Source organism: Adiantum capillus-veneris, chromosome 4 (assembly GCF_014529385.1).
Source record: "Adiantum capillus-veneris isolate H3 chromosome 4, ASM1452938v2, whole genome shotgun sequence".
Lineage (NCBI taxonomy): Eukaryota > Viridiplantae > Streptophyta > Polypodiopsida > Polypodiales > Pteridaceae > Adiantum > Adiantum capillus-veneris.
In genome coordinates, this window is record NC_140934.1 from 167,870,072 (window position 1) to 168,014,250 (window position 144,179).

Consider the following 144,179-nt stretch of genomic DNA (forward strand, 5'->3'; position numbering starts at 1 on the left):
GCTAGCTTCCAAAGACTCCCATTTTGCAATGGTTGACAAGAAGATGTCTGCATCTCAAGAATGAAAACCTCGACATAAATTCCAACATAGACTTAGACAAGAGTTGTTGATGAAAAAGGAAACAACCAAATCGATGCAAGGAGGAGGTGGAAGTGTTAGTTTTCATCCTCAGCAAGCTACCTTTCCACGGCCTTGTAAACATGTTGGAACCCATTTTGCTTCTGCCATTAGATTACTTGAAGTCCATGATATGTCCCTTCCAATGATGGCTTCGAAAATCAATGTGCCGACAAGAGACCTTGTGGGCTACGCTTGTGATCAATCGCATCACCACCCACATCCACCTTGCAAACATTGTAGTGTTGTCTTAGTCTTGGCCATTGCTAATAGCACAATCCTTGACAAAGGTCTACTGTTTCTTGGACAACAATGAAGCAGCAGAGAATCCATAGGCGCTTGGTTGATGTTTCCCTAGACCACATTTGCTCATGTATAGGTTGCACAACAAAGCATCTATGGACCTTGAGCAACATTGCAAGCAAGGAGAATCTTCTATGAGGAAAGAAAAGAAGTTGGGAGAAGATGTTAAGAGGAACGGAAGCTATGCAAAGAGAATGTGGGGTGTAGGTGAAGCATCTCCACAACTCAATTTTGGTGCAACATCTGAGATCTGATCTTGGGAGTGGAGGGAGAAGGAGTTGAGACTATGATAGGCAAAAAAGGTGCTCTTCCATCTAGAACAACGAGTGAAACATGAGTTTGGTGCATGTAGAGAGAAAGGTCCAGATCTACAAGAGAGAAAGTGGTAGGAGAGAAGGAAAATTGGCCTTCAACGAGGAGTAATGATGATAGGGCGTTTTTTAGCTTAGCGCACTTTTTGAAGGTGGCCCATTGATAGCCTCAACAGGAGTACGCTATTAAAGAAAAAAAAGGAGGAAAGATCTATAATATTATAGATTTTTATATTTTTCGTCCATTTGAAAAAATAAACAATGCATATTCATTCTGAACTTGTAAGTTTGACCACGGTTATTTAAGCTCTTAAAACTGAATATTTTTGTCCACATGGACACTCCCTCGTTTGGCTACTTTTTAATCACCCTAATGAGGCCCTAATGATTAGAACCTTGCAAATCGTTTCACAAATGGTATACCCTTCCAAAAGTTTGCACGTTGTCGAGTGCTTATAGATATTGGAGAAAGATAGAGACTACACACATCTTGTATGTATACCCATAGCTTGCTTAAAAGCACATCGACATGTAAGTGGGGTTGTGGGATAACCGGTCACTATATCCCAACCACTCACACTAACCATTATCATTCACTCTTTAATACACAGCAACACATTGCAAATATAATCTCCCTTTTGAAAATGTCATTTTGTATTAGATTGTACAAAAATCCCAAGAAACACGGTGTACTCAGCTGTATACATGGCCATAGAAAAACAGAAGAGCTATGCCACAATCAAGCTATATGACAATATGCCTCATGTGAAGAAAAAAGTAGAAACCACCTAGGTGGAGAGAATTGCCACTGCATCTGCCCTCTAAAAGTAAAAAATACACGTCAAAAGAAAAGCATGCCGACGTTCTCCTACAGGAACCAACTGATGTATTCCACCAACTCCGAAGAGAGTGGTTTATGTCAAGCCAAATGTTGGTGGGCACCTTCTCAACGCCAAGTGAAGTCGCAACGTAGAGGCAACAAGTCTTCCAAACATTCCACAAAGTGGGGTTGACTATCATGCAAAATATCTAATCTTGAACTAGCACCAGATTATTGTGGGAACCCTCATAAAACAAATGCTCTCCAAGGAGGTACATGAGTCAACGTACTACACCCCAAGTCACGCTCTCCAAATGGCGTAGAGGCCTGGGCAGATCCATAAGCAATGCCTAGGGTCTCTCTCTCTCTCTCTCTCTCTCTCTCTCTCTCTCTCTCTCTGGTGCTCCCGCGGCATCAGCGAGTGTAGCATGTGGTTTACATTTGTCTCGAGATGGAGAAATTTACCAAATCTAGACATACAGAAGATTGACAAATTGAGATGTCAATCTATCTCAAAAAGAAAAGACAATTGTGCATTTTCACACACACGAGGGAGAGTGAAAGCATGAATTTGTCTTTTTCCAAACCCCCTGTACGTGTGTGTGTGTGTGTGAACACACACAAAAAGTTTGTTAAATCGACGCAGTGCTGGACCAAAGTGAACCTAAAATCAACCCACAATAGAAAAATCAATAATTCGATGAGCCAAACCTTGCCCCAAAAGGTATCTATTTTAGATTTCAAAAATTTCTCCAACAGACCATACTTGGTAAAAATCTGTAGAACCAATGCAAACACACAGCTAAACCAATGCACAGACGCTAACACATCAAAACCAATACATAGACATTTACTAGTAAAACCATAACAGCACGATTCAACCTCAAAAAGAGAGCATAAACACTCCACATTGTGATAACATACTCCAAAATGCCAATTAGGCACTGATTAGGCTCCATACACATAAGAATCAAATATTGGTATGTCTTTTTTACTACATAAGAGCAAAGATTCAAAAACTCAAGCAGCTCCGATAGACAGCGAGACTAGTGAGTGATTAGCACCGAAATTAGCCAAGTGTTTGGATGAATCAGCAAAAGCACGCAATTACAAAACAACACAACAGGTTGTTTCATGTCAAAACGTATTGAGATTTTTGCCCATATTTGCTGATGTAACGTCCATGTCTTAACAAAAGGAATATAATGGTATTGATGGAAAAAGGGAGGGCCAGGCAATACGTAATCAACCTCTGCGTCCTAATAACCTCAGCAACAAAATCTTAAGCATAGGATGCTCAGGAACATCACTCTTCTACACTCTCCAACAGAAAATCAAAGAAACATTGTGTCAAAATTGCCTTGTTCTTATTATTGTGCTGCTGGCCTTTGACAGGCATTGAAACATTGCCAAGTAAGTAGGGCCAGACATACTGAAGCAAGAAGCTCAAATGCCACAACTTTCGAAAAATCCCAGCCTAGACCTTGGCGAAGGTAGCTGCAAAATAAGAAGAAATGAAATCTCTCTCCCTCTCTTTTGTGAATATTTAATTGAAGTGCCTCATTTATTGGAGTGTCAGCTCTCTCTCTCTCTCTCTCTCTCTCTCTCTCTCTCTCTCTCTCTCTCTCTCTCTCTAGCTTACGAAGGATGGTTTACGGATAGGCCCAGATACATGGACACTCACCTGTCTCATGTGGTGCGATGTGCTATTGGCCAGATACGCACATCTTCACACCAGCTGCGGATCGAGACTGGGAGATACAGCGGAGTACCAGCAGAGGCCAGGACATGCCCCCTGTGTGACATCGAGCCTGAGACAGAGTTGCACTACACATGCCACTGCCCCGTCTACTACGAAATACGAGGCCGCTTCCATTGCTTGTTCAGAGAGGGCTTTGGACCATTCTCTAGAGTCATGCGGTACGAGGATCAGAGATGCCTGGGTTTGTTTTTGCTTGAGCTACGTAGACACAGAGAGAGCCTGATGAGAGGAAATATTAGCCAGTCTCAGAGACAGATCACAGACTTCTTTAGAGCTGCCCGGAGGAGTCACTACCACAGCAGAGCTCGTCACTTTACACCAGAGGCATACTGATCGAACGAGCGACTGAGCTGGGGAGATCCAGACGCCCATGACTGCAGAGGACTACACAACATCGACAGAGGCTGCATCAGAGGATCCAGGTCATGCCTGGTCAGACTACGGACCATGGAGGAGATTGATGAGATCCTCCAGCGACCGATGCTGGATCTCCTATGATCTACCTATCCCAGCTAGCAGTTTTAGCTGCTTAGTCCACACCCAGCAGTCTAGGATTCCATAATATTTTATTTTGTCATTTTGTCATTTTGTCATCTTGTTACTCTGACTTTGTATCAGATCCACCACATTGTAACTTTCTGGTCTCATAGGTCACTTTGGCCTTTTGAAGACGTTAATATAACATTTCATTTCATTTCATTTCTCTGTCAAAGCTCTCTCCCCCCAGCGCGCTGCCCTGCTGCACCTGTTGTGGCTACCTGCTGGTCGTAACCTGCAGCAGTGCACACATCTTTACATAGATACTCTTCATCACCAGCAGCAGTCTGTGCAAAATAGCACAGATTGCCTTGGGGCAGGAGCAATGCAGAGGCGTAAGCTATGCAAGGCAGCTGGTGTAGTTACAGGCAGCACACAAGGTAAGTAGCAGCGTCAACTGGAAGAATACAGCGGCAATGCAACGCGCTGATAGGCAGGGCAACAGGCGGCCAGTTTCGCAGGTGCTACTGTTAGCTTATCCAAATACACAGCCCGAGCAGAGACGCCGTTCAGGGTATATGCCCCAGAACAGTTGGTATGATGAGGAGTGCAGAGATTTGAGAGCCCAACTACAAAGAGAGGTTTCTCTAGGAGTCATCACTCATAGACAGTCGTGTATTGCCTTCCGGCGTTTAGTACGCCAGAAGAAGAGGGCCTTTCTATGGCTAGCCTTGACCAGGAGTTATGCCAGCTATTTTTGAGTCAGGATTCGACTGAGGCTTGGCAGCTTTTTCATGAATCCTCTCCCGCTCTAGCTATTACTTCTTCGGAGAGGGGTGGGCCCGATATGCAGCATCCCGAAATACAATGTCGGGGCAGCCACCTCTACCGGATCCACCAGAGCCATGCCCAGATGCATATGTCTTCTTTACAGCGGATATGGTAAGGAAAGTCATTGACAGGATAAAGCACGGGAAAGCTTATCATCATGAGGGATTAGTGGCCCAGCATTTTATTTATGCCAGAGATATGCTTGCAGAGCTTCTAGCTATGATGTTCAACCGTGTTAGGTGTGAGGGCCTGCCTGAGACGAAGTTTGTCTACTATCGTGCCTATCCTAAAGGCAAGAGACCCTATGGAACCTGAGAACTGGCATACTATTATGATCGGTCACACATTGGTGAGCATGGTTATACGCATCCATTCTCGAGTAGCAGTTGAGCAGATGGGCAGAGAGACATAGTATACGAGCACCAAGACAGGCAGGTTTCAGGAGGGGTTTCTGTACTCTTGATCACATCCTGACTCTACGAGCCATTATTGACGAGAGCAGGTCACATGGGAAACGGATATATTGTAGCTTTGTGGACTTCCGCAAAGCTTTTGATATGGTACTCGGAGCTAGACTGATGCGGCGACTGCAGGTCATGGGGGTACCCACCGAGCTCATTTGGGGGATTACGGCTTTATACAGATCAGTTGTGGGGCACGTACGCACTCCTGAGGGGATTTCTACCCTGGTTCACTCCACTATTGGAGCGAAGCAGAGATGCCTGTTATCTCCTACTTCGTTTGGTATGTATGTAGATGAGGCCTCTGATTACATTACGAGACTAGGGGACAAAGGAGCACAGCTAGCAGGGACATGCATCCTACTTTTGTTATATGCTGATGATATTGTGCTGATTTCTGACTCCCCAAAGGGAATGCAGTGCCACTTGGATGCCTTACATGTGTTTGTGGAGGATAGTGGATTGTCTGTCAACCTTGGTAAAACCAAGGTTATGGTGTTTAACACCACACTGCAGTGGGTCAAGAGGTCAGCTCCCACATTTACCTATGGGCAAGAGGTTGTGGTGTATACAGATGCATATACTTATCCGGGGGTAGTTTTTAGTGGGCCGGTTTTTCCGCTGAGAAGAGCAGCAGAGGCTAGATTGACCAGAGCCTATGCAGCCTTTGGCAGACTTGAGAGGATGTGTTAGCAGGTTCAGTTTTAGGAACCTCAAACCAAACTTTAGCTTTTTGATACTTTGGTGACCTAAGCTATGATGTACGGGGTGTAGATTTGGGGGCCCTCACTGGTTGTCACGACAGAGCTAGCAGCACTAATGGATGGAAAGGGATGGAGAGGCACTTAGTATCTATGATTTCTAGGATGATTAGAGCCAAGGCCTCAGTACCTCATGAGATTATCAAAGTAGAACTACTTGCCGCTCCGGTGGTGATTGAGGCACTTACTAGATCAGTCTCTTTCATACATAGCTCGTGGGACCTTCCCAGAAACAGATATGCCCGGCTTGCTCTTGAGTCTTCCTAGTAGTTGGCATTAAAGGGCCACACAACTTATTGGCATAGACAGATGACTTCTTGGTTCCAAATGCATGGTTTTAGCATGGACAGACTGCCTCTCTTCAAGTACTCTTTGGTGGCCCCCTCTCTCACTGTGACACGGACAAAGATTACTAAACTTATCCTCTAGGACTTGATTCGGATGGACACCATGACTTAAATAGAGCCTACGCATGAGTTGGGCACGAAGATGGCTTTTTACAGAGATCATTTTCTCCATCTCACTGCAGATGGCTGAAGTGCGCGAGCGAGAGCATGTGTGAGTGTGTGCAGCAATGGAGAAGAGAGGAGAAGAGGAGACCTTGTGTTTGCAGGGGCTAAAACTCACTCTCTACAATTGAGTCCCCTTATTCTATTATGTACATAATGAATAAGTATAGTGGGCGGGCACCTGGCCTAACCGGCCACATGGAGCTTTACCCCAACAACCTCCCACGTAAAGGCCAATGTGGCCGTGAGAGAGAAAAGAAAACCGTACAAAACCTATACAAGGCCGTCACAAGTATGACCTCACCCAACGCCCACTGGCTCACTAAATCTGTGTGCATCCAGCTCTAATCGTAGAGAAAGTATAGAGCGATCGACACCATACTCCTCACTAAAGCCGCACACATCCTACAAGTATCTCACCATACACTGTAAAGGTTTTGTACGGTTTTCTTTTCTCTCTCACGGCCGTCACAAGTATGACCTCACCCAACGCCCACTGGCTCACTAAATCTGTGTGCATCCAGCTCTAATCGTAGAGAAAGTATAGAGCGATCGACACCATACTCCTCACTAAAACCGCACACATCCTACAAGTATCTCACCATACACTGCAAAGTACCCCCATGCTCAAGGCCAACGTCAGTCCCTGCACGACTAACTGCACCTACTGCAAATGCAATCTCAGGTCTCGAGATCAATATCACGTACATGAGACTCCCAAATGCTGATGCAATCCTAGCAATATCTGCCAATTTGACCATCTCAATCAAATCTGGCTCAGAACTCCACTCATGAAAATCCCCCTGACACCCGAACTCCGATCCCTGGAATCCATCCTCCTGTCCATCGCATGTCACATGTGCACCAAGAGCATCTGTCTGCCCTGAACCCTGTGTGGTAAGAGTAATGCCTAGCTCTAGCTCACACACATCAGCCTCTGGCCTAAGCATCCATGAATGATTGAATCATGGCTAAATCCTCAGCACTCAAGCCATCCATATGCGTCATCGTATCCACGAATGACATGTCCTGCTGGAAACTGTCTGCACAACTGGCTCAACATGCTCACAAGCTGGAGCATCATGCAATCTATCTGCAAAGGAGACATGCCTCGTCTCTCTGCATGGCAGCGTACTCACAACGCCTGTGCCGTCTCGCACATGACGTACTCGCATCGCATGAATCGTGTCAACACTAGCACCTCTCGCTATGACTAGCTGTCCACAATGCAATCTGAAACTGTTCTCGTCCACCACTACCTGGCATCCGTTGTCTCGTAACTGACTCACAGAGATCAAGCTACGTGTCAAACCTGGCACATGGCGTACATCTTGCAACACTTATGATGCACCACTCGGCAACAATAGTCTGACATCTCCTGCACCAACTATGTCATGCACTGAACCATCAGCTAGACACACACGTCCAAGCATACCACTAGCATATGTGCTAAACCACTCACAACTCGGCATGACATGAAATCTAGCATTCACATCTAGTATCCAATGGTAATGTGTCGTCAAAAATCTACATAAGAAAGTCAAGAGTAAACATGAAAGCAAAGGCGACATCTACGTCATGCATAGCCACATACGCTACATCTGCTCCCACATCATCCAAAGTGATAGCATCCCTCTTGTGCTATCTCTTGCGTTGTCTCATCCGTCGAAAACAACGCCTACGTACATGCCCTATATGACCACAATGCCAACACACAACATCTCTATGTCTGCAAGATCGTCCTTTGACTGTAGGCATCTCCCTAGACTCATTTGTACCAAAAGCATTGCACAATCTTTGCCATAACTCTTTAGCTATACATGCATCCAAACCAATGCGATAGACAGACTCAGCAAGGTGTAACATGATCGTCGAACGTGCAAGCTTATCCAAGTCCTCCCACTCATCGCCAGTCATAGACTCTGACCTAGCATCCATGCCCTGTAGTGGCAACACTTGGCCCAACTGAGTCAATGCATCATGCATACCTGCTTTCCAATGCTCAAAGTTTGAACCATCAAACTTTGTATGGAAAAGCACAAACCCTGACAATGATGTACATGCCAAATCCATGGTGATAACCTGTAAGAAGACCAAGCACAAGTCGATTAACTGACAATAGCCAAAGCCTGGCTAACTCGTACACCAAGTACTGTCAAAATAAAACATAAGCTGTCTAAGTGAAGTACCAGCAAATATGGCGATCAATGTAACGAAACAAGTGAGAAAACCGCTGAAATGATGCCAAAACACCCGGTCTAATCCAAGAGCACTATGTGGTAATAATCGATGAAACTATTATCAACAATCTCCCTTCAAAGGACATAATGCGGTGAGCAAACACTCTCACAATGCGATGCCAAAACACTATGGCAAAGCAACCACTGAGTGCCAAATGCAATCAAAACACGATTGCAACCCATGCTCATAAACAAAAAAACTCCTAAGAAAAATCGGGCAAAGTTTCAACAGCATTTGGCTATCTAACCATGAAAACCATACATGCCATAAACATGCTCAAAACCATGAGCAAATCATACATAAAATCCGCACTCAAGCATACATGAGCTGCCCCAAAGTCTCAACTCTCTAAACTTAAAAAACGATCATGTAATCCGAAAGACGAAGTGCATCAACCGCACTCTACAAGCGAGGCATATACTAGCATAAACTTGGATGCAAACCAACCAAAATATGACACAAATGATGCCAAAACACCCGCTCTAATCCAAGAGCACTATGTGATAATCCGAAACACAAGTGCATCAACCGCACTCTACAAGCGAGGCATATACTAGCATAAACTTGGATGCAAACCAACCAAAATATGACACAAATGATGTCAAAACACCCGCTCTGATCCAAGAGCACTATGTGGTAATCGATGAAACTATCATCAACAATCTCCCTCCTAAAGAGATTACCATATGTATGTAAAGCGCACATCATGTGCATCTACATAGCAATATAAACGAGCATCAAGCATGTAACAAATGTGTATCAAAGAGCATCCAAATTGGCTGAAAATTCAGCTCACAATCATGCTGAATATGATTGCAAAACTCTCTGCAAATTTGTGCACCACACTTTCTGAAATCTGCTCAATCGCATAAGTCAATGCACATAACCTGTGATGAAGCCACTCTCAAGTCCTGAAAGTTCACAAGAATGCATACATCCACAAAGTGTTCTCAAGGTATGCACATAAATGTATTGAAAATATCAACCCACTCTCTCTTCACTAAGAAAAAAACATCAATGCACAAAACAAGAGAATGACAAAAGCTCAATTCGAGCTCTCCGAATGTAGCAAAACCACGATAGGCATACATAATCTTCAACTTTCCAAATACCCTGCAGCCGGTCAGCCATATCTTCCAAACCGCTCAGAATTTGCAAAAACTTCCTTCTGCAAAGTTGTAGACTGCGCAAAAACGATTGAGAATCGCAGGAATGGACCTGAAATGTGTTGTTTTTACAAGTCGAAACAGATCTGTAAAAATCTGCACTTGTGTACCATAGACGTGCAGACAGTCTGAGTGACGTATCTTAAAATTGGTGAAGATTTTGAGAAGACTTTCTTCTGCAAAGTTGAAGAGGACAAAAAACAGGTCAGGAATTGCGGGAATCGGCTTGAATGAAGACGTCAAAACAAATCTGCAAAAACGTGCTACAGTTTTTGTTGCTTCTCTGCTTGCTTCCCCGTTGAGCTCCAATGGTGCTCCCAATCCCTGGGCTCTGATACCAGTTGAAGTGCGCGAGCGAGAGCATGTGTGAGTGTGTACAGCAATAGAGAAGAGAGGAGAAGAGGAGACCTTGCGTTTGTAGGGGCCAAAACTCACTCTCTACATGTGAGCCCCCTTATTCTATTATGTACATAATGAATAAGTATAGTGGGCGGGCACTTGGCCTAACTGGCCACATGGGGCTTTACCCCAACGATGGCTTTGTAGTCAAGCCCAGCTAGATCAACACACATTTATCATATGGACACATCTCTCTCTCTCTCTCTCTCTCTCTCTCTCTCTCTCTCTCTCTCTCTCTCTCTCTCTCTCTCTCTCTCTCTGTGTGAATAGATGGAGATACAGATATGATAGCATTTCCATGCTTGTATTTACCCCAGCATATAGGACTGCATCTTTCCCCTAGATTTAGAGCTTTACCCTTGTATCACTCCTCTCCTCCCCCAGCCATTACACAGGACACTACATTTTACTTTTATGTGTTTTATGATTTATCCTTTACGGATACACAAAGAACCCCCACTTCATGTACTTTGATTTATTCTGCCTCTAATAGACGTTAAAAATCTCTCTCTCTCTCTCTCTCTCTCTCTCTCTCTCTCTCTCTCTCTCTCTCTCTCTCTCTCTCTCTCTCTCTCTCTCTCTCTCCATTGTTTTTTTATGCTTTTTGGGGTTTAGAAATTGTTTTTTGCAGGTTTTGCCAATGTTTTTTGGTGTTTTATAGGGTTTCAAAATTATTTTTTAGGGTTTTGCCATTGTTTTTTCTTGAAAGGTTTTAAAATTGTTTCTTGCTGTTTTTTAGGATTCGCTTGTGCTTTCTTTTGTTCTCTCTCTCTCTCTCTCTCTCTCTCTCTCTCTCTCTCTCTCTCTCTCTCTCTCTCTCTCTCTCTCTCTCTCTCTCTCTCTCTCTCTCTCTCTCTCTCTCTCTCTCTCTCTCTCTCTCTCTCTCTCTCTCTCTCTCTCAACCGGGAAAGGAAAATGTCTTCCCCACTCACACCAGTGGAAAGCAAGGCAAAATTCGCGCTCACGAACAAGCGCATTTCGGTATTGGAGATAGAAATGAAAGCTTGGAGGAAAGAAATGGAAGAAGAATGGAGAGAAGCAAAAATAGTTTTTCTCCGCAAAAAAAGTCTCCAAGAGAGAATCTCTCTTTTGAAAGGCACTATTGCTACCCTTATGACAAGAAGCGAGGCATATACTCACCCACAAGAAAGCCATCAAAGAAGAGATCACCAAGGAGATCGCAGGAGCAATTGAGAAACGACTCGATGCGCAAAACAACGGATGGATCGCACCTGTCAAGAAGAATCTCAAGCAAGAGGCAAGAGAGAAGGCCGAGAAGTGGATTGAAGTGGCCAAGAAAGAGGAGCATACACCCACCCAACTATCATTAACATGACATTAGAAGAAGAACAAAGGAGGAGGACACGATCCATGCATGTACGCATCCAACATTAAAGACCATGATAATGTGGATGAGGAGCTTATGACAACGATGGATATGATAGCATCCACACATACCAAAGCATGGAGAGAGGGGAAAAAGAAGGCAGACATAGGCACATCCTCAGTCAAAGAAAGGGAACTAATTTTGCGCTTCCCCTCGATGGAAACAAAGGAGTGACTTTTTAGGAGATGATCTTACCCTGGCACAGCTAGCACACATGATGGAGGTCATGCCAAAGATCAAGGCGGCAAAGGAGAAGGGGAAGGTGGCTTTAAACAAACACGGCCACGTTGTGATTGTGGAGAGGCGTACCACATGACGGTGCAAGGTCTATGGGACCAAACTCAACATTGCTGCTTGGAATCGTAATGGGTCTCTGAAACTCCATGTAGGAGCCTTTTAGGACAGCTTCACTAGGAGGGACATTGCATTTTACTCGGAGACACATCAGGCGCCTGGGTAGAGTTTACTAAATGTTGGTGGATATAGATGGGAGTCGGCCAGTAGACAGAAAACAAGATCAGAGCTCGAAGTGGCTATACTTTATAGGAAGGAGTTACAACCGATGATACACATTGCTCGCAGAGATGATCATGCCAGGTATATGTGGGTGAGACTAAGGCCAGAGACTGGCAGATACCTACATATTGCTATATGCTATTTTGCACCTAGTACGTCAGCTTATGCGGCACCTAGAGGGCAATCACGGCTTACTATTTTGGATGAGAATATATGGGAATTTTCTAGACATGATGTTATCATGGCTTTGGGAGATTTCAATGCAGTCACAAAGTGATGACGTGGCATGACCAACTGGCAGAGAAATGGCCGAGTGGACAAGAGAAGGGCAGCATCGTTTTTAAAGGGAAATGTACGAACATGGTGGTCCACTCTTCTTTTGAGGAAAGAAGCTCTGACCAACTGGCTAAAGTTCAAATAGCTCTTTATTTCTGCTTGGCTCCCCTGAGAACCGCTTGAAACCATCTTCGGATGACCAAGGGTGACACTTTGTGTAGCAAGCTACAGTGTCACTTTCACAGGACAGTTAGTTTACAGTTGATCTTTGGTCAGTTGGTCTTTGGTCGGGTCGGTTCACACTAGACAGACTCGCTGGGCAGACACACATTGCAGGGATACGGTGGTTTAGTGGACATCGTGGCCAGGTCACCACCGCCACCCAGTGGGGATAGACTTAGGTGATGTTATTTATGAGCCGTTGGTGGCTCTTTATGATTGTATATATGAGTAGTAGCGTTTGGCCAGAGAGCTTGTACGTAGTCGTCTAGAGTGAGTCTATACACAGAGCACGTCTTCACCATCCCGGCACATCTGAGCCTCGACACCCCCATTGTACCTGTGAGTCCTGGGCTGGAGCTGAGTGTGCTGCCACTCCAGAGTCTGTATCAGTCTTTGAGATAGTCGAGTCATATGTTCTGGTCTGCTGTTGTCTTTGTGAGCTCTGTTGATGTCTATTGTTTCCTTTCTGTTCAGTCTGTTTGAGTGAGATTGTCACGCACATTGCACTGAGGACCACCCACTGTAGAGAGCACAACACATTCGCGCTACACTTTGGACACATATTGTGAAAAGTTCCTATTACCCTAGAGCAAACGGGCAAGCAGAGAGCACTAATAAGGTTCTGATAGCACTCCTGCGGAAAGCATGTCATCTTCATCCCTCGACTTGGGCTCAAGCTATCCATGGTACCCTTTGGGCATATCGAACTTCTCTCAAAGCCACAACCAATCACACCCCATTTCAATTAGCTTTCGGTTTGGAAGCGATAGCACCTTTTGAATTCAACTCAGGATCTCCGCGAGTGGGCAGTCTGCGTGCCAATGGAGATTTGGGGTCGGCATCTGTCTCTCGTCTTCTTTTTTTGGATGAAAGCCGAAGTTTGGCTTCACTGGCTCTGGAAGCAGAGCAGCTTCGTCGTAAAGCCTGGCATGATCGCCATCTCAGAAAGCCGCAAATAACGCAAGGAGCACTGGTGCTACTTTATCAAGCCAAGTTTCTGAAAAAAGCAAAGAAGTTGGTCCTTGCCATGAGGTGATGGAGATTCTACCCCAAGGAGCTGTACAATTAGCCACCCTAGAAGGAGCTCCGCTGCCTTTAGTCAATGGATCTAGGATCAAATGCTATCATGCTTAAGCTGTCGATCAAGGGTCTAACCGGTCTACAATCAAGTGTTGAGCTTCGCCGACTCCTGAACCTTTAAATAACTTCGGGATCACTATCTTCAGCATCCTTGCTGTTCCTTTTCATCCTATCTCATACACCCTCTCCTTAGACAACTCTCCTTCTGCAGACTCTGTTGAGTTCAATGGGTTTGATTCTGGAATTGGATAAACTCTACCCTGCACTATCTATCTTCAATCTCTGTCTGTATCCTATGTAAACCCCTTCTGTGTTGTGTGTGTAGGAATGATTCTAGTCTTGGGCATAACCTATTCTCCTCAACCCCGACTCGAGCCTTTTTCAAAGCACAAAATTCTTTGATCTATAACATCTCAAGTGAAATTCAGTTCTTTTGCTATGCATAAATGCCTTAGTATTCCTGAGTGGGATAATTACGAAGGTAATTTTTTTCCTAGCAATTTTACGTCGCGTTTTATCGGATACCAGATTCCGGGAATCTTTCTTGCTCGTGCCGTGCCTTTCTATTCCCTTTGCCTGTTTGCTTCTGATGTCCTTTCCCTCCTTCTCTTTGCTTGTGAATGCCTCGCAAATATCAATATCACCTCACCTCATCCTGAAGCCTTGTTGCCCTGACGCCCTTTCTATCAACCAAGTGTGGTAGATTGGCTATGCCATTTCATTTTCCTCTTCAATACCCCTCTTCAATAGCAGGTCTTGAGTTCAACTCCTCCGCTAGATCTTTAAGGTCTCTGGGATAGTTCCTACACGTTAAAACTCTCTTCTTCTTCTTTTTCAACCCTCTGCTCTCACCCCCTAGCCCTTGCCTCTCATCTCAAACTCCCTCGCCTCTAGCCCTCCCCCTATCTAATCGCCTCTCGCCCCCTCCCCTCGCCCTCCACCTCCCCCACCCCTATTCCCTCGCCCTCACCCCTAGCCCTAGCCCTAGCCCTAGCCCCTCGCCCTAACCCTATCTCATCGCCCTCGCCCTTGTCACTCCTGTCACCAGCGTGTGACTACTATCTATCCTTTTTGTTGATTTCTTTCTTATTATTTATTTACTTTCACTTTTTGGAAACACCCCTCGGGAAATCTAACTGCCCTGCATTGCATAGCTAGTGTGGAACTATTTAGAGGAGTCCAGGCCTGAGGGCAAGTGACCACTAAGGTTGGACAAGGACTATGGTTAGCCAAAGTGGGGTTATTGACTAGCCTCCAATGCTACAGGAGCTACATTTCAGTTTTTGATGTGGCTGCAGTGTACAAAGAGGGTCGGATGACCTAGAAAGATACAATGGCAGCATCTCCTAAAATTTAGGGAACTGCTATTTTGGGACCTGAAAATGTATTTGCGTCGTTACCTCCGGAATGACAAGGGGAACATTTTATTACTCTACAGTGAAGTCAACTGGGCAACCGGTTGGGAGATTTTTAGAAGGCAACCCCAAAACGGGAAATAGACTGTAAATGTGCCAAGTGGCACATTTCTGTGCACTTTCCTCATGCATGAAGAAGTGGCGCTGAATTTGAAGGAGGGAGGGGCTCATTTGCAGTTTTTGTCACAGCTTAAGAGCTATGGAGTGCTTCCTTTCCCTCTTATGTACAGTGCGGTGCCAGGAGTGATGCCCTGCACGCTACGCACTGCCCTCTCTCTCCCCTATGGCAGTATGTTATGCCCCTCTAGTGGGCTTTTCAATTGACCAATGTACAGTTGTGTGGGTTCATGCGCGATTGTCGAGGCAAGAGCCTCTTGCACAGATACTGGATTAGCTAGCGGCTAATCCCCCGCAGGTACAAGTAAATTCGGAGAGGTTTCACGCCAAAAATCTCGTCCGATTCAAAGGGCAAGTAGCCCTACAGGTGCGGGAGCTCGAGGACTTGCTACGGATGCGACCGGCACGCGAAACGGAGCCCGAAACAGTAAATTACAGCCTGCTGTGTATTTTTGCAGTTTTAGGGTTTTGGCCCTAAACGGACCCTAATACCCCCAGCAAGTTCAGGGACGCGAGGGGACCGTTGTACACGTGATCTGGTGCCCTTTTGGGGCTGAAAACAGAGAATTCAGCGTCCTGCAGATTCTTGCCAGGTTTTGCAAAGTGCCCGTATGCGTCGGGAAAGTCATTCAATGCGTGGGAATACTGACTGTGAAGGGTCCTGGTACAGTTATGCTACCGAAATCGGGCCGGAACAGTTCAAATTCAGCCAAGCTTGTGCGGGGCAGCTTGTAGGAAACCACAGCGTTTATTCCCTCTTTTAAACAATAAAGAAATACCGAAAGGAGCGCCTAAGTTAGGGGCCAATTTGGTGTCGGTCTTCTCATACAGGTGCATTCTAGCAGCCTGTATCCCTTTCCCCTTTGTTGTGTCTTGAAAGTACAGGTAAAGTGGGCGACAAATTAATTGGGTGAAAGCAAATAAGGTTTAAGTCTAAGGTCTACCGCCCTTTTTGAAAGTACAGGCCGGTTTCATGGTTCCATTGTCGGGATTAAATCACTTTTTCCCATAGAAGTGAGCCTTGGTCAGTTTGGGCTTGAAGACACAGGGGATAATAGACCAGACACAGGGAATTGCAATTATGGCTGACAGACCTGATGATGTGACTGAAGAGGTTTCCTCTTCACAGGGTCAACAGACACATGAAGTGGGTGAGTCTTCAAGATCACCACAGGCGGATGATGATATATTCAAGACCCGGTTGGCTACTGCTGTGGCTATCTTCACACAAGTAATGCAGAACCCGAGGTTTTTAGCCTTTCTGCAACCTTCTCTTCCGTCTCAGCAAGTTGGGTCACTGGATCATATTCAAAAGCCTGTTAAGCCTCGTGCACAGGTGATTCATACTGCAGAGTCAATGGAAACACCTGTACACTTGACGAAGAACATGCAGTTTCCACAACCTGTGCCTAAGGTGCAAGAACAAGTGGCTGAAATGCCAGTCTTTCAAGCTGTACCAGTTCAGCCAGCCACTTTTCAGCATCCTATAGCTGGTTCTAATGGGCAGGGAAGGAACCTACAGGCTATGCAACAGGTCTTCCCACCACCTTCAGTACACCCTAGGTGGATCGGTATTCCAGAGCATGGCTGGTCATGCACCTGGAAATCAGTTTTACACGCCAGGAACAGTATTCGGGGGTGCTCAAACGATGATGCCTAACCCCATGTATGGTGTCACGAGCATGCTACCAGGGTTTCAAAGCACTCATGGCCAATTTGGGATGCCACAGGCAAATTTTGGTATGGCTGGAATTACAAATCAACAGCCAAATATGGCATTTCCAGGTCAACTTAATTGCGGTCACGGAACACAAATGAACCCTAACAGTGTTCCCATGTTTCAGTCACTTCCATATGACAACTTAACGCCGCTGGAGAGGCCAACTCCGTACAAAAAGGGTGGCAAAGGTGTGACATTCACGACCTTTACACGGTTTGATGACAGGAAGAAGACTCTCTCATTCCTCTAGCAATTTGACAAGGCCTATGCCGGGGGAAACTTTACAGAGGCTTCAAAGGTCCGCAAGGCAGCCACTTTCTTGACAGGGAATGCGGGACAATGGTGGACAACTTTATTGCTGCAAGGGCAAGCTCCGTCCACATGGATTTACTTCAAGCAGATTTTTGCAGCAGCATGGTTATCTGATGACTTTGAAGCAGATGTCATGACAGAATGGCACCAGCTTAATGCTGCCACTTGCAAGAATCTCGATGACTACAATCGGAAGTTTTGGAAAGCTCTACTTCCAGTAACTTCCTATAGGTTTGTGCCATTGACAGAACAGATTGAAAAATACTGTTGTGGCCTACCCAAAGGATTGAGAAAGTCCGTCAACACTTCTACAGCTTCCCTGGATTCCAACAACCTGTTCCACCCTCTCAGCCTACCCAGTCTTTTCCTGGGTTTCCACCCGCTCCACCTACTCACCCTACCCTGTCTGCTGCTCATGGCGTGGCTACTCCATATCCGATGTACCCTCCCTCATGGCCACTACCCCCCACCATACACATGGCCTCCATCTCCTTACCCACCTTTCTATCAACCTCCTCCTGCTCCTCCATCATCCGACCACCAACAATAGATCACCGATATTTAAGTTCTTCAGTTCCGCTCTCTGGAACGGGCCGCGGTCTTGTGGCGGGCAACCTATAGTAGCAGGCTACAGTGTCACTTTCACAGGACAGTTAGTTTACAGTTGGTCTTTGGCCAGTTGGTCTTTGGCCGGGTCGGTTCACACTAGACGGACTCGCTGGGCAGAGACACGTGGCAAGGATACGGTGGTTTAGTGGACATCGTGGCCAGGTCACCACCGCCTCCCAGTGGGGATAGACTTAGGTGATGTTATTTATGAGCCGTTGGTGGCTCTTTATGATTGTATATATGAGTAGTAGCGTTTGGTCAGAGCTTGTACGTAGTCGTCTAGAGTGAGTCTATACACAGAGCACGTCTTCACCATCCCGGCGCATCTGAGCCTCGACACCCCCATTGTACCTGTGAGTCCTAGGCTGAAGCTGAGTGTACTGCCACGCCAGAGTCTGTATCAGTCTTTGAGATAGTCGAGTCATATGTTCTGGTCTCCTGTTGTGTCTTTGTGAGCTTTGTTGGTGTCTATTGTTTCCTTTCTGTTCAGTCTGTTTTAGTGAGATTGTCACGCACATTGCACTGAGGACCACCCACTGTAGAGAGCACGACACCTTATCCGCGCTACACTTTGGACGCATATTGTGAAAGGTTTTGGGATTCTTTTCTACCTACCTCTTCGTTTAAGAAGATCACTTTTAATTTTTAAAGAACACATTGAGCGGTTTTGCTACGGACTCCTTACAGAGATCCGAGATTACTGCCTTGAACAAAATTCTATGTCTATACAACAACTAATGGGACATGCTAAACGGAGATTCTCGATACATTCCGAAAATTTGACCTTCCCCACTAATCAAGTTTTAACTCAAAAGACCAGACAGACCTCGACCAAGGATAATAGAAAGAAGAAGAACTCCCAGAAAAAGAAAGATGCACGACCCCGTTTGACTGCGGAAGAGAGAGCCCAACTATCTCAAAGAGGGGAAGTGTTTTGGTTGCAGGGAACAAGGGCACATCTCCACAAAGTGCCCCAAAAAGGCACAACAAGGACAGACTGAAGACAGGCCTGAGAGTTCTCGAGCAACGGAAGAACGTGGCAGAAAAGGCCAAATGAAAGCAGGACTGGTACCGGAGTGCATGGGAATCGACCCAACCCAGATGGATGAAAGTACATAACTTTTTAGCGCATAAGGCAAGGTAAAAGATCAGGAAGCCCTCATCTTCTTTGATGGAGGAGCCAAGGCCAACTTCATTTCACCTGAATTGGCGGCTCGAGTTGAGATTACGTCCGACAAGATGGGGCCACCGATAGAGGCAGTTCTAGTGGCGCCGGGATGGGATGTAGCCATTACACCTGTCATTGGCAAACTTCGTTTGCATTGTCAGGGGTATTTAGGGCAGGAGGACTTTTAATCATGCCTTTCGAAGGGTGTGACATCCTCCTAGGAATCCCTTGGTACCATAAGAACAATGCCGTGGTCGACTATCGGGCCAAGCAAGCGACCTTGACCATTGAGAAGGGCAGAAAAATCGTACTTGATGTAAAATTGAAGGGCGAGTCCGTCCCTAATGTATCGGCTTCGGCCATTTCAAAATTAATGAAATCTAGTCTCTTTGTTAACTCGATCTATTTGAAAGAATTGAATGATGAACAACGAACGAACATGTCTGAATTGGACAAAGAATGACATGAATTTCTGCACACATGCTGAGTGTTTCTCAGAAGGCCTGCCCATCTCGTCATGAGGACCACACTATTGATCTTATTCCTGGAACCACACAACCGAACCAGGCACGTTACCGTGTTAGCCGAGCCCAGAATGCAAAAATCATAAACCAAGTGAAAGACCTTGAAAAGGGTCTCATCTAGCCTAGTACTTCATCTTATTGTTCTCCGCTATTATTGGTACTAAAGAAAGGTGGATCTTGGAGAATGTCCATTGACTGTAGAGCTCTCAATAAAATCACCAGGGAGATATCTACAAGACACCCTTTCGGACAAGCTTTGGTTTATACGAATTTTTGGTGATGCCTTTTGGACTTACCAAGGCTCCAACAACTTTCAATCAAATGATGGATAGGATTTTCCGAGAGCATCGATCTTATGTGGGTACTTTCTTTGAAAATTTTATAGTTTTCTCCAAGCATAAAGCAGAACATCAACACCATCTGCTACATGTCTTTCAAGCATTGCGTGCTCACAGGTTGGTTACTAATGCCAAAAAGAGCGAGTTTTTTTTAACGGAGATACATTTCTTGGGACACATCGTCTCTACAGTAGGAGTATAGCTGGACCCGGCCAAAATTGAAACTATCTGCAATTGGCCTGACTTGAAGAATGCTCATGAAGTTAGATGTCACGAGGACGTGGAAACTGCTAACCTTAGTTGTTGTTTTCTTTCCGATGATCCCTCTTTTTGAAGTCACAAATGGTCAGACATATGAGTGGCCAGTGTGAAATGGCCAACGGCCAAGAGTTTCACCCGCAGTCGGGAAGGGCAGGTTGCCACGAGATGCTTGGGCCAGTCGGCACTAGAATCCGAGCAATAAAAGGGTGTCTAGGCTCAGTTCAAAGTCATTTAGGCCCCTCGCGACACTTGTAAGTTGGTGGGTACTAGGAAATTAACTCAAAAGAGGCATAAGGGACACATGGCAGCTCCAGGCAGAATTGCCAGACTCATCAGCTGGAGGGGGACGCCCATTTTTGAGAGGGGCTGATTTTGCACTTCAAGGTGACTACAGTGTATGTGTGTGTGTGTGTGTGTGTGTGTGTGTGTGTGTGTGTGTGTGTGTGTGTGTGTGTGTGTGTGTGTGTGTGTGTGTGTGTGTGTGTGTGTGTGTGTGAGTGGTCGGTGCAATTGATGACAACTTTAATGGAAAGCTTGCCTTCTCCCTTGCTCTATGTAGTGCGATGATTTGCTCTCGCGCATCTCTGTCCCCCCTTTCCACATATGGTAATGCCCCTCTAGTTGGGCTTCTTAGATGACCATATGCAATTCTTGGGGTTTTATGCGCGTTTGCCAAGGCAAGAGCCTTCTGTACAGGAACCGGATTAGCTAATTGCTAATCCCCTTCAGGTACGCACAATTCCATTGCAAGAAATGCGAAAACAGAGAGTTTTCTCGTGTGAAAACTCGTCCGATTTACAGGGGAATTGTCCCATTGCGAGCTCGGGCGTCTGACACACACGTAGACGTATTCGCTCCGCCCAAAACAATCCAAAACAGAAAATTACAGCCTGCTGTGTTTTTCTGCAGGTTTAGGATTTTGCACCTAAACTGCAGGGCATCATCAAGGGAGCCTCGAGAAAGCCGTGCGATGCTTACACAAGGCTTTGGGCACCTGACATTGTTAAAACAGGGAATTACAGCATGCTGATATTGACCCGCAGCTCACTGGAAAGCTTCCTAACCACAAAGGAGAGTGTCCTTGATGTGTACTTTTGACCTATAGAGGATTTGCGTCGTTATGCTGGCGAAATTGGGTCAAAAACTTGCAATTACAGCCATGGACAGGTTTGGACAGCTTGGTGAGAGATAGGTGGAAGTGTTCAAGTCGTCTATTTGCAATAACAATAAAGAAATACCGAAAGGTGCGCCAATCTTTGGGGCCACGGCATCTGCTTGGTAGTGCTCTAGGTTCCAGGCCGTGTGTGTTTGAAGTGTCAATTCCCGTTACAGGTTTTTAGTTGCAAAGTTTCTCTGTGTCCTAAAGTCTAAAGTAAAGCTTCGGGCGAAAGCCATCTACCGCCCTACAGGCCGGTTTCATGGTTCTGCCGCTGGGACAGAATCACTTTTCCTCAAGAAGCTCGGTTGGTTTGCGGCGAAGACACAGAGTACAAGAACGCGGGATTACACTATGGCGACAAAGGGAAAGGCATCATGGAAGAGGGTTCTTCTTCAGGACAGGCAAGCAATTCTTACAGTGTTTGTGGTTGGCGAGAGTTCACGGCCACATTTGTCTGTACCTCTTGTTGATGTGAATGCTCCACCAGTGCAGGGCTTTATGACTGGGCAACTTGAAGATGATGCGTTCAGGACTGAGTTGGTTGCCGCTGTGAATGTGTTTTCTCGACCGGTGCATAACCCAAGGTTTATGGAGTTTTTGCAAGCGCCACCAATGCCACAGTAGACAAAGCAACTCACACAGCGCAGTAGAGCCTGATGAGGTGTCACAAATTGGTGACATGTCATGCTTGGGCAGCAGAGGACACATCCACACACACACCCCGATGGGAAATGCTGACGTGACTGCAGATTTCTGGCGGGACTGACATGTGGCACTGCCGTACGGAATCCTGTGATTTCCGGCGCTGATTGTGGCAGCATGGAAAAAGCAGGCAGCAGCTTTTGGGCATAGCTTTATTCCACGCAAATGAGAGAGCTCAACTTTTGGGCAATACTTTTTCTACGCAAGTGCTGAGAGAGAGAGAGAGAGAGAGAGAGAGAGAGAGAGAGAGAGAGAACCCTTTTTGCTTTATTTTAGGCAAGGGTTTAGAGAGAGAGAGGAAAAGCCTCTTTTGCTTTATTTTCAAAGCATTTAATTTTCAGCTTTTGGGGGCTCTACTTTTAGCATCTCTTTGTAACTTCTAAATATGTGGGTTGGCCTCTCATAACTCAGAGCATCTGGACATAGAGTCTGAGTGTGAGCACCTGCCCGCACTCTTGTACTTTGAACATAGATTAATTCAAAAAGAAATACCAAAAGGGGCGCCAGTCTTTGGGGCCAATACCTCTAAGCACGGAACTCCACCGGGCCAGTGTCGAATCAATTGTGAACTGTGAACTGTTTGAAGTGATTATTTGTGGTGTCGTGGTAGATTCTCGACTTGGAGTGTTCAAGTCTGTTACAGTGGTATCAAGAAATCCGATCCCTTTTTTTTCCGTGGCACTTATGGCTTCACGCAAAGATCAATCGACTCCCTCTGCATCCGGAGATGCGGAAAGGAATCACAACAAAGATTCATGCAAGGAGTACGGCCCGCCTCGGCCTACTCAGGCGGAGCGTCAAGAGATGGAGCGTCGACAATTGATCGGCGATGCAACAAAGATGATGCTTAATTTTGCCAAGGACCCAAAATTGGCAAAATATATGAGCCAGACTTCTTTTGATGAGGTGCACACGCAGTGGCAGAAGACCACAAAACCACCCCGAAAACTCGCTCTCAAGAAACCTCCTACTCCCAAGAAGTATACATACAAACAATTAGAAGAGGTGGTTGATGCACAAATTGCTCATCTTTTTAACGCGCAGAACAAAGTTAAAAAGCACGACAAAAAGCAGAAGAAAGGCACTGACTTCCCGGGTTATTTGGGTCGTCGGTCTACTTTTGAAAAGGCAAAGAAACAGAAGAAGCGTGTTCGATTTGAAGGAGTACCCAGTTCTTCTTCTTTTTCTTCTTCTAACAGTTCTTCTAGCTCATCTAACTCGAGCGAGGAAGACAGAAAAGGCAAAAAGCGAAGCAAAAAGCAACGCTTCGGAAAGGGCAAGAAAAAGGCAAAGAAGTCTAAATCTCGCCCCGTGGTTGACAGTTCTACTGAGGACTCGTCTACAGATAGTTCGGACTCTGATGACAGCAGCTTTTATGCAAAGAAGAAGATTTTTTACAAAGCCAATCAGTATGACTTTCTGGAAGACAAAAGCAAGAAAGTCCGAGAGTTTAAGGAAGGTGGACAGTCAATTAAATTTGACACGTTTTCTGGTTCTAGAGATGCTTCGAAGGCTTTGTCTTTTGTACAGCAGTTTGACATCGCTTTCGCAGGAGGGCGTTACTCAGAGCACTCTTAGATTCGGAGAGCTGCCTCTTACTTTAAGGGGAATGCTCGAACTTGGTGCTCCACGCTTCTATTAAACAAGACAGCGCTAGTTAAATGGTTGAAACTCAAGAGGCTTTTTATTTCTTCTTGGCTGACTCGAGAGTATGAACGCAACATACGAACTACTTGGAACCATCTTCAGATGACCAAGAAGGATACAATGGACGCTTATTGCAAGAGATTCTGGAGATCTTTTCTAGCCGCCTCTTCATTTTAAGAAGATATCGTTCAAGGAACATATTGAGCGGTTTACCTTGAGTCTTCCTACAAAGATCCGAGATCACTGCTTGGAACAAAAGTCAGCTTCCATTCAAGAGTTGATGAGTCGTGCGAAACGGGACTTTGCCATTCTCTCAGGCAGTCTGACCTACCCCACCGATGAGATCATGACACAAAGAGCCAAATAGACTTCGATAAATGAAAGTAGAAAGAGGAAGAGCAACCCAGAAAAGAAAAATGCACGACCCAAACTCACTCCTCAGGAGAGAGCTCACTTCATCAAGGAGGGGAAGTGCTTTGGATGCGGGGAAACTGGACATATCTCCGCGAAGTGCTCTAAAAGGGCACAAAAAGAACAAAACGACAAGGACGACGAAAGGCTTGAGAGATCGAAAGCAGCTGAGAAACGTGAAGGAAAAGGCAAGATAAAAACAGAACTGGTTCCAGATCCGTGGGTACCGATCCCAGCATGTTGGACGAGAGTATAAAACTTTGCCGAGCTTGGGGCAAAGTGAAAGACGAAGAAGCCCTGATCTTCTTTGACGGAGAGGCCAAGGCCAACTTCATTTCACCGGAATTGGCGGCGCGGCTCGAGATCATTCCCGATCGGATGGGACCACTTGCGGAGGCAATTCTAGCGGCACCCGACACGGACGTAGCCATTACACCTGTCATCGGCAAACTTCGGTTGCATTGTCAGGGGTATTTGGGGCATGAGGACTTTTACATAATGCCTTTGGAAGGTTGTGATGTTCTCTTGGGAATTCCCTGGTACAACAAGAACAAGGCCGTGGTCGACTATCCGGCGAGGAAAGCGACATTGACCACAGAGAAGGGCAGAACCATTGTACTTGATATTAAACTTAAGGGTGAGTCTATCCCTATTGTATTGGCTTCGGCCATTTCAAAGTTAATGAAATCCAGTCTATTTGTTTACTCGATCTTTATGAAAGAGTTGAGTCATGAGGATAGGACAATTATGTCTGAACCTGATAAAGAACGCCATGATTTTCTCCACTCTCATGCCGATTGCTTCTCAGAGGCGACCTTACTGTGTGAGCATACTATTGATCTGATACCTGGAAGCACACCACCGAACGGGCCACCTTACAGTGTGAGCCGAGCCCAAAACGAAGAGATTATGAACCAAGTGAAAGACCTCTTGGAAAAGGGTCTTGTCCAGCCTAATACTTCACCGTATTACCCTCCAGTGTTGTTGGTTTTGCAGAAAGACAGATCTTGGGGAATGTGCATTGATTATAGAGCTCTCAACAAAATCACCATCAAGGACAGATTTCCGATTCCTAGGATCGATGATATACTCGACAGATAACAGGGATCCTAGTGTTTTAGCAGGATTGATTTGAAGAGTGAATATCATCAGATCCGAATCACGCCGGGAGACGTCTACAAGACAACCTTTCAGACGACTTTTGGGTTCTTCGAGTTTTTGGTGATGCCTTTTGGCTTAACCAATGCTCTTGCGACATTTAACCGGATGATGGACAGAATTTTTGGAGAGTACAGGCAATGTTGGCACTTTCTTTGACGATATCATTGTTTTCGCCAAGGATGAGGCAGAACATAGAGACCATCTACTTCAAGTCTTTCAGGCATTACGAGATCACAAGTTAGTGATTAATGCGAAGAAAAGTGAATTTTTCCTACCAGAGACACATTGTGTCAACAGCAGGAGTGCATATGGATCCGGCCAAGATAAAGACTATTCGTGATTGGCCCGATTTGAAGAATGTCCATGAAGTTAGAAGCTTCTTGGGATTGTGTTCGTACTACAGGCGGTTCATTTAAAAGTTTGCAGAGATTGCTTCCCCTTTGCATCTCTTCACACAGAAAGGAGTCCCTTTGTCATGGGGACCCACAGAGGTAACTGCCTTTCAGACATTGAAACAGAAATTGACTACGGGACCAGTTTTGACTTTGCCGGACTTGCAGAAGTTATTTGAAGTATATTGTGATGCTTGTGGTCGTAGTCTGGGTGAGGTCTTAATGCAATAAGGCCATGTCATTGCTTACGAGAGCCGCTTGTTCTCAAGGCCGGAATTGACAGCACAGATTTATGAGAAAGAGCTTTTGGCGGTTATCCATGCTCTTACTCAGTGGCGGCACTACCTACTCGGAGCGGATTTTACAGACCATCAGAGTTTACGCTACTTCTTGTCACAGAAGCAGCTATCCGAAAAGCAGATGCGGTGAGCTCTTGTCACAGTTTCAGTTCCAGATTGTCCATGTGCAAGGACAGAAGAATTTGGTGGCAGATGCTTTGTCTCAGAAGCTGTTGGTTCTGGCTACTTCCGTGATATATCATAGGAGCTTCGAGGATATGGTCGACCAGTATGCCACAGATACGCATTTTGCAAACATTTCCACACAGATACAGGATGGGAAGACAGTAGCGGGATATTCCATTCGGGATGGCTACTTGATGAGGAAAACCATGTTGTGCGTTACACAACCATTGAGGGAATAGGTTTGACAGAATGCCACTGTCCGCCTTTTACGGGTCACCGCGGCATTGCTACCACCATGAAAGGGGTAGAGAGATACTTCTTTTGGCCAAGACTCAAGAAGGATGTGGACGAGTTTGTGCGCAATTGCTTGGAATGCCAGAAGGTCATGTTTGACAGGCATAAAGCACAGGGATTGTTACAACCTTTGCCCATACCCCCCGCCCCTGGGAAAGTATTGCAATGGATTACATTTTTTATCTTCCGAGAACACAGAGTGGTCACAATGGTATCTGGATTGTTATTGACAGATTTAGCAAGCAGGCTCATTTCATTCCAGTGAAGAAAACAGTCAAGCCGGATCACTTAGCAAGACTGTTTGTGGCCCAGATTTTCAAATTACATGGCATGCCTGAGAGGATTCTCTCCGACAGGAACCCCAGATTTACGAGTTTGTTTTGGAAGGCAATTTGGGAGAACATTGGCACGCGGTTGCAATTCTCCTCATCTTTCCACCCGCAGACTAACAGGCAATCTGAGATTGCAAATTCAGTGGTTTTAGATTTATTGAAGTCTTATATCTCAGATCAGAAGACTCAATAGAAAAAGTATCTACCTTTGGTGGAATTTGCCTCGAACAACACGATACACCCTTTGACGGGGAAGGCCATTTGAGATTATTGAAGGTGCTGCGAAGGTTCCAACCTTCCTAAGCACGAAAGATAAGATTTTTGAAGCCGATGAGTATACGCGTGACTTGGACACAGCTTTTGCCAAGGTCCGCGGGGCTTTACAAAAATCTCAAGAAAGACAGAAAAAGGCAGCATATCGCCATCGTCGCGATTTGAAATTGAAGGAAGATAATTGGGTGCTCTTACATTTTGAGAAGGCACGCCTGAGAAAGAAGAAGGGAAAGGAGAGGCTTTTTCCAAAGCTTAGTATTCGATACTATGGACCTTTCCAGATCTCTGAAAAGATCAATGATGTCTCCTTCCGACTGAAACTGCCTGACACTTGGAGGATTCATAATGCATTTCATGTGAGTCCCTGGAAACCTTTTAAAGGAGATGTGCCTGAAGATGGGGAGCATGATGAGCAACCCCAAGTGGAAGAAAACGTGGAGATCCTTGTTCCTAAACAAATTTTGGCACATTAGGACACAAAAGATTAAGGGTAAAGTACGAAGGCGGTTCTTGGTTAGATTCAAGAACTATCTTGCATTGGATACGAAGTGGATGGAGGAACACTCCTCAGATTGTGAACCTTTACCTTGAAGCTTTTGGTTTAGCATAGTCTACTCCAAATGGAACCCCGGATTCAGCTTGGACGGAGATCTGGTGCAGTGGGTTGTGCACAAGAGGGGAGTTACTCCGCTCCTTTGTCAACAGATGCCTTGATTTTAGAATACTAGAGTCACTGATGTCTGTTTGAGCTTCAGAGATACTGAGAGCTGACAGTATTCTGTTGTATGACTTTATGAAATGGAACTCCTGAATATGAAACTGATTTGTTCTTGACTTGTTTTTAAGTGCAGGACCTAATAGACGAAATGACTGCAGCACTTTGGTCTAAATGATCTCGAATAGACATGGTTGCAATAGGGGTTAGTCAATCGGGAATCTATGAGGTCCTGAGTGCATCTAGATGCGATTGCTAACTGCATTGCCGATAAATCATGGTCTAAGATCCGAATGAATGTTGAATGTGATTTGTCGTGTGATGTCATGTGATGTCAAGTAATGTCCTGTGATGTCAAGTGATATGACTGTCAATTGGTACATGTGCTAGATGTGTGTTCCTAGTGCGTAGGTACTAACAGTAGTGTCTGCTAAGGCAGCTTATGGCTTCTGTCTGTTTTGCAATTGTAATCGAGGGCGATTACAATGCTTTCAAGAGGGGGGTATGTCACAAATTGGTGACGTGTCATGCTTGGGCAGCAGAGGACACATCCACACACACTCCCCGATGGGAAATGCAGACGTGGCTGCGGATTTCTGGCGGGACTGACACGTGGCACTGCCGTACAGAATCAGTGATTTTGGGCTTTGATTGCCGGAGCAAGGAAAAAGCAGGCGGCAGCTTTTGGGCATTGCTTTATTCCACGCAAATGAGAGAGCTCAGCTTTTGGGCGTTGCTTTGCTGAGAGAGAGAGAGAGAGAGAGAGAGAGAGAGAGAGAGCCCTTTTGCTTTACTTTAGGCAAGGGTTAAGAGACAGAGGAAAAGCCTCTTTTGCTAGCTTTTAATTTTCAGCTTTTGGGACAGCTTTTGAAGCTTTTGGGGGCTCTGCTTTTAGCATCCCTTGTAACCTTTAAATACGCGGGTTGGCCTCTCATAACTCAAAGCATCTGGACGCAGAGTCTGAGTGTGAGCGCTTACCCACACTCTTGTACTTTGAACACAGATTAATACAAAAAGAAATACCAAAAGAGGCGCCAGTCTTTGGGGCCAATATCTCTAGGCACGGAACTCCATCGGGCCAGTGTCGAAACAATTGTGAACTGTGAACTGTTTGAAGTGATTATTTGTAGTGTCGTGGTAGATTCTCGACTTGGAGTGTCCAAGTCTGTTACATGAGGCTCAAGCCCAGGTCCTTTGTGCGTCTCAGCAGGGCAGGGAGCACTCACATGTTGCGGAGTAACATGGGCTCCAAAACAGGTTCTTTTTGTCCATGAACAGGTGGTAAGGACGCCAATTCCACAAGTTTTGCCAGTTCAGCCCGCCACCTCTCAGAGTCCACATGTTGCATTAAATGAACACAGAACTAGTTTCCACGCAATGCACCCACGGTACATCCTAGGTATTTTGAGGGTGGATCTACGTTCCAAAGTAAGGCTAGTTATGCGCCTGGAAACCAGCAATATATGCCAAGAACAGTGTTTGGGGCTATGCAAGCCATGATGCCAAACCCCATGTACGGTAGTATCGGCATACAGCAAAGCTTTCAGAGCAATCAAGGCCAGTTTGGGGTGCCACAAGGCAATTTTGACATGGCTGGTTTTTCTGGACAACAGTCAAATATGGCACTTACGACGCAAAATGTCAATGACCAAGGGGCGCCGATGATCCCTATACAGTGCCCATGTTGCAGACAATTCCCTATGACAATTTGGGAGTATTGGAAAAGCCAAAGCCATACAAAGAAGGTGGTGCAGTGGTTAAGTTTGATACCTTCAGTGGTGTCGAGGACAAGACGAAGGCTCTTACTTACCTCCAGCAGTTTGATACAACTTATGCAGGAGGAATTTTACCGAGGCCTCCAAGGTCAGGAAAGCTGCCACTTTCTTGAAAGGCAATACGCTCACATGGTGGACGACATTGTTGATGCAAGGACAGGCATCCGCCACCACAGTAACAGGGAACGGGCGGAACGGGGGGTCAACGTACCGAAACGGCCTCCCAGCCAACCAAACCTGCCAAAACGGTGACGAGAACGCCGGAACGTTCCGGATACAGAACGTTCCAGGGGAACGACACGGACACTTTGAAATTTGAAAAACCAAAAAAAAAAAAAAAAACGGCTGGCTGTTGAAGCCGTTTCGCCAGGCCGATTGGGTGAGTTTAAAAGTTCAAACTTGAACTTCAAGTTTAGGGTTGCAAGACTCACAAAGCACTGTGAAGAAAAGAGAACACAACTGCGTCCAGCGACTAGAATGTCACTGCGCACACGAGACCGACACCCTGTAGGCCCCAAAAGTTGGCGCCCCTTTCGGTCTTTCTTTATTCAATTAACAGTTGACGATCTGTACACTTAGACCAAACTCTCACAAAGCTGTCCAAACCTCGCGAGTATGAAAACGCAGGTTTCTGACCTGATTTCGAGAGCAAAAACCCCTGTAGGTCAAAAACACCTGTCTAGGATGGATTCCCTTGCAATTTGGGAGCTATCTAGTGAGCTGTAACAGTATTTCAGCGTGCTGTAATTTTCTGTTTTTCTGTTGTCGGGTGCCGAAAACCTTCTACACGCATCCCAAGGCTCTCACGGAGCTCCCTTGGTGTTCCCTTGCAGTTTAGGTGCGAAACCCTAAACCTGCAGAAAAACACAGCAGGCTGTAATTCTGTGTTTCGGATCGTTTTTAGCGGAGCGAACACGCATACGCGTGTCGCAAGGGCTCCCGCACGCAATGGGACAGTTCCCCTGTAAATTGGACGAGTTTTCACGCGAGAAAACTCTCCAAACTCGTAATATTCTGCGATGGAACTGTCCATACATGTGGGGGATTAGCGGTTAGGTAATCCGGTTCCTGTTTAGAAGGCTCTTGCCTTGGCAAACGCGCATAAACCCCTAGAACTGTACATATTCATCTGAGTGGCCCAACTAGTGGGGCATTACCATATGTGCCAAATGGGAGAGAGAGAGATGCATGAGAGCAAATCATCGCGCTACATGAGACAAACGAGAAGGCAAGCTTTCCATTAAAGTTGTCAACCTGCACCCACTACTCACACACACACTGTAGGTCACTCAATGAAAAATCAGCCCCAGCCTCAAAATGGACGTCCCCTCTAGCTGAGGTGTGCTGCAGATGGCTCTCCTTCTGCCAAGTGTCGAGTTTGCCCCTTTGAGTTAATTCCCTAGTTCCCACTCACTTATAAAGTTGTGTAAGCGACTTTCCGAGTGGCCCAGACTACATTTGGCACGAACAGGCTTCCATACTCATCAGAATCCAGTGCTAACTCGCTCGACCAGTTCCAAACTGACCGACCTAGACTCCCAATGTGAGAAACTTGTTCAACCACAGCCGTTTCACACTGGCCACGCAATGTCCACTTGCACCTTTTCAAGGGTTCTACGGAATTGACACTGCTGAAATTTGGGGCTTTCGTGACAACGCATCAGCCACCACGTTCTTTTTTCCTTGCACATGCACAATCTGAAAATGGAACATTGACAAGATGTTTGCCCATCGCATGTGCTTCTCAAACAACTTCGTTTGTGTGAGAAAATATCGCAAGGTTTGATGATATGTTTGGACAACAAAATCAGCCCCTAGCAGATAGTGTTTCCAACTAGTGAGAGCATGAATTACTGCCAGCAGTTCTTTCTCATAGCAATTCTTTCTCATAGTGTTTCCAACTAGTGAGAGCATGAATTACTGCCAGCAATTCTGATTTGTTCGGATAACAAAATCAGCCCCTAGCAGATAGTGTTTCCAACTAGTGAGAGCATGAATTACTACCAGCAGATCGTTTCGGTCTTCAAAAGAATTCTGCTCTCACATGCAACTACTCGGCCATTCTGCATTAGAACTCCACCAAGACTATGGCCACACGCATCACACTGAACTACAAAAGGTTTCGAAAGATCTAGCAAAATGACTACCGGATCTGAAGTCAACTTCTCTTTCAAGTGTTTGAAGGCTAAAATTTCCTTGGCTGTCCACTTGAAAGTAACTCCTTTTCCTTGCAATGGAGTGGAGAAGCAATGTCAGCAAAATTTCAGATGAACCTCCTAAAGTAGGAACATAAGCCTAGAAAGCTTCGAATGTCATGTACGCACTTCAAGTCTGGCCATGACCTGATTGCTTCCACTTTGGCGGGATCCATGCGTACCCCATCCTTTGAAACAATGTGCCCAACGAAGTGAATCTCTTCCAAAAAGAATTCACTCCCTCTTCGCATTAATGAGTAGCCTGTTCTTACGTACCTCATTGAAAACTGTGGTCAAGTGATCCCTATGCTCCTCTTCGGACTTTGAGTAGACAATCATGTCATCAAAGAAGGTACCCACAAAGTTTCTATGTGGTCTAAAAATTATGTCCATCATTCTATTAAACGTGGCAAGAGCATTTTGAGACCAAATGGCATGACAAGAAACTCATAGAGACCAAATGTTGTCCTGAACGCAGTCTTATGTACATCTTCTAGCCTAATGCGCATCTTATGGTACCCACTCTTTAGGTCTATCCTTGTAAACAATGACGCTCCCTCAAGCCGATCAAGAATGTCATCTATCCTCGATATGGGGAACCTGTTCTTGATGGTATTCTTATTCAAGGCATGATAGTCGATGCACATGCGCCATGAACCATTCTTCTTCTGCACTAGGAGTACAAGCGAACAAAAAGGGGATGAATTGGGCTGAATCAGCCCCTTCCCTAAAAGCTCGTTGAACTGACTCATAATCTCTTTCTACTGGGCTGCACTAACCTTGTATGGTGGTCTATTCAGTGGACTAGAACCTGGCACAAGATCTATGGTATGATCCTCAGGTCTCTCAGAAGGTAACTCCCCTGGCAAAGAGTCCGGAAAACAATCACTGAAAAAGTTGACCTACCTTTATCTAAGGTAGACAAATTAGATACAACTTCAAGTACTTCCTTTGCAAAGATCAAGTATGCAATATACAGATGAAATAGATCAGACGCAAGTCTAGTGGGGAAGGTGGCAGTTCTGCCTACAATACAAGAGGTAGAAATCAAAAGCGTGATGCGGACAACAGGACTCAAAATAGAAGTAAGAGCAAGACAAAAGATAAGGATGTCACTTGTTATCAATGTGGCACAAAGGGTCACAAGAAACCCGATTGCAGGTATTTCAAGAAAGAGCAGGAAAGGAAGAAGGAAACGCCAGAAAAGAAGAAGAAAGATGAGAAGAAAGGGAAATAATCAGCAGGTGATTCCTCCAGGGATGCTGAGAATGCAAATGTATCCTCTAGTGTGGTCATTGAGGAGTTGTCAGACGCTGAGGAAATCTTGGTTGCGGCTCCATGCCCCTCAAATTTGGTGATAGCTAATGCAGAAGACGTGCTTATCTCGAAGAAAGATGTCATTGATGAATTGCTCAGTGTCAACAATGGCCTATCCCAGTCATGGATAGTGGATTTTGGTACTTCATTCTATGTGACTCCATCTTTGGAGTGTTTTCCTACATATATGCTGCAGGCAATTATGGCAAGGTGTACCTTGATGATAATTTTTCTTGCAATATTGAGGGAATGGTAACTATACGTTTGGCTCTTAACAATGGTCAAGATCTTGTGTTGAATGATGTCAGGTTTGTACCAAACATTAAGAAAAGTTTGCTATCTGTTGGCCAGTTAGATGCACATGGTTATACTACCATCTTTGCTGGGGGTTCATGGAAGTTGCTTAAGGGCTCTATGCTTGTTGCAAAAGGGTTTAAAAGAGGTACTTTGTACTATCTTTGATGCAAAGCTTTGCCTGGCAAGTTTCTCGTTGTTGCTGCAGTTGCTTCACACACGGAATTGTGGCATAAGAGACTTGGCCATATGAGCCAAAAGGGTATTGATGTGCTTTTCTCTCTGAAGAGGGTTGATGTAAAAGGCAAAAACTTGGATTTTTGTAACGATTTGTCTTTATGGAAACCAAAAGAAATCTTCTTATTACTCTGGTGTCTCTCGCAAAGCTAATCCTCTTGATCTGATTCACTCCAATGTATGCACCATGCCTGTTAAGTCTTTTGGTGGAGCATTGTATTTTGTTACATTCATTGATGCCTGTACTAGGAAAGGATGGGTGCATTTGTTGAAAAGTAAGAGCAAGACTTTTAATGCTTTTAAGAAGTTTCATGCTTTTGTCACTACGCAAAAGAGTACTAAGCTTAAATGTCTCACATCTGATAATGGAGGAGAGTATGTATCTGCTGAATTTCAGTGTTTTTGTGATGAAAATGGGATTAAAAGGGAGTTGACAGCCCCTTATAATCCGTCTTCTAATGGTGTGGCTAAGAGGTATAATCGTACTTTATGCGAGAGAGTGCGTTGCATGTTGTCCATCGCTAATTTTTCCCAAGAGTTTTGGGGGGAGGCATTGAAAATTGCAGTTCATATTTGAATTGCTCTCCTAATAGTACAGTGAAAAATGACATTCCAAAAGAGGTTTGGTCTGGCAAACCTACCTCTTATGATCATTTGAGAGTATTTGGCTGCGAAGCTTTTGTTCATGTACGCAATGACTTCAGAACAAAGCTTGATATGAAGTCCATTGAAGGAGTCTTCTTAAGTTATTGGGAAGGTAAAATGGGCTATAGGGTGTGGTTACCACAGTTTAGAAAGGTAATACGCAGCCGAAATGTAGTGTTTAATGAGGCAAAATTGCTTCAGAATGCTACAAAATCTGATGTTGACAAGAAAATAGTCAGATTTCAGCCTTCCGTGCCCACCATTGATGTTAAAAAAGAGCCTCATGATGCATTACCGCAAGTTGAAATTGATAACCAGCCTGTTAACCTTGAGCCAAAAGAAGTAGGACATGATTTTGATGCTCCTAATGAGGATCAACAGCCACCTGAATTGGCTGAAAATGATTTTCAGCAACATGATAGAGTTGAAAATGAGTTACCTTATGATGTAGAACTGTTGCTTGAAAATGTAGATCATTGGGTACGCAAGTCAACTCCTTTGAGAAGGCAACCGCAAAGATTTAATCCCTCTTTGCATCATGTAATGTTGACAGATGAGGGTGAACCTCTTACTTATAAAGAGGCTAAGTCATGTGAGTCAAGCAGTAAGTGGGAGCTTACAATGCAAGAGGAAATGAAATCCTTGTATGCAAATGATACTTGGGATCTTGTGCCATTGCCTAAAGGGAGAAAGGCTCTTCCTAACAAATGGGTATACAAGATTAAGATTGTGGATGAAAAACCAAAGTACAAGGCAAGATTGGTTGCAAAAGGATATGCACAAAAAGAAAAAATTGATTTTCAAGAAATCTTTTCTCTTGTTGTAAAGCTTACAACTTTACGTGTCCTTTTTGCTCTCGTTGCGATGCTTGATTTGGAATTGAATCAAATGGATGTAAAGACAGTGTTTTTGCATGGTGACATTGAAAAGGACATATACATGAAACAACTTGAAGGTTTTGTAGTTCCTACACGCGAGGAACTTGTATGCAAACTGAAAAGGGCTCTATATGGTTTGAGACAATCATCACGGCAGTGGTATAAGAAGTTTGACACTTTTATGCTGTCTCAAGGCTTTAAACGTAGCCATGCAAATCATTGTTTGTATACGAAAAGGGATGAAGATGGTAGTTCCATCATTCTTGTTCTCTATGTTGATGACATGCTGCTTGCCGGGAAACATAAGACTAGTCTTGATGCTTTGAAACGTAAGCTAAATTCAGCATTTTCTATGAAGGATTTGGGTGATGCAGAGCATATTTTGGGCATGCGTATTAAAAGACATAGAAAGCTGAAATTGTTGTTTTTATCTCAAGAAAGGTACATTGCAAAAGTACTTGACAGGTTTAATATGGCTGATGCTAAGCCTCTTGGAGTACCTTTACCTCCATACACTAAGCTTAGCAAAGCAGATTGCCCAAAGAATGAGGTAGCATTGAAAGCAATGAAGGGAATCCCACATACATCAGCTTGTGGTTCTCTTCTGTCTGTATGGTTGCCACTCGTCCCGACATTGCTTGTGCAGTGGGAGTTGTTAGTCGATACATGTCGAATCCTGGCAAAGCGCATTGGGAAGCTGTCAAATGCATTCTGAGATATTTGAAAGGTACACAATCAAAGTGTATTTATTATGGAAAAGGTGACTTAAAGTTGCAGGGATATTGTGATGCAGACATGGCAGATGACACGGATACCAAGAAATCTACCAGTGGATATGTATTTGCCATTGCTGGTGGTGCAGTCTCTTGGTGTTCCAGGTTGCAAAAAATTGTGGCATTGAGTACTACTGAGGCTGAATATATTTCAGTCACAGAGGCTTCAAAGGAGGCCATTTGGTTGGGCAGACTTGCAAAAGAACTTAGCATGCCTGCTCATACACCCGTGTTGGGTTGTGATAGCCAGAAAGCTGTCTATTTAGCAAAAAATGTAATGTTTCATGCGCGTACCAAACACATAGATGTGCGGTACCACTGCATACGTCAGGTATTGGAGGATGGTCTAGTCACCTTGACTAAGATCCATACACAAAATAACCCTGCTAATCTTCTCACCAAGAGTCTTGCTAAGGCTCAACATGAGCATTGCATACAGGTGGTGGGAGTTGGTTAACTTAAAGGCGTCATTTATGCCTTTAAGTGGGAGGTTGTTGGGTCAAAGGCCTAAATAACCCCTTTTTATACATTTTTATACTTTGTTCAGGTTCAATTTGAGCCTGGAGACATTTTTTTGAAGCCGCTTATAATAAAAGTGGGAAAACCCAAAACTCACTTATTGAGTTTTCCCTAAAAACGTAAGCTCTCTTTCTCTCTCCCCGCTTTGATCCCTAGCGCTAGCTCTCTTCTTCTCTGTGCCTCCTGCTTTTTTCCCCAATCCTGCACTACATCGCGACGTGCACCTATCGATACCTTCTGCTTCGCGCTTTCATGGATCGCATGGTGTAGGCCCTGAGCCAGATGCAGACAGGTTTGAGGAGATTAGCCAACTTTGTCAAAGCAGATGAGACTCCTATGCTTCCCCTTTCCATGGTGCGGCTTTTGTGTTGGATCCAGAGTTTCAAAGTGCAGGACAGGAGCATGATGGGGAGGTGACCAAGCAATGGAACGAGATCTTGGGCATGTTTCACCCTGATCGAGAAGGACGCCGCAAAATCAAGGATCAACTTGCTATGTACAGGGATATGCGAGGATCATTTGGGCTTACTGGTGCCCAAGTTGATCGCACCAAGATCTCCTCAGTTTTGTGGTGGCAGGACTATGGCTCGGATGGCCCAGAGCTTCAGCGACTCGCTATCTGCATCCTCAACCAAGCGATCAGCTCCTCTTGCTTGGAGCAACTATGGAGTGTTTACAGCCACGTTGCATCCAAGAAGTTGCTTGGAGCAACTATGGAGTGTTTACAGCCACGTTGCATCCAAGAAGTTGCTTGGAGCAACCATGGAGTGTTTAAAGCCACGTTCCATCCAAGAAGGGAAACTCACTTGCCGTGGAGAAAGCAAATGATCTTGTATTTGTGAGTGCAAACTTATGTATGCTTTGCAAGTCGGCATCCAAAGTATCAAATCCCTTTCTACAGTCGAAGATGGAGGCAGAGGCTGAGGTACTTGGAGAGGCAAATAGATCTACAAAAGTTTTGCATGAGCTGGATGATGCGGACGAGCTTGTTGGGGATGAGGATTTGGGATGACATCCATGATCTCCACGCCACCACTACAAACAGGCAAGCTAGTGGCTCTTCTGGTCCTTGAGCCTTGACCCCTGACATGTTTCCATTTTGGCATTTTGGTATCTATGTATTGAGATCTTGTGTCCCTAGTGGCTAGTCTTGACTCTTGACCCTGGACTCTTATCTTTTCTTTGAGTTCTCAGTGCTCACCTTTTTGTAGCGCCTTGGCTGGCCGTATAAACCACGCTTGAACGTATAGTCATGGTTTTTTTACTCCATCTTTCTGTCTATTCAGCTCTTCGATCTTTGCACTTCCTAGATAATGTTATTTGTGATGCGCTTAGTATGTTATGAGGTGTCTCATTACAATTTACATCCGCAACCACTAATGCGCACAAGCGACATGTTGAAACATGCATGAACATGATTCTAATTGTGCAACTAGACGTTAGAAGCTATATATATATATATATATATATATATATATATATATATATATATATATATATATATATACACCTAGATGAATCCAGGATAAACCCAGATTCACCCTTAAAGGAAAGTGCAAGGTATAGACCCATGGTAGTCACCCACAAGACAATATAACCATCAGCTCCATCATGCATAGTATTGACTAAATACCACGACATCACCACTAACGTCATCAGTGCCCAATGTGGGTGTAGAACTAGGTACTAGTGTCACCAGCGTGTGACTACTATCTATCCTTTTTGTTGATTTCTTTCTTATTATCTATTTACTTTCACTTTTTGGAAACACCCCTCGGGAAATCTAACTGCCCTGCATTGCATAGCTAGTGTGGAACTGTCCAGAGGGAGTCCAGGCCTGAGGGCAAGAGAGCACTAAGGTTGGACAAGGACTATGGTTAGCCAAGTGGGGTCATTGACTAGCCAAAGTGGAATCCTTTGCTACAGAGGCTACATTTCAGTTTTGGATGTGGCCACAGTGTACAAAGAGGGTCGGATGACCTAGAAAGATATAATGGCAGCATCTCCTAAAATTTAGGGAACTGCTATTTTGGGACCTGAAAATGTCTTCGCGTCATTACGTGCAGTTTGACATGGGGATCATTTTGTTACTCTGTGGCCAAGTCAACAGAGGCTGCAGGTGAGATATTTTTAGACCCGAGGGTCTAAAGCGGGAAAATGCACAAATGAGTGACACTTGGCACTTTGAGGCCAGTTTACTACTTATAGAGAAGGCAAAAACGTGATTTATAGCTGGGAGGCTCATTTTGCAAGTCTCTGTCACAGGTTAAGAGCTATGGAGTGCTTGCTTTCCCTCTTATGCACAGTGCGGTGCCAGGAGTGATGCCCTGCACGCTACGCACTGCCCTCTCTCTCCCCTTTGGCAGTATGTTATGCCCCTCTAGTGGGCTCTTCATTTGACCAATGTACAGTTGTGTGGGTTCATGCGCGATTGCCGAGGCAAGAGCCTCTTGCACAGGTACTGGATTAGCTAGCGGCTAATCCCCCCGCAGGTACAGGTGAATTCGGAGAGGTTTCACGCCAGAAATCTCGTCCGATTCAAAGGGCAAGTAGCCCTACAGGTGCGGGAGCTCGAGGACTTGCTAGGGATGCGACCGGCACGCGAAACGGAGCCCGAAACAGTGAATTACAGCCTGCTGTGTATTTTTGCAGGTTTAGGGTTTTGGCCCTAAACGGACCCTAATACCCCCAGGAGGTTCGGGGACGCAAGGGGACCGCTGTATAGGCGATCTGGAGCATTTTCAGGGCTGAAAACAGAGAATTCAGCGTGCTGCAGATTCTCGCCAGGTTGTGCAAAGTGCCCGTATGCGTCGGGAAAGTCGGTCAATGCGTGGGAATACTGACCGTGAAGGGTTCTAGTACAGTTATGCTGCCGAAATCGGGCTGGAACAGTGGAAATTCAGCCGAGTTTGTGCGGGGCAGCTTGTAGGAACCACAGCGTTTATTCCCTCTTTTGAACAATAAAGAAATACCGAAAGGGGCGCCTAAGTTAGGGGCCAATATGGTGTCTGTCTACTCATACAGGTGCAATCTAGCAGCCTGTATCCCTCTCCCCTTTGTTGTGTCTTGAAAGTACAGGTAAAATAGACGACTAATAATGGGTGAAAGCTAAATCAAGGTTTAAAGTAAAGTCTACCGCCCTTTTTGGATTGAACAGGCCGGTTTCAACTAGCATATGCTCCCAAACACAACACACACCACACGCACACACCCATGAGCATACATCAACACAAAGTTCAGTGTACTGAGTTTCTGTCATGACTCCAGAGATCAAGGGCAGACTCAACCATAATGAAGCCTAGCACTAAAAGAAGCATTAAATCGAAAAAATTAGCACAAAAATGAGGTAGTTGATAGGGCATACGCACCACAAAAGATAAAAAGAATTAGCGCAATATCAATTGGTCGTAACTCAAACAAAAACTTCACAATGAGAAGTCTGCATATCCGCTATACGACTAAAAAATATACCTACATGAATCCAGGATAAGCCCAGATTCACACTTAAAGGAAAGTGCAAGGTATAGACCCATGGTAGTCACCCACAAGACAATATAACCATCAGCTCCATCATGCATAGTATTGACCAAATACCACGACATCACCACTAACGTCATCAATGCCCAATAGTGGGTGTAGAACTAGGTACTAACATATGCTCCCAAACACAACACACACCACACGCTTATAGTTGTTTACTAACATATAGGCTGTTTTGAGGCTAATTTCAATGTTTTTTTGTGGACCGTTCCGACGTTCCTGTTCCGGTCCCTGCCTCCACGTTCCCATTCCAAGTAACTTTGTCCGCCACATGGGTATACTTCAAGCAAATGTTTGCATCTGCATGGCTGTCAAATGAATTTGAAGGCGATGTCATGACGGATTGGCACCAACTCACTGCGGCTACTTGCAAGAGCCTACAGAAGTACAATCGGAGGTTTTGTGGAGCGTTTCTCTCAGTAACCTCCTGCAGGTTTGTGCCACTAACAGAGCAGATTGAGAAGTATTGTTGTGGGCTGCCTAAAGGGCTTCGAGATTATTGTACAAAGAACAAAGTGGCTACCCTTACTCAGCTTATAGAAGTTGCCAACACTAGTCATACCTTGTTGAAGGGAGAAGGCAATGGGTTTCAGGGTAACGCGAAAGGGGGTACGTCAAAGAAAAGACCAACAAAGAGGCCCTTTGCGAAAGCGGCTCCTGAAGCTTCCCACGAATCTGAAAGAGAAGAGAAAGCTGAAGATTCATTCGAGTCTTCTCGAGCACATGCCAAAAGAAAGAAAAATTAAGAACAAGTTGCAAGAAGGTATTTGGTGAAGGTTCAAGAACTATCCACCTATGGATGTAAAGTGCATAGAAGAGTCTGAACTGTCAGAGTCACCAAATGTATTGCAGCTTTACCTTGAGGCCTTTGAGTAGCCTACGTATGTCCCAACCCAACGTGTGCAAAGGAGGGGTAATGATGGAGCTAGCACATCAAATGTACATATGGATTCAGTGCAATAGAAGTGTGCATCGCTCTTCAAGTGTTAAGGTATTATGCTCACCTCTATCATAGATGGAAATGACAAGTATGAAGGTCTCATTAAGTCATTTGTATCTATGTGTTATGACCTTTCTTGCGGGTACATGCGATGATAAAAGCATGCTAACAACACAAGATCATCAACCGCATGTATATATGGCATGCAATCCAGGATGTTTGCGAATTTCAAGAGGGGGGATGCCACGCGGACGTTGCAATTGATAACCTTAGTTGTTGGTTTCTTTCCGATGATTTTTATTTAATTTTTGGGACCCTCTTTTTGAACTCACAAATGGCCGGACATTGTGTGGCCACTGTGAAACGGCCAACAACCAAGAGTTTCATCCGCACTCGGGCAGGGCAGGTCGCCACGAGATGGTTGGGGCAATCGGCACTGGAATCCGAGCAGTAAAAGTGTGTCTAGGATCAATTCAAAGTCATTTAGGCCCCTCAACACTTATAACTTAGTGGGTACTAGGAAATTAACTCAAGAGAGGCATAAGGGACACATGGTAGCTCCAGGCAGAATTGCCAGACTCACCAGTTGGAGGGGGGCGCCTATTTTTGAGAGAGGGGCTGATTTTGCACTTCAGTGTGACTACAGTGTGTGTGTGTGTGTGTGTGTGTGTGTGTGTGTGTGTGTGTGTGAGAGTAGTGGGTGCAGTTGATCACATCTTTAATGGAAAGCTTGCCTTCTCCCTTGCTCTATGTAGCGCAATGATTTGCTCTCACGCATCTCTCTCCCCTTTGCACATATGGTAATGCCCCTCTAGTTGGGCTTCTTAGATGACCATGTACAGTTCTGGCGGTTTTATGCACATTTGCCAAGGCAAGAGCCTTCTGTACAGGAACCGGATTAGCTAATTGCTAATCCCCTTCAAGTACACACAGTTCCATTACAAGAAATGCGAACACGGAGAGTTTTCTCACACTCATCTGATTTACAGGGGAACTGTCCCATTGCGAGCGGGGCGTCTGACACACGCGTAGACGTGTTCGCTCCGCCCAAAACAATCCAAAACAGAAAATTACAACCTGCTGTGACTGTGATTTTCTGCAGGTTTAGGCTTTCGCACTTAAACTGCAGGGCATCGTTAGGGGAGCCTCGGGAAAGCCGTGCAATGCTTAAACAAGGCTTTGGGCACCTGACATTTTTAAAACAGGGAACTACAGCATGCTGAAATTGACCTGCAGCTCACTAGAAAGCTTCCTAGCCGCAAGGGAAAGTGTCCTTGACGTGTACTTTTGACCTGCACAGGGTTTTGCGCCGTTATGCTGGAGAAATTGGGTCAAAAACCTGCAATTACAGCCATGGACAGGTTTGGACAGCTTTGTGACAGATGGGTGAAAGTATTCCGGTCGCCTATCTGCAATAAAAATAAAGAAATACCAAAAGAAGCGCCAATCTTTGGGGCCAACAGGTGTCCTAAAGTTTTTGTATGTCTTAAAGTTTCTCTGTTACAGGTTTTTAGCTGCAAAGTTTCTATGTGTCCTAAAGTCTAAAGTTTTGGGTGAAAGCCAAAGTCTACCGCCCTACAGGCCCGTTTCATTAGAAGCTTTTTGGGCTTGTGTTCTTACCACCGACGTGTCATTCGGAACTTTGCAGAGATAGCTTCGCCTTTGCACTTATCTACTCAGAAAGGAGTCCCTTTCTCGTGGGGTCCAACAGAGGTGACTTCTTTTCAGACACTTAAGGAAAAATTGACTACTAGCCCAGTGTTGGCTTTGCTAGACTTGCAAAAGCCATTCAAGATTTATTGTGATGCTTGTGGTCGTAGTCTATAGCGATCTTGATGCAAGAAGGCCATGTGATTGCTTATGAAAGCCGAATGTTTTCAAGGCCAGAATTGGTAGCTCAGATTGATGAGAAAGAGCTATTGGCAGTGATCCATGCTCTTACACAGTGGCGACATTATCTACTCGGAGCCAATTTCACGGTCTTTACTGATCATCAGAGTCTACGCTATTTCTTGTCACAAAAGCAGCTTTCGGAAAAGCACATACGGTGGGCTAACATCTTGTCACAGTTTCACTCCCAGATTGTTCATGTTCAGGGACAGAAAAACTTAGTGGCACGTGCATTGTCTCGGAAGCCCCTCGTTTTGGCTATTTCCGCGATACATCACAGAAGCTTGGAGGATATGGTTGATCAGTACGCCATCAACCCGAACTTTACCATTGTTTTTATTTGGATACACAAAGGGAAGATAGTGCCACGATGTTCCATACGGGATGGCTATTTGATGAAGAAAACAATGTTGTCTGTTACACAGCCTTTGAGGGAAAAGGTTTTGACAGAGTGCCACTGTCCACCATTTCAGGTTACCGCGGCATCGACACCATCTTGAAGGGTGTGGAGCGTTATTTCTTTTGACCGAGACTCAAGAAAGATATGGACGACTTTGTTAGCAGTTGTTTAGTATGCCAGGAGGTCAAGTTTGACAGGCATAAGGCACAAGCATTACTACAGCCTTTACTCATTCTCTCACAAGGACGTGGCAATTGCTAACTTGAGTCATTGGTTTCTTTCCGATGATTTTTGTTTAGTTTTTGAGACCCTCTTTTTTAAGTTGCAAATGGTCGGACATTGTATGACCATTGTGAAACAGTAGTTTCACCCGTAGATGGGAAGTTGGTCGGCACTGGAGTTCGAGTAGTAAAAGGGTGTCTAGGCTCAGTTCAAAGTCATCTAGGTCCCCTTGCCGCACTTAATAAGTTGGTGGATACTAGGAAATTAACTCCATAGAGGCACAGTGACAAGGTGGGGTCACCCAGAGAAAATCACCCGAGAACTGGGCTACATTGCCTTTTTGGACGTGGTCCAAATGGTGAAAGATGGTCAGATAACCAGTGAGAGTCCAATGGAAGTATTTCCTAAAATCTAGAAAACTGCTATTTTGGGCCACGAAATCTATTCGCATCATTAGCTTCAGAATGACAAGGGGAACATTTTATTACTCTGCTGCAAAGTCAGTTAATGCACCAGTTGAGAGATTTTTAAGCGGGAAACCTAATGCCGGGAAATTGCATGATGAGTGCCAAGTGGCACTTTTTGGCCACTTTACCAAGTATGGGAAAACAGAACTCGTAACTGACTTCCCATGACTTTACCCAGGACCAAGGAGCTCATTTTTAGCATTGGAAGGCATCGGATGCATGTTTGCAAGGCTGTTTTGCTGCGTTTTCAGCGATACGCAAGTTTTGGCAGCCATAGAACTCTTCCCATTTTGCATCTATTTGTTCACAGTGAAACCGGCCCGTGGGGCGGTAGACTTTGGCTTTCACCCGAAATTCTTTATTTTACTTTAGACACACACAAAGAGAGAAAGTACTTTGTAAAAGGAACCTGCGACGGAAATTATCACTAAAGTACACACACGGCTCGGAAGCTAGAATGCTCCGGGCAGACACCGACAACCTTTAGGCCCCAAAATTGGCACCTCTTTCGGTATTTCTTTATTCTTTAACAGAGGGAATAAAACCTGTGATCTCCTACGAGCTGCCTCGCATAATCCAGGCTGAGAAACACCTGTTCTGGCCCGATTTTGGCAACATAACTGTACCAGGACGCTTCACAATCAGTATCCCCACGCAATAGATGACTTTCCCGACGCATACGGACACTTTGCAAAACCTGGCGAGAATCTGCAGCACGCGGAATTCTCTATTTTCTGCCCCGAAAATGCGCCAGATCACCTCTACAGCGGTCCCTTGGCGTCCCCGAACCTCATGGGGGTATTAGGGATCGTTTAGGGCCGAAACCCTAAACCTGCAAAAATACACAGCAGGCTGTAATTCCCTGTTTTGGGCTCCGTTTTGCGTGCCGGTCGCATCTGTAGCAAGACCTCAAGCTCCCGCACCTGTAGGGCTACTTGCCGTTTCAATCGGACGAGATTTCTCACGTGAAACCTCTCCGAATTCACCTATACCTGCGGGGGATTAGCCATTAGCTAACCCGGCTCTTGCCGCGGCAATCGAGCATGAACCCACACAACTGTACATCAGTCAAATGAAAAGCCCTCTTGTGGGGCATCATGTAACGGCACGTAAGGGGGGGAGAGAGAGAGAGAGAGAGAGAGAGAGCAGTGTGTAGCGTGCAGGGCATCACTCCTAGCACCACACTGTACATAGAGGGAAAGGAAGCACTCCATAGCTCTTAACCTATGACAAAAACCAAAATAAGGCCTCTCCCAGCATAAAATTCAGCGCCCATTTTTCTGTAGGAGGCAAGTCCATGAAAATCTGCCACTTGGCGTATTTACAAGCATTTTCCCGATTCGGGTTTGCCGCCTAAAAATCTCCCGACTGGTTGCTAAGTTGACTTCGCGGCATAGTTGTAAAATGTCCCCCTAGTCATACCGGAGGTAATGACGCGAACACATTTCACGGCCCAAAATAGTAGTTCCCTAAACTTTAGGAAACGATTCCGTTGGGCTCCCATTGGTCATCTGGCCATTGATCCTCATTGGGACTGCATTCAAAAGTGCAATGTGGCCCAACTGTCGGATACTTTCTGTTGGTAGGCCCACCTTGACTTTATGCCTTTATTGAGTTCACTTCCTAATATCCACCAACTTGCTAAGTGCGAGGGGGGACCTACATGATCTTGCTCTGAGCCTAGACATCCTCTTACTATACGAATTCCAGTGCCGACCACTTCCCGTCTGCGGGCGAAACTACCGTTCACATTGGCCATACAATGTTTGACCGTTTGCTACTTCATAAAGAGGGTCTCAAAAATAAAATAAAAATCATTGGAAAGAAACCAACAACTAAGGTTAGCACTTGCCAGGTCCTCGTGACACAATTAACAACTGCCACGTCCCCGTGACATACCCCCCTCTTGAAATCGCAAATGTCCTCGACTGCATACCATAAATACACGCCACTGATGATCTTGTGCTATTAACACTCTTTTATCATCGCATGTATCCGCAAGAAAGGTCGTAACACATAGATACAAATGATTTAATGAGACCTTCATACTTTTGTCATTTCCATCTATTACACTGAATTCATAGGTACATTTGGTGTACTAGCTCTATCATTACCTCTCCTTTGCACACATTGGGTTGGGGCATAAGTAGGCTGTAACCCAGAGGCTTCAAGGTAAAGCTGCAATACATTTGGTGACTCTTGACAGTTCATGCTCTTCCATCCATTTTGCATCCATAGGCGGATAGTTCTTGAACTTCAACGTCTTGCAACCTGTCCTTTAACTTTTCTGTCCTTATGTGCCAAAACTTGCTCAGGTACTAGGATCTCATCAAGTTCCTCAACTTCTGGCTAATCCTCATCTGGCATCTCTTCTGGCACATCACCCACGAAGGGTCTTAGAAGACTCACGTGAAACGCATTATGAATCTTCCACACATCAGGCAATTTCAGCCTGTACGCCACATCGTTGATCTTGTCAAGCACTTGAAAAGGCCCATAGTAACGCATACTGAGCTTAGGAAACAGCCGTTCCTTGCCCTTGATTTTCTTTAACCTTGCCTTTTTGTACCTTAACAAAACCCAATCACCAAGTGAGAACAGCAATTCACGACGATGACGATCCGCAACCTTTTTCTGTTTTGCCGGAGTCTTCCCTAACGCAACTTTAATTTTCTTATACATTTCATCCATGTTCTCAACATATCGATCTGCCTCAAAGATCTTGTCCTTTGTATGCAAAATGGGAGGAACCTTTTTGCCGCCTTCAACATTCTCGAAAGGTGCTTTGCCAGTTGACGAATGCACCATATTATTGTACGCATACTCAAGAATAGGCAAATATTGTTCCCACTTGCCCTTATTATCTGACACATAACATTTCAGCAAATCTAAGACAATAGAATTAGCCTCTTCTGACTGTCCATCAGTTTGTGGATGAAACGAAGACGAGAACTTGAGCGTAGTGCCCATGTTCTCAAACAATCCTCTCCAAAACAAACTGGTCATGCGAGGATCACGATCACTGCTAATCGATTGTGGCATACCATGGTACTTAAACACATTGTACATGAACAAGCATGCCATTTGATCAGATTTTATCTTCTTTCTGACAGGGATAAAATGGGCCTGCTTGCTGAACCTACAAATAATAAGGTCCATATAACATCATTCCTTGTTGGCGTTCTTGGAAGATCAAAGATAAAGTCCATAGCAATGCTTTCCCATGGCTTATCCGGAATCGGCAATGGTTGTAACAACCCTGGTGCCTTTTGCTTGTCAAACTTGACCTTTTGGCAAATTGTGCATGCTCGTACAAAGGCATCCACATCTCTCCTCAAGGTAGGCCAATAGAAGAATGTCTACCGCTTTAACTGTCGCATCAATATCACGATACCCTGCATACGGTGGGACGTGACTCTCTTCCATGACCTTATGTCGCAATGGCCTAGTGACACAAAGTCTGTCATGCATCATCATAAAACCATCTCTGAGGAGGTAGTGCTCATGATGTTGCCCCTCTTGCAACTGTTCAAAGATCCTTGCAAAATCTTCATCAGTAGGATATTGTTCCTTCATGTCATCTAGCTCATGATGATAAGGAATTGACACAGCTGAAATTTGTGGCTTTCTTGATGACGCATCAGCTTCTTGCCTTCCATATGCATAATCTGAAAGTGGAACATGGAAAGAATGTTTGCCCATCGCATATGCTTTTCGGATAACTTTGACTGTGTCAAGAAGTATCGCAAGGTCTGATGGTCTGTTTGGACAACAAAATCAACACCTAAGAGGTAGTGCTTCCAGCTAGAAAGCGCATGAATCACGGCCAAGAGCTCTTTCTCATAAACTTGCATAGTCCTCTCTAGCCCTTGCAAAATTTTGCTTTCATAAGCTACTACTGGTCCATCTTGCATTAGCACTGCTCCGATACTACTGCCACACACGTCACACTGGACCACAAATGACTTCCTGAGATGTGGCAAAACAATTACTAGATCTGAAGTCAACTTTTCCTTTAAGAGACTAAAAGCTAAAATCTCTTTTTGGGTCCATCAGAAAGTGACCTCTTTCTTTTGCAAAGCGTGAAGAGGCGATGCTATCTCTGCAAAATTTCTGATAAACCTTCTATACTAGGAACACAATTCCAAGAAGCTTCTGACATCGTGCACAGTCCTCAAGTCTGGCCATGTCTTAATAGCTTCGACCTTTGCGGGATCCATTATGACACCATCCTTTGAGACTATGTGGCCAAGAAAGTGGATCTCTTCCAAGAAGAATTCACTTTTCTTAAGATTGACAAGTAACCTGTGACTGCGCAATTCTTCGAAAACAATGGTCAAGTAACGTCTATGCCCCTCTCATTCTTCGAATACACTATCATGTCATAGCAGAATGTCCCAACAAACTGTTGATGCGAGCGGAAAATCCGGTCCATCATTCTATTGAACATGGCAAGAGCATTCGTTAGCCCAAACGGCATCACTAGAAACTCATAAAGACCAAATGTCGTGCTAAACGCGGTCTTGTGCACATCCTCTGGCCTTATACGAATCTGATGGTACCCACTATTAAGGTCTACCCTACTGAAAATTGCAGCACCCTCTAAACGATCAAGAATATCATCAATTCTAGGAATAGGAAACCTATTCTTGATGGTATTCTTAATCAATCCACGGTAATCGATACACATGCGCCATGAGCCATCCTTCTGCACTAGGAGCACTGGGGAGCAAAAGGGTGAAGAACTAGGTTGAGTCAGCCCCTTCTCTAATAACTCCTCAACTTGGCCCATAATCTCTTTCTGTTGCGCCGCACTAACCCTGTAGGGAGGTCTATTTGGTGGGCTACACCCTAGCACCAAATCTATCCGATGGTCCTCAAGTCTCTCTGGTGGCAATTGCGACGGTAATGAATCAAAAAAACAGTCACTAAACTTTTGCAAAAATGCTGACCTTTCTTTATCTAACATAGATAAATTTGACTGATCACTATCTGAGACATCACGTGCAAAAATCAAGTATACAGAAAGATGATTCTTTATTACAGAAGTGATAGCAGAAGTAGATACAATAGGGACTCACTCTCCTTTTAGCTTTACATCCAAGATGTGAGTTTTGCCCCTATGTTGTACAGAGATCTTTTTGTTGTAGGCATCCAAGACTCCATGCACTCAGAACATCCACGGGATCCCCAACAAGGCATCACATCCTTCCAACGGCATGATGTAGAACTCTTCTGTGTCCACATACGACTGAATATGCAGACGCAGTGTCCTTTAAGAAAGTGGCAACTTTCCTCACTTTCGAGCCCTCTGTAAAATTCCCTCCTGCTTTAGCTGTATCAAACTGTTGCAGGAAAGTGAGAGCCTTTGTTTTATCCTCAAAGCCACTGAAAGTACTGAACTTTACAGCTGCACCACCTTCTTTGTAAGCTTTCGGCTTCTCCAGTGCCCCCAAGTTGTCATAAGGAATGGTCTGCAAATGGGCACTGTAGTAGGCATGATCGGCACATCTTGGCCACTCACATTTTGCGTCAGCGGTGCGATATTTGGCTGCTGTCCAGAAAAACCAGCCATGCCAAAACGACCCTGCGGCACCCCAAACTGGCCCCGGTTGCACTGAAAACCCTGTTGCATGCCGATACTACCATACATGGGGTTTTGCATCATGCCTTGCATACCCCCAAACACTGTTCCCGGCATGTACGATTGACTTCCAAGCGTATAACCAACCATACTTTGGAACACTGTTCCACCCCCGAAATACCCACGATGTACCATGGGTGGTGGAAAAACTGGGTGCATTGCTTGGTATCCAATTCCCTTTCCATTCAAGACAGCATGCGCGCTCTGAAAGGTGGCAGACTGAACTCGCATAACGTATGGAACAGCCACCTATTCAAGCACGGGAGGAACCTGTTTTGGAGCCCCTGACTCCACAACATGCGAGTGTTCCCTATCCTGCTGATTCGCATTAAGTACTTGGGCTTGAGCTTCAACAAGCTCCGTACGCGGTGTAGGTTGCCTATTTTGCTGTTGCACTGGTGGGCTTGCAAGAACTCCATAAACCTTGGATTCTACACTAGTTGCGAAAAGACATCCACCGCGGTAACTAACAGAGCCCTGAACGCATTATCCTCAAGTTGCCCGGTCATAAAGCCCTGTACTACTGGAGGGACATTCACATTAACAGGAGGTACAGTTTGACATGGCCGTGAGCTCTTGCCAATCTCGAAAACCATAGGAATTTCCTGTCTGTCCTTTGAAGAGGAACCCTCTTCCATAATGCCCTTCCCTTTGTCGGCCATAGTGTAATCCCGCGTTCCTGCACTGTGTCTTTACCCAAAACAACCGAGGCTCACTTCTTAAGGAAAAAGTGATTGAGGTCCCGGCAACGGAACCTTGAAACGGGCCCGTGGGACGGTAGGCTTTGGCTTTCACCCGAAATTCTTTACTTTACTTTAGACACACACAGAGAGAAAGTACTTTGCAAAAGGAACCTACGACGGAAATTATCACTATAGTACACACACGGCTCGGAAGCTAGAATGCTCCGGGCAGACAACGACAACCTGTAGGCCCCAAAATTGGCACCCCTTTCGGTATTTATTTATTCTTTAACAGAGAGAATAAAACATGTGATCTCCTACGAGCTGTCCCGCATAATCCAAGTTGACAAACACCTGTTGTGGCCCGATTTCGGCAGCATAACTATACTAGGACGCTTCACAGTCAGTATCCCCACGCATTAGATGACTTTCCCGACGCATACGGACACTTTGCAAAACCTGGCGAGAATCTGTAGCACGCTGAATTCTCTGTTTTTTGCACCGAAAATGCACCAGATCACCTCTACAGCGGTCCCCTCGCGTCCGCGAACCTCTTGGGGGTATTAGGGACCGTTTAGGGCCGAAACCCTAAACCTGCAAAAATACACAGCAGGCTGTAATTCCCTGTTTTGGGCTCCGTTTCATGTGCCGGTCACATTTGTAGCAACACCTCAAGTTCCCGCACCTGTAGGGCTACTTGCCCTTTGAATCGAACGAGATTTCTCACGTGAAACCTCTCCGAATTCACTTGTACCTGCAAGGGACTAGCCACTAGCTAACCCAATACCTGTGCAAGAGGCTCTTGCCTCGGCAATCGCGCATGAACCCACACAACTGTACATCAGTCAAATGAAAAGCCCTCTTGTGGGGCATCACATAACTGCACATAAGGGAGAGAGAGAGAGAGAGAGAGAGAGAGAGAGAGAGAGAGAGAGAGAGAGAGCAATGTGTAGCATGCAGGGCATCACTCCTAGCACCACACTGTACATAGAGGGAAAGGAAGCACTCCATAGCACTTAACCTGTGACAAAAACCAAAATGAGGCCTCTCCGAGCATAAAATTCAGCGCCCACTTTTCTGTAGGAGGAAAGTCCATGAAAATCTGCCACTTGGCGCATTTACAAGCATTTTCCCATTTCGGGTTTGCCACCTAAAAATCTCCCGACTGGTTGCTCAGTTGACTTCGCGGCAGAGTTGTAAAATGTTGCCCTAGTCATACCGGAGGTAATCGCGCGAACACATTTCACGGCCCAAAATAGCAGTCCCCTAAAGTTTAGGAAATGATTCCGTTGGGCTCCCATTGGTCATCTGACCATCTATCCTAATTGGGACCGCATCCAAAAGTGCAATGTGGCCCAACTGTCGGATACTTTCTGTTGGTAGCCCCACCTTGACTTTATGCCTTTATTGAATTCACTTCCTAGTATCTACCAACTTGCTAAGTGCGACGGGGGGACCTACATGATCTTGCTCTGAGCCTGGACATCCTCTTACTATACGAATTCGATTGCCGCCGTCTGCGGGTGAAACTACCGTTCACATTGGCCATACAATGTCCCACCGTTTGCTACTTCGAAAAGAGGGTCTCAAAAATAAAACAAAAATCATTGGAAAGAAACCAAACTAAGGTTAGCAGTTGCCACGTCCTCGTGACATAGTTAACAGCTGCCACGTCCCCGTGATACACAGATGCATTACAAGTCAAGCGCAGCAGAGGGGGCGCTCGATTTATGCTAAAGGAATGCTTCATTGAGAACCTGTCACAGGTTAACAGCTATTGTGTGCAAGCTTTCCCTCTCATGTACAGTGTAGTGCAAGAAATGATGTCCTGCACACTCTACACTGCTCTCTTTCTCCCCTACGTGCAGTAACGTGATGCCCCACAAGAGGGCTCTTCAATTGACCTATGTACAGTTGTGTGGTCTTATGCTTCTGTGCCGAGGCAAGAGCCTCTTTGAACAGATCAGGAGTAGCTAATTGATACTCCAAAAGCAGGCACTGAAGAGGGTGATAACCTTACCTTCCAGGTGCATTTTCAGATTGTTATGCGCTGTTTTTGAACGGTTTTGCAGCCGTATGTATGCCAAAAGCATTGGGAACAGTGCCCCATTGTTAGAGGACAGTTTCGAGACTGTTTAGGGCTGAAAACGTAGGGTTTAAGTCCTTGGCAATGAGTTCCAGCGAGGGGATTTTTTCAGGGCGATTTTTGGGGCCGTTATGCTGTTGAAATTTTGCCACAACATGTGTAATCTAGTTGGATACACGTGAAGATCCCTAGGACTCTAGTTTTGTAACTTTGCCCTCTAAAGGAATAAAGAAATAACGAAAGGGACGCCAGTTTTTGGAGCCTACAGGTTGTCGGTGTCTGCTCGGAGCATTCTCGCTTCCGAGCTTTGTGTGCTTTGAAGTGTTAATTCCCGTTACAGGTTCCTCCTACAAGGTTTCTCTGTGTCCTAAAGCTTAAAGTAAAGTTTCGGTTGAAAGCCAAAGTCCACCGCCCTACGAGGGTTTCACATTCACACCCGCCCCTGGGAAAGTACTGCAATGGATTCATCTTTGATCTTCCGAAGGCACTGAGTGGGCACGATGACATTCAACTGTCATTGTCAGATTTAGCAAGCAAGCTCACTTTATTCCAGCGAAGAAAACAGTCAAGCCGGACCATTTAGCGAGAGTGTTCATTGCAAAGATATTTCGATTACATGGCATGCCTAAGACAATAGTCTCTGACAGAGATCCCCAATTCACGAGTTTGTTTTGAAGGGCTATTTGGGAGAACATCGGTACGAGATTGCAGTTCTCGTCATCATTCCACCCGCAGACAGATGGGCAATCTGAGATCGTCATCATTCCACCCGCAGACACATGGGCAATCTGAGGTGGCAAATTCAATTGTTCTAGATATATTGAAGTGTAACATCTCTCATCAGACGACTCAATGGGAAGAAAAATTGCCTTTGGTGGAATTCGCCTACAATAACACAGTTTACTCTTCGACAGGGAAGGCGGCATTTGAGATAATTGAATGTGCTCAAAAGGTTCCACCCTTTCTTAGCACTAACGACAAGATTTTTGGAGCCGACCAGTACACAAGGGACTTGGACATTGCTTTTGCCAAGGTCCGCGAGGCTTTAGAGAAGTCTCAAGTACGACATAAGAAGGCAGCGGATCGACATCGACGAGATTTGAAACTAAAGGAAGACGATTGGGTGCTCTTACGTTTTGAAAAGGCACGCCTAAGGAAACGAAAGGGAAAGGAGCGGCTTTTTCTAAAGCTAAGCATGAGATATTATGGGCCTTTCCAAATTACAAAAAGGATAAATGATGTCTACTTTCAAGTCAAGCTGCCAGATTCTTGGAAGATTCACAATGCATTCCATGTGAGTCTCTTGAAACCTTTTAAAGATGAGGTGTCAATTGATGGGGAGCTAGATGAGCAACCCGAAGTGAAAGAGAGCAAGGAGATACTCGTTCGTTAACAGATTTTCGCACACAAGGAAAAAAAAGTGAAAGGTAAAGCAATTCAGCGATTCTTAGTTAAATTCAAGAACTATCCGGCATTAGATGCAAAGTGGATGGAGGAGGACCTAGCAGATACTCCTTAGATTTTGGAACTTTACCTTGAAGCATTTAGTTTAGTTACGTCTACTTCGAGAGATCCCGCAAATCAATAGGGTTGAATCTGGTGCAGAGGATTGCACAAGAAAGGAGTCACTCCGCTCCTTTGTCATAGATTACCTGGATTGAATAGGGTCACTGATATCCCTTTGGGTTTCACCGATATTGTAACAGACTTGGACGCTCCAAGTCAAGAATCAATCGCGACAGCAACAAATAACCACTTCAAAACAGTTCACTGTTCACAATAGATTTGCACTGGCCTGGCTGAGTTCTATGCCTAGAGACACTCGCCCCAAAGACTAGCATCCCTTTCCGTATTTCTTTTTGTATTAATCAGTGTTCAAAGTACAAGAGTGGTTGGGTCTCACTCTCAGACTCTGCGTCCAAATGCTCTGCAGAGCGGGAGCCGAATCCACTTATTTATTTGTTTACAAGGGATACCAAAAGCAGAGCCCCAAAAGCTTAAAATAAAGCAAAGGTTCTTTTCTCTCACAAGCTCTCTTCAGCTTTTAAAATTAAAGCAAAGGAATTCTCTCTCTCTCTCTCTCTCTCTCTCTCTCTCTCTCTCTCTCTCTCTCTCTCTCTCTCTCTCTCTCTCTCTCTCTCTCTCTCTCTCTCTCTCTCTCTTTGCGTAGAAAAAGCATCAACGTAAATCACGCTGTAAATCACGGAATTCTGCCGTATGGTGCCACATCATCATGTCTCGCAAATTCCGAGTTAGGGTTTCTGCTATTTTAGGGTTTCTGGCAGATTTTAGGGTTTTAGGGTTAGGGTTTCCAAAATTAGGGTTTCAACAGCAATTAGGTTTTCTGCTCTCGGGAAGTCACGTCATCGCTTTGTGACATACCCCCCTCTTAAAAGCATTGCAATCGCCCTCGATTACACCTGCAAAACAGACAAAGGCTATAAACCGTCTTAGCAGACACTGACTGTTAGTACCTACGCACTAGGAACACACATCTAGTACATGTACCAATCAACAGTCACATCACACGACATCACATGACATTCAACATGCACTCGGATCTTAGACCATGATTTATCGGCAATGTAGCTAGTAATCGCATCTAGATCCAGTCGGAACCTCATCGATGTCCGATTGACTAACCCCTATTGCAACCATGTCCATTCGAGATCAATTAGACCAAAATCTTGCAGTCATTTTGTATATCAATTCCTGCACTTAAAAAGAAGTCAAGAACAAATCAGTATCATATTCAAGAATTCCATTTCATAAAGTCATACAACAGAATACTGTCAGCTCTCAGTATCCCTCAAGCTCAAAGAGCCATCAGTGACTCTAGTATCAATTCCTGCACTTAAAAAGAAGTCAAGAACAAATCAGTATCATATTCAAGAATTCCATTTCATAAAGTCATACAACAGAATACTGTCAGCTCTCAGTATCCCTCAAGCTCAAAGAGCCATCAGTGACTCTAGTATCAAAATCGAGGCATCTGTTGACAAAGGAGCAGAGTGACTCCCCTCTTGTGCATCCCACTGCACCAGATCTCCGGCCAAGCTGAATTATGGGTTCCATTTGGAGTAGACTATGCTAAACCAAAACACTCGAGGTAAAGTTTCACAATCTGAGGAGTATCTGCTAGGTCCTCCTCCTCTATCCACTTCGCATCCAATGCAAGATAGCTCTTGAACTTAACCAAGAACCGCCTTCGGACTTTACCTTTATTCTTCGTATCCTTATGTGCCAAAATCTGTTCACGAACAAGAATCTCCTCGTTTTCTTCCACTTCGGGTTGCTCATCAGGCTCCCCATCATCAGGCACATCACCTTTAAAAGGTTTCAAGAGACTCACATGAAATGCATTGTGAATCCTCCAAGTGTCAGGCAGTTTCAGTCGGAAGGAGACATCATTTATCTTTTCAAAGATCTGGAAAGGTCCGTAGTATCGCATACTAAGCATTGGAAAAAGCCTCTCCTTTCCCTTTTTCTTTCTGAGGCGTGCCTTCTCAAAACGTAAGAGCACCCAATCATCCTCCTTCAATTTCAAGCGCGCCGATCGCGATCCGCTGCCTTATTCTGTAGTTCTTGAGATTTCTGCAAAGTCTCGCGAACCTTGGCAAAAGCCGTATCTAAGTCTCGCGTATACTCATCCGCTTCAAAAATTTTATCTTACATCACAATATACTTCATATGACTTCTGCAAGTCTGGCAAAGTCAAAACTGGTCCCGTAGTCAATTTCTCTTTCAATGTCCGAAAGGCAATCACCTCTGTGGGTCCCCACGAGAAAGGGACTCCTTTCTGTGTCAAGATATGCAAAGGGGAAGCAACCTCTGCAAACTTTCAAATGAGCCCCCTGTAGTACGAACACAGTCCCAAGAAGCTTCTAACTTCATGGACATTCTTCAAATCGGGCCAATCGCGGATAGTCTCTATCTTGGCCAGATCCATATGCACTCCTGCTGCTGAGATAATGTGTCCCAAAAAGTGTATCTCTGGTAGGAAAAATTCACTTTTCTTTGCATTAATCACTAACTTGTGATCTCGTAATGCCTGAAAGACCTGAAGAAAATGATCTCTGTGTTCTGCCTCATTCTTGGAGAAAACAATGATATCGTCAAAGAAAGTGCCACAAAATAGCTTGTACTCTCGAAAAATCATGTCCATCATCCCGTTAAATGTCGCAAGAGCATTGGTTAAGCCAAAAGGCATCACCAAAAACTCAAATAACCAAAAGGCGTCCGAAAAGCTGTCTTGTAGACGTCTCCGGACGCAATTCTGATCTGATGATATCCACTCTTCAAATTAATTCTGTTAAAGCACGAGGATCCCTGTAATCTGTCGAGTATATCATCGATCCTAGGAATTGAAAATCTGTTCTTGACGGTGATTTTCTTGAGAGCTCTATAATCGATGCACATTCTCCAAGATCCGTCTTTCTTCAAAACCAACAACACTGGAGAGCAATACGGTGAAGGACAAGACCCTTTTCCAAGAGGTCTTTCACTTGGTTCATAATCTCTTCGTTCTGGGCTCGGCTCACACGGTAAGGTGGCCAGTTTGGTGGTGTGCTTCCAGGTATCAGATCAATGGTATGATCTTCAGGACGAGCACGTGGTAAATCGCCTGGTAGGCCCTCTGCGAAGCAATCGGCGTGAGAATGGAGAAAATCTTAGCGTTCTTTATCAAGTTTAGACATATTTGTCCTATCCTTATCACTCAATTCCTTCATAAAGATCGAGTAAACAAACAGACTAGATTTCATTAATTTAGAAATGGCCGAAGCCGATACAATAGGGACAGACTTGCCCTTCAATTTAATGTCAAGTACAATGGTTCTGCCCTTATCTGTAGTCAATGTCGCTTTCCTCGCCCGATAATCGACCACGGCGTTGTTCTTGTGGTGCTAGGGAATCCGTAAGAGAACACCACAACCTTCCAAAGGCATTATGAAAAAGTCCTCATGCCCTAAATACCCCTGACAATGCAACCGAAGTTTGCCAGTAACAGGTGTAATGGCTACGTCCCTGCCAGGTGCCGCTAGAACAACCTCCGCAAGTGGTCCCATCCGATCGGGGTGATCTCGAGCCGTGCCGCCAATTCTGGTCAAATGAAGTTGGCCTTGGCTCTTCCATCAAAGAAGATCACGGCCTCTTGGTCTTTCACTTTGCCCAAAGCTCGGCAAAGTTCTGTACTCTCGTCCATGGTGTTGGGATCGGTACCCACACAATCTGGAACCAGTCATGTTTTCATCTTGCCTTTTCTTCCACGTTCCTCAGCTGCTCTCGAACTCTCAGACCTTTCGTCGTCCTTGTCATTGTGTTCTTTCTATGTCTTTTTAGGGCACTTCGCGGAGATATGTCCATATTCCCCGTATCCAAAGCACTTCCCCTCCTTGATGAAGCGAGCTCTCTCCTGAGAAGTAAGCTTGGGTCATGCATCCTTCTTTTTTGGGTTGCTCTTTCTCTTTCTACTTTCATTCGCTGAAGTCTGTTCGGCTCATTGTGTCATGACCTCATCGGTGGGGTAGGTCAAACTGCCTGAGTGAATGGCAAAGCCCCGTTTCGCACGACTCATCAACTCCTGAATTGAAGCTGACTTCTGTTCCAAGCAGTGATCTCGGATCTCTGTAGGTAGACCCAAGGTCAACCGCTCAATATGTTCTCTGAAGGAGATCTTCTTCAATGAAGAGGTGGGTAGAAAAGAGCTCCAGAATCTCTCGCAATAAGCGTCCACTGTATCTCTCTTGGTCATCCGAAGATGGTTCCAAGCAAATCATATATAGTGTTCATACTCTTGAGTCAGCCAAGAAGAAATAGAGATTAGTTGTGGACAGCATACATCTCACCCTCTCACAAAGTGTCCTATTGAATCTTTCAGCCACACCATTAGAAGAGGGGCTGTATGGCACAGTAAGCTCCCTCTTAATGCCCAAATTTTCAGAAAATTTGTTAAATTCAGCACTTGTGCACTCCCCCCCATTGTCCGTACGCAAGCATTTTAGCTTTCTACCTGTTTTGGTGGTCACAAATGTATGAAATCTCTTAAACGCAACAAAGCCTTCATCCTTAGATTTAAGCAAATAAACCCAAATTTTTCTAGAATGATCATCAACAAAGGAGACAAAATAGCACGCACCTCCCATAGACTTAGTAGGCATGCTACATACATCAAAATGTACAAGATCAAGCACACAAGATTTACGAGAGACACCAGAGTAATAAGAATGCTTTACTTGCTTGCCATATTGACATTCATTACAAAAGTCAAGCTTTGTGCCTTTAGCATCAAGCTTGTTCAGAGTACAAAGTTTAGAAAGGCCCTTTTGGATCATATGGCCAAGCCTCTTGTGCCACAACTCCATGTGAGAGTTAATTTCAGCCAATGCAATAAACTTGCCCAACACGGCCTTTCCATGCATTCAGTAACGTGTCCCTTTCTTTGTGCCCTTTACAATCAGCCTTAAGCTTTTAGTCATTTTCCATGATCCTCTCTCAAACAAGATGCTGTAACCATGCATATCCGTCTGACCAACAGAAAGCAGACCCTTCTTGATTCCCGGCACATATCTAACATCATGCAAGACAAGCTCATTTGTGCCATCTATGGAGAGATGCACAGTGCCAATACCCTCAATGGAACATGCATGATTGTTTCCAAGGTATACATAGCCACGCTTGCCTGCATCAAAAGTAGAGAAACACTCCTTGATAGGAGTCACATGAAATGAAGCACCGGAATCAACAATCCAAGTCTGGGATAATGCATCATTGACAGTCAACAAAGCATCAATAAGATCACTCTTGGCGATCTGCATGTCCTGTGAATGAACATTAAGAGAGGCATCAATGTCATAAGCATCATCATCTGACAAAGTGGCACACAAGATGTCCTCTACATCTGACAGCTCCTCAATCACAACACTAGAAGCCACATTGGCCTTCTCTTTGTCCTTTGAGCTATCCTGTGCATCTGTCTTGACTTCCTTCTTCTCTTTCTTTTTGTCTCCGCCGTTCTTTTTCCGTTCTAACTCGGCTTTGTAGTACCTGCAATCGGGTTTCTTGTGACCTTTCCTGCCACACTGATAGCAAGTCACATCACCCTTGCCTTTGCTGCCATTTCCCCTTTCCTTACTCTTACTCTTACTCCTTTGTGCATAGGCATTATTCTTTTCTGCCCTGCCTCTAACCATGTTGGCAGAGCTGCCTCCCTCTCCACTTGCTTTCCTCTTGATTTCCTCACTCAAGATAGAACCCCTAACACCATCAAAGGTTAAATTGGGGTTATTGGACAATGAAACCACCAATGTTTCCCATGACTCGGGTAAGGTCATAAGCAAGAAGATAGCTTTCAGCTTATCATCAAGAGGTGGTAAGCTTGAATCCTGTAACTGCGACAAAGTACCTGCGAACAACGACAAGTGCTCTGCAGCGCTCTTAGACTCGTCTAGTTGCATGCCAACAAGTTTTCACATCAAATACACTTAGTTTACACGCGTTGTATTCTCATACATTCCCTTTAACTTCTCCCACACATCAAAAGCACTTGTGAGACCTTTCACATCAATGACTGTCTCATCGGTCATGGCCATTTTAATGTATGTAACAGCCTTCCTGTTCAGGCTAACCCCTGCTTCATTCGTCATATTCTGAGGCTTTACCTGTTCAAGTGCCCCTTCACAATCCTTAAGAAATAGGATTCCATGGATCCTGTCTTTCCAAAGATCGAAACCCGTTCCATCAAACCTCCTAATCTCGAAGAGATTCTTCACATCCGAAGAAGATGAGGCCATAGTTGAACGAATAAGAGGGCTAATACGCTGAATTTTTGGGCAATATGCACAAAAACCAGAGTATAGCCTCACTGAGGTGTGCACTACAACTCCAAATGGTCACAGGAGCAATTTGGGGCAAAATAGGTCGATTTAGACACAAAAAACAATTTCTGAAAGTTATACGCAGGAAATTTCAACGAGCGAATTTGTTCTCAAAAACAACAATTTTAGTTGTTTTTAACCTCACAGAACATACGTAAGGCTAATGCACAGCCTTTAGAAACATGTAGGAGCAAAAGCCCCAATTTGTAGCATCAAATTGTATGAAATTGAGCCACAAATAGTCATACATACCCAATTTTGTCAAATGTGCATAGATTGCTTCAATTTGCACTTCCCCCAATGTAGTCGCATCATAAAAACACTTGCAAAAACCTACGTAAATCTGAAATTTGCTAAAAACACCTGTTTTAGGACCTGTTTTTCGGCAATTACAGTGTTTTCGGGTAGCGGGGACTTAGCAAAAGTGTTCCCACACCTTAATACATCATTTCCAAAACCTGTATTTTACTGTCATAACCTGTAATTTGCTGGTTTTGACTTAATTTCAGCCTGTTTTAGGTCAATTTGACTTGTCGGGCGGTCTCTAGTGTCCGGGGACGAGTCTTTTGGCGATGAAATTGCAAAATCTCGCGTGAAAGTTGACCTCCTTGGCTGAAGGTGTGTGCAAGTGATAAGAGCATGCGAAGATGTGCAGTCCTTGAGGCTTGAAGCGGAGGCACTGTGTTGCAGAAGGAAAGACCTAGCAAAACAAACACACACACACACACACACACACACATACACACACACACAGAGAGAGAGAGAGAGAGAGAGAGAGAGCTCACGTTTTTCGAGAAAACTCAATAATTGAGTTTTGGGTTTTTCCACTTTTATTATAAGTGACCTTTAAAAAATGTGTCCAGCTTCAATATGAAGCTAGACAAAGTATAAAAATGTACAAAAAGGGGTTATTTACGCCTTTAACCCAACATTGAGGTGACTGTCGTCTTTGTACAAGTGCTAGATGTGTCGTGTCTATTGCATCGGTACTTAGAGTCAGTGTCTGTTGAAATGGTTTATGCCTTTGTCTGTTTTGCAGACGTTATCGAGGGCGATTACAATTCTTTCAAGAGGAGGGTATGTCACAAACTGATGACGCGGCATAACCAACTAATAAGTTGTTCCAACTTATGGACTACTGTCGAGGGGCCAAAGGGACACCTAGGCATTGCAATAATGCGTAAAGAACTTATAAGGTGCAGCAGAAGTGAATGTTGAACTTTGCTCAAGATGAGTGTTAACTGTGCTCAAGGTTCCTTTTGCTTATGGAAGGGAGAGCCTTCCATTCCTTGAGTGAGATAGTGCAATGGTGTTAGGTGCAGCGAAATGAATGTTTGCGCTTTGCTCAAGATGAGTGCTCCGAATTGTGCTCAAGGTTCCTTTTGTTTTTATGGAAGGTAGAGCCTTCCGTTCTTAATGAGAGAATGCTATGACCACAAACAAAGTGAATGGACATTGTGCGTGCAAGTGTATGAGACTGAGAGATAGAGGGAGAAGAGAGATACGACACCAAAGACGTTGTAAAACCCTCCTCCGAAGGCCCCAATCTCGTCGGCGAGAGTGGTCTACTTATAATTGCACAAACTGGTACAAACGGTATGCATGAGACTGATGCAAGTCTAGGCTATGTTGACGATGACGACGGTGATGACGAAGTCGACCTAAGGGCTGAAATCTACAATCTTTCTACTGCTGTCCAAAAACGCTATGGGCTAAAATCTGCGACTAGTCCAAAAACGCTGATCCGGGGACTGTTTCTGTGGGTCTTTGACGCTGAAAATCTACAGGTTTAGGGCTGAAAACTGAGGTTTCTTTAGGCTGAAAACTGATGGTCTTTCCGGGCTGAATCTGCTACTCTTTTAGGGGCTGAACTTGCAGGTACTTCATGGCTGAAAAACGATGCAGGCTGAGGTCATAAAGGCTGAAAACGCTAGGCCAAAACTGATGTCGATGATGGCTTTTACTAACGCTAAGGCTGAGATATTCCGACGGTGAAGATCTGATGCAAAAACGCCATGCTAGGACTTGCTTCGCAATGGTTACTAATGCAAACGCTAGGGCAAGGTTCTGATGAAGAAAACGCTAGGATGGGGGAAGGTTCTTCTTACTTGGAGGGAGAAATCGCCAAGGGGTCTTGTTGAGAAGTTGCTTGATGAGCTTGGCTCATGTTGCCTCTTCAGCCATTCGGTGCTAACTTAGGTTTGCTTATATATTTTCTTAGCAAAATTGCCCTACCTACTATTGATGGAAAGTCACTTAAATTAATAATTGAAAAATGTCAAAAATAGAAAAAATAGGCTAAATGCACTGGAAAATTCCCTTGATGGAACTGATGGATTCTGATGGGAATACTGATGATCATGCTGTGTGCAACCAGAGGATATGCGTCTACACTAAGTGACTGGGGATGCACGATCTTCGAATAGACTCACAAAAAGTGTCAGATCACTTCTAATCTAGACTGACTCAACCCTGATCATGATGTAGCTTGTCCACGGACACATAGGGCTGGATGTGTCATGTGACATCCCCTCCTTTTCAAAATGAGGTACTGGTACCCAATTGTATGGCGTCGAGGGAGATCGCCAATACCATCCGGAATCCTGGAAGGGACTCTTCGCCGGCCGACTCTAATGTGTGGGTCGTGTGGGGGAGCAGGAGAGAGAGCCCACTTGCTGTCCTATGCAATGAGAGTGAAGGAGAAGAGGAGAGAGGCGTTGTAGAAGCACACGCAGAGAAGAACGTGAGAGAGAGAGAGAGAGCTCGTCAAAAAAAAATTGGGAGAAGTCACGCTATTTTCTTTTGGGCTTCACATTTGAGTATATGAGTAAGTGACTAGGGGGCCATTCACACTTGGGCCCCCTCACTTATAAGTCTTTTTAACTTATAAGTTAATAAGTACAAGGCACTTAGGCCTTTATTCCCTAACAACCTCCCACCTAAAGGCAATGTACCTTGGGAGATCAAAGAATCAACTAACTATGATACATCAGCTGATCATGCACTTACTCATCCAACACCCATCATCTGTCGGCAATATGCAAACCGCTCCGCTGGAAGACTCTTGGTCAAAAGATCTGCAGGATTGTCATCTGTGTGCACCTTGACAAGTGTAATGCACTTGTCATCAAGCACACTCCTGATAAAATGATACTTCACCTCTATGTGCTTTGTCTTGGCATGAAAAACAGGATTCCTTGCAAGCATAATAGCACTCTGACTATCACAGTGTAGCAGAGGAACCGGTGACTTAATGCCAAGTTCTTCTACCAAACGCATGAGCCACAAAGCTTCTTTGCATGCCTCAGTGGCAGCCACATACTCAGCCTCAGTGGTAGACAAAGCAACACATTTTTGCAGTCTAGAAATCCAAGAAACTGCACCTCCTGTGAATGTAAACACATATCCAGAGGTAGACTTCCTGCAATCTGGATGTCCAGCAAAATCTGCACCTGTAAAGCCATGCACAGATGTCTCACTCTTCCCAAAACAAATGCACAAGTCTTTAGTGCCTTTCAAGTATCTCAAGATACACTTCACTGCTTCCCAATGCTTTTTGCCAGGATTGCTTATGTACCTGCTTACCACTCCCACCGCAAATGCAATGTCCGGACGTGTAGCAACCATAGCATACATCAAACTGCCAACGGCTGATGCATAAGGAATCTTGGCCATTTCAGCCCGCATATCATCTGTGTTTGGGCAGTCATGTGCAGTCAGTTTTACATATGGAGGCAGCGGAGTACCAAGTGCCTTTCCCCCATCCATATGAAAACGATGTAGCACCTTATTAACATAATCTCGTTGAGATAGATACAGACGCCTGTTGGGTCTATCTCGAGAGATACGCATGCCCAAAATATGATTAGCATCACCAAGATCCTTCATGTCAAAGCGATTCTTTAAGCTTTGCTGTAATGCATCCAACTCCGTGACATTTTTCCCGCAATAAGCATGTCATCAACATACAAAATCAGCAATAGAAGAGATCCATCACTTGCCGTTTTGATATACAAACAGTGATCAGAATTACTTCTTTTGTATCCTTGAGACCTCATGCATGTATCAAACTTGTGATACCATGCACGGGGAGACTGTTTCAAACCATACAAGCTCTTCAAGAGTCTACATACTTTCTTCTCTTGCCCCTTTGACACAAAACCTTCTGGCTGCATCATATAGAGCATCTCAAGCAAATCGCCATGCAAAAACGCTGTTTTGACATCCATTTGCTTTAACTCCATATCTTCAGAAGCAACCAGGCCTAAAACAAGACGTAATGTGGCAAGCTTTACAACAGGAGAAAAAATCTCATCAAAATCCACACCATGCTTTTGCTTGTACCCTTTAGCAACCAAACGTGCCTTGTACTTAGAAGAAGCATCAGATGTGACCTTGGTCTTGTAAACCCATTTACATGGCAGAGCCTTATGCCCTTTAGGCAAATCAACCAAGTCCCATGTATGGTTTTTCTCCAAAGACTGCATTTCCGAAACCATTGCTTTGAACCATTTCTTACTGTCTTCCCGTTGCATAGCCTCTTTATAGCAAGACGGCTCACCACAATCAGTAAGCATGACATAGTCCAAAGACGGTTCATATCTATCGGGGGGCCTTGTCACCCGAGTAGATCTACGCACCCAATGATCCATAACAGGTGGATTTTCAGCCTGTAAACCATCAAAAACAGCAGGCTGTTCAGCCGGTTGCATCGCAGCAACGGGCGGTCTAGGAGCATCAACCTGTTCCCCTACCTGTGGTGCATCAATGGCAACTTGTTGGGGCTGATTTTCAGCAGCTAATGGCTGATTTTCAGCACCATTTTCAGCATGTAAAGGCTGCTGAACATTGGGCCTTCTTGGCTGTCCATATGTAACATCTTCACGAAAAACAACCCGGCGCACTTCCTCGACCTTTGTGGGCTGTTTGTGCATGCAATTCTCATTGAAGATGACATCATTGCTGCGTATGATTTTCCGTAATGCGGGATCCCATAATCTATATCCCATTTCACCATCCTCACCATATCCTAGGAAAATGCATTTATGAGACTTTGGTTCTAGTTTGGTGCGCAGTTCACTCCGGATGTGAATATAAGCCTCACAACCAAACACTCTTAAATGTGCATATGAGGGTGGCTTGCCAGACCACACCTGCTCAGGCACCTTTCCACCCAAAGCCTTGCTAGGTGAGCGATTAATCAAGTGAATAGCTGTTTGCACAGCTTCTGCCCAAAAACCATAAGGTAATGCAACATGTGACAGCATACTCCGAACTTTCTCTTGGATAGTCCGGTTCAATCTCTCTGCAACTCCATTCTGAGAGGGATTAAAAGGAGCCGTGAGCTCTCTTTTAATACCTTTAGTAGCACAAAAGTCAATAAATGCTTTTGATACATACTCCCCCCCATTGTCTGAGCGCAAAGACCTAAGCTTCTTGTCAGTTTGATTCTCAACAAACGCAAGAAACTTCTTGAAAGTATCCAAAACATCGCTTTTAGCACGTATTGGACACACCCACACCTTACGTGTAGCATCATCGATAAACGAGACAAAATATTTCTTTCCCCCTAAGGACAACTGTGGCATTTCACATACATCGGAATGCACTAAGTCTAACCTGTCAGACTTCAAAGAAAGAGACCTTTTGTGCGGTGTTTGACTGTGCTTACCATAAATACAGTGCTCACAGTGAGAAAAATCAGCATACCTCAAACACGGCAAATAACCACAACGAGACAGAGTTTCCATTCCTCTTTTACTCATGTGTCCCAACCGGCCATGCCACAAAGAAACACTTGGCTGCTCGGTTACGGCGACAACATGGTCACGCACACTAGATACATGCAAAGGATACAAAGTGTCCGATTTACAACCCTTGGCTACAATCCGGGCTCCTTTACAAATTTTCCACTTGCTATCACCAAAAGTGGTGTGATAGCCTGCATCATCTAGCTGCCCTGTACTAATCAAACTCTTCTTGAGTTGTGGCACATGGCGCACTTTGTGCAAAACAAAAGTCATACCATCAGCAAAAGAAAACTGGACACTGCCAATACCTGCAATGTCACATGCATAGTTATCTCCCAAATAAACAGTGCCCTGCACCTCACCTGAGTACTGTGTAAACCAATCCCTATGAGGTGTTACATGAAAGGAGGCACCTGAATCAAGAATCCAAGTATGCATGTCCACATCAGAACCCATAGCAAGGGTATGTGCATCCACAGAAGAGGCATTGAGTACATCAGTGCTGCTGTCACTGTCACAACTACTAGCAACATTGATTTCCTCAATCAACACAGTGCTCTTCTTGGCATTTCCCTTGTCCTTTGCATCAGTTTCAGCACCCTTGTTCTTCTCTTTCTTCCACTCATAGCATTCCCGTTTATAATGCCCTTTCTTTCCACAATGATGACACACAACATCTTTCCTACGAGATTTGCTGCGTGCCCTGTCCTTACTGTCAGATTTCTCCCTCTGTTGAGACCTGCCTCTCAAGTGCAATGCATTAGAAGACCCACCTGTGGTGTTCTTCCTGTTCATCTCTTCCATCAAGAGAGAACTCTCTACATCTGCATACTCAAGTGACGCACTTGAGTTACTAAGAGCTGTCCGGAATACATCCCAACTCTCGGGCAATGTGAATAGCAGAAAAGTAGCTTTGAACTCCTCATCAATCGTGAATTTCAGCTCTGTCAGTTGGCTGAAAATAGAATTGAATTCATTGAGGTGCACTGACATGTGCGTGCCCTCCTTCATGCGGAGATCCATAAGCTTCTTAAGCCAATACACTTTACTGGCAGCACTCTGCTGTGCATACAACTCGTCTAAACGCTTCCACATGCCCCATGCTGTCTGCTCATTCTCTACATTGAAGAGTAAATTGTCAGACACCGAAAGCATGATCGTGGAGCGAGCCAACTCGTCCACTTCTTCCCATTCTTCAACCTCCATATCAACCGGTTTCACACCCTGTAACTTAATAGGTTTCGCCTGTTTCTTCTGCAACATCACATTATAACATTGCTTCTTCCATATAGCAAAGTTATGGGCACCTTCAAGCTTGCGAATGTGCAACAAATTGCCACTTTCACTGCTAGAAGCCATTCTGAGTGATTGCAAACACTGAAACCCTGTTTTGCCGACCTAAACACGCCCAAATGTGCGCAATCGGGCAAAAAACAACTTGCTGTTACAAAAAAACAGCGAGCAAATTTCACGCGAAATCACCCCAAAACGGCGTACATTCACTGCCAAACCTTTACCAAAGGTTTCCACAAGGTGTATACATCATTTGCTTGCTGAAATTCCCTATTTTGGGGCAAAAATCAGACCTGTAAACACCTGTTTTGCTGAATTTTCAGAACCTCGTTGGTGGAAACACCTGTAAGATTAACCTGTGAGACTTGCCCTAATGAAATTGCATCAAATTGACCCCGAAATTGGTCAATTTCAGCAGAAATAGGCTGTTGTTCGCCAGTTTTTGAAACCCTAATTTTGGGGAAACTGTCACCGGAGGTCGATTCTACACGGTGAGAGGATCCCTTCGCGACAGAGTTGATCGAAAACGGTTGAATATCCTTCCCGCAGCGAGCAAGAACAGAATTCTGATCTGTGTTGCGAAGATGGCTCTCTTGGAAACCCTAAAGCTCTGATACCATGTGTGGGGGAGCAAGAGAGAGACCCCACTTGCTGTCCTATGCAATGAGAGTGAAGGAGAAGAGGAGAGAGGCGCTGTAGAAGCACACGCAGAGAAGAACGTGAGAGAGAGAGAGAGAGTTCGTCAAAAAAAAATTGGGAGAAGTCACGCTATTTTCTTTTGGGCTTCACATTTGAGTATATGAGTAAGTGACTAGGGGGCCATTCACACTTGGGCCCCCTCACTTATAAGTCTTTTTAACTTATAAGTTAATAAGTACAAGGCACTTAGGCCTTTATTCCCTAACAGGTCGTGAGGTACTTGAACTTTATAAAGGTCTGCAACGCTTGCTTCTTTGGGCCGCCCCGAAAGAGACGCAAAGTCTTCTGTGGCTCCTTTGATGCTGCAACTTCGTCTAGAGACTTGCTTCTTTCTTCTTCAAGAATCTCCATGGCTGAAAATTCCTGAAACCATTTCCAACACAAAACCATGAACATACCCATTCCATGTAAAGTGAGTGGAAAAAATCTTGTCTTTGCTAAAGACTGTGTATGCAATGTAGATGAACATAGAGACAGAGTGACAACCCCTTCATCAAACACATGCAAACAATGAGATCGAATCTTTCTCTTATGATCTAGAGCAATCAATTGTGGCAAAACACAATGGAAATGCCCACACTTGGGGCTCATACTTTCATGTGCTCTGTCGGAAACTGTGTCATGACAAGGAAGAGACATGGACTGTGACTTCCTTACATACGTACTTTTCAGCTTTTCAAGAACAATCCGCATACATTCGAACTCATTCATGAGTGCAACGTGCTCAACGTACAATATGTCATGCCTAGGAAAAGGGATCACATAAAGACGTTAACTAAAATACAGGAAACGATCACGAATGAAACACTCGAACAATGTGTGCGTATCAATCATGCGAACACATAATACTTTCTGTGAGGGTTCTTTGGACCTAGGCTCGAGAGCCAAGATCGCTTCTTCGTGAATGATCGAATCGTCTTGTGGGGGTTCTTTGGACCTCGACTCGAAAGCCAAGATCGGTTCTTCGTGATTGATCGAATCTACAACAAGGTTAGCTTCGCTAGAAAAAGCATCCACTAACACATCATTCTTGTGAACAATCACATCATCTTCATCCAACTCATCATGCTTGTGAGAAATCACATCTTGATCATGCAAATCATAGAGAGAAGAGAGATACGACACTAGAGACATTGTAAAACCCTCCTCCGAAGGCCCGAATCTCGTCAGCGAGAGTGGTCTACTTATGATTGCACAAACTAGTACAAATGGTATGCATGAGACTGATGCAAGTCTAGGCTATGTTGACGATGACGACGGTGATGACGAAGTCGACCTAAGGGCTGAAATCTACAATCTTTCTACTGCTGTCCAAAAACGCTATGGGCTAAAATCTGCGACTAGTCCAAAAACGCTGATTCGGGAAATGTTTCTGTGGGTCTTTGACGCTGAAAATCTGCAGGTTTAGGGCTGAAAACTGAGGTTTCTTTAGGCTGAAAACTGATGGTCTTTCCGGGCTGAATCTGCTACTCTTTTAGAGGTTGAACTTGCAGGTACTTCATGGCTGAAAAACGCTGCAGGCTGAGGTCATAAAGGCTGAAAAAGCTAGGCCAAAACTGATGTCGATGATGGCTTTTACTAACGCTAGGGCTGAGATATTCCGGTGGTGAAGATCTGATGCAAAAACGCCACGCTAAGACTTGCTTGGCGATGGTTGCTGATGCAAACGCTAGGGCAAGGTTCTGATGAAGAAAACGCTAGCATGGGGGAAGGTTCTTCTTGCTTGGAGGGAGAAACCACCAAGGGGTTTTGTTGAGAAGTTGCCTGCTGAGCTTGGCTCCTGTTGCCTCTTCAGCCATTGAGTGCTAACTTGGGTTTGCTTATATATTTTCTTAGCAAAATTGCCCTACCTACTTTTGTTGGAAAGTCACTTAAATTAATAAGTGAAAAATGTCAAAAATAGGGAAAATAGGCTAAATGCACTGAAAATTTCCCTTGATGGAAACTGATGGATTCTGATGGGAATACTCATGATCATGCTGTGTGCAACCAGAGGATATGCATCTACACTAAGTGACTGGGCATGCACGGTCTACGAATAGACTCACAAAAAGTGCCAGATCACTTCTAATCTAGACTGACTGGACTGACTCAACCCTGATCATGTTGTAGCTTGTCCACGGACACATAGGGCTGGATGTGTCACGTGACAAATGGACACAAACAAAGTGGATGAACACTGTGAATGAAGGTGTTGAGACTGAGAGATAGAGAGAGAAGAGAATACGACACCAGAATGTTGTCAAACCCTCCTCCGAAGGCCCCACTCTCTATGGCGAGAGCGGTCTACTTATGATTGCACAAATCTCTACAATGCTTGGCCTTGCCGACGATGTCGACGACGATGAGGACGACGACGAGGCGGATTGAAATCTGAGAATGCTAAGGGCTGAAATCTGCAAATCTTTATTTGTTGAATTCTGACTCTATGTCGGTGACGACGGCGATGACGACAATGCAACGACGACGCGCTGAAAACGCAGATGCTGAAATCTGTATTTTCCGAGCTGAATCTGTAAACCTTGCGAAATCTGACCGTGCGGCGAGGAACTGCTGCGGGAAGGTGAGATCTGCGAGGTTCGGGGGTTCTGCTGTGGAGTTTGATTGCTGAAAACTGAAAACACTGATGCTTGTGGGGATTCCGTCTCGAAGATCTGCAAAAACGTTGAAGTGCCTTGCAGATGCAAAAACGCTAGGGCTGATCTTTTTCCTTGCGGTGAAAATCTGCTAACGCTGGAGAGTTTGCTGCTTCTTGCTGTGGCCAGGCTGTTGCCAATGAAAAAACGTTGGCTGATCTGGTCCAAAAACGCTAGCTTTCTGCTGTGATGCAAAAACGCTAGGCCTCTTGGGGGTTCTGCTGAGAAGTTGCCTGTTGAGCGAGTGCTCCAGCTGCCTCTACTGCCAGGAAGTGCTAGCGCTAGGTTTCTACTTATACAAACTTAGTACCTACTTGCCAACAAAAGTCAATTAAAAATAATAAGTGAAAGATGTCAAAAATAGGAAAAATAGGTCTATGCACTGTAAAAATGCTCCTGATGGAATCTGATGGGTTCTGATGTTCATGTTGTGTGCAACCAGAGGATATGCATCTAATCTAAGTGTCTGGACATGCACGATCTGCGAACAGACTCACAAAAGTGCCAGATCACTTCTTATTCTAGACTAGACTTAACTGAACCCTGGTCATGCTGTAGCTTGTCCACAGACACATAGGGTTGGATGTGTCACGTGACAGAACTGCTGACGTGGCTGCTGTAGGGACGGCCACGATTTTTGCTAACTGCTTTACAGACGGTCGCGATTTGCGTTCACTGCAGTACGGACTACCGCAAAACGCGCTGATTGCTGACGTGGCAGAACTGTACGGAATTCCATCAATTGCGTTGACTGCTTTTTGCTGGCAGCTTTTGGATCAAGTTGCTTTTGAGTTTACCTGCTTTTGGGGCTCTGCTTTTGGCATGCCTTATATCAATAAATAAGCCCAAGGGATTCTCGCTTCTCAGAGCATCTGGACACAGAGTTTGAGAGGGAGCACCCACGGGAGTTGTACTTTGCTCAAAGATTAATATAGAAAGAAATACCAAAAGGGGCGCCAGTCTTTGGGGCCAATCTCTCTTGGCACGGAACTACGCCAGGCCGTGTCGACTCAGTAACTCTAAAGTATTCTAAGTGAATCTCTATTGTGTCACGACAAGAGTCTAGACTTGAAGTGTCCAAGTTTGTTACAATGGCATTCTAGACTTTTTCAAAAGAAAATCTCCTTCAAACATTTCTTGTCTTTGGTGCTTAGAAATTTAGGAACTTCTTAGCCCCGTCGAATACTTCAAACGGCGCGTTCCCCGTGTGTTGTTGTAGGCAAACTCCATCAAGGGCAAATACATTTCCCATTAAGACTTCAACAAATCCAAAACCATTGAATTGGCTGTCTCAGATTGGCCATCTATCTGCAGGTGGAATGATGATGAGAACTGCAACCGCGTACCAATGTTCTCCCAGATTGCCCTCCAAAAGAACTAGTAGACCAGGGATCTTGTCTTCGTTACCGTAGAGCAATGAGCCTGCTTACTGAATCTATTGATGACTGTCCAAATGCCATCATGCCCACTTTGAGTCTTGGGGAGATCAAAGATAAATCCATAGCAATGCTTTCCCAAGGGCGGGTGGGAATGGGTAAAAGGCTGTAAAAGTCCGTATGTCTTATTCCTGACCTTTTGGCATATTAAACAACTGCAAACAAAGTCATCCACATCCTTTTTAAGCCTCGACTAATAGAAGTAACACTCCACACCCTTCAAGGTGATATCTATGCGGCGGTGGCCTGTAAAAGGTGGACAATGGCACTCTGTCAAGACCTTTTCCCTCAAAGGCTATGTAACGCACAACATCATTTTCCGCATCAAATAGCCATCTCGTATGGAATAGCCTCCCCCCATTCTGTATGCTGATAAAATGTTAGCAAAGTCAGGATCGATGGCGTACAGATCAACCATATCCTAGAAGCTTTTGTGATGAATCGAGGAAATAGCTAGAACCAAGGGCTTCCGAGACAATGCGTCTGCCACTAAATTTTTTTGTCCCTGAACATGGACTATCTCGAAGTGAAACTGTGAGAGGATGTTAGCCCATCACATCTGCTTTTCCGAAAGCTACTTCTGAAAGAAGTAGCGTAAACTCTGATGATCCGTAAAAACTGTAAAGTCAGCTCCGAGTAAATAGTGTCGCTACTGTGTAAGTGCATGGATCATTGCCAATAGCTCTTTTTCATATATTTGTGCTGCCAATTTTGGCCGTGAAAACATTCTGCTTTCATAAGCAATGACATGCCCTTCTTGCATCAAAACTGCTCCAAGACTACGACCACAAGCATCACGGTAGACTTCGAATGGTTTTTGCAAGTCTGGCAAAGCCAACATTGGTCGGCTAGTCAATTTTTCTTTCAAAGTATGAAAAGCATTCACCTCTGTCGGTCCCCACATAAAAGGGACTCCTTTTTGGGTCAGTAAATGCAAAGGAGAAACTATCTCTGCAAATTTCCAAATGAACCACCGATAATATGAGCACAAGCCAAGATAAACTTCGAACCTCATGAACATTCATCAAATCAGGCCAATAGTCTCAATTTTGGCCGGGTCCATCTTTACCCCTTCTGCTAAGACGGTGTGTCCCAAGAAATGTATCTCAAGCAAGAAAAAAAACTCGCTCTTTTTTGCTTTCATAACCAACTTATGGTTCCACAGTGCCTGGAAAAACTTGCAAAAGGTGGTGTCTATGTTCAATTTCATTCTTGAAGAAGAAATAATGTTGAAAGTGCCCACAATTGATCGGTACTCTCCGAAAATCCTATCCATCATGCGGTTGAATATAGTCGGAGCATTCGTAAGGCCACAGGGCACCATCAAAATATTCATGTAAACCAAAAGTCAGCCTGAAAACTGTCTTGTAGACGTCTCCAAAAGTAATTTGGAACTGATGATAACCACTCTTCAGATTGATTCTACTAAAGCAGGTAGACCCCTGAAGTCTGTCGAGTATATCATCGATCCTTGGGATAGGAAATCTGTTCTAGATGGTGATTTTATTGAGAACTCTATAATCAATGCACATTCTCCAAGATCCATCTTTCTTTAGTACTAGCAACACCGGTAAACAGAACGGTGAAGTGCTAGGTTGGATGAGACTCTTTTCGAAAAGTTCTTTCCCCTGGTTCATTATTTCTTCATTTTGGGCTTGGCTAACTCGGTAAGGTGGCCGGTTCGGTGGTGTACTACCGCGAATCAAATTAACCGTGTGATCTTTAGGATGTGAAGAAGGCAACTCGCCTGGTAAGCCCTCAAAGAAACAGCCAGCCTAAGCTTGCAGAAAATCTTGTCGTTCCTTTTCGAGGCCAAACATATTCGACCTTCAATCGTCATTCAATTCTTTCAAGAAAATCGAGTTTAAAAAAAACTAGATTTCATCAAGTGAGACGGACTCGCCTTTCAGCTTTTTTTTTCCACCAAATACAATCTCTTTGCCCTTCTCATTCGTCAAAGTCACTTTCTTAGCCCGATAGTCAACCACGGCGTTGTTCTTGTGGTACCAAGGGATTCCTAGGAGGACATCACACCCATCCACAGGCATGATATAAAAGTCCTCGTGCCCTAATTACCCGTGACAATGCGAACGAAGTTTGCCAATGACCGATGTAATGGCAACATCCCATTTTGGTGCCGCTAGAACTACCTCCGTCCATGGCCTCAGCAGCCTGTCGGGCGTAATTCCACGTCGAGCCGCCAATTCAAGAGAAAGGAAGTTCGCCTTCGCTCCTCCATCAAAAAAGATGAGGGCTTCTTGGTCTCGCACTTTGCCCCATGCTGTGCAAAGCTCGGTATTTTTGTTCATCTGATCAAAGTCGGCGGTCCCCACAAAAATCTAGTACAAGTCTTGCTTTCGTCTTTCCTTTTCTTCCACACTTGGTTGCTGCTCTGTAACTCTCTGGCTTATCTTCTGGTGGTCCTCTGCTTCATCTTCTTTTCAAGAGTTCTTATCTATCTCTTTCTACAAGTACAAGTTCCCCTTATCGGTTCCCCTTATCTGCACTCGTTTGTCCTTCCAGCTTTCCTCTTGACCTGAGAGGAGAATCAATGGCCTCACACCATCTTGAGTAAACCTCACCAACCGGGTAATTCTTCAGGTGTTTCGCAAATCTCCGGTCTCTGGAGTACTTAGTCAATCTGTTCATACATATGTCAACCTGCAGTTCACTTTTGTACTCCGTTCTTGTAAAATTTTCTACTAAAAATTTGTCCAAATCTTCATTCAATTCCCACATCGAATTTAAACTTTCCTTTGCCTTCTAGCTGAGAGGTGTTATCTCTATCAAATTCTCCACGGCAACTCATGTATAATCTGGCATTCCTTAGGGCTTATGCCCTATAAGACAAAGCGATGAAGACGAGGCTAATAAGTCCGAGGTCGGGACACGAAGATTCTTTTACAAAAAATTGTGTGCACAGCAAAAAGAATCGGACCCTCAGTAGAAGAAGAATCTTTATGTACTCTGATACCACTGTAACAGGCTTGGACACTCCAAGCGAGAAAATCAATTGCAACACACGAACAAAAACTTCAAAATCACTGAGCTTTAATAGAGAGAGAGAGAGAGAGAGAGAGAGAGAGAGAGAGAGAGAGAGAGAGAGAGTCCACACAGCCCGGCGTAGTTCCGTGCCCATAGGTATTGGCCCCAAAGACTGGTGCCCCTTCCAGTATTTCTTTTTATATTAATCATTGCCAAGTACAACTCCCGAGGGACCTCTGCTCTCACACTCTACGTCCAAATTCTCTGTTTCCAATGAGAAAAAAAACACATAATGAAGTATGAGGATTCCACCTCCCCCTTGAGGTCAATTTTCTATATTCATGTATACGCACCTAGTCACACATACATGTGTGTATCATACCAAAGGGGAAGAAACCTACAAGCGTTGTTAGTCAAGAAGTATACGCTTCAACTTCCTTTTACGCCATGCTTGTCGAGAAGACATTTTAAAGGATGAAGTCAAAGACTAGTAATATTGTATCACGGTTTACAGTGATTCCTTATTGGAAATATGCTTTGATCTTCATAACAAAGACATTGAGCATCGATACTAACCTGACAATCGAAGGCATAATGGCAAGGACCCCAGCAGCCACATAAATGAGAGGCACAATAAATTTGGGCTTGTTTTTGCGCAGCCACATTAATGAGCCAAGAGCAGCAAATGAGATTGTAAATACCTGCATGGTACAGATATAACAAGCAATGAGTATGCAATTAAGAGTCTCATACTCTTTCAATTGCTCAAGAGATTCCAAGTCAGTTTGCAAATACCAAGCTGGCGTTAGACTCAAGCCCTTGCAAAAGGTAATCCCATGTAAACTCTAAACCTCTAGCTCCTAACCAAAGTGGAGCCAGTCTATGAAGAAGCGAATCCGCAAATGCCCAACCTGAAAAGGGTAAAACTCCTTTGATTAGTGATGCATAATGCAAACTAAAAATTTCATTGCTATGCCACAAATTCTCTTTGTGCTCACACAATCCAACAGCCTGGAATTTGTGGTTCTGAGAGATGTTTCGATATGTAAGTTGTGTGAGTGCAATATACAATCCAAGGACGTCTAAAAAGCCAATGAGTGCTTTTAGTGATTCCTGCAACATGAGCAATACAAATATTTATTAAACAATTTAACAGAAACATGTACTTACTACAAGGGGCATACAATTATCCATACCTGAGAAAGCTCAAAAGTGTCATTTTCTGAAACCTGCAGAAACGTAGCTAAACATACAAGCTGCAAAGAGAAAATTTTCATTAATCAGAAGCGGCTCAAACTTCACACTACTGATGCACTTATTGCCAGCCTGAGGTTATAGAAAAGTAAGAAAACCTTCACAAGAGTAGTTCCTAGGTACACAAGGGCTGCCTTCCAGCACGTTCGTAATGTGTCATACTCAGATCTGCAAAACAGTTTCTTTGAAGGATGAAAAATAGTGTAAATAGTAGAAACTATCAACATAAACCAGACCTCTCAAGGACATAATTCTGGCATGAGGCAAGAAAAATACAGCAGCAGTGATTGACAAATTGTGCATGTGCTGAAGCCAAGGTGGTTAGGTGCGCATACAACATGCCCAATGCCGCCCTCAGATACGGTATGTAGAGTACACAATGTATTTAAAAAAGAAATACAAGAGCTTATTTTCACTTCTACCATTACAGTTCATATAAATTACATATGTAAGGGAGATCTTTCAAGTAAGGCTAACAATGAAAATCAATCAAAGTAAGCTATGCCATACAATTGACAGAGCTAGTCTAAACTCTTTTTAAGAACTTGAAAACATTGGACCTAGTATTCATCGTTTGTGAACAATCTTCTGCTCATTGTTTAGTCAATGATCACTAAGGATCTCGATCATGCTATTAATCTAGAAGTAAAGAATTCGAGAGCTGAAAGTATGGCTCAACCACACCTCTTTAATAAAAAAAAGCGCCATGTGTTAGGTGAACCGATCCATACAAACGTACGATGCCTACAGTGCATATTGTACGGAAACATAGGGTTAGGTGCGCAAATGGATGCAACAATGGTTGAAGCCTGAAAATGTAATAGGACAAAGAAGAAAGAAGGCACATCTTTGCTTGCCTATTTCGTAGGCTTCTCGCCCTTGAAATAGACAAGGGCGAGAAGCCTACAAAAAGGCTCTAAAAGTTGTTTGCTATCTGGACATCAAAACTACCTACTCAACATGTAGCCAGATAGAATTAGATAAACAACAAATGACAAGCCTAAAGGCAAAAACCAGAAGAAACATAAAATTCTCTTGGGTCATTTTCTAGAACAAACCCACAGTATGTTACAGGAAAAGATACATTAAGGGGGACCTGCATGGAAAGTTTTATGTGGTCCCAAAAGATAGTGTAATTTGGGGTTTTAACAGCAAAAATGTCAAACATGAAAAAATTACCGACTCACGCGAAATGCATAAGCTTATCACTACTTTTCATCCATGTCAGGACAATTGACACCCCTTTGCATTAAAAACGCTAACAAAGCGAAAGCAGCCCATTATCTTGGACTCTAGAGGACTCTAAGTTGCATTAAGGTCACGAATTAGGCGACAGAAACGTGTGTATTATTCATACTACAAGTTCTAGAGGCTTTGTATTTTCTAGCTTTATATTGTGTCTTTGTAACTCTTCTCACCTCCACCAAGAAATGAGAATTTCGGTTGCCGCAATATCTACAAAGAACGATGTTGCTTTCTTTGAAATTAATCCCAAGACTTTAGTATCAATCGTACTTTACACCACATCATGTATGTCAAGAACTGTAACAGGGATGTGTTCAATTTCTTATCAATGTCTCTAGTTTGCCCTTACAAACCAGTAAGTTACCTGATAAGGTGGTGCAAATAGTGCAACAATTCCAAAACTGACAGAAAACAGCAAAACTGATGTCACAACTTGCTTAAGTTGTGTAGCTAAAGGACATACAGGCACGTGAGTCGGAAGCGGAGAAGCTGGAAACTACCGAGGTGATGGGTTTTAGGGTTAGGGTTTTCACGTCAAGGTCATAGACGCAACTGATTATTGTGTCCGTCTAGCCGGTCACAGACTCTCTCCCCCAAGAAGGTGATCTATGCCAATTTCTTTCTCAAAGTCATAATTCTTGTATGCCACACACTGACTTTAACTCTCTAGATTCATTCTCCTCTTTCTAGAGAGTGCTGATTTTCTCTTTCTAAAACTGAATTTCAGATTCTCTCTCCTGCCAAATTCTCTCTAGAATCTGCTCTCAAATCCACATTCAATCACTTTCAAAAAAAAAGCTTATTATCTAGAGGGCTGTTTTGACATAGTCCCTTTCAAGTCGGAATGCACCCAATAGTTAAGGAATGCTGCCCTAAAACCTGAGTTATGATCACATTAAGAAGAGGATTCATCGCGAGATACTTACAATTTTGCCTAGAGCTTTCACCTACGAACACAATGGAGCAAACGGCACTCAAAATAGACTATCTGCGAGGGAGCTACGAACAAGAGAAGATTGCAAGAGAGTACATAGAACTCAGAAATTGTACGTGAGCTTCAGAAGGGTTTTTTTACAAAAGTTTGCTTTTATACCTCGGCCAAGGTTCTAAAATGTCAAATAGACTCAAATCTAGGTAGGAAGGGACTAGAAATAACATAATATTCTCTCTCTAAAAACAGAGATACTCTACTGTATTTTGTGTGTGTGCAGGTGCGGGGAAGAGAGAGAGAGAGAGAGAGAGAGAGAGAGAGAGAGAGAGAGAGAGAGCATTGTAGATAGAGAATTAACAAACTCTGCAACTCAAAACCACAAGTGATGGGTGATGATGTGGCAATATCCGATGACTGGATGGAGGAGACTCTGAAAGAGAGAAAGAGATAGAGAGAGAGAGTGTGTGTGTCTCATGACGGTGCAAATCCGTATGGCCCAAATTTCGCACTGCCAATCACGGCAGACTCCAGAGACCACGGTGGCTGCTAATGTGGCAGATTTGGGCTGCCGGCTGCTTTTTGAATCCCAATTCTTGAAAGCATTGACTTGCAAATCTTTTTAGGCGCCTTGTTTTTAGCAAAAGAGCTTTAGGGCACTCTCACAAAATTGTCAAAACCACTATATATATTTGTTGGTTTCTTTCCCTTGATTTCTATTTAATTTTTGGGACCCTCTTGTTACAATCACAAATGCCCGGACATTGCATGGCCAGTGTGAAACGGCCGTTGGCCAAGAGTTTCATCCACAAGAGTCAAGGCCAGGTAGCCACGAGATGGTTGGGCCAATCGCCACTGTAATCTGACTAGTAAAGAAGTAGCTAGGCTCAATTAAAGTCATTTAGGCCCCTCCGCAGGACTTTATAAGTTGGTGGGTACTAGGAATTAAAACCAAAAGGAGCAAACTTGACACATGGCAGTAGGAGAGCAACATGCAGGTTAACTCTCAAGTTCCAAAAGTCCCTGCCTAGAAGGGATGCCCATTTTTGAGGCTGGAGGCTGATTTTGAGTTATTGTGCCCCACAGCGTGTGTGAGTAGTGGGTGCAGGTGATCACAGTTTTAATGGACAGCTTGCCTTCTCCCTTGACTTTATAAGTTGGTGGGTACTAGGAATTAAAACCAAAAGGAGCAAACTTGACACATGGCAGTAGGAGAGCAACATGCAGGTTAACTCTCAAGTTCCAAAAGTCCCTGCCTAGAAGGGATGCCCATTTTTGAGGCTGGAGGCTGATTTTGAGTTATTGTGCCCCACAGCGTGTGTGAGTAGTGGGTGCAGGTGATCACAGTTTTAATGGATAGCTTGCCTTCTCCCTTGTCTCATGCAATGCGATGATTTTCTCTCACGCATCTCTCTCTCCCCTTCGCACATATGGTAATGCCCCACTAGTAGGGCTTCTCAAATGACCATGTACAATTCTGACGGTTTTTTGTGCATTTGCCATGAAAACTCGTCTGATTTACAAGATAACTGTCCCATGCGTGCGGGAGCTTCTGAGACACGTGTACACGTGTTTGCTCCGCTCAAAACGATGCGAAACAGAAAATTACAACCTACCGTGTTTTTCTGCAGGTTTGGGGTTTCACACCTAAACTATAAGGTAATGCCAGGGGAGCCTCGAGAAAACAAATCACATCACATTGAATCTACAATCGTGATTCCTCGCGACATATTTAGCAATCGCATCTAGATCCGCACCGAACCTCACTGATGTCGATTCAACTAATCCCATATCGCGATCACATCCAAGGATTCGGTTTTGATCTAGGACCATGATTCCTGGCAACGTATTTAGTAACCGGATCTAGATCTATCCCAGATCTCACTAATGTCGGATTAACTAATCCCATATTGCGATCATGTCCATAGATTTCTGCACTCCAGCATTGTCGTGTGCGAATGATCATTCCATCTGTACTCCAACACTGTCGTGTGTGAGTAATTATTTCCAGGGATCCCAATCCATCACTAGTTCATACTGAACAGAGTGATCCAATCATTCAGTTCCAGTTGTGTGGCCATCTCATCCCGCAGGAACTCTTTATGCGCGCACGACAGTTCCATTGAATCATTCGTGATTCAAAATTCATAATTCGATATCAGGTTCATTCAGGAGCTATCACTGCTCCAAAACCATCATCATCTAATTCTTAATCCTGTTATTGTTCACAAATAGCAGGTTCTTCCATAAAACAATAGTTTCATACTTAAATCAAAATCATTTTAGAAAAGTCCTATTTCATTCATAAAGCAAAATAATGCTAGTTCATCCATAATTTTCAATCTAATATCTGTTCTAGAACGAGTATCTCCTCCCCCCGTTCTATTTCCAATCTGTCAACCAATTTCATTCTTGTGCCTTCTTGGGGCATCATGCAACAATGTGTCCTTGTTCTCCACATTCAAAACATTTTCCAACTTTGAAATATTATTCTCTCTGTTCTTCTATCTATCCCTAATCTTTTGTCAATCGAGATCGTGTATCTCTTTGTCGTCTGTTTTTGTTCTGACTTGTCGACTGGTGGGTAAGTCAAGTTACCCGAATGTATAGCAAATCCCCGCTTCGCATGTCCCATCAATTGTTGTATGGACTCAGACTTCTTTTCAAGACAGCAATCTTGGATCTCTTTAGGAAGTCCACAACAGAACCGTTCAATCTGCTCCTTAAAACTGATCTTCTTAAAGGATGAAGCAAGTAAGAAGACATCCCAAAATCTCTCACAGTAAGAATCCAAAGATTTTGTCTTGACCATCCGAATATGTGTCACGTGTACATCTAACCCTATGGTACGTGGACAAGCTACTTCATGACTAGGGTTCAGTTCAGTTCAAGGTAGTTAGGTATGTAGTGTTCGGTACATATTCGGTACGTAAGGTACGTAGTACAGAATGGATTGAGTTTTAGGTACGTAAAAATTCGTCATTTTTTTACAAAGCCTAAAACAGGGGGAACTTCATACATTTACTTATGCATTTACCAAGACTTCAAATAAAGACTAGCAAATCAACAGTACACCGTTACAAATGCCAAAAACTGGAGTCCACGACTCTAACCGAACAATGAAAACGCAAAGCTGAGATTAGCTAACCATTGATCAATGTCTAAAAACAAATAGTATCAAATGTTTGCTGCCATGGTCACAAAACTAAGAGCATCAATAGTGAATCACGAAAATGATAAATCCAAGTCTGAAGTCTGAAGTCCTAACTCCAATAACTAGTAAGCACTAAAAACCGCACACTCAAAAGCCATCATCATCATCAAAGGACGATGAAGATGACATCTCTGCTTCTGTGAGGACATTGCCCTCATCATCATACTCTGGCCCTGTAAATCCTGGGTCCCCTGGTGTGTCTGCATCATCCTCATGTGGATCACCCTGCTCTGAAGTCTGGAGGAGACGAACAGCCGAGTTCGCTCGAACCCGAGGTCTGCGTACTGGAAGCTTCCCAATCCGAATGCTCTCTCGCCGTAGGATGTCAGGATCCGTAGCCTTCTGCTGTGGAGAGGGATGCTCAAGGCCCGAGGGCGTGACCTGGTGACTCGCCTATCCACACTCTCCAACTCTCTATGAAGCTCTCGTAGTATCTCCTCCTGCTCGTCTCTAATACGAGTATCTATCTCCTCTCGTGTAGGGTCTGGAACCATCTTCACCTCCGTAGGATCCACCTGCACCAACATTGATAAAAATCCATATAGATTAAAGATACTTCAAGTAATTCAACCTAGTCTATATACGAGCCTTTAGCGGACTGAAGCATGGAACAAAGTTCAAACCTGCTTGGGATTTCCCAAAGCATGGAAAGAGTGCACTAGCCTCATGTTCACTTGACAGTACACCACCTTCTCTAGCTGGGTCGTGCTCAATTTGTTCATGATCTTCGTGTGCACCAAGGAATATGCACTCCAATTGCGCTCAAAAGTGCCAGCTGAACAATCCTGATGGCAATGTAGTAATGTACACGAGGTGCAAATCTTTAGAGGACAAAAGTGCACAAGGTCAACATTTTAGGCACAACTCACAAACGTGTTACAACTTGAGTACCTGAGAGAGAATACGTAGAGCTAGCTTGCAAATTTGTAAGAGACCTGAACTTCCATAGTTCTGCCACCAACTTAGGGGAAGCTTGGTAGCCTCGGGTCTCACTGCAACACTCCTCATGAAAGTAGGACCCAAGTTGTTCATGAAGCTTGACATCTCACCATCTATGATCAACTGCTCATCCTCGCTAAACATGAGATTGAGGTACTCCGAACGAAGGGTCAGCAAGGCCATGTTTCCAAAAAGCTCGGGCTTCTTGTAGAAGGGATGGAGTATAGCTGCCATCCCATGAATGGGACGACGCATATACTGCCATCGACTATCTACAATAGCCAGAATGTCGTTCCGTCTGCAAGTTCAAAAAGAACAATCATTGAATCTGAGATTGGCAGATTGCCTAACATTCTATTTCAGAAAAAGCAAGGTAAGAAACCTAATGAATCAATGATTCTTAATACTTACCGCTCTAGAGGTAGTGTCCTGCATGTCTCAACGTGTCCTCTCATTTGCATGAAAAGGTGAAATACTAGACCAAGGATAGATCCCTCCATATCTGTCACGCGCAAGAGAACAAAGAGTGGCTGAAGAGCCACGGCAAAGCTATGCACCTCTGTCCAGAAGGCTTCATCTAGAACCTTCCTCTGAATGGCCTTGGTAGGCTCCTGTTCTGCATGGCGCATTAGGCGCCACTTTGGATCCACAACAGACTACAAAAGTGGGTCCCTCAGCCTGTACAATCTCTGAAGAACAAGGTACATGTATGCAAACCTGGTCTTCAAGGGCCGCACCATATCCAATGTGCTGTGGCTCCTGAAAATCGCTAGAGCTTGGTGCTGCTTGCGGGAAAAAGTGGTAATCCTCGTTGCCTCGGACACAATAGGCTGAACCCATGGCAATTTTCCTATGTCCTCCATGAGTAAGTCTAAGCAATGGGCGGCACATGGAGTCCACACAATGCGAGGGAAATCCCTCTCTACCATATCACCCATGGCCTTGCAATTGCTAGCTGTTACCATATACATATGGTAGTGATGTGTGTGAACACACTAGGACCGCCGGGGCATTTTTTCCCTCTCTAGGAGGTTTTTTCCCCTGTGCATTGTATATACGCCCATCACTCTAGGGCTATCTATCTTTCCATTGCACACTAAGTAACACACTCTCTATTGTGTACCTTGAGCTTCCTTCGTCTTCTCCAAGCTGTGTGTTTCTCTGCAACCCTAATTCCAACAATTGGTATCAGAGCAGGTCACGTCCTCCCGGGCTTTGATTTGGGCTCATTTCGGCCTCCGTTTCCACTACAAGCAGAACTGCACAGGCTATTTCGTCATTTTGTGCAGAATTTCTGTCAGTGCCGTTTTCTGCATAACATGTGCCTAATAGTCTTCTACGGTTTGTGCTATATAGCAAAGGTTGTTCCCGCTCCGTTTCTCCTATTTTCGGGCAGTTTTCACATCAGGTGCAGCATTTACCATGGCTGACAACAACAACACAGATGTGTTCAAGATGTTTGCTGCTGAGGACAGGTTGGATGGGGACAACTAACCTATGTGGGCTTATATGATGCAACATGTTCTTGTGTCAAAGGGTGTCTGGAACATTGTGCAGGGCATTGATGTACGTCCTGGTTCTGAGGATGTACGCGATGTTGAGGATGTTGCAGGTCTTGCTGCAAGGATTGCAACTGTTAGAGTTGTTTTGCCTACGGCAGAACAAGCTCGTTGGGATGTTAAGGATGCGCAGGCTCATGCATTGATTGCGTTGTCTGTGAAGCGCACCATTGTTCCTCACATCCGTTCAGCAAAATCTGCAAAACAGGCTTGGGATATTTTAGCAAGTCTTTATGCAAGCCGCAATGAGGCTAAAATTGCTTTCCTGCGTAAAGAGCTGGAGTCGAAGATTATGCATGAGGAAGATGATATGGACACTTTTCTTGCTAGTGTCAAGGATATCAATGAGCAGCTTATTTCTGCAGGTGAAGTCATTTCAGATAGTTCCCTTGTGCAGACTGTTCTTGATGCCTTACCAAATTCCTACCAGACTTTTGCTAGTACTTACACTTATGACCCAAGGAAATCCTGAAGTTGTCAAGTTTGATGCATTATGCACATTGCTGTTGCAAGAGTCACTTTCTAGAAAACATAGAACTAGGCAGCGTGCAGTTGAACAGGATTTTATTGCTTCTCAAAGAAAGGGTGGTAACAGTAATGCAGCCACTTCTTATGGTTCTGCTGCGAGTGGCAAAAATTCTGTTTCTAATGCTTCTGCTGGCAGTACTTCGTCTGGCAATTCTGGTGATAAGGGCAAAAAGAAGATGCGTTGCCATTATTGTAAAGCCAATGATCACTTAATCAAGTCGTGTCCTAAGTTGAAGGCCAAAGAGGCTAAGAAGAAAGAGGGTGGTTCCACTGCAAATGCTGGTTCCACTACAAATGCAACCATTGTTGAGTCTTCTGTGAAAGGAGACTGTGTTGCTGATGTTGATGCAGAATGGGAGTTTAGTGCAGAGTGCACTTACAATCCTACTGTCCATGATGTATGCTTGTCAGTTGCTGCAGATTCACATGTGTGGTATTTCGACAGTGGTGCTACAAAGCACATTACCTCACATCGTGAATTGTTTACCTCTCTCGAGTCTGTCCCTCATGGGAATTCAGTCACTTGTGCCAACAATGCCTCTTATCCAGTTCAGGGAGTTGGAAAGATTGTGCTCACTGCTGCTAATGGCAGTTCCTTCACACTTGTTGATGCACTTTATGTACCTGGGATCAAGAAGAATCTCTTGTCTGTATCCGCACTTGCTAGACTTGGACTTGTAGTCAAATTTGTGGATGACAGATGTACAGTTCATGATCTCAGTTTCGGTGATGAAATTGTTGCATCTGGGCTTTTGTGCCGTGGGCTATATAAGCTCACTTTGTATGACAAGTGTGGACAAAATTTTGCAAATGCTGTTGCAGATTCAAGGGCTATTTAAGATGCAAAACTTTGGCATGCACGTTTTGGTCATCTGAATTTTGCCACTTTGCTACGTTTGCAAAAATCTGATATGGTTGCTTCTTTGCCACCTCTTGAAGCACCTGTCAAACATGTTTGTTAAGGCTGTATTTTGGGTAAGATGCAGCGTTCTAAGTTTCCAAAGGATGGTTCAGTTCGGGCCACATGCAGGTTGCAGCTTGTGCATAGTGATGTTTGTGGGCCCATGCAAACTCCGTCCTTGGGCAATTACCTGTACTTCGTGACTTTCATTGATGATTACTCCAGGCATGCATGGGTATTTCCGCTTAAAGCGAAGTCCGAAGTTTTTATGTGCTTCAAACAATTTCTGGCTATGGCCGAAAATGTCTCGAAATGTACTATGGGCACCCTCCGTTCTGATCGAGGGGGGGAGTAAATGTCTCATGAATTTAATGCATTTCTGGCTAGCCGTGGGATAAAACACCAATGTACAGTGCCTTATACACCTCAGCAAAATGGTGTTGCTGAGAGGAAAAACAGGTCACTGACGGAAATGGCACAATGTATGGTCAAGAGTCAAGCTTTGCCGTATTCTTTTTGGCTTGAGGCCATTATGTGTGCCACTTATGTACTTAACAGGTGTCCTACGAAAGCTTTGCAGTCTATTACTCCATATGAAGCATGGCATGATAGAAAGCCTTCTATTGAGCACATGCGTGTTTTTGGCTGTTTGGCATATGCTTTGGTGCCACAAGTGCAGCGCAGAAAATTGGATGATAAGGCTGTCAAATGTATTTTTGTTGGTTATAGTGCTGAAAGCAAAGCTTACAGGTTGTATCATCCGCAAACAAAACGTATTCTGGTTTCACGGGATGTAGTGTTTGTGGAAGATTCTGTTCAGCCCTTGTTGTCATGTACCAGAGACAGTAATGTAAGCTCACAGGACATTTATGACACTTTGTTGCCTCTTTTCAGTGGTGGAAATACGAATGTAAGTTGCAATGAGGCAAATGTACAGCCTTTGGGGGTTTCTGAAAATGTTCTAGATCAGCCTATTACTGATGCAGATGTACATGATGTAGAGGAAAGGGCTGAAAATGAGCAAGCTAGAGGTATGCCAAAATGGCTGGTGCACACTTTGTGTGACAGTAAATTGGATGCACCTTTGTCTAGTCGTACTCGTTCAGGCTCTCGCCATGCATCTTATGCATCAGATTGTTATGCTTTGGCTGTGTCTAGCTTACATGATGTTGAGGAGCCTCTGACTTTTGATGAAGCACAAAATTCAAAAAATTGGATGGCTGCCATGCAATCAGAATATGATGCACTTATAGAAAATGACACATGGACTTTATGTGATTTGCCTCCTGGCAAAAAGGCCATTGGTACGAAGTGGGTTTACAAGTTGAAACGCAAGCCGGATGGTGAGATCGATCGCCATAAGGCTCGACTTGTTGCAAAAGGTTATGCACAGCAAAAAGGCATAGACTATGAAGAGACTTTTGCTCCCACTTGTCGTATGACTACTATGCGTTTTCTATGTGCATTGGCAGCTCATTTTGGTTGGGATGTACATCAATCAGACATTGTTACTACTTTCTTGAATGGTGACATATTTGAGGAAGTTTATGTAACGCAACCTTGCGGTTTTGTCATAAAAGGACAAGAGGACAAAGTGTGCAAATGTAACAAGGCTTTGTATGGGTTGAAGCAATCTCCTCGTGCTTGGTATGAGAAAGCTGACACTCATTTGGTCAAACAAGGCTTTTGTAACAGTCCAACAGAAAGCACATTGTATGTAAAGCGTGAGGGTGATGTACTTCTCATTGTGGTTCTTTATGTTGATGATTTGCTGATCACTGGACCAAATGAGAGACATATTGCTGAATTTAAGGCTGATTTGAATGCTACTTTCAAGATGAAAGATTTGAAGCTGTTGCATCATTATTTGGGTATACAGTTTAAGCAGTGTGATGGTGGTATTGCCTTGTGTCAGAAAAGTTACATAGAGACATTGCTATGTAAGTTTGGACTTTAGGATTGCAAACCTATTGCCACTCCCATGGAAACAGGTTTGAAGTTGAGTCTACATGATGCTGGTGATCCTGCTGATGTCACTCTTTACCAAACTGCTGTTGGCTGCCTCATTTATGTATGCAACACGAGGCCGGATATTCCGTTTGCAGTCTCACAGGTCAACAGATTTATGCATAGCCCACGGTCTAAGCATTGGCAGGCTGTCAAGAGGATTTTCCACTACCTTAGTGGCACTTTACATCTTGGCTTGTTTTATCCCAAGGGGGGATCATTGCCGCCAGACTTACATGCTTTTTCGGACTCAGATTGGGCTGGTTGTTTTGACACGCGAGTGTCCACAAGTGGTTTTTGTTTCATGCTTGGCAGTTCATGTATATCATGGTTGAGCAAGAAGCAACCTACTGTGGCCACTTCGAGTTGTGAGGCTGAGTACAGGGCAGTCTTCACAGCTACAGTTGAGTGTGTATGGCTCAGACGCCTTATGGCTGATTTGGGTGTTGGACAAGACACTGCCAACACTATCTACACTGACAGTCAGAGCGCATTGGCAGTTGCGAGGAACCCAGTTTTTCATGCTCGCACAAAGCACATTGAGGTGCATTACCACTAGGTCAGGGAGAGGCTCTCAACAGGAGAGATCAGCTTGGCTCATGTGTCAACACAGGACAACCTTGCAGATCTTTTCACAAAGGCATTGTCTCGTGAGAAGCTTGAAGCTTTCCGCAAAGCTTTGGGCTTACTCCCCTTTGTGGACTAATCCTGTCCTCAAGGCATGGCACTTCCCTTTACTCATGTGCCAGCTCTCGTTCACCACATCACTCCAAGGGGGATTTGTTACCATATATATGTGGTAGTGATGTGTGTGAACACACTAGGACCGCCGGGGCATTTTTTCCCTCTTTAGCAGGTTTTTTCCCCCGTGCATTGTATATACGCCCATCACTCTAGGGCTATCTATCTTTCCATTGCACACTAACACACTCTCTATTGTGTGCCTTGAGCTTCGTTCGTCTTCTCCAAGCTGTGTGTGTTTCTCTGCAACCCTAATTCCAACACTAGCATTATCGGTAACAACCTGTAAGTAGCCAAACAATGTACATTGAAATAGTAGAGGTAGAACAAAAAAACACAAGGAGAAGAGATGCTAGCAGCAAGATGGGGAGATTGAATTTACCTGCACCACATTCTCCTTTCCCACCTCAAGAATGGCCTGACGAATATGTTTGTAGATGAACTCTGCAGTGATCTTCTCACCTGCCTTTCCGGCATCCACGGCTCTCAAAAAGTAGGTACCAAGGCAAGAGGAGACTAGAATGTTGATGATGTGGCGTCTACGTACATCACTCCATCCATCAGAAATGATAGAACACTCAAAAGTCTGCCACCCAGCTTTTACTGGAGTGATTGCTCTATCAATGACCGCTTTCTGCTCATCTAGCATACTTGTACGCATCTTGTTGTAATCCAAGCCAGTCCACGACTCTATGGGGCCAACCTGAGAAATGGCTCTAACCATCCTCTTCCATTGATCTGTTCGAAGCACATTGAATGCAATATTGCACTCTACAAGAGTGCGAGCAATCTCCATCTCTGCTATCTTTTGTCTCTCTTTCACCCAAGACTGAGAGTTTACGTGTGACGGCAACGTGCTCTGCCTCGATGCATTGGTGGGAGTTGTAGACCGTTCATCCCCAATGTCCTCCTCATCATGCCCTGCTACACGAGCTCTTTTCCTACTAGTGCCGACAGTGGAGGGCACACTAGCCTGAGAGCCAGAACCCATCCCTCCATCTCTTGGATTGTCACCAAGGTCCCCAAGTAATGCATCCTGCAAGGCATCCTGTGAAATCGAAGACCCCCTCGAAGGTGCACTCGATGCTAAGGAGAAATGCTCTCGAATTAGGTTTTCCTTGATTAGAGGTGGAATCTTCTCACAGCCATCGCAATGATTTGTAGTACCTATCCCTGTAAGATGCTTGAGAACACGAGTAATAGTACTTGTCTTGCTTTCCCCACACAAATTGCACTGCCACTGACGAGTACCCGTCCCTTGCTGACCCGACGTAGTAACTACTCGAATCACGTGGCTGTGCGTGTCCCACACTGGGTTGGGTTTACGAGGCATCTTATTGATCACCTACAAGAGAGGAGCACTCACTGGTCTACTGCACTCTACACAGTACATGTGTGTCACTGTGTTCTTACCAGAAACGCAGAAAATTCAGCCGCTCAAGGCATTTTATGATAATACCTCCCAGCGCTTGAAATAGGGCCAAATTTTTATTTTTTTTTAAACACCGGCACACTACGTATCCGTACGTACCGTACGGTACGGTACGGATGTACTGTACTGATACGATCAGTACGTACGTACAGATGCCACCTTGGTTCAGTTCAGTTAGCTTAGGAAGTGTTCTGGCACTTTTGTGAGTCTGTTCTCAAACCATTGCATGTCCAGACACTTAAAGTAGATGCATATCCTCTCGTTGCACACAGCATGATCATCAGATTATTATCATAACCCATCAAGAGCATTTTTACAGTGCATAGACCTATTTTCCCTATTTTAGCCATTTTTCACTTATTATTATTAAGTAACTTTTGTTGGGAAACTGGGTAGGACAATTTGACTAAGCAAGTATATAAGAAAACCTAGCGCTAGCACTTTCTGGCAGAAGAGGCAGCAAGGACTAGACATCCGACAGTGCACCTTCTCAGCAAGACCCCCTCCCCCTAGCAGATACCATAGCATTTTTGCTTCAAGAGTCGGCCCTGGCGTTTTGCAATTGCAGATGAGCCCTAGCGATAGCAGATTTCCACATCAAATCAATAGCATTTTTGCATCAAGCACAGATTCAGCCCTAGCGTTTTTGGAGCAACGAGCAACCTAGCGTTTTGCAGTTTCTCCGGGACAGGACCAGCAGATAGTGTCACAAGGCGGGCACCACGTGCCAATAGAAAAGAACAGACTGAACAGACTTTTAGCACTTCAATAACAACTGAACTAAAAGAGAGAGACGACACGCAACACGGAGTGGCGGAATTCCACCCCAGAGAGTGTTGGCCCCAAACCTTGGCGCCCCTTTCAGTATTTCTTTATATTCCATCAACACAGTACAAGCCGGTACTCCATACTCTGCACCTTCTCTAGGAAGCATGCCAGAGAATGAGCCCTTAAGCACAATTTTAAAGGCCCTTGACCTATGAAAAGCAGTTTACATGAAAAGCCTTCAAACTCAAACGCTCCTGGTCCAAAAGCAATGCCAAAAAGCTGTCAACGTAAATCACGGAAATCCGTACAGCCTACCACGTCATCAGCAAGTGTAATTTTCGAAAATCTGCCAGCTTTTCTTGTGTGTGTGGGTCATGCTTTATTTTAATCCTTTATGTCACTTGGGGCCCCATCGGACGGGGTCCCCATAAGTTGGTAGGACTTCTTCTTCTATTACTTGTTCTTCTTAGGGTTTAGGCCCCTCGGCCGGCATCTGCAAGTTGGCTCCCTTCTTCAAGGCTTTGACACGTCAGCAATTTGTGACATCTCCCGTTCTTGAAAGAGAGTAATCATCTGCAATTACAGCATATCTGCAAAACAACTCAAGTTAGCTCAAAAATTTCCGAGAGACATCCCGAGGGACAATCAATTTGCTCTTTTTGTTAAGGAGTTAGCTTCTCCTTTCGGCTCTTTTGATCAAGGAGTTAGCTTCTCCTTTCGTCCAGATCTGAACTATCGATATTCCGGTGTAGTAAAATTAGCCATCACACCCAGACCGTATTGGTCTTCCACGGGTGTCTTGATGCACTAAAATTACATATCTAGGCAATCTTATCCATTTAGAAATATTCAGTGGTTGGCACATCACAATGCAACACAAATGCTCACATATGCATGTTACAAGACATAGAAACATAAAGCCGCCAATGAACACTCCGCCCACATAACCTAACAAGGTCCGGGCCAGGAGATATTCAACGACTCCCTCATCACTCCTCCTGTATAACCTAAAAAGATATGGGCCGGGAGATATAGAGGAGGCCTTTTACAACCAAAAGCCCCCAAACCACAACCTGCGTCATTTGGAGGTGCTGAGAGTAACCACTGCTCAGACTTCTTAATACTCCTCCCGCATAACCATCCAGGTCCGGGCCAAAGTCAAAACAACAATACTCCCCCGTAAATACCCACAAGGGTCCGGGCCATGAGTAAAAAAAAAACAACACTTTTCAATCATTCAATACTCCCCCTGCAAATAACCACAAGGGTCCGAGCCATGAGTATGAACAAGCATTCTCAAACATAATTTCTCACTACTCCATCCGGGCGTAAAATCACCAATCAATGAAACCAGTATTAAAACCAGAGTCAAACATTTCAAATCGGCACCAAAACAGGTTCAAAACAGATACCATCCAATTCAAACAAATATTGAAACAGGATCACCAAACAAGTTCTCAAACAGATTTCAAACTTCAAAAGCAATCTCGACATCAGTCGAGCTCGAAAAGTCGACTGACTTTCCATCCTGAAACCTACACCAAAAATTAGGGTTAGATTCCTTCCATAAGGTCGGAGCCCCAGCACAACATGGTCCATCAGCTCTTGGACAAACAGTGTTTCTTGGCGGCGATGATAGTCCCAAGATAGCAATCGCACTGGACCTCCAAGGTCATCTGATCGTGAAGAGACATCTACTGGTAGATGTCAAGAAACTTCAAGTTATAATCTGCTAGGGTTTCCATGGGAAGCATTTCAAGATACCCCACTTTGCCAGAAGTTGCACTCCGAAGGAAGATGTCAGAAACCATATAACTTCGGGTAAATTTTTTTTTCTTGAAAGCTTGCCAAGTCCTTGGAAGTCTGCGGCTTGGTAGCTATAGACATCTGCATGGTACTATCTCTGAGAAAAACAACAGCTCGAAACAAATCTTGGATCCTTCTCTTACAAGTGATCTTAATGGCTTATGCCCTGTAAGACATGAGCGGTGAAGACAGGAGCGCGCCCGATGCGCGATGAAGTAAGGGTGGGAGTGTCTAATGAGTCCGGGTTGGAGGGCGAAGATACCTCGAATAAATTCCAGAAGTCTATGGTTTGCTCTGTCTGCTCTTTTGTGGGAGTGGTATGCTTTCAGAAAAGCACACGTATGATGCTCTAATACCACTGTCACAAGACGGGCACCACGTGCCAATAGAAAAGAACAGGCTGAACAGACTTTTAGCACTTCAATAACAACTGAACCGCAAGAGAGAGACGACACGGAGTGGCAGAATTCCACCCCAGAGAGTGTTGGCCCCAAACCTTGGCGCCCCTTTCGGTATTTCTTTATATTGCATCAACACAGTACAAGCCGGTACTCCAGACTCTGCACCTTCTCCAGGAAGCATGCCAGAGAATGAGCCCTTAGCACATATTTAAAGGCCCTTGGCCTATGAAAAGCAGTTTACATGAAAAGCCTTCAAACTCAAAAGCTCCTGGTCCAAAAGCAATGCCAAAAAGCTGCCAACGTAAATCACGGAAATCTGTACAACCTACCATGTCATCAACCAGCACAAAACACAGAAATCCGTACAACCTCCCACGTCATCAGCCAACGTAATTTTTGAAAATCTGCCAGATTTGGCAGATTTTCCCTGTGTGTGTGTGTGTGTGATGCTTTATTTTAATCCTTTATGTCACTTGGCGCCCCATCGGACGAGATCCCCATAAGTTGGTAGGACTTCTTCTTTTGTTACTTGTTCTTCTTAGGGTTTAGGCCCCTCGGCCGGCATCTGCAAGTCGGCTCCCTTCTTCAGGGCTTTGACACATCAGCAATTTGTGACTGAAATCAGCGTTTTCAATTTTCAGCAACATAGAGACACCGCAGAATAGCCCCCAAACCTTGCAGACCTCACCTTCCCGCAGCGGATCCTCACCGCACGGTTAGATCAACCACCATTTGCAGGTTCAGCCCGGAAAACGCAGATTTCAGCATCTGCGTTTTCAAAGTGTCGTCATCACATCGCCGTCGTCACCGACATAGAGTCAGAATTCAGCTGATAAAGATTTGCAAATTTCAACCATTAGCGTTTTCAGATTTCAGCCCGTCTCGTCGTCGTCCTCATCATCGTCGACATCGTCGGCAAGTCCATTGCATTGTAGAGATTTGTGCAATCAATAGCCATAGCCTGCTCTCGCCATAGAGAGTGGGGCCTTCGGAGGAAGGTTCTGGTGTCGTATTCTTCTCTCTCTATCTCTCAGTTTCAGGCACCTTCATTCACAGTGTTTGCCACTTTGTTTGTGATCATTTGCACTCTCTCACTAAAGGAACGGAAGGCTCTCCCTTCCATAAGTGAAAGGAACCCTTGAGCACAGTTCGGAGCACTCATCTTGAGCAAAGTTCAACATTCACTTCTGCCACACCTTACATTGGTATTAGAGCTTTGGCAGTGTTCTGTATCACTCAAGAAAAGAACCACAAGAATTTTTTTTGTTTGTTGCGGTCGCACGTAACCCAAGTCCTTTTGGGCGTGTCGATTCCTAATCGTGTTTTTGAAGAGTGACAGAAAACCCAAGAAAGTAGGGCTTGTCCAACCTCCCCTTGTGTCTCTTTTCACTCATTGATAGCGGACCGTGCAGTGTGCACTTAGCGGCCGGCCAATCGACGTGAGGTGGGAAAAAGCAGCCTTGGTGTGAGCGCAAGGCCGCCAAGGTGGGAAAGAGGAGAGCTCAGGTAAGAGAAGATCCTTCTCTAACACAGATTGCAAGCTAAAGAAGAACCTCAAGAACCCAAGACCCACAAGAACCCAATTTCCTCGTGAGCTTAAGAACCCAAGACTTCAGTGTATGGTCATTACCAAAAGCGGAATGGATATTTCGCATGGAGGTGATGAGCACGAAAGTGGCGAAGAAGAATTTTCCCCACTAGGAGGTTTTTCCGACCCTCCCCTCTCTCCATCTACGCCACGGATTGTACCAAATCCTATGGAGACTTTGGTCAAGACGATGATGGACAGAATGTTACAACAAGAAGCACAACGCGCTGCCTTGGAGCGCAAGCGAGAAGAAAGAAAAGTAGAAAGAAAAGCAGCAATGATAGTGAACACAAAGAAAGAATGGCAACCATAGAGCGTAAATACAGAAAAAGAATGGCAACCATAGAGCCTGAGCGCGAGCAAGCACGCTTACCGGCCGAAGAAAGAATAGCAGAATTCAATCGCAAGCGCGAAGAGCGTGAAGCGCAGAGCGCCGAACGCGTGCAACAGTTGGTCCTACTATTTTCTAATATGCAGGCGCAAATTGCAAAGAATCAAGAGAAGGAGACTCTCTCAATCTTTTCTTCTCCCAAGCACGACACATAATTTGCATGATAACAATAAGCATGATGATTTGCATGAACAAGATGTGATTATTCACGAGCATGATGATTTGCATGATCAAGATGTGATTATCATGAGCATGATGATTTGCAGGAAGAAGCTGTGATTGTTCATAAGGATGATGGTTTGATACTTTGTCTAGTGAAACTAACCTCATTGCATATTCGATCGTGTAAGGTGCAGCGGAATGAATCTTTGCGCTTTGCTCAAGATGAGTGCTCCGAACTGTGGTTCCTTTTGTTCTTATGGACGGGAGAGCCTTCCGTTCTTAAGAAGAGAGTACAATGATCACAAACAAAGTGAATGGACACTGTGAATGGAAGTGTATGAGACTGAGAGATAGAAAGAGAAGAGAGATACGACACCAAAGACGTTGTAAAACCCTCCTCCAAAGGCCCCACTCTCGTCGACGAGAGTGGTCTACTTATGATTGCACAATCTGGTACAAACTGAATGCATGTGACTGATGCAAGTCTAGGCTATGTTGACGACGACGACAGGGATGACGAGGCCAACACTAGGGCTGAAATCTGCAATCTTTCTACTGCTGTCCAAAAACGCTATGGGCTGAAATCTGCTGCTAGTCCAAAAACGCTGATTTTGGGGGTTGTTTCTGTGGGTCTTTGACGCTGAAAATTTGCACGTCTAGGGCTAAAAACTGAGGTTCTAAAGGGCTGAAAACTGAGGGTCTTTCCGGGCTGAATCTACTACTCTTTTAGGGCTGAATCTGCAAGTACTTCATTGCTGAAAAACGCTGCAGGCTGAGGTAATATATGCTGAAAACGCTAGGTTGCTGGGATCAAAAACGCTAGGTGTTGGGCTTCTGTGGCGATGATGCTGATGCAAAAACGCTATGCACTAGGCTTGCGACGGGCGATGGCTACTTGACACAAAACACCAAGTGCTGGGAGGTATGGCAATGTCCACCTTGATGGAAACGCCAGGGGATGCTAATGGTTCTTCTTGCTTGGAGGGGGAAACCGCCAAGGGGTCTTGTTGAGAAGTTGTCTGCTCAGCTTGGCTCCTGTTGCCTCTTCTGCCAAATAGTGCTAGTTTAGGTTTGCTTATATACAAACTTACTCAATTTGCCCTACCTACTTTCCAACAAAAGTCACTTAAAAATAATAAGTGAAAAATGTAAAAAATAGGGAAAATAGGCTAAATGCACTCGAAAATTCCCCTGAAGGATTCTGATGGATCCTGATGGGAATGCTTATGATCATGTTGTGTGCAACCAGAGGATATGCATCTACACTAAGTGACTGGACATGCACGGTCTACGAATAGACTCACAAAAGTGCCAGTTCAATTCTAATCTAGACTGACTGGACTGATTGAACCCTGATCATGCTGAAGCTTGTCCACGGACACATAGGGTTAGACGTGTCACGCGACATCCCCTCCTTTTCAAAGTGAGGTACTGGTACTGTCACGTGACACATCCAACCCTATGTGTCCGTGGACAAGCTATAGCACGAAAGGGTTCAGTCAATCCAGTCAGTCTAGATTTAGAAGTGATATGGCACTTTTGTGAGTCTATTCGTAGACGTGTCACGCGACATCCCCTCCTTTTCAAAGTGAGGTACTGGTACTGTCACGTGACACATCCAACCCTATGTGTCCGTGGACAAGCTATAGCACGAAAGGGTTCAGTCAATCCAGTCAGTCTAGATTTAGAAGTGATATGGCACTTTTGTGAGTCTATTCGTAGACCGTGCATGCCCAGTCACTTAGTGTAGATGCATATCCTCTGGTTGCACACAGCATGATGATAAGCATTCCCATCAGAATCCATCAAAGTCAGTCAAGGAATTTTCTAGTGATTTTAGCCTATTTTCCCTATTTTTGACATTTTTCACTTATTAATTTAAGTGACTTTCCAACAGAAGTAGGTAGCGCAATTTTGCTAAGTTTGTATATAAGCAAACTAGAGCTAGCAACAGGAGCCAAGCTCAGCAGGCAACTTCTCAGCAAGACAAAGACCTTGGCGGTTTCCCTCCAAGCAGCAAGACCCCCATGCTAGCGTTTTCTTCATCAGACATCTCTAGCGTTTTTATCCTAGCCTGGCGTTTTTGCATCAGCCTTGTCAACGCCATACCTCCCAGATCCTAGCGAGTTGCATCAGCTTGCCATCGCCAAGAGATCCCAGCCACTAGCGTTTTTGTTTCTCGCAAGCACTGGCGTTTTTGCAGAGGATAATCTTGGCGTTTTTCCCATCCATCAGCCTAGCGTTTTCAGCCTCAGCCCACAGCGATTCAGCAGCAGATAAAGACCAGCAAGATTCACCTAAAGTGTAGCAGATTCAGCCCCAATAAGACCATCAGTTTTCAGCCTTGAAGATCCTCAATTTTCCTGCAGATTTTCAACGACAAAGACCCACAGAAAACAGCCCCCAAATCAACGTTTTTTGACTAGTCGCAGATTTCAGCCCTTAGGTCGGTCTCGTCGTCTCTGTCGTCATCACCGACATAGCCCAGACTTGCATCAATCCCATGCATTCCATTTGTACCAGATTGTGCAATCATAAGTAGACTACTCTCGCCAACGAGAGTGGGGCCTTCGGAGGAGGGTTTTACAACGTATCTGGTGTCGTATCTCTCTTCTCTCTCTATCTCTCAATCTCATACACTTGCACGCACAATGTCCACTCACTTTGTTTCTGATCATAGCATTCTCTCATTAAGAACGGAAGGCTCTACCTTCCATAAGAACAAAAGGAACCTTGAGCACAGTTCGGAGCACTCATCTTGAGCAAAGCGCAAACATTCATTCCACTGCACCTAATATTGGTATCAGAGCTTTGGCAATGTTCTGTATCACTAAGGAAAGACCACAAGAACCACAGCATTTTTTCTTTTGCTTGTGGAGGTCGCACGAACCCAAGTTCGCTTGGGCGTGTCGATTCCTAATCGTGTTTTTGAAGAGTGACAGGAATCCCAAGAAAGAAGTGCTTGTCCAGCCTCCCCTTGTGTCTCTTTCACTCATTGAGAACGGACCGTGCACTTAGCGGCCAGCCAATCGACGTGAGGTGGGAAAAAGCAACCTTGGTGTGAGCGCAAGGCCACCAAGGGGTGCGCCCGCGGAAAAGAGTAGAACTCGGGTGAAGAGAAGAACCTTCTCAAACACGGTTTGCAAGCGAAAGAAAACCTCAAGAACCTCAAGAACCCAAGACCCCCAAGCACCCAAGTTCCTCGTGAACTTAAGAACCCAAGACCACAAGAACCCACAAGAACCCACGACTTCAGTAGATGGTCATCACTCAAAGCGGAATAGATACTTCGTTTGGAAGTGATGAGCATGAGAGAGGCGACGAAGAGTTTTCCCCACCAGGAGATTTTTCTGACCCTTCCCCATCTATATCAAGAATTGCACTAACTCCTATGGAGACTTTAGACCAGATGTTTCTGGAAAGGAAGTTAGAACGCGAAGCAAGAAATACAGAAAGAAAAGCAGAAATGGATCGCAGACATGCAGAAAGAATGGCAGAAATAAAACGCAGACACGCAGAAAGAAGAACAGAAAGAGAGGAAGCCAAAGCATCCCAAGAACAGAGCGACCGACACAACAAAGAGTTTTGGCGACTCTTTTCTCAAGTTCAGGCACAGATGCAAGAGATTTGGGGAACGGAGACTCTCTCAATCTCTTCTTCTCCAAAGCATGACACACAAGATTTGCATGATTATGAGAAGCATGATGATTTGATTGACAATGATAAGCATGATAATTTGGATGTTAATGATGAGCATGGTGATTTGCATGATCAAGATGTGATTTCTCACAAGCATGATGAGTTGCATGAAGATTATGTGATTGTTCACAAGGATGATGAGTTAAATGATGCTTTTTCCAGCGAAGCTAACCTCGTTGCAGATTCGATCAATCACGAAGGATCGATCTTGGCCTTCGAGTCGAGGTCCAAAGAACCCCCTCAGGAAGAACCGATCTTCGCTCTCGAGCCTAGGTCCAAAGAACGCTCGCAGGAAGTATTATGTGTTCGCATGATTCATACGCACGCATTGTTCAAGTGTTTCATTCGTGATCGTTTTCTGTATTTTAGTCAGCGTCTTTATGTGATCCGACATATTGTACGTTGAGCACGTTTCACTCACGGATGAGCACGAATGTATGTCGATTTTTCATGAAAAGCTGAAAAGTAAGTATGTAAGGAAGTCACATTCCATGTCTCTTCCTTGGCATGACACATTACCCGAAAGAGCACATGAAAGTATGAGCACCAAGCATGGGCATTTCCGTTGTGAATTGCCACAATTGATTGCTCTAGAGAGAAAGATTCGATCTCATGGTTTGCATGTGTTTGATGAACGGGTTGTCACTCCGTCTCTTTGTTCATCTACATTGCATGCACAGTCTATTAGGACGACAAGATTTTTTCCACTCACTTTACATGGAATAGGTATGTTCATGGTTTTGTGTTGGAAATGGTTTCAGGAATTTTCAACCATGGAGATTCTTGAAGAAGAAAGAAGTATGACTCTAGACGAAGTAGACGAAGTTGAAGCATTGAAGGAGCCACTTAAGACTTTGTGTCGCTTTCGGCGCGGCCCAAAGAAGCAAGAGTTGCAGACCTTTATGAAGTTCAAGCACCGCATGACCCACACATCAGAGTGGGCCGGCGAAGAGTCCCTTCAAGGATTCCGGATGCTATTGGCGATCTCCCTCGACGCCATACAGTTCGGTACCAGTACCTCACTTTGAAAATGAGGGGATGTCACGTAACACATCCAACCCTATGTGTCCGTGGACAAGCTATAGCACGACAAGGGTTTGGTCAGTCCAGTCAGTCTAGATTTAGAAGTGATCTGGCACTTTTGTGAGAACGGTAAGAACGGTAACAATGAGACTTCCACAAGTACCTCGCAGACTTCTCAGAACGGTAAGAATGGTAAGAATGATAACTCTTCTAACCAATCTTCCAACATTCTCTCATCAAAGAATTACTCCAATAAATCTAAGGGTAAGGCTACAACAATTGCTAAACCTAAGCTTACTCCGGATGAAAAGGTAGCACAAGGAATTGTAGGAGGTTACGTCACTTCGGAAGAACAAAGCACTTATTCTAAGGAAGGTCGTTGTTTTCATTGTCACATTAAGCGTCACATAAAACGAACATGTCCTAAGCTTGAATCGAATGAATCTAAAGAACCCACAGCACCCACTACATCTGTCAATGCAATGAATGATAACACACGTGTGCCCAAAGTTTCGCAGGACCCTCAGATTGATGATTCTCCATTAAATGTTATGGTCGTACGTCGGGGCACCGTTTTGTCATATTGTTTGACCCAGGTAGTATGCATGATGTGATCTGTAACAAACTTGGACACTCCAAGTCAAGAATCAACCGCGACAGCACCAAATAACCACTTCAAAACAATTCACAGATCACAATAGATTTGCACTGGCCCGGCGGAGTTCCGTGCCTAGAGATATTGGCCCCAAAGACTGGCGCCCCTTTCGGTATTTCTTTTTGTATTAATCAATCATCAAAGTACAAGAGAGCGGTTAGGGTTTCACTCTCAGACACTGCGTCCAGATGCTCTGAGAAGTGAGGCCCTCACCACTAATTTAAAGGTTACAAGGGATGCCCAAAAGCAGAGCCCCAAAAGCTTTTAAAATCAAAAGCATCAATTCTCTCTCTCTTAGAGACTCTTTTCTTATTTTTTTATAAAAAAAAAGCAAAAGCAAAATTCGCGTCGCTCATCATTTTCCAAAAAAAAAAAAAAATTATTTTATTTTTTTTAATAATCCGCCTCCGCGATTTCCGGAATTTAGGGTTTTTGGCAAAAATTAGGGTTTGCAGGAATTTTAGGGTTTCTGGCAGAAATTAGGGTTTTTGCTGTCCGCCACGTCATCACTTTGTGACATACCCCCCTCTTGAAAGCATTGTAATCGACCGCGATTACGCCTGCAAAACCGACAAAAGCCATAAACCGTCTTAGCAGACACTGACTGTTAGTACCTACGTACTAGGAACGCACATCTAGCACATGTACAAAATCGACAGTCACATCACACGACATCACAGGACATCACCAGACATCACAGGACATCACATGACATTCAACATTCATTCGGATCTTAGACCATGATTTATCGGCAATGTAGCTAGCAATCACATCTAGGTCCAATCGGGACCTCATCGATGTCCGATTGACTAACCCCTATTGCAACCATGTCTATTCGAGATCAATAAGACCAAAATGCTACAGTCATTTCGTCTATCAGTTCCTGCACTCACAAGAAGTCAAGAACAAATCAGTATCATAATCAGGAATTCCATTTCATAAAGTCATCCAGCAGAATACTGTCAACTCTCAGTATCCCTGAAGCTCAAAGAGACATCAGTGACTTTAGTATCAAAATCGAGGCATCTGTTGACAAAGGAGCGGAGTAACTCCCCTCTTGTGCATCCCACTGCACCAGATCTTCGGCCAAGCTGAGTTTCTGGGTTCCGTTTGGAGTAGACTATGCTAAACCAAAACATCGAGGTAAAGTTTCACAATCCGAGGAGTATCTGCTAGGTCCTCCTCCTCCATCCACTTCGCATCAAATGCAGGAAAGTTCTTGAACTTAACCAAGAACTGCCTTCGGACTTTACCTTTCTTCGTATCATTATGTGCCAAAATCTGTTCAGGAACAAGGATCTCCTCGTTTTCTTCCACTTTGGGTTGCTCATCAGGCTCCCCATCATCAGGCACATCACCCTTAACAGGGTTCAGGAGACTCACATGCAATGCATTGTGAATCCTCCAAGTATCTGGCAGTTTCAATCGGAAGGAGACATCATTTATTTTGTCAGTGATCTGGAAAGGTCCGTAGTATCGCATATTAAGCTTTGGAAAAAGCCTCTCCTTTCCCTTTTTCTTTCTTAGGCGTGCCTTCTCAAAAGTAAGAGCACCCAATCATCCTCCTTCAGTTTCCAGTCGCGACGATGGCGATCCGCTGCCTTTTCTGTCGTTCTTGAGACTCCTGCAAAGTCTCGCGAACCTTGGCAAAAGCCGTATCCAAGTCTCGCGAATATTCATCCGCTTTAAATTTCTAATCTTTCGTGCTCAGGAAGGATGGAACCTTCGCAACAGTTTCAACAATGGCATCTTCCCCGTCGAAGAGTGTATCGTGTTATTGTAGGCAAATTCCAGCAAAGGTAAGTTTTTTTTCCCATTGAGTCTTCTGATGCGAGATACAAGACTTCAATAAATCTAAAATCACTGAATTGGCAATCTCAGATTGCCCGTCAATCTGCAAGTGCAACGATGACGAGAACTGCAACCGCGTGCCAATGTTCTCCCAAATTGCCTTCCAAAACAAACTCATAAATCTGGGGTCTCTGTCGGAGACAATCGTCTCAGGCGTGCCATGTAATCGGAAAATCATCGTGATCATTCTGTATTCTCGAGAGATAAAAAAAAATGAAATCCATTTCAATATTTTCCCAGGGGCGGGTGGGTATGGGTAAAGGCTGTAACAATCCCTGTGCCTTATGCCTGTCAAACTTGACCTTCTGGTATACCAAGCAACTGCGCACAAACTCTTCCACATCCTTCTTCAGTCTCTGCCAAAAGAAATCTCTCTCTACCCCTTTCATGGTGGTAGCAATGCCGCGGTGACCCGTAAAAGGTGGACAGTGGCAATCAATCATAACCTTTTCCCTCAACGGCTGTGTAACGCACAACATAGTCTTTTTCATCAAGTAGCCTTCCCGAAGGGAGTATCCAGCTACTGTCTCCCCATCCCGTATCCGTGTGAAAATATCTGCAAAATCTGTATCTGTGGCACACTCATCGACCATATCCTCGAAGCTCCTATGATGTATCGCGGAAATAGCCAGAACCAACGGTTTCGTACCAGTACCTCACTTTGAAAAGAAGGGGATGTCACGTGCACATCGAACCCTATGTGTACGTGGACAAGCTACTTCATGGCATGGGTTCATTTCAGTTAAATTAGGAAGTGTTCTAGCAATTTTGTGAGTCTGTTCCCAAAGCGTGCATGTCCAGGCACCTAGATTAGATACATATCCTCTCGTTGCACACAGCATGATCATCAGATTACAATCAGAACCCATTAGGAGCATTTTTACAGTGCATAGACCTATTTTCCCTATTTTAGCCAATTTTCACTTATTATTTTTAAGTGACTTTTGTAGGGAACTAGGTAGGCCAAATTAGCAAGTGAAGTATATAAGAAAACCTAGCGCTGGCACTTTCTGGCAAAAGAGGCAACAAGAACTTCGGTTCAACAGGCACCTTCTCAGCAGGGCCCCCCCCCCCCCCCCCCCCCCCCCCCAGCAGACCTAGTGTTTTTGCATCAACAGAGAGCTAGCGTTTTTGCATTGAAGGCCAGCCTTGGCGTTTGTATTGCAGATCAGCCCCGGCATTAAAAAGACAGCAGATCAGCCCTAGCGTTAGCAGATTTCCACAGCAAGACAACATTCAGCCCTAGCGTTTTTGCATCAGCATAACCCTCCAGCATTTTGCAGATTCTCCGCGACAGAACCCCAAGAAGCATCAGCGTTTTCAGTTTTCAGCAGTCAGACATCGCAGTAGAACCCCCGAACCTCGCAAATCTCACCATCCCGGAACAGATCCTTGCCGCACGGTCAGATCCAGCGTAGTTTGCAAATTCAGCTAGGAAAACGCAGATTTCAGCATCTGCGTTTTCAGCGCGTCGTCGTCGCATCGTCGCCATCAACATTGTCACCGACATAGAGTCAGAATTCAGCAAATAAAGGTTTGCAGATTTCAACCATTAGCGTTTTCAGATTTCAGCCCGTCTCGTCATCGTCCTCATGGTCGTCGACATCGTCAGCAAGTCCAAAACATTGTAGAGATTTGTGCAATCAATAAGTAGGCCGCTCTCACCATAGAGAGTGGGGCCTTCGGAGGAGGGTTTGACAACATTCTGGTGTCATATTCTTCTCTCTCTATCTCTCAATCACATGCACCTTCATTCACAGTGTTCATCACTTTGTTTGTGTCCATTGCACTCTCTCACTAAAGGAACGGAAGGCTCTCCCTTCCGTAAGTAAAAGGAACCCTTGAGCACAGTTCGGAGCACTCATCTTGAGCAAAGTTCAACATTCACTTCCGCTGCACCTTACAGCGGGTAGGTGCTCACTCTCAGACTCTGAGTCCAGATGCTCTGAGAAATGAAGCCCTGCCCACTAATTTATAAGTACAAGGGATGCCCAAAAGCAGAGCCCCAAAAGCAGTAATTGAAAAGCTTATCACTCAAAAGTAATTGTCCCAAAAACTGCCAACACAATTTATGGAATCCCGTATTGTCATGCCACATCAGCAGTCAATGCTATTTGCGGCAATCCGTACCGCAGTCAGCGTAAATAGCGGACATCCGTACAACAGCCACGTAAGCAATATTTTACGCTTTATTTTCAGCCTAGTGCCCCTTTTTGGGCCCCTCGGTAGTTGTCCATAAGTTGGAACAACTTAGTAATGATGCCACGTCATCAATTTGTGACATAGCTGGAGCTTTCTAGCTCAGAAGAAGAGTGGACCACCATGTTCGAGCATTTCCCTTGAAGAAAGATGTAGCCCTCCTAATCTTGGAGTGCTCTGAGTAGTGCCCTCCAGAGAGAACTGGGTAGTCCTTCAAACCATACACGCTTCTTCTGCTTTCTTGCCGATGCAAAAGAAGATCGACGACCCAAAGAACCCGGGAAGTCAATTCCTTTCTTGTGTTTTTTTCTCGTGCTTTTTGGATTTGTTGTTTGCGAATCAATCGACTTCTTCTGCATCTGCGAATGCAGGAGGGCATCACGAAGAAGATTCTCATGATCAAACAGAGGAAGAGTACGACCCACCTTGGCCTACTCAATTTGAGATTGAAGAGATGGAACATCGACAGCTGGTTGACAAGGCAACAAAGCAGATAATTAAAATTGCGTAGAATCTGAAATTTGCAAAATTTTTGTCTCAGCAATCCATCGCAGAAGTGCACACCCAATGACAGAAAGCCACAGAACCACCTATCAAACCGGCAATCAAGAAACCTCCTTCTCCGAGGATGTTTACAGAGGAAGAATTACAAGAGGTGGTTCAGACTCAAATCAGCCGACTTTTGAACGTGTCTTTCCCCATAATGTGTGTGGTAGTGATTTAGCAAAGCAAGGGTGGTCCTATCAAGAGACTTTCTTGATAGTGTCTAACCCTTCACAATATAGCAATAGCAATGGCGCACAAAGTAATAGAAATGGAAAGGGGTAATGAAGCTTGAAAATAGCTAGAATCAAGCTAGTCTTGTTCTTGTTGGAATCAGTAAGTGTTGCGAGAAAAGGATGATTTCCCGGTAGAAGAGAAATCGGCCGCGCTCTGATACCATTGTAACAAACTTGGACACCCCAAGTCAAGATTCTGATTCACTTCAAAACAATTCACAAAGATGACACGGCCCAACGTCGTTCTGTGCCCAGAGGTATTGGCCCCAAAGACTGGCGCCCCTTTCGATATTATTAATCTGTGTTCAAAGTACAAGAGAGTCGACGGGTGCTCACTCTCAGACTCTGCGTCTAGATGCTCTCAAAAGTGAGGCCCAACCAGCTTATTTATTGATGCAAGGGATGCCCAAAAGCGTAGGCCAGCCCTCGCATATTGTTCAGCAAATTAGCCCAACGTCATCACGACACAGCAAATCCCCTAGCGTTAACAGTTTCCATAGCAGAAAGACAATTTTCAACCTAGCGTTTTTGGAGCAACATAGACACTCAGCGTTTTTGCAGCTCCAGCGCGACTAGACCATCAGGAACACCAGCGTTTTCAATTTTCACCATGCAGATACCGCAATAGAACCCCCGTACCTCACAGATCTCACCTTCCCGCAGCAGTTCCTCACCGCACGGTTAGATTCCGCAAGGTTTACAGTTTCAACCCGGAAAACGCAGATTTCAGCATTTGCGTTTTCAACGCATCGTCGTCGCATCGTCGCCATCGACATCGTCACCGACATAGAGTCAAAATTCAGCAAATAAAGATTTGCAGATTTCAGCCCTTAGCATTCTCAGATTTCAGCCCGTCTCGTCGCCGTCCTCATTGTCGTCGACATCGTCGGCAAGTCCAAGCATTGTAAAGATTTGTGCAATCAATATTAGACCGCTCTCGCCATAGAGAGTGGGGCCTTCGGAGGAGGGTTTGACAACATTTTGGTGTCGTATTCTCTTCTCTCTCTATCTCTCAGTCTCAGTACCTTCATTCACAGTGTTCATCCACTTTGTTTGTGTCTTGCACTCTCTCACTAAAGGAACGGAAGGCTCTCCCTTCCGTAAGTAAAAGGAACCCTTGAGCACAGTTCGGAGCACTCATCTTGAGCAAAGTTCAACATTCATTCCACTGCACCTTACAAGCCTTATCATCCAGAGAGGCGGAGTATAGGGTTGTTAGCAGTGCTACATGTGAGTCAATGTGGTTATAGAGGCAAATTGCCCTACCCACTATTAAAACCCCACGATCCATATAATGGCCAATAAATGCTAATAGATATGTAAACTCGCAAAAAGTGACATGAGCACATATTTAGTAGCAGAACTACAAAACATTGGAGACTCTGACCGCCAGCCTATCGAGTGTCAACACGTGGAGTGCATCGCCGAGAAAAGATACGTCTACCTCAGAAACGGTAGGGCTCAGCCACAAAACAACCTTCACTCCCTAATCTACTCCTGGAAGTTACTTGAGCCACCACCGGCTAAACTCTAACCAAGAATGAGGTCAAATTATCCATGAGGGACACAAGCAAAGTTACCCCACTCATTGTGTCAATTTCAATTTCCATCCAAGGATACCATTGCCAAGTTCCCTTTCACCTCCTGAACCTTAGGAATTGTGACGTTATGTTGGAATCACAAGAACGATCCCACCATTGCAATGAGGCAAAGACTCATCGTTATACAACACTTTGGAAAACCCATTGCTTTGAGTCTAACTAAGCAAAGAACCTTTCACTCAAACTAGTTTTTTATATTCTATTTGTAAAAAATTTGATAGACCATTTACCTAGATCTGTTTTATTTATCTAAACCTATTTCACTTTGTTTCAACTCATTTGACCAAATGAAAACTCAAAATCTAAGAGATCCGCTCTAAGCGGTTTATGATCCAAAGCAACGCCCCATTCTAACGGTTAATTGTATGGTTGGACACAGGCCTCCAACACATTCACCACCAATCGAACAAAGTTCCAGACGACCGTTAAATAGACTTAAAAGCACCTCTAATGTAGAGGGTCTTTGAACCACCCTCTACATTAAAGAAGGCCCTCTAAAATGTGGGATGGCTCGCTAGAGCAAGTCAACAAGACCTTTTAACCTCCTATAAATGTTTGCTACTTGTTTGAAAATTTCATGGTGACCCCACCCACCTACTTGCTAGAGGATAACCTATGGAACTGCACCACCATGAAAAGGAGGGCCTTCCAATTCAGAAGGCCCTCTAAAATGTGGGATGGCTCACTAGAGCAAGTCAACAAGACCTTTTAACCTCCTATAAATGTTTGCTACTTGTTTGAAAATTCCGTGGTGACCCCATCCACCTACTTGCTAGAGGATAACCTATGGGACTGCACCACCATTAAAAGGAGGGCCTTCCAATTCAGAAGGCCCTCCATTTAGGAAGGCCTATGTGGAGGCCCTCCAAAACCATACATTATTGAGTGGCAAACAGGCAGCAAGCCACTCTTTCTCTATAGTTCGTCGGTGACTAGACCATCAAAGACAGTAACACATCCAAGAGGTTTAGGTATCATAAGGCTGCACGGTGGGATCCACTTCTACCCATCAAAACTTACACCGCCCTGTCCAGATTCGAGAAAACGTGCATAGAGCCTTACGGGTTATCGGTTAGATGAATCAGGATCTCCACCATCATCTTCACACCCACACCCATACACACATTTGTTTATTTGACTTTTTGAAACACACCCTCCCTCTCTCTCTCTCTCTCTCTCAGACCTTTCGGAACTACTCACAGAGGAGTTGCCGTGTAGTATACAAAGTGAGGGCCGAAGGTGAGGGCAGCACAATTGAAGAAGTGAAAGAGGGTCATCGCTGCTCCTCGCTCACTCACAGTCTGCACACCATACTTCGGTAGTAAACTAATGGCCGTCGGCCCGTCTTTACACCGGTTTGAATGCTTTTGTTAGGACCGGGGATTTAGGGTGCCGGTAAGGCCTTGGTGATGGCTCCCCATTTTGCTAATAATGAAAAAGGGGAAGTTATTTTAGAAATAGTTTTTTTATTTTTTAAAAGAGAAATACCCTCTAATTAGTGGAAATTCTCAAAATACCTCCAAAAGTCCAGAATACCCCCAAATTTTGTCATAAATTCCCAAAATGCCCTTCAAATTTTCAAAAATTCCCAAAATACCCCTGGTTGTAAAGTTAAATTTCTCCAAAGATTAAAAAATTTGTAGCTTTTCATAAGAAGACTCATTGTTTATCAATACAAGATGCTAAATCTAGAATTTGAGTTGATTATGTAGGCTTTGGAGATGAATTGCTTCATTATCTTTAGACATAATTGACATGCTAAGCCTACAAAAACGGATCTCAATTGTCAAAAAGAAATAAAGATTAAGAAATCTTGAACAATCCAACCAAAATAAATACAAGGGTATTTTGGGAATTTTTGAAATTTGAGGGGTATTTTGGGAATTTCCACAAATTAGAAGGGTGTTTTGGTAATTTTCCCTTTTCAAAATTGTCTAACTTTTGATTGGTTCATCAAGTTAGTGGCCATTCATTTCATGAGTGGGAAAACAATGAAGAGACTTCTTTTGTGAATGAGATCTATATCTATCTATGCTTTATTATTAAGGAGGCAGCATGGGCTTGCCTCCAGCCTGCCTCCAGCCAACCCAGTGGGAAAAAAATGCCTTTGGTATACGCGCTTATTGGAGTTGAGCAGTTGAACGTGAAGTACATGTTCATGAAAGGTGAGTGCTTGGGTGAAACACGGAAAGAGTGCCTGATGCAAATGCCAATTATGGGACACTCTATATGCATATGAGAAATTTGTCAGCAAAAGCATGCAATGTGAAAGAAGGAGATGATGGGTGTTTCGAGGAATAAATGTAGCACATGTGACATCAAAATATGTCTCAATAGCTTCCACCTGTCCAAGAAGGGTTTTCGATGTAGAAGTTTCTCCACTCGTATCTCACTGTGCTCAGTACGTGAGTGTCTTTTGGACCTTCTCTTTCACTTCACCAGACTTAAGTCTTAGACTTCGACTCTTTTGCTCACCTATACTAGCATGAGCGACACCCCGTAAATATGCTCAACTCTTCCAGCTTGAGCAGTACCTAGAATAGCTAAGACGCTTAGACCACAGAGAATATTACTTGAAGCTTTGGAACTAACACCTCACTCATTTTGTGGCTTAGCTACTCGACTCTGACTTGTATGACTTGTCGGTTGCATGTTGACACTGCTTTGTGACAAGTTCTTCGACTGTTGTAGTGGCTGTTGAGACATACTTCGTGAAGTTTCATCGTTTTCCTGTACCTTCTTCTCTTTGTAGTGCTCAGGCCTCTCGTCAGTCTTTTCTTCATGTGGATTATGGATTTTTTTTATTTTTTCTTAATAATAAACAAAGAAAATCTTAAAACAACTCAACAAAAGAAAAATCATTCAAATAGAAATCCAAATGCTATGTACACTATACACATGTCCCTAGGGGCTCATATATGGATTTTGTCCCCATACTCCTCTCTAACACTACTATGAGGGCATATACTCTAAATTTCGTCAAAAAATTATCACAATAAAATGCAAAAATTCAATGCCTCTCACAAAACATTGCCCTCTAATAGTCATAATATTAGGTCCGCATTCAGAATGCCTCCCCCCTTCCTATTTGGAGTCATCCTTTACGACAGGGTATCATAAAGGGTATGTGTTGTGCTTGGGCAATTAAAAGTTGTGTCTATGCAGGCCTTGTAATGTAGCCCTATTATGCATACACAGTCAATGCATGGAAAAGATTTATGTTGTGCAAGATGTGGGTATAAGCAATTTGCTTATTGGCATTTGTTGGCGAGGCTTCCTATTATAAGCAATGTAATGGTCTTTGAAGCTCCTGTATCGTTGCTTGATTGAAGCGACTTGCTCTCTTCTAACTGTACTGTAATCGTAGGAAGAATTGTAAGAATTCAAGCGGCGATGCACTGACAGCAGTTTTGTTGTTCTTCTTTGGGACCCATTTCTTTGTGATTACTGGTTGTTTTGTTGCTGACGCTCGTTTGGGAACCCATACTTGCCCATGCTTCGTTTGTGTTTGAAGAGACTTCTTTGGGATCCACCTTTTTGTTGTGTGAGTCGACAGTGGTCTTTGCTTCAGCCCTTGTACGCTTGATTGGGGACGGGATTCAGGCTTTGAAAGTTGATATTGTGGTTGTTTTGGAATCCAAATGAATTCCCGACTTTTTTGTGCTTGAATCAACTTCTTTGGAGCCCAAACCTGAGTTGTGAAAGCTTGCGACTTTGTGATAGTCTTACCCGTTCGTGCACGCTTTCCTTGTTTTTGTTTTGGTGTTGGATCTTGTGATTTGTCATTAGAGATCTTTGTCTTCTTGATCCATATCTGTTTTTGGCTGATCTGGCTTTTTGGTATCCAGATTTGTCGAGCTTTTTGGCTTTGACTTGTTGTCCTGTTCTTTTGACCTGTCATGGTTGTTGCTGAAGGGGTTGGTGATAGTGATGGCCTGAGTTGATGATAGGGGATGTCGTAAGATTCATCACTATCGCTACTATCCTCAGCAAGGTTGACTTCTTGTACTTTCCCTTGATTTTTTGGCTGGTAGTGGAAAGTTATTGTCTGTTTGCTCGTGGGTGGTAGTTTCTTGGAGGACTTTTCTAGCCCATTGATTAGAGCATTGTCAGCTCGTTGCTCTGGTCGTATTCCTCCTAGCTGAGTCTTTGCATCCTTATTAGGAGCCGTGTATGAGGATGCTTGTGGTGGCTGTGTCTTCACCGAGGACTTTGGAATCCACTTTTGATGCACTTTATTCGTGTAGCGATGACATTGATGCCCGGGTCGTTGATCTTATTGAAGCTCAAAGTGATCTACAGAGTCATAGAACTCGTCGTCTTCTTCATCTTTTGATTCTCCACATTTCTTTGTTTGCTCCTTATTTCGAGAGCTTGTTGATGTCTGGATCTCTTTGTTTTCCTGGATTACACTCATTGCAAAATAAGGAACGACATCATAGCCATTTTCATCACAACACTTTGTTGTGGGAGCATCCTCCACGGCGCACACGTCCAGAGTAGCCAAGATGTGTTCCCATCCAAAAGGCTCTAACTCTTCTTCACGAAATGGTTCTGGGATATAGTCCATATCCTCTATAACCCGCTCTAGGATACATTCCTCACGTTTCAAGCTGCCACATTGTGAAGCTCCACACATCCACAGTTCTTTAGGCTTACCTAACCAAGCTGGAAGTTCTGATCCTGCTACTGTGGCGGAATCAAACTCCTCAACCGGTGTTCTCGTCACATCCCTATAGCTATGGTCCCTCAAGTTTACCTTTGTTATGGTTTCCATATGTCTCATGTATATATGGTCATAACCCCAATCTTGGACCATTTTCAATTGTCGCATGAATGGTCTTCCCAGAATGATGTCATAGTTGTTCTTCTTGCCAAAGTCAACAACAACAAAAGTGTGTTCATATTCAATGCCACAAGAAGTAACAAGTACTTTTTCTAGCAATCCTAGGGGCTTTTCCTTGTGTCCGTCTACAAGTTGTAGGGTCATTCGTGTGGATCTCAAGGCAGGTTTTCCCCACTTTTTCCAAACCTCTTTGGTTGCAATGGCATTACAGTAGCGTGAGTAACATCCATAAATATAATAATGAGTCCATTGTATCATCCCACTTTCTTCAGGTAACAAAGTTTTATATTGTCTATTTGTTTAATGAGAGTGCCCCCATTGTGCAACCTTTCTACCCTCACCAATCAAGTGCTCGCATTTGCTGGTGGTGATGGTGATGGTGAAGGTCACAAATTTCGAGTAGCCTAGGTTATGAATCTAATTGTATGGGCACCCATCTCTCTGGTCTCTTGTAGAGCGTCGACTTGGAGTTATATTTTGCAACTGCTTTGGGTCACCATCCTTGCCTCCTCCTCTCTTCTCTCCAACCTACAATTTCTCTCTCTTAGTTATCTGCACATCAATTCTCAGTCCTTCTTTCCATCTCCAGCATCCCAACTCTGATCAAAACAGAACTTGAACCTATGTCCCTCGCTCTCGCCTTTTGGCATCTTGCCATCTTATCGCACCATAGTCTCCCAAACCTCACCTAACCTATGAAATTTCACTCGATGCTTTGTCAAGGCCCCTTCCTTTCTTCAACAACACACCTCTCTTGCAAAAGAACGACCGACAAATGTTGCACGGATAATTATGAATGTGTTGTTGAGCAATTTTGGCTTGACCATAACTAGCAATGGCAAGGAGATGAAGCATATTATGCAAGGAGTTGTTGTTGGAGCATCGGTATCACCGTGCAAGAGCAATGCTACCACTAGTATACACTCTAGACTTGGTTTGTTGGAGACATCAATGCCCCTAGCTAACTATTGGGCCTCGCTTCTCAGACTATTGAGTAAGGTACAAGCTCTCAAGTGCAAGTGAGATAGGAAAAACTAGGTAATACAAACCGAGCACGGATATAGTTGGAGTTTGTAGACTTGAGTTAAATTTAGTTTGGTGGTCTAAATAGGGTTGCTTGAGAGCCTCCGGATCTCATGATCAAATTATCTTGATTTAGAAGCAGTTTGTGTCTTTTGTGTCCAAATCCTCACATTTGTGTCTTCAGGTTGTTCGAAGGACACTTGTAGCTCATGGGGGTGCGGGAGCTAGTCTTGGATGTAGGTCCCCCCCTCTCATTCTGTCCTTTGGATGCAAGCAATGTTCTTTTTCAGTTTCCTTGTGATATAGGTTTAAAGCAAGTCAGATATTTGTATTTGATTTCTTAAAGTGTGGCATGGATACTTGATGGGACTTTGTGTGTGTGTGTGTGTGATATATATATATATATATATATATATATATATATATATATATATATATATATAAGCACAAACTTGAGACACAAACAAAACCATTAGTATGTATGTATGCCACTTTGTTTTTGGAGGAGCATGAATTGGATGCCTGAAATTGCACCTCAACTTGGTCTTGAGCAAGCAAGGCCTCTAGATGCCTAAAGGGAATAAATGGCCAATTTCTCTATAACAAAATAAAGTCCTATACTAATGACTTCTATGACAAAGGCCCCTTTGAAACTTTTGTATATTCCCCCAAAACTCTGCACACACAAAAGCTAACTTTTGCAACTCTTATTTGTAACTTCCCCTCTCCTTTGACCCTTCATTGCTTTCATCAATGATACCTTGTAATGTGTAGTGAGAAACATGAGTTTGTTACTATGGTGCATTAATACTTTTTGGTTATCACTTGTTTTTGGAGAAAGTGGAATTTGAATTAATAAGTTAAAGAAAGTTACAAAAACCCACAGGAAGGGGGTGGGTAAGCCCTATTTAAGGGTAAATATTGTTATAAAGCACTTAAGGGTTTTTATGATACTTAGATTCCCTTCTTCTTCTACTAGGAAATATGATGTAGCTAAATAGATATTTGAGTAGATTACTTAATGGAGAGAGATAGATTTCACACACAAGAGATTATAGAGTAGAGAGAGAGAGAGAGAGTACACACGATATATGTGGTTCACCCGATGTGGGCTACGTCCACGAGAAAGCAGCCACTCAATGGCTTTAGTACTTCAAAACAAGAAGTAGTTTACAAAGGGATTATACCCTTAATGGAGCTCGTGCCTTGCTTCACTCTCACCACCTCACACTCACCTTGTTGCATCAACTTCACACTATGAAATGTGTGTAGAAATGGCCTCCTTTTATAGGTCAAAAGGGTTGCCCTCTCTCATGAGAGGCAGCCATGTGTAGCCGCCCTTGTGTAGATAAGTCCAAATCGGACCCTCCAATCCGCCCATGTGTGACCGCCCTTGAGAAAACAAGTCCGCCATTGACTTCGGCCACCGGCCATTGACTTCCGACCACCGGCCACCGCCAATCGGCCAAACGGCCATAATATTCCGGCGCCGTGAAAATTTTGGTTTCCGGCGAGTGATTTTTATTTCCGGCAAGTGATTTTCCTTCACGCACGATGGCTTCTCCTCATAATGGGGGCCTTACAAATGTGCGTTTTTACCATAGAAAATTACAAGGGCTAAATCAGGCTCCGTACTTAGCAATCTCCCACTTGGAAAATTGAACGGATTCCAAACATGTTATTTTGAGAAATAGCATGTTTGACCAAGCCCTCACGGAAGTGGCTTCTAGATACGCCTTGAAACTCTCTCTCTCTTCTGCCTTGAAGCTTTGCTTGCCCTCCCCTTTCGTACTATCGCGAGAGAGTTTTGCTACTCTCACCTCGCATATGGACTGCACAAAGTGTTGTAGAGTTCCCTTTTCGTGACATTTTTGCATGCAAGGAGTGACTCCAGCACTACAACTCTGTGTGTGTGTGTGTGTGTGTGTGTGTGTGTGTGTGTGTCTGGTGGGATATTCGCAAGATATGGAGGTGCATGCCGTAAGGGGAAGGGAAGGTAGAGATTTCCTATGTCACCTCTCTATCTCTCTTTCTCTCAAGTAGGCCCATGCCTCGTTCCTATGAGGGCAACGACCTCATTGTCATGGGATTCTCTCTCTCTCTCTCTCTCTCTCTCTCTCTCTCTCTCTCTCTCTCTCTCTGTGGTGGGATATTCGCAAGATATGGAGGTGCATGCCGTAAGGGGAAGGGAAGGTAGAAATTTTCTATGTCTCCTCTCTGATTCTCTTTCTCTCAAGTAGGCCCTTGCCTCGTTCTTGTGAGGGCAATGACCACATTGTCATGGGATTCTCTCTCTCTCTCTCTCTCTCTCTCTCTCTCTCTCTGTGTGTGTGTGTGTGTGTGGATAATTTCCTACGATGATAAAATTCTCTTCTTCTTCTCTTGTCAAAAGTTTCTTTTCTCCTTGTAGGTAAGTTCAATATGTTCTCTAAAAGGTCTCCTCTATTTGCAAAAGTGCAAGCATTTTTAGTTGTTAGTGTTCTTAAAAGCCAACTAATACAAACAAAAACGCTTGTATTTGCAACACTACTACAATTTGAGAGTTTGTTCCCTTAAATTCACTAATGCTTTTGAAAATGTGTGTGAATACTATTTATCCATATTTTAAAAAACTCATTAATGCTACTGCATAGTGGGACTTAGCTACATTTGTGTTGAATTGAAGTCAAGCCAAATGCATTAGACTTGCTCCAAACACATTCATTGATTATGCCTTGAGGGCATGTGGCCTTATGCAAGGTCATAGGCGTGTATGTCTCTTCTTGCCACAAGAAGGAAAAGAAGAGACAGAGAGAGAATAGTGGAGGGTGAAATAGAGCATAAATGAACACATGAGAGAATTTTCAATACTCCAACTTAAAATTAGAATAAACATGAACCATGAATTATGCTATAGAAAATAAGTACATGATAACTAGAAACCAAAAATGGTATCATAGAGCACCAGACCTTGTGTAGGATCAATTGGTCCACCCATTCAACTGCTCACACTACGGACAAAGAAAAACTCACTTTGCCAAAAAATTCAAAACACCTCCATCCTTTGCCACACTGCAAATGGCCGCTTCACCTCCCTCCATGAGCCCAAGCTTTGAAAGGATTCCAAAATATTTGATGGTGGTAGAAAGAATTAACAAAGAGATTGCTAGTGAGTGGCTATTGGATGAGATGTCGTCTCTTGGAGTATATTGATTGCGGGATGTTCCGAACATGGCTATGGCAAGAATGCTATGGGCTATTTTAACCAGATGCAAAGTGAGGGTTTCTCCCTAGAAGTGAGGGTTTCTTGCTACACTAAGGCTCTTGGAGTGCTCTTTTAGAAGCGTGGTGCCCAACAAGGGCTTGCTAGAGAAAGATGTGAATTTTTTTCGTTGAATGCAACATGAGGAAGCTCCCCAACTACAACCACTTTACTTAGCCAATGCATATAGTCTGCTAGATGAAGGGCCAATACTTGCTTATGTCATGAGGAAAAATATGTCATTATGCCACACAAAGAGCACCTCATTTGCATGGTTGGCCTTTTTAGAATGGCATAAGATTGTTAGTCAAGGGCTCCTTGAGAAAATATGGCATGTTGGTCAAGCTTTGATTGACATATATATGTAGATAAATCTCTTGGAATGCATTCATCGCAAGATGTACCAATGGGAGGAGGCTAGGAAGCACGTCAACAACCTCTATGACAAAAGTGCAACCGACAAGATTGCATTGTTTACGACAAACCATAAATAAAGTTAAAAAAGAATAGTACTTTAAAGCCTTTGATTACTCAGTACTAAAGACATAGTGGAACGAACACACTAAAATTTGCATGTTGTTGTATAAATTGCACGTTTCAACATATTATAAAACTTTGAGGAGGACTACACAAACTCTCCTATGCAAGGAAACTTGCTTGTTTTTTTTTCCAAACATAAAAAGAAATAACATTTATAAAAAAATATTAGAAATTCACCGGATTATCAATTTACATAAACTCTAACCCTTCTTATGGTTCTTTTTCAAAGTACACGTATCAAAATTGGGACACACGATTGCAATGTACTAGACATAGTACCAAGTCAAGAAAAAGGTAACATGCTTGGATGAAGACAAAGCACAATATCTCTCTCTCTCTCTCTCTCTCTCTCTCTCTCTCTCTCTCTCTCTCTAATCTTCTTCTTCAAGGATGTATACTATTGTTGAATGCTAAAATGACAACACCACAAATCGGTCAACACATTCTTATAAGAAAGATATCAGCACTCTCCCTTCACATATGGTTAAAACAGCCCAGAACTTCCTTGCCACAACCATCTTGGGCAAATCCTACAATCAACATGTTCCAAGTAATGAGATTCCAGCGAGTATGCCCATCAATAACTTTTCATGCTTTACCACAGCTCCCATACATATTTACCATACATATTTGCCAAAACACATCCAAGCACGATAAATTTTTCCAGCACTCCCACCATGAATTCTCTCTCTCTCTCTCTCTCTCTCTCTCTCTCTCTCTCTCTCTCTCTCTCTCTCTCTCTCTCTAATCTTCTTCTTCAAGGATGTATACTATTGTTGAATGCTAAAATGACAACACCACAAATCGGTCAACACATTCTTATAAGAAAGATATCAGCGCTCTCCCTTCACATATGGTTAAAACAGCCCAGAACTTCCTTGCCACAACCATCTTGGGCAAATCCTACAATCAACATGTTCCAAGTAATGAGATTCCAACGAGTATGCCCATCAATAACTTTTCATGCTTTACCACAGCTCCCATACATATTTACCATACATATTTGCCAAAACACATCCAAGCACGATAAATTTTTTCAGCACTCCCACCATGAATTCTCTCACCCATGTCAACTTCTTGCATAAGGCCACATGCCTTCGAGGTGCAAGCATAGGTAATTACAAATGGAAGGAGGCCTTCCTGGAGCATCGAGTAAAAACAAAATAGTGATTCCTCACCACAACCATGTGATAAATATGTGGCCTTTTGCCTGTTCCACAACATGTTTGGTGTGTATGACTAAGTGCGGAGAGTGCATGTCATAAAATCTAACATCTAACCAACCCAAATGATTTTCTCATATTAAACTAATCATTTAATGTGGGAGAATAAACAGGAACAAGGGTTCGAATATAGACATGTGTTTACGGATCTGTCTCAACACAGAGCCAAGGGTAAAAGGGGCCTAATGGAGCTTGAAGACCGTAGGGTTAGCTTCATTAAAGACCTCCAAAAGTTAGTGTTCAAAAGTCCTTTGACCTTAGGCAAGCTAGGGCTGACCTTGAGGTGGGAATCCTACCCAAGCACGAGGTGCTTGTTGGCTTGCTAAGTGAGTGTTAGTGGAAACTTTACCCAAAAGCTTGAAGTGTTTCTCACATGCTTAAATGACTAAAGTTCTTGAAGTATTCAATTCAAACATAACTCTCAAAAGACATGAACCTGCCATGCTTGATTGACTAAGTCTTTGAAGTATTCAATTCAACCAAATGACTTAAAAAGCATAAAAGATACATGTGGCCTTCATGATGTGTTTGAATGCTATTGGATAGGTTTTAAAGGGGTCCAATGAGAATTTAGATACATAAAAATAAATACTTAAGTTCTTTCTCTCAAAGAGGAAAAAGAGGACACATGTCCAAATGAAATAATAAAATTATGAGAGAGAGAGAGAGAGAGAGAGAGAGAGAGGTGTGGACCAAGCATGAGAGGGGGGGTATACTCTCTCACACACACACACACACATTCTCTCATTGTGTGGACTGCAAAATGCAAGAGCTCCATCTCCTTCTCCAAGTTTGTTGAGAAGTGGAGAGGTTACACCAACACTCTTGGCTATGGAAGGCAAATCCAACCAAGAGCCATGCTTCAATGCTTAAGCTTGTCATCTTCTTCATCTTCATTACTATGCTATTATGCTATGCTAAGCAAGAAGAGTCATGATAAGTGAGAAACTATTTCTTTCTCCTATGGAATGTTTCTTCTTCCTCTTCCCTACCCTCATTCCCCGCTAGCTCTCTCCACCTTCGAAGGTGTTTGAGGCCTTGAGACTGAGGCTTGGGATAGTTAATGCTTTTTTGCAAAGTTTATGTTAAGCTCGTGATACATGAAGCTTTCCATCTTCATAGCATCACCAAGGTCACTAGAAACACAAAGATTATATTGTAACAAAGTCTCTCTTGATGGGAGAATCTATAATACAAACATCTTTTGGAGGGGGGACCGGCTCCAAGTAAATCCGGTCCTCATCTATTGTCATGTTCTCTAATACTCTCTCTCTTGCAAAAGTATTGTTCATGCCAAGTTAATTAAGTACTATGTTTATGTTGCTACTATCAATTAAGTTCACCCTCCAAGTTCTCAAAGTAATCTCACAAAAATTCTCACTCTAATTCTCTTAATTCCCCTATTCTCAAAGTTCATAGGCCATTTACATTACAGTGCATGCGTTGAGTTCTGGAAGGAGAAGAAACATAACAGGTGGTGGAGCGCAGGATGAAAAGAATGCTTATCCACTCTTTATTGTATTATTCAATCGAAAGTGAATTATGTTACTGATGGGTTAGTGGGTGCCCAGTCTAGTAGGCCTAAAGCCCCAACAAACTTCCACTTGAAGGCCAACATGGCCCAAGTGACCAATATATGTATAAACATGTACAGATGTGAAGCATTTATGTTGCTTCACCCTGTACCCATCATCTCTATGCAATGTGTAAACTGCTATGGTTAGGCTCTTCATAAGAGCATCTATGGGTTATCATCCGTATGGACCTTGAGTAGCTCAATGCATATAGATGTCAATATATCGTGTATCACATGACACATGACCTCTATGTGTTTTGACTTCAAGTGAACACACGGGGTTCTTAGCTAACATTATAGGACTCTAACTATCACAATGCAACATTGGAGTCTCATGAATGCCAAGATCTTCAACGAGACGATCTAACAAGTTCCTTGTTAGCAATATAAACTATAGCATACTCTACATCTATGGTGGAAAATGAAGTGCAATCTAGGAGACATGACCTCCATGAAACTACTACTCTAGCAAACAAGAATACATGGCCACATGTGGATTTTTGATTATCGATACAACCCTCTTAATTTGCATTCGTGTAACCCACTATGGACACATTGCTATCCCCCAAGCATAAGAACTAGCTCACTGTACCCTTAAGATATCTCAAAATGTGCTTCACTGCTTCCCAATGCTTTCTACTAGGATTTTCCATAAACTTGCTAACCACTCTCACTGCAAATGCTATGTCTGGTATGGTGGCTACCATGGCGTACATAAGACTACCCATTGCTGAAGAGTACGGCACCTTTGCCGCTTTCTCAGCATCAGATTTGAGAGCATCATCCTTGCTAAGTTTTGCTTATGCCTGCATTGGGGTACTCAATGAAGCCTTCCTCCCCTACATATTAAAACGCTGCAAGATTTGTGGAGACCTGCCTCTTGAGATAACTTCAAAATTACATGCTTTCTATCTCTCTTGATATGCATACCAAGAAAGTGATTTGCATCTTCCAATCCTTCACAGCAAACTACTTGCTAACTGATTTTTTTTGGGAGACTTCTCGTCAATGAGTATATCATCGACATAAAGTATCAAGATGATTAGTGAACCATCATTCAGCTTTCAGGTATGTAAGCAGTGGTCTTCTTGGCTCCTCACATAACCTTGCGATTGCATCTAGTTGTCAAATTTTTGGTACCACTGCCTTGACTCTTGCTTAAGGCCATACAATGCCTTTCATAGTCTACACACCAGTTCTGCCGTTTTAGGCTTGTCAGGTTTAACTTCAAAGTCTCTTGTTGCTTCGTGTAAACATCCTCTTCCAGATCCCCATGAAGAAATGATGCCTTCACGTCCATTTGGACAAGCTCCATGTCCTCAGTGGTGGCTACTAGTCCAAACACAAGACGTAATGTAGTCACTCATCTTGAATTTTGGACAGAAAATCTCATCAAAATCCATGTCTTCCAATTTATCCTTATACTTAGGCTCAGGATCATATGTCGTGTACTTCTTCTTATACACCCATTTGCAAGGCAAAGCTTGTTTGCCCTTTGTAAATTTTGTTAGTTCCCAATCCTCATTTTCCATAATCAAATTGTATTTTGGTTGCATAGCCTACTCCCACTTCACTCAATCTTCCATTTAAATAGCCTCTTGTGCTCTCGGTAGTCAATGATGACTAATAGATAGTCTAACCTTGGTTAAAAATTCTCAGGTGCACAAGAGACTCTCACATATCTCCTCATTGCTTGACTATTGGAATCCGCTCTCTCTAGAGCATTATGAGTGGTAGGAACGTCACCAATAGAGTGATTTGTCAGTCTAATCTCAATTGAGGCTACATCTTTGAATCTAAATTTTTTATATTCCACCTCTTTGATAGGTTTGTTGTGCATCTTTGATGCATGAAGATAACATGGGAGCTCCTAATTACTTGTCAAGATTCTAGATGCAAGAAATGGTATCCCATTCCTCCATCAACACCATAACCAACAAAGATACATTTGTGTGATCTATGGTTTAGATTTTTGTGTAGATCTTTAGCCACATGTGAGATTGCTTCACACGCAAATACATGAAGTCTCTCATAGTTTGGCTGCTTGCTAGTCCACATCTCCTCTGAAATCTTGTAAATCAATGTTGTATTAGACAATTATTGATAATGTAAACCATTGTAAGAACAACCTCTCCCCAAAACTTTGTGGGTAATTTTGTCATAGATAACATTGTTGTGACTCTCTCCTATTTGGTTATATTCATATGATCTACCATTAATGAGCAGGTGTGTATGCTGCAAAGTACTTTCACCTAATTCCTTGTTGCTATAGAAATACTTAAACTTTGTGGAGACATATTCTCCCCCATTGTTAGTGCACAAAGCTTCAAGCTTCTTGACTGATTAGTTCTCAAAAAATGCAAGGAATTTTTGGAAAGCAGCCAAGACTTCATCTTTCCTATTCAAGAGGTAGACCCACCCTTCTTAGTGGAGTCATCTGTGAACGTTAGGAATATAGTGCCCCCCCTACAGATTTATGTGGCATAGGCCCACATAGATCACTATGTACCATGTTCAGAGGGTTCCCTAACTCTTTATTCAATGGCAAAGAAGTAAACCTAGTTTGCTTTCCATATCTACAATGCTCACACAAACTAGAATCACAATAATTTAACATACGTAAGTAGCCCAAATGTTGAAGTTTATTCATTCTTTTATGACTCATATGACCAAGCCAACTATACACCACAACTCAGTAGAAGGCTATGTGGAGTAACATGAGAACGAGCATCTGAGTCAATGATCTAGTTTTGCCCAAAAGACTCATCTTGAGCTAACAATGCATCTAGACTCAAATCAACAATGAAAGTAAACGAATCTGGTTGTTGTGGCACATCAAGGACAACCTCAATGGGTGGAGACTCAACTACATTGATCTCCTTAGTCTTTAGATTGCTCTTTCGAGGATCAAATTTCACAATGGATTTTCCTTTCTCACGCATCAAAATGGAAATCTTTCTTTAAATGGTCCTTCTTGGTGAAATGGTAGTATTTTGCATTACACATGTCACATACATGGCTCTTGCTTACGACCAATCTTGTAGTCTTTAGAATGACCACAGCTGCCACTATGACCTCTTTGCTTGTGATAACCACCACTAGCCATATACGTATCTGGCCATGCCCACTAGAATCAAGAGGTTGACATCTTATATCTTTGGTAAGCAAAGCACTAGCAACATCATTAAATGCAAGTTTCCCAAGCTAAGGAGTTACTGATGGTTGTGTTAAACGTATCCCATGACGATGTCAAAGACCATAGCAAGAAGATGGATTTCATCTCATCATCAATATTGAGTCTTTCAAAGTAAGCTATGTAAACAAGCTATTGAACTCATTCAAGTGTGAATTGACACTGCTACCCTCTTTCAAGTTTAAAAGCATAAGTTTCTTCATAAGAAATCCTTTGTTCAAAGCACTTTTACCATCTGATGTTGAGCATAAGGACTCCCATAGATCCTTCGCCTTGGTCTTGTCCATAATAGTGAAGATTATGGACTCATCAAGGATGCAAGTGAGTAGTTGCCCTAGCAACACAAGCATCAGGGCTCTTCCCACTGATCATCAGTGTATGCAGTCTCTTTGTGCTCTTTCAATCATGATGCAAGACCATTATTAATCAACATGTCTAACATGCGTTGTTTCCAAATTGTGAAGTTTGTGCCATTAAAATTCTTTATGTAATAATAATCTTTCTCATAAGAACTAACCATATCTGCCAAGAGAATATTCAAACATTTGATTTATAAATAATTTTCTATGGAAATTTTGGCAAAGTCTCCTTTACAAAGAGAACAAAATCTTAGCAATATATCAAGCAAAAAGAGTGCCACAAATCCCTAGAGACACATAAAAAGCAATAAATATACTGCAAAGGGCATAAATTGATCGTCGATCACTGACAATGGACTGCCAACATGGCATCAAAGCACATATATCTATCAAAATAGGAAACTCCAACAACCTATATCACCAAAGGTATCTCAATATTCAAGAATACCTCAGCTCAATAAAACTTCAGACATGACCCTCCAAGAGGCTAAGTAGACTCAAGACACTAACCACAGTCTCAAAAAGGGCTCTTTTGGTCCAAATCTTAGAAACGATTGGGTAATTGCCAAAAATCAAGCCAAGATAGGCTCCAAAACGATTGAAAAAAGTAGTTTCTGCAATACAACATAAATGAGTGAAAAAATATTACAAAAGTGCAAGATATGCACATAGAAAAGTGCTAATAGATATACAAGCAGTATAATGGATCATGTTATCCCAATAAGGATAACTCTCTCAAAAAAGCTCACATTATATAAGCAGTGCTAACATACACATAAACTCCCGCCAAAACCAAGAAATGGTGCAAAACTTGTATCTAGTAGTGTGTAGATCATGTGTCTATTGGTGAGCTATTAATTATAAAACCACTCTCAATATGGATAGAGAGAAAAATATACTTGTGTATGCAAACGTAAGATGGTTCTCCAAAGACAGTTAGCATGACATAACCCCACCCCTAGCTCAAATCGCTAGGACAAATGTGAGGTTCTACTAGAGCATCTCAATCCTTGACTATTGCTCTCTCCTCCGTTTGGTGCATTGTTGATGGAAGGCTCCTCACTAGACTTTTGAGTTCTAATGTTGAGTTCCAATTGAATTTGAGGCAACATCTTTGAATGTGACTCTTCTATAAACCTCTTTAACAAGCTTCTTGTGTATCTTCTCACGGCGAGGGAGGGTCACTTTTAAATATGTGAACATATCATGTGAGTTCAACATAAAGGGTTTTTTAAACTAGGGTTTATCCTTATTTAAATAACATATAAAAGGATACCCAATAAAAGAGGTTTATACAAAGTGAATAGGAAAGGGGTCCATTTTACTCGTGAAAAATCTACAGACTGGAGAGTTTTAAAATACTCCTTGAATGCATGTGATATGAAGGGTTTAATATAGTGAACACCTTGAGTGCATCTTCGACTCAAGATCACATGTGAACTACAAATAATTTTGCAATATTTTGAGTGCTTGAGATGATAGCCCATCTCTCAATCTACACATCACATCCAACAAAGATGCATTTGTGTGAGTTTGGGTCAATTTGGTACATGAGCATATGATTCATATCCAAAGACATGTAAACAATCGTTGTGTGGTTTCTTGCTTGACCACAAATCCTTTGGAATCTTGTAATTCAATGGTATACTAAGTGATTTGTTTATAATGTGAACTACTATCAAACTATCAAAACAACTTCAACCCAAAATTCTTGTGTAAGGTTTACCATAGAAATCATAGCTAGAACACACTCCTGAATCATGTGATTCATATGCTCAACAAATGCATTTTGGGCAAGTATGTATGGCATAATAAGTTGCCACTGGATGCCTCTCTTTGCTTGAAGTCTATCATGTCTTTCGAGACATATTCCCCATTGTTATTAGTCCTCAAGTCCTTAAGTTGTTGCGTGATTGATTCTCACCAAGTGCATATATATTCTAAAATGTAGAGAATACCTCATCCTAATTTTTCAAAGGGAAACCTACACCTTGCGAGTAGAGTCATCCATGAATGATACAAATCAATTGGCTCCCTATAGAGGCTTGGTTGGCAACGGACCACATATGTCACTATGTACAAGCTCTAGGGGCTCAATACACCTTCAATTCAATGGAAAATGAACATTCATATTTTTTTTTGCCATATATGCAATGCTCTACTACTAGTTATAGAGTGCATGTGTGGGAGTGGTGCATGCAAAGAGTGCATGCATGGAAGGGAGAATAGAGTTAGTGTTAGGTTATTAGTATGAGGACTGGGGACTAGCACATGCAAATAACCACCCAACGATACCCTATATAGGCCCTTGGCCATGCTATTAATAGAACTCCCTTTACTGCATTTTTTTCCCTTGCCCTTGGCCTGCTCGGTCTTACTCTAGGCCTAACATTACTTCCCCCTTTTTATCCTCAAAGATAAAAATGGTGATGTTTTCATGAGAAAACTAATGTTTTCCACAGTGGCATCCTTCATGGATCCAACTGTCCATTTGATTAGAACACTGTTCAGTAGGAGATGCAATGAAATCAAGAATAACATCTTGATTGTTGTCCCTTTGGAACCATTTTTATATCCAACATAATGTGTAAACTCCATTATAGCTCACTAGAGTATGCTGAACAAGTTACTACAACTAAGAGGTGTCTAAAAGAATACCTCTTCTTACTTTCCATAAAAGTAACATGCTGACATGACTCATCAACAAAGATGAAGTCCTAACTAGAAGGTGCATACATATTCTATAAGCATTCATGTTTTAGGGATCAAGGAGGGATTTTCATTAAATGCATATTGGATAATTTAGCAACTAGGTGACAATAATATGATTGATCTTTCTATGATAGTTTATATAATGAACAAAAAAGCTATCATAAGAATATTCAATGAGAGTGTTCTAAACAAATTCTTGCAAGTGTTAAAGAGTGGGTAAGAGCATCATTCATACACCTTGAGAACCTTGTGAACAAAATATGGAGTTTGAAAATTTCTCCAAATCTACGGATACTTAGTGCACCCTAAGCTACTCTTAGACTATTTTTTTATTGCAGCTTGTTCTATACTTTGTGGATAGTGCCCTTGTGCACCTATACACATGTTGTTGGGTAAACAAGCAATAGAGGCACCTGTATAGCAATGGTATCCAATAGCATCATAGAAAGCTTCAATCCACGAACATAGAAAGCTTTCAAATAAATAAAACCCAACCCGAAAAAGAGTTTTCCCTTGGCAATTATGTAATGAAAATGGCCTATGGACTTTGAGAATAGCGGAATTAAGAGAATTAAAGTGAGCATTTTTGTGAGATCACTTTGAGAACATAGAGGGTGAACTTAATTGATGGTAGCAACATACACATAATACTTAATTAACTTGGCATGAACAATACTTTTTCAAGAGAGAGAGTATTAGAGAACATGACAATAGTTGAGGACTGGATTTACTTGGAGCCGGTCCCCTATCCAAAAGGCGTTTGTATTATAGATTCTCCCATCAAGAGAGACTTGGTACAATATGATCTTTGTGTTCCTTGTGACCTTGGTGATGCTATGAAGATGGAAATCTTCATGCATCACGAGTATAACATAGAATTTGCAAAAAGCATCAACTATCCCAAGCCTCAGTCCCAAGGCCTCAAACACCTTCGAAGGTGGAGAGAGATAGCGGAGAATGAGGGTAGGGAAGAGGAAGAAGAATCGTCCATAGGAGAAAGAAATAGTTCCTCACTTATCATGACTCTTCTTGCTTAGCATAGGAATGAAGATGAATAAGATGACAGGCTTAAGCATTGACACATGGCTCTTGGTTGGATTTGCATTCCATAGCCAAGACTGTTGGTGTAGGCTCTTCACTTCTCAACAAGCTTGGAGAAGGAGATGGAGCTCTTGCACTTTGCACTCCACACAATGAGAGAATGTGTGAGTGCGAGTATGGGAGAGTATACCCCCCCTTTCATGCTTGGTGCACACCTCTCTCTCTCTCTCTAGTAATATTTAATTAGATCATTTGGGACATGTGTCCTCTTTTTCCTCTTTGAGAGAAAGAACTTAATTATTTATTTTTATGCATCTAAATTCTCATTGGACCCATTTAAGGCCTATCCAATAGGATTCAAGTACATCATGAGGGCTACATGTGGAGAATTTTTTGAACATGTGTCTTTTATGCTTCTTAAGTCATTTGGTTTGAATTGAATACTTCAAGCACTTAGTCAATCAAGCATGTGTCTTTTATGCTTTTTAAGTCATTTGTTTTGAATTTAATATGTCATAAAATATAATATCTAACTTTACCACATGATTTTCTCATATTAAACTGATCATTTAATGTGGGAGAATAAACGGGAACAAGAGTTAGAATAGAGACATGTGCTTCTAAACCTATCTCAACACGGGACCAAAAGGAGAGATGGTTGCATCTCAATAGGGGTCCAAAAGGAGACGGTCTATCAAAGAGCAATGTGCCATAAGTGCTTCTAGACTTACCTCAGCAGGGGACTAAGAGGAGACATGGTTACATTTCAACATGGGTCCAAAAGGAGGTAGTCTATCAAAGAGCAATGTGCATCTAATGGAGCTTAAAAGACCTTAGGGTTAGCTTCATTAAAGACCTCCAATGGTTAGTGTTAAAAGTCTTTTGACCTTAGGTAAACTAGGGTTGAGCTTAAGGTGGGAACCCGACCTAAGCTTGAGGTGCTTGTCGTGCTTGATGACTAAGGTGCTAGAGGTGTAGAATTCGAGGTGGATTTTAGAACATTTCTCTCTCTGAAAGAATTAAGTGTGAGGTATTATTGGAAGTTGTAGAATTTCAGGTCTACGGTTAGAAATAGCTTGAAAGGACTTGAATCCACTCAATCCGACTAGAAAGTAAGCTTAAGTGTTGTCTGAACCAGTTGGTAAGCTCAAAGACACTCCGAGGTAAAAATTTCAAGAGTTGGCCAAAACTCAGATTATTTACTTTTTCTTGACATTTTAAGCCAAATTAAGTTTTGACTTGATTCATAGGCTTAAAATAGCTCATTTAAAGACTGTCTTTGAAAAAATTGCAAAAAAGTGTTCATTTCAAGCCTAAAGTTAATAATCACAATTATTAACTTTTTGCTCTAAATTGACCAAGGTTCATACCATTGACCTACTGCATGTGTACAAACAACTTTTGTAAAGGCCCAAGAGATTTGGATCACTAAACTGGCAAAAATTGGGTAAAAACTAAAGTTTGTACTGACTTTTTGAATCTTGCGTATATATTGGGAGAAAATTTATCCAAACTTGTTGAAATTTGATTCATAGGCTTATATTGATGTGATAAACATGTGTACATGCTTAGTTGACCAAAAATTTATCAGAAGTAAATAATCGCGATTATTTACATCTGTCCACTTTTTCAACTTTTTTGGCCAAGTCAACATACCACTAGTTTTACATGTTGTAATAAGCCCACAAACCAAATTTGGTAAGATTTGAATCACTGGATTGAAAATTGTGACTAAAATTGCAAAGTTAGTCTACGGACAGAGAATTGATGACCATTTGACCAAAAATTGTCCAAACTTGATGAAAATTGGCTAGTGACCTTAACTTAAGGTGCTTAACAGATCTGTGTCAAAGTTGGGGCAAAAACTTACAAAAATATAGCTGGAGTAAATAATTATGATTATTCACATCTGCTTCAAAATTTGATGATTTTGCAAATTTGAGTACACCACAAGGTCAAGCACATAAGTAGACCTCAAAAATCCATTTTGGTGAAATTTGGATCTCAAAAGTGAGACTTAAGCCAGATTCTCAAAATCAGAGTCCGCAAACACCAAACAGTTGATAAACTTGATCAGATTCTGTCCAAACTTGTTGAAACTTGTCCAAGACTTTAACAAGTTGTATACTTGCTAAACCAATAAAAAAAGTGCAAAAAACTAACAAAAGTAAATAATCGCGATTATTTACTTCTGCTATCCAGAGACATTAATTTTGACTTTTGAACTTATACAGAAATAAACCAACATAAAATAAGGCCACAGGGTAATTTTGGGTTTAATTAGTACAGGTTGAAGATTAGACTTTGATTTTTGCTAAAGTCAAATTTGAAAGTCAAATTTTGACTCTCATAGCTTGATTTGAAGTGATACACAGAGACCAATTACAGAGTTAGCAAAAACTCTAGTGTCCTTATAGAAGAATAGCTAACTTGATCAAGTTTGTACATGAATCAGATTGCAGTCGAGGAATCAGTGGCTTGACAGAAAGTTGCAATTGAATCAAGTGGAAATTGATGACAAGTCAATCCAAAGGTAAGTACTCTATCCAGGGCTTCATAAGTCTATATGAACCTTAGATCTAGTTGTGTACTAGGAAATCAGGGCATACTCGGAGAAACCTCCAGTAGAGTATCTACCAAAGAAAGCGTGAATCAAGGCAATTCCTTGCACACAATTCCTGAAGAAGTCTCATACACTTTTTTAGATTATGTAGCTAATCAAGGTGTCAGACCTCCCATGGGAAGACCCATGATGAAGCCTAGAACAGGAAACTGTCATAAATGTGGTGTTGAAGACCATTGGAAGAACGAATGTCCAGAGCCTGACAAAAACCTCAAACCAATTGAAGCCTATTGCATACAATGTTGCAAAATGGGAGGACACTTTTCGGAAGATTGTCCTAAGAATCCTTTGAACAAGGAAAAAATTGTCGTAAACATAGTCCAAGTGATGCCTAGTAGCTCATCGGAGAGTGAACCCATTGTTCCGATCAAGGTAATCACTAGAGCCCAGGCAAAGAAAAAGAAACACAACTCCTCTGATGATTCGGAGAACACGAAAATTTCTTCTCAAAGAATCAAAAGGAGCAGAGGCAAAAGATATGAGATGAGAAAACAAAAACAACGGGTTGAAAACGAAGAGAAAGAAAAATGCTAGTCCAGGACAAGTTGAAAGAAACTGGTAGTGAATTCAAGGAAACAACCGTGAAATCTGGAGGATCCATTCTGGTTGATAAAATTTTTGAACCTATTAATGCCGCCTTGTAAGCCTACCAAGCAGGACTTAAAGCTTGCCAAAACATGGAAAACAAATGGAGAAACTATCCATCTTCAGACATGGAAGCAGCTAAGCTGAAAGCTTATCAAAATTTGGTAAGAATCACGCAAGAAATGCTGGAAAAACAAAAACCCAAGCTGGAAAGTATTGCGAAACCTGAGGAACTTGTAGTAAAAGAAACGAAAGCAAAATCGGATGCGGTGGCAGAACCCCACCTTGAAACAAACGAAGTTTGATAGCAAAGATGCCTTAGACGGAATTCCATTTGTAAAGGAAGACTGGCCAGGACACTTATGGAAAAAAGTAAGAGAGATCAATGATGGGAGACTAACTCTAAAGTCAGCTCCTATAGAGGAAGTCTGGTTGGATAACCTACCTTTTGATATGAACATGGATATACAATCCTTGTACGGGGATAGCGGATCGGAAGCTTCAAGAATGTCAAAACCATTGACCTTGAAAACATTACCCTCTTACTTGGGAGATAACGAAAATGAATCCATCGTGTGCAATACCACTAAGTAAAAAGAGTTGAACATACCCTAGAAGTAGACAACATTTATTCAATCATGTCTACACCCATCCAATGCACTCTTACCTTGGGAGAACTATTAAATGATTTACAGAAAACCCTAGAGAAGGTGGGGATAACGGGGTTAATCTCGAAGAATTTGGGAAAATTGAAAAAATTCCTTCAAACAAAAATTCAGAAATGTCTCAAAGTCAGAAAAAGAGCATATGAGAGCTAAGTTACTCTTAACAGGAGGGGAGGAAAAGTTTTTTGACTTTCCAAACCAAAAATCAAGAAGACAAAAATGGTATAGACAAAAGAGAGACACCGGAATTGTAATAACACGACCTATGCCATCAGTCTCTAGTTCCTGATGCAGATAGATGCTAATGATTGCGTCAAGGACAAAATAACTGGTAGATATCCTTCAAACAAAAATTCATAAATGTCTCAAATATCGAGAAAAACAAGGAAGGGTACTCAAGAAAAATCACAGGATAAGAAACCACTCATGACTAGAGTCGAGCGGAAAAAGAAATATCAAGAGTTGAAAAAAGCTCTAAAGGAGATATACACAACCGAAATGGAAACCACAGAAGAGGATGGTAAGGATGTAACGCATGTTCCATCCCATTACAAAAAGTATACTCTCCAAGATCGGAAAATCATAGTCGAACAACCTGTTAGGGAACTACGAAAATAGAGCGAGTCTCACAAAGGAGTGTTCTCCTTACCTCTTAGAGAGAGAGAGCTTAAAAATATCTAGATATTTGTTGGATGGAACTAGAAGCTCATTGGACCCCTCTTTAGCCCAACCAATAGCATTCAAGAACACTATGTGGTTAAGCATAGGGACATGTGTCCCATGTGCCCCTTGAGAAAAGAGGTGCCCTTTGGGTGAGTGGAAGGTTAAGTCAAAGATTCTCCTAACTTCGGGGATTTCCTCCTCCTTTGTAGGTTCTCTTTTTGACTCAAGCACCTTACCCCCAAGGCATGGGAAGCTTCTCAAGCACCTTCCTCATTAAGCATGACAAGCACCTCAAGCACCTTAGTCATCAAGCACGACAAGCACCTCAAACACCTTAGTCATCAAGCACGACAAACACCTCAAGCTTAGGTTGGGTTCCCACCTCAAGCTTAGCCCTAGCTTGCCTAAGGTCAAAGGACTTTTAATACTAACCATTGGAGGTCTTTAATGAAGCTAACCCTAAGGTCTTTTAAGCCCCATTAGATGCACGTTGCTCTTTGATAGACTACCTCCTCTTGGACCCGTATTGAGATATAACCATCTCTCCTCTTGGTCCCCTATTGAGATAAGTCTAGAAGCATGTATTGCACATTGCTCTTTGGTAGACCGTTTCCTTTTGGACCCCTATAGAGATGCAACCATCTCTCCTTTCGGTCCCCTGCTAAGATAGGTCTAGAACCACATGTCTCTATTCTAACTCTTGTTCCCATTTATTTTCCCATATTACATGATGAGTTTAATATGAGAAAATCATTTGGGTTAGCTAGATATTAGATTTTATCTCTCTCTCTCTCTCTCTCTCTCTCTCTCTCTCTCTCTCTCTCACACACACACACACACACACAGAGTTCCATGTAGCAATTACGTAGACCATTCAACATTCATAAGAATTAAGGCATGCTTATGCCTGCATGAGAGAGAGAGAGAGAGAGAGAGAGAGAGAGAGCTCATTCTTAGAGATAGAAAGAAAGAGGATGATCGAGCAGCACAATTCACTCATGAAACACACACACACACACACACACACAGAGCTCATGAAACACACACACACACACACACACAGAGCTCATTATTAGAGAGAAAGAGGACGAGCAAGCAACACAGTTCAAACTCATGGAACACACACACACACACACACACACACACACACACAGAGCTCATTCTTAGAGAGCTGGATCGGCCATGGCCGTATGGACTTATTCTCCATCCTTCAAGCAAGAGAAAACTTCAAGGAGACATTTGGGGGACATTTGTAAGGGTTGATATGGGAAATTGCACCCATGTGAAAACCATTGGAGGCAACATCGCTCTTGCAAGAGATATTGTATTTCTATACCCCGCAGCCCCACTCATCCCGCTAAAGAACCCATCAATATTGCCGATGTTCTCCACCTTCTTGCATCACACATCCACAGCCCTTGTTCCACCATTTGCACTTGCAACCCTAATGCCACAACAGTCCTCTACCATCCATCGATACTGCATGCGATCAACCTACCGAGGCTTGAGAATCTTTGTTTGCTATCCATGCCCATGCTCTGTGTGATTCCATTTTGTGCCCTCATCATAATCCATTATCACCACCACCTTCATCAACACACACACACACACACACACACACACACACACACACACACATCAAACAAACCTCCCCCCATCATGAAACATTGCTCCTTATATTTTAATTCTCTTGTATTGAAAGTTGTCTTTTTATCTAGGTAGCTAAGTGTTATAGGGAGGCCACGCATGAAGCTGGAAGCGACAGCCGTGCCCACTCCACCATTCTCTCTTCTCATCTCCATCGCGAACCTGCAGCCCTTGGAGGAAAGCAAGTACAAGCGACGATGGTTGAACCTGCGGGCATAGATTTCCTTGAAGGGAAGATGTTACAGGCTCTCACATCCATCCAACACCACACCCTCTAGGTTTCTCAACTCATCCACCCTTCCACAAGTCACACAGGATGACAACTTGCATTTCATGTAGGGCATGCAAGGAAGGCAGCTCCTCTAGTAGTGAACACTCCGACAAGCAAGCAAGCAACTCTGGAAGTGAGGCTCCATCTCACTGAATCTTAAGAGGCAACATGTCCACACCCATGTGAGCTCCTTTGGACACCTCCTTTGCTAGGTGGCCAAAAGCAAGGTGGGGGCCATGTCGAATGACTCGAACCTGTGCAATATGAGTGCGTGCTTCTTCAAGCTGGGGTAGGTGCTCTCCAATCAAAGTTTGGCCTGTTTCAACATTTTCATGGGGTGAGAGCACTAAGCAATAAAAGCATTTTCACGCTTCCAAGTTATCGAGAGAGAACTAGACAGAGAGAGAGAGAGAGAGAGAGAGAGAGAGAGAGAGAGAGAGTCATTAAATCTAATATCTAACCAACCCAAATGATTTTCTCATATTAAACTGATCATTTAATATGGGATAATAAACGGGAACAAGGGTTAGCATATAGACATGTGCTTACGGATCTATCTCAACACGGGGCCAATGGTAAAGGGGCCCAAATGAGAGATGGTTTGTCAAAGAGTAAGGTTAACTAATTGAGCTTAAAATACCTTAAGGTTAGCTTCATTAAATACCTCCAATGGTTAGTGTTAAAAGTCCTTGGACCTTAGGCAACCTGGGGCTGAGCTTGAGGTGGGAACTCCACCTAAGGTGCTTGTCATGCTTGATGACCAAGGTACTTGAGGTACTTGTCATACTTAATGAGGAAGGTACTTGAGAAGCTTTCCATGCATGGGGGTTAAGGTGCTTGAGTCAAAAAGAGACCCTACAAACTTAATGAGGAAGGTGCTTGAGAAGCTTCCTATGCATGAAAGTCCCAAAGTTAGGGGAATCTGACCTAACCTTCCACTCACCCAAAGGGCACCCCTTTTCTCAAAGGGCACATGGGACACATGTCAGACTCTCCCTAAGCTTAACCACATGGTGTGCTTGAATACTATTGGTTGGGCTAAAGAGGGGTCCAATGAGCTTCTAGTTCCATCCAACAAATATCTAGATATTTTCAAGCTCTCTCTCTCTAAGGGGTAAGGAGGACACTTGTCAAAAGACTACCTATGTACTTGACTGCATGCTGCATGTGATTGGCTAGGGGGAGAGAGGTCCAATGAGCTTGAAGCATGTGGAAAAGCAACAACTCGCCCCAAGCAAGCAAGGGGGGTGCTAGGGGGATATACACCACACAGACACTCATTTTGGGGGATCATACTCACTTGGTGAAAGTTGAGGAACTCCACCTCCTTCTCCAAGCTTGTGAGAAGTGAGAGCCTACATCAACACTCTTGGCTATGGAATGCAAATCCAACCAAGAGCCATGCTTCAATGCTTAAGCTTGCCATCTTCTCCATCTTCATTACTATGCTATTATATATGCTAGCAAGAAGAGTAATGATAAGTGAGGAATTATTTTTTTCTCCTATGGAATTTTCTTTCTCCCTCTTCTCTATTCTCATTCCCCGCTAGCTCTCTCCACCTTCGAAGGTGTTTCAGGCCTTGGGACTGAGGCTTGGGATAGTTAATGCTTTCTACAATGTTTATGTTATGCTTGTGATGCATGAAGCTTTCCATCTTCATTGCATAAATTAGGTCACAAGGAACACAAAGATTGTATTGTACCAAGTCTCTCTTGATGGGAGAAACTATCATACAAATGCCTATTGGAGGGGGGACTGGCTCCATATGAATCCGGTCCTCGACTATTGTCATGTTCTCTAGACTCTCTCTCTTGCAAAAATATTGTTCATGCCAAGTTAACTAAGTACCATGTTTATGTTGCTACCATCAATTAAGTTCACCTGCTATGCTCACAAAGTTATCTCTCAAAAGTGCTTCACCTAATTTCCTAATTCCGCTACTTTCAAAGTTCATAGGCCATTTCCATTACACACACACACACACACATATTTGCGTGCCTCGAGACTGAGACTGTTGAGTTATAACTTATCAGAGAAAAGAGAGAGAGAGCACTTTATGTGTCTCGATACTGAGGCTGTTGAGTTATAACTTATCAGAGAAAAGAGAGAGAGAGAGAGGGAGAGAATCATGACTTCTACATACTTTGTACGTCTCTAAAATACCTCATCATCTCAAAGGATGGTCTTTTTAATAATCAATTTTCACACTAAATTTTTCAGTTAATCTATTTTAAAAATAACTTCCCCTTTTTCATTAGCAAAAAGGGAAACCATCACTAAGGCCTCCCCCCTTTGGGGTAGGCCAAAAACATAAACACAGAGAATTGAATTAGAAAAACACCCCTAAACTCTACATCCCTAAGCTTTAGAGCCCTATGCTCTACACTCCACTTTAAAAATTCTACATTCTTAAGCTCTAGAGTCCCTTTACAAATTTAAAACTCTAGATCCTTAAGTTGTAAATCCCACTTTAAAAACTCTAAAGTTCTAAGCCCTAAAATTCTAACACCCTGGGGTGACCTTCCCTCTACTTGTGGGTCCATGTAACCTTTTCACTTTCTTTAATTCAAAGTTTTACCTTCTTTATAAAAAAAACTCTAGGTCCTCGTTTGAGACCTTACTTTAAAAGTTCTACATACTTGAATTCTAGACTTAGCTTTAAAATCTCTAAAAATGAAAATAAAAAACCTCTAGAGATTAAAGCTCTAACGGTTAGATCCTTCTTTAAAGTTTGAACTAACAAAATAACCATCTTATAAATAACAACTTTAGTCTATCACCTGAAGTTAAGTTTCAACATGTGAAAGAACTTCTCAAAACGAAAAGGTGACTCTTGGGATTTGTGGAACTACCCATTATGCTAAGTCTTTATCATTTAACCTCTAAGGCTTTCAAAGTTTCATGCTTTCAAAGAAAGCCCAAAATCCTTTCCTTAGTAAAGGAGCATTCACTTCATACTTCAAAACTCAAGACATGTCCACAATTAGATTTATACACTCTTCATTCAAATGAGTGCCCACTACCTTATTTCAACCAATCAACATTTTTGACCTATCAAAAATGCTTGAAAATACAACTCAACTTTTTTTCTATTTTTATCAGCAAAAAGAGAAGGCATCTCTACAGCCTTTTCCCTTTGGGTAGGCCAAAAAATGGTAAAAGAAGAGAAGGAAAAACAAGTAATAAAATCAAGAGGCCTGCCAATGAGAAGGGCACATCAATCTAAGTTAGCTTTACCGATAAAATTTCATTGAGCTTAAGATTTTTTTCTCACAAAAGCTATCCTTCGTGGACCATCAAACAAAGGCCTCACGAGATGATAAAGCAACACATTGGCTGATATTTGGATGAATCAACGGCTATGAGAAAAATCATCTCTATTTAATGTTCTTATTTGGAGTTTATGGAGTTACAAATCAAGAGACAATGGCAATGAGTTTTGCTCTCTGTTTTGCAAGTTCCTACATGAGTACATCATATTAACCAACCGATGCTTTGAAAGCCAAATAACAAATCATGTAAAATATAAACATATTTGTTGAACCAAATATTGTTTGTTAATTGTTTACAACCACCGAAGTTTTTAGTAGCAAGAGTGCTCATTACCATGCACTTATCTTGACAAGTAAGCACCAACAAGCTGGAATCTTGGATATATATTTGAGTTCATGCATGATTTCCTTCTCCATGATCTTCACAGTGCAACAATAACTCCCATGGGGGTAGAGAGTACTGTTAGCATTGTGGGTCACTTGGAAGGAATTTCTTGGAAGACAATTGCATGTGATATGCAAATACTGTAACGTTTCACATTGATTGACCCCATGATCTACTTGCAGAATCCATGGATCTAGTGCCTCATACGTATGCCTCTCATGCCTTATCGAACCTACCAAGTTTGCATCTTCAAAGAATTCCTTGATTGTAGATCACTTTCTAGTGAGGAGCTCTAGCAAGATCACCCCAAATGAGAGATACCATGTTTGAAAGTGCACCAAAGCTTTAGTAGTACTCTGGAGGCACATAGCCAAGTGCCCCTACCAATGAGCTCACACTCAAATGAGTTTCCAATGCACTTATCAACCTCACCATGCCAAAGTTAAACACTCTAGCCTCAAGATTTTTGTAAAGCAATGTGTTGTTGGACCTTATGTCCCTATGGATCGATTATATTGAGCACCCACTCTTGTGGTGCACGGCTATTGAAGTATCCCTCAATTGCCTTATTATCTTTTGGCATTTCGGCACAAGGTGGGAGGGGTTTACCACATAGACCTAGATTATGTTAAAAAGGCCTTCCCTTCACGTCTAGTGAAAATAACTCAAAGCTTTCGCTCTAGATACAAAAGCCAACAAGATGCTCTAGATATAGAAGCAAACAAGATGTAGTAGATACACAAGCCAACAAGCTGCTCGAGATACAAAAGCCTACAAGCGAGAGAGAGAGAGAGAGAGAGAGAGAGAGAGAGAGAGAGAGAGATCTTTCAATATATTGCTAATATACGTGCTTGATTCTAAGAAGATCGTGGATAGGGAGAATATGTTGTCGAAGGTTGGAGATTCTCTGTTAGCACTCGCTTTTGCATGAGGAACCTGGAGAACGAGGTCTTGAGTGTCCCCCATGGTAAGTGTCGACATGACTTTCCTAGTATCTTGCATGCGTAACGACTCAATCGTGTTGCTGCCCCAAAGATTGATTATCTTTGCACGACCATCAAATATGATGTTGCTTTTTTTGTTATTAAATGGAAGTGCTTGTAGAACTCCTGCCCAATTGGTGTAGCACGGAAACTCATAGTTAGAGATCCTTGAGGGAAGGAGTCCAACCCTAGGAGCGATCGTCTTTTAGTAGAGTACAACAAGATAGATTTCCATAGCCAAATGTTTGGGAGGAGGATAATCTAGGAATTTGAAAGAAAAATGAATAAGCTAAAAGTAGAGCCAAGTGGAACAATTTTTTTGGACGGCGGTGCTTTGGCCTAGTAGCAAAATGAAAAAGATTGGCAAATAAGGTTGTTCCATTTAGAAGCCGGGAAAGGCAATTGGGTAGAGGCACATGTGTGGCCTAAGGAAACTGCAACAGATGGAGGATGAGAGGCAAGAGGAGGGGTTGGCCTTGGCCTGGTTTTTTTCTTTTGAGCATGCAAAATAGCGTGTCCAACAACACGAGGTAGTGGGGGTAGTGGCTAGTCTAGATTTTGTAAAATCCATCCAACTAGCTACCCGTGATTGAACACTGCCTTGACTTTGACTTTTTGAGTGGAGGGTTGAGAGCAGATGCGATCTGAGAAGATGCTTGCTAACAGGGGTGAATGTAGCGACTAGGTTACAATTTCTCTGTGAGTATGAGCCAATAATTATTAATTACTAGTAGTATGTTGTTCAAATCTTCATCGATTACACAAAATCTACCAGGGTGCTTGGTTGGACAAAAAAGGGGACGATTGGACAAAGGGAGGGGGCACAAGAAGATTTAAACATTTTCTCATGTAGGAAATTGAGTCTTTTTCAGTGTTTTCATACAATACATAACATCATGAGCTTCTGCTCGAGAGGCACTGCATACCTAGCTAGGTACAATTGGGGTTAAGGGACTACCGCCCCCCCCCCCACCGGGTCGGCGATTCCCTACCCCCAATCGTACCTAGCTAGGTATACAGTGCTTCCCTCATAGAAGCTAAGGATGTTGAGGTAAGTCACAATGTGGGAATTATTGTGAGAATTTTTTTTAAAGTTCTTGTGGGGGGAGAGAGAGAGAGAGAGAGAGAGAGAGAGAGAGAGAGAGAGAGAGAAGTCATGACTTGCATCGCGGTGAGCGAGGAGAGATGCATCAAGCAAAGCTATAGCAACAGAGAGTGATTGTTTAGCATGTTGATGAGGGCCGGCCGTGAGCGAAAGAAGGGGAGAAGGACTGCTATGTGCACAACTACATGAGATCAAGTCTCCGTGTGTGTGTGTGTGTGTGTTTGTTGTTTGCAACCGACGGACTTTCTTTGATTTGTTACCATGAGATCGTGTTGCTCTCTCTCTCTCTCTCTCTCTCTCATGGAAACAAATCACAGAAAGTCCACTGGCGCAGTGTGTGTGTGTGAGAGAGATTTCTACAACGAAAAAAAAGTGTGTTTGATTTGTTTGCAACCAAGCGGACTTAGGTCTTTTGTTGGATGCTGGGGGGCTAAAATGGCAGCTACTTTCTGCAGACATGAGTAGCTTTATGAAGTATTGCTATCAAATGGTGATCGTCGTTTGCGTGCAGGGCTAGTGTGATAAGCTGAGCAAGGGGTAGGAGGAATTGTGCCCAATTGGGCTAGGGGGCAACAATGTGGTCATCACCATTGCAACCCTGATTGTAGAGGAGGACGATGACATGAGCTCGTGAGGGCACTAGGTGCAGGCCTCACAGAAGCAAATTGCATGCGGACAATTGAAGACTCTGTGGCATCTCGCACTAGTGTGGAGCAACATTCTGGGAGAGAGTGTGGCTTCTGTGCATCACTCTTGACGATTGTGTAGCAAGGGAAGTGGAAGGGCAATCGATAGCGCAGAGGCAAGGATGGTGGGGGGGATGTTGTGCAGACATGATGACGATGGGCGAGTCAGTTTTTTTGAAATTGCTAGGATTCCCTCAATTCATGGTTTTTCCAATGTAGATGCCAATCTTCACATTGGATCCTTCAACATCCCACCACTAGCACTCATGACTCTTTCTTGCATGTAGTGCATTCTCCAATCAAACATTTTCAAATTTTAATTTTAATTTTTTAGAATACATATGAGATTTCACTAACAAAAAGGAAACATCTCACTATGGCCTTAACCCTTTCGGTAGGCCCAAGAGAAAGAGGGGGGGAGGCTCGTCACTATATGCCACAACTAAGCCAGGGGGGATCTAGGGCTCAAATTTGGAGGCACGAGACGGCTTTAATCTCGAATGTCGGATCATGCAATGAACTGGGAGTGAACGAGGGATGAACTCGAGGCAAAAATGGCGCCCAAAGTTCACTCCTAGTTCACTCGGGGCAAAAATGGTGCCCCAAGTTCACTCCTAGTTCACCCACCTCGCAGGGTGTGGGTCGACCTTGGGACATCCCGATTGCCACACGAATGCCCTACCACCGCGCTAGCACGCATCGTTGTCCATGTTGGCATGGCACACGATCATACCCTAGTTTAAGGGCCCCTAGTTCACCCCTAGGTTACCCGCCCCTAGTTCATGGTTAGTTCACCCACCCCTAATTCACTTTGTAGTCCAACAGCGGAGATTAAAGTCGCCTCGCACCCCAAATTTGGGCCCTAGATCCCCTCTGAAAGGGGGGGGGGGGGGGGGGTTGTTTTTTTTTGGGGTTTTGGTTTGTGGTCGTTAAAGAAATGAAAGCAAAAAGAATTGTCCTCATTTTGACAAAACTCAATGTAAAGATGATTGGCATTAAAAACAAACAATAATTTGAAAGCATCCACTTACAATCATCATTGCTTTATCTTCAAGCTTTCACAGCTCTACGGCTCAAAAAAGCCAACCGAACGTTGAGGCTTTTGACTTGGCAGGCAACCAAAAAAAAAAAAGGCACTTTCTCTCACTCTCACTCTTTGTCATTGAGAACCCTTTGAAAGTTGAAACAGCAATTACCCAATTGTATTCATAAAATTGAGCTATGATGGCATGGCCGTTCTGTTGGATGCTTAGAGGCATCACCAATCTGTACACGCGCACAAATGGCAACCCCTTCTGGTGTGGGTTCTTGACAGAGGGTTCAAGACTCATACATACATTTGACAGACGTAAGAGTACGCAATGATTGACATTGGCAGTAGATGGAGACAACGAGAGAAAGGAGAGGAAGAAGAAGAAGACGAAGAAAGGGGGCAGCAGCTAGGCTTGCCAGGTAAATGAGATGGCGCTGCGGACCTCGTGCTTGGAATCAGACCAAATGAGACTGCCAAAAAACACACTCACATCTCCTGCACTCAAAAGCTTGGTACCTGTTTGGCAAGTCACTCTGTATGTCTTCTTCTCATACATCCTTGAGAATGAAAGAGTGGTGGGCTCAACCTTGATGGTGACTCCAGGGGGCGGGTTCACTCTCACCGAATACACAGCGCTCCCCATGCCCACGTTTGTAACGGTCCGCGACACCGTCGACATAAAACTCGTTGATTTGCCTCCTTGATCATAAACAAATGACAGAGAAGGGTAATTGAGATTGCTTGGACTCAGATCAGCATCTGAAGAGCAATTGTACTGTCCTTTTGTAAACACCATCAGTATCTCTGCAGAGAAGTTCTGACCACACAGAAAATTCACATAATCTTGCACATGCAGATCGTAAACAAGCCCCGGATCGAGAGCAGCATTAGGATCTATATGCCCATTTCCGAATGCAAAGGGCGTAGCGAGGGCCGTGTCATCACCGTCCGACAGAATGCTGCCAGTGTTATCCAAGTTGAAAGCTGTTGTCATGAGGGCGGATTTGATGGCAGCAGGGCTCCATTCTGGGTGAGCAGCTTTGATTAGAGCAGCCAGGCCGCTGACATGCGGGCAAGACATGGAGGTACCAGACATGATGTTGAACTCGACGAGACGCTCATCGCCAGGCTGCTCTGTGGGTCCGAGCTTGCTCGTCCAAGCAGCTAGAATGTTGATCCCAGGGGCTGTAACATCGGGTTTCAGTATTTCTGGTGTGATGGCATTTGGGCCTCTTGATGAGAATGCAGCCATCACAGGTGCCGGCTTCACCCCTGTGGTCGTTCCGACAAAGCGAATGCTCGCTGTCGGCGTTCGCGTTCCTGCGATGTAGTCCTTGATAGAGTTCCCAGCAATGTAGCCCACAAGCACGGCTGGCAAGACATGGCTATCTGCAATCAGTTCTTCCCCATTCGCAATTGCGTTGGCCAAAATCATGCCTGCACCTCCCACCTCTTGCACCACCATTCCCTTTGCCGTGCGCGCATTCACGCCCCTGTCGCACACAACTATCTTGCCCTTCACACGGGCTGGGTCCAACAAACCTGGCAGGCATAAATTTACGGAGCTATTGGCGTTTGGGAGCCCTGCATCGCCTGCGAAAATTAAAGGTAGCTGCAACCAGAAGAGAGACACAATGTGGTCATGACTTTGTATACAAATGGAAGAACAGATTAGCTATATGGCATTCCAAAGAAACAACAGCTCAACACCATAATCTAGCCTTCCTGTTCATCTAGAAAAAGTTAAGAGTAGTACCTGGGCATGACCAAGCGCATCGCCAGTATAAATGGATGCTCCCGTGAAGGAGGCATTGTTCGAGAGGGTGACAATGGCAGGGAAGTTGCGATCGAGAGTGCTTGCACCGACCGTGAGAAGCCAAGGGGACACGTTGCCAACAGATTGAGGCGTAGGGCCCGAATTACCCGCAGATGCAGAGACAAGAATGCCCTTCTCCATAGCTCCAAAGCTGCCGATGGCGATGGGGTCCAGGAAGTAGGGCAATACACTGCCACCCACCGACAAGGAGATGATGTCCACCCCATCCATGATGGCCTGCTCAAAGGCAGCCAGGATGTCGGAGTTGACGCAGCCCCCTTTCCAGCAGACCTTGTAGGCAGCAATGCGGGCATGAGGAGCCATGCCGCGGGCTGTGCCAATGGCTGCGCCAAACAAGCTTGCATTGTTCACGAAATTCCCTGCAGCTGTGGATGACGTGTGCGTGCCATGCCCCTCACTGTCGCGCGTAGACTTGTACTCGATCGTCTCGTTGAGTGGCCCTGTTGCTGCCTCATACCCCTTGTAGTAAGCCCTTGCCCCAATAAGCTTCTTGTTGCATAGAGACGCATTGAATCCTGGCACGGACTCGCATCCCCCTTTCCATCGCGCAGGAATTGGCCCCACCTGCATGTCGTTGAAGCTCTGTCTCTCCGGCCAAATGCCCGAGTCCATCACTCCGACGATCGCATCCTTTCCAAAATTGGATGCTGGCCACACCCCGCGCTGCCGATTCAGCCCCATAAACTCGGGCGTCCGCGTTGTCTGCAGCTGCAGCATGCCATCCTCCATCACAGAGACCACCCCCTGCATCTGCGTGAGAACTTGCGCTTGCGCCGGCGTGAGCTTTGCAGTAAAGCCATGGAAAACATTGCTGTAGCTGTAGATGGGCCCATGTTGCGCTTCATCAAAATCCTGCAGCTGCAGGCCTCTGGCAGAGGCAAGGGTCGAGCTATACCAAGCTTGGGCGCTCGCGAAAGCAGTCGGGCGTGCTGAGGTGGAAACATGGACGATGTATGACCGTGCCAGGCCTGCCTTCAGTGTCAAGGAAATCGAGCTGCTTGCAGCTGCCCACACAGGCCAAATGGATAGTAGGCAGACTACGATGAAGCTGGGTGAGAGCATTCTGTTGGCTGGACCTTTGTTGAGGCCCAGAGGACCTGCAGGTTACGCTCTGGTAGAGACTCGAGCGGAGGAGGGTTTGTATGGTCACACACTCACATGCCGGGAAGATGTAAGGACAGCTGACAAGAGCATGTGGAGGGGGGGGAGAGGCAGGGTTCTTTGTTCACAGTGGAGCGATCTGAAGGGCGGTCCCCGCGCTTTAGCAAAAGCCTGACGGATAGATACTGGAAAGGTGAGCTCAAAAGACAGGGAGAGCCACAATGCCGCAAACGTCTTCTGCGCATAATATTGTATACCTCTCTAGTGTCTTCCCCATCTATATGAGCAGTATTGCAAACGTGATAGGCCTAACAACCAGTAAGCGAATTAATCAGAGGGATTCAGAAACTACCACTCCAGTCTCCACGGACATCAAGCAGAGGGGACTGAGAGGCCGGCACTGGACAGTCAATTTTATAATAGCGTATTATATGTGTGCGCGCACTGTGTAAAGGGTTAAGCAGGATTGGCTAAACGCGCACTACAGAATTGTTGCACAGCATGAGCAGCAGCGTGGCTGTCCAGTGCCCATCGTCTGGCCGCACACACCGTCTTGTCACTGGATAGTGCAACTTCACACACGCTCTCTGCCTCTCTCTTCTACCTAAAGGTTTTCCCTTGTGTGAAACAGTGGTCAATGGTCACGACTCCCTACTAGTCCAATCACCGAGGACCGACCGACTCTGCGAGCTACGAATCTACTGCGACCTCCCAATCGGCTATCTCTCTCTCTGGTTTCTCTGCTCTCTCTCTCTCTCTCTCTCTCTGCTGCCGCGCCACCGCAGCGCTCCAATGGACCGGACCGTGGGCACCAATCCCGAGCCAGAGCAACGTCTCTCTACCGACTCCCGAGTCTCGAGAGTTTTGTATTTTATACAGCTCGGCGCCTCCCCCGGGCCCCGCCCGTCCGGCGGCGCCCGCGCTCTCCCTCCGACTCCCCCCCTCACAGGTACCGTCTACGAGTCACTATAAAAATCACATGCATCCTCATGACTCCATTACCATAAGGCTTCTGGTTCACCTACTCCTTTATTTCTGTACGTGTGGGCATCCTCCCTACGACGCG

General features: G+C 43.8%; 2 protein-coding genes and 1 pseudogene across 4 annotated transcripts; all 3 read right to left on the reverse strand.

Moving 5' to 3' along the window:
* Positions 1-1,782: 1,782 nt before the first annotated feature.
* Positions 1,783-107,896, reverse strand: LOC147460323 (seven transmembrane domain protein). 2 transcript variants are annotated; one of them, XM_086511402.1, is made up of 7 exons: positions 107,703-107,896; positions 76,184-76,253; positions 76,028-76,087; positions 75,830-75,944; positions 75,627-75,742; positions 75,408-75,532; positions 1,783-2,215 (listed from the first exon to the last, which is right to left on the reverse strand). In XM_086511402.1, exons 1-7 carry the CDS (start codon positions 107,777-107,779, stop codon positions 2,059-2,061), a joined length of 720 nt encoding a protein of 239 aa, XP_086367528.1. In that variant the 5' UTR covers positions 107,780-107,896; the 3' UTR covers positions 1,783-2,058. The 2 variants fall into 2 exon arrangements, with proteins under 2 accessions (XP_086367528.1, XP_086367529.1); XM_086511403.1 differs by lacking the exon at positions 1,783-2,215 and adding an exon at positions 2,473-3,048 and having other exon boundaries at positions 107,703-107,884.
* Positions 81,392-89,480, reverse strand: LOC147460324 (uncharacterized; annotated as a pseudogene). Its single transcript, XR_015187756.1, has 6 exons — positions 88,530-89,480; positions 88,412-88,430; positions 82,823-83,366; positions 82,364-82,709; positions 82,096-82,257; positions 81,392-81,987 (listed from the first exon to the last, which is right to left on the reverse strand). The product of XR_015187756.1 is annotated as an uncharacterized LOC147460324 (transcript).
* A 32,418-nt stretch (positions 107,897-140,314) lies between the features above and the next one.
* On the reverse strand, positions 140,315-143,966 carry LOC147460325 (subtilisin-like protease SBT1.8). Its single transcript, XM_086511404.1, has 2 exons — positions 141,932-143,966; positions 140,315-141,787 (listed from the first exon to the last, which is right to left on the reverse strand). The coding sequence occupies exons 1-2, from the start codon at positions 143,072-143,074 to the stop codon at positions 140,582-140,584; spliced, it is 2,349 nt and encodes a 782-aa protein (XP_086367530.1). The 5' UTR covers positions 143,075-143,966; the 3' UTR covers positions 140,315-140,581.
* Between the last annotated feature and the right edge of the window lie 213 nt (positions 143,967-144,179).

What these genes read in the sequence shown, in the direction of transcription:
- LOC147460325 (XM_086511404.1), bottom strand. Translation starts at nt 143,074, where the DNA reads ATGCTCTCACCCAGCTTCATCGTAGTCTGCCTACTATCCATTTGGCCT. An exon ending in ATGCGCTTGGTCATGCCCAG is followed by an intron (nt 141,788 to 141,931) that starts GTACTACTCTTA and finishes TTCTGGTTGCAG; the next exon opens with CTACCTTTAATTTTCGCAGG.
- LOC147460323 (XM_086511402.1), bottom strand. Translation starts at nt 107,779, where the DNA reads ATGACCCTCTTTCACTTCTTCAATTGTGCTGCCCTCACCTTCGGCCCT. An exon ending in TTGAGTCTAACGCCAGCTTG is followed by an intron (nt 75,533 to 75,626) that starts GTATTTGCAAAC and finishes TGTACCATGCAG; the next exon opens with GTATTTACAATCTCATTTGC. An exon ending in ATTATGCCTTCGATTGTCAG is followed by an intron (nt 2,216 to 75,407) that starts GTTAGTATCGAT and finishes GGTTGATTTTAG; the next exon opens with GTTCACTTTGGTCCAGCACT.